Consider the following 144,179-nt stretch of genomic DNA (forward strand, 5'->3'; position numbering starts at 1 on the left):
TTTCTTGAAAATAGCCGAATATAACAATGTTCTGGATTTCGGTAAGATTGAGTAAAACTGAGATATGTTGAAGATCTTATCATGAGAAAAGCTCTTAATGGACACAACCATCGAATTATGACAGTTTGGCCATAGGACTGCCAACTCTGGAAAATAATAATAATAATAATAATAATAATAATAATAATAATAATACTAATAATAATAATAATAAACAGCTCCCCCTCAAAATTCCCTATGGTATGGGTCTCAGTGTGAAATTTCTCTGTTCGGACCCATTCATGGGAAGGAAATGTACTATCGTGAACAAAAGTGCACTATCACCTGTTTTCTGCATATCCTTAGTGTAAGAAGTTTGTACCAATCACCGGCTTTAATCAAAATCAGCAATATTTCTGGCCAGGCCGGTCAAAAACCGGCAATGGCAACCCTATTTGGCCACTACAGGTCCGTACAGGTCCATTTATAAAAAAAATAGCCGGGTATAACGGTATTTTGATCTCGGTGTAAAAGGATGAAAGTGTGATATGTTGTAGATGTCATGATCCTGAAAAAAAAAATATCTAGGGCTTTCCTTTATCCCATAAGATGAGCATTTGAATATGGTCTATGTTTAAATGATGTTCGCCGTTACTCTCCCCATCCCTTTCCGAGTTGTGGGATATGAATTTTCAGGGTTTCATACAATTCTACCAAAATTCCAGAGTATCCTTACCTTTTGCTGTTTTAAAAAATGTGACCCAGTGGTTGCTAAATAGTCACTGATTGGTGGTTTTGACCATTGAGACTTTTTCTCAGGATCACAATATCTACAACATATCACGGTTTCAAGCAATTCCACTATAATAAAGAATACCGTTACCTTCTCTTCTTCTTCTTCTTCTTCTTTTTTTTCTTTTGAAAGTGTTCCTGTAGTGCCCAAATGGTCATTGATTGGTGGCTGCGCCTGTTGAGATTTTTTTCAGCATTACAATATCTACAACATATCACGGTTTCAAGCAATTCCACCGAAATCCGGAATACCATTACCTTTAGTACTTAAAAAAAAAAAAGGTCTAGTAGTACCCAAACGGTCAGTGCTGGATGGTTGTAGAAATTGAGACTTTTTCTCAGGATCGTAATATCTTCAACATATCACGGTTTCAAGTAGTTCCATCGAACCCCAAAATAACGTTACCTTCTGCTGTTTTAAAAAAATTGGCCCTGCAGTGGCCAAACGGTCAGTGATGGGTGGCTGACAAATTGAGACTTTTTCTCACGACACAATTTCTACAACATATCATAGTTTCAAGCAATTCCACCGAAATCCAGAATAATGTTACCCTCTGTTGTTTTCAAAAATGTGGCTGTGTAGTGGCCAAACGGTCAATGATTTATGGTTGTGCTTATTGAAGCTTTTTCTCAGGTACTCCAGGTCTTGCTCTGTGATACAACTTGTGAATTAGCTGCTTGATTATCTATAATTTTTTACGTGTTTTTGAAACTGTGATTTTTTAAAACTACATTCATACACACTCCCATGATTTTAATGGGGTTTGAATCTATCGTAGTGATCTCGCCATCCTCATTTCACGAGCGCCTAGTTTTAGCTGGAAGCGAAAAATTGTGGAGCAAGATACACGAACTCATTCTCCTCGTCTGGAATAAGGAAGAATTACTACAAGAATGGAAAGAATCAATCGTTGTTCCAATTCACAAGAAAGGTGACAAAACTGGGTTCAGTTGGCTAAGGATAGAACTCAATGGAGACCTTTTGTGTGCTTTGAACCTCCGGGTTCCATGGATTATAGAGTCAGTTAGTTAGGTCACGTGGGTTTTCCATCACCCGTGTATGAGAATTGTGGGTGTTCACGATACCATTGAGTGTAAATGTAGCCTTATCTGTAAATAAAATGTGTTGCACGGCATCTCTGTGTACAGCCTCCGTTCACAAAGTTGTTGTCCGTTTCCTGTGTCACCTGGATGCAGATGTTGCAGGAGCTGCACATGGAATGGGTACAAATCCTCGGAATGTAACGTACGCCACACTCGCGTTTGTGGACTATCGAGCTGACGGTTAATGCACCGTGTACTGGTGGTGAGACTCTGTTGTACCATTGAATCAAAGTCTTTTCTTTCCTCAACTATCTGGAAGGCCTCATGTTCTGATGTTACGTGTACACTGGGTAGTGTTCTGGATTTGCATATTGTTTGAAAAACCTTGGGAAATACCCTGTCACAGGGGGTTCGTCGATCAGGGAAACGTCTCTAGTATTCTGTCACAGCCGCACACGCTCTGCAATTACAGAGTCCGTACATAAACAACATGTCTGCGTATTCTGTATGGGGGAACTTATGCGGCATATTGGTATTCATGAAGACAATGGAATTGCGCAATTAAACAACACTCAAGTGCAACACGGACATGGTATCACTACTGATTACTGATCTAGACACGATTGCACACTTGGTACGCTTCCATTTGTTGCCTCAGTGCGATGTCACAATGCTTCCATCTTTGGAGAACCTCCCACACCTTTTGCAGGATTGATCAGTCATCTGTCCCACCCTGTTCCACCATTATTCTGCCCACCACAGCGCCTACACAGCATTTCGGTAAGTAATATTTACACTTTTCTTCATAATCTTTCATGGATATGTGTTGTCTTCAAACAGCTCCAGTTCCGTAAGGATCGAAAATCGGACACGTGTTCATAGGGATTTTTCAGTAATTTTCACTTGTAGAATCATCTCTCAAATAAATGTATGTTAAAAATCTTTTAATATTGTTTATTTATCTTTATTATTATTATTATTATTATTATTATTAGATCGTTTATGGCTATGTAGTTAGCGTACGAGTTTTCGATAGGGGGATTGGGGTTCGATTCCCGGTGAAAGCACCTGTGGTTCGGATCCCATGTTAAGCTTTAAGTCCACGCTTCAAGTAGCCTTATTTTTGAAAGGGAAGCTAAACTCCATCCCAAACAACCAGTAATGCAGAAGGAATACTTTACTAGTGAAGTGAGTAATTTCAACGACTTTCTCAAATCTATATTATTCATAATTTTGTAAAAAGTAAATAGTTCAATTAACAATGGAGTCAATAATTCAATTTACATCGATTTTTCTCTTTCAAAATTCAAAAAGACAAGCGTCCTAGTTGCTCGAGTTCCCTAACTGACTTTCAGATAAAAAGAAGTTGTAGATTAACATAAATGAAAATATGTAATACATTGAATGGCCTAGAATATCGTATGTTATTTCTCGTGGATAATACATGAAAAATAATTATTGGTGACGAAGAGTTCATATGAATGATATGAAAAATTAATTCCTAGTGATTATATTCATATTTCGTTGTTTGCTAGAGTTTAGCGTTCTTTTACAGCGCCAAGTGTATATGAGACATGGACCTACATATTAAAAGAAAATGAAAAGAAATTATTTGTTTTAGTTTAACTTCCCATTATTATACCTATTATGCTACGGGAGACAATGATAAAGCTAGTGAATGACTATGGAAAAATTGATGGAATGAGAATGTAAGTGGAAACGGAAGTACCGGGAGGAAACCCACGGACACCGCAAACCCACTTTGTCGGGGATCGAACCACGGACTTCATACACCAGAGGTAAGCGCTTTATCACCGAGCCACCTTGTCCCCCTCCTAAAGTTTAAGATGTGTCAAAACCCAGCAAAATGTGGTCAATTCCCAGGCTTTCCCACGGGCAATTGAACATGGAAAAAGCTAAAGATGTGCGTGATAACCACCAGAGCAGCAATTTTTTTTTTTTTTTTTAACTAATTCGCTGATCAATTATTTGTCAAGTCATGATTTCTTTCTGTTTCCTTTTTACGGTAGCTAGGTAACTAAAAAGAACAGAAGCTTCTGCGCACGACACTAAATTTTCTTGCATCCTTGCTTAAAGTAAATCATGTTACATTTATTACTGAAGCCGTTACTTACAAAGTAGGAAAATATTTATAGAAGACTTATCCGAAAATCTTAATCCAAAAGGAATCTCTCTCTCACAATACCAAACTACCATTTCTAAATATTTATTAGAATTGACTTATAGCATATCGTACGAATGCTAACGAAATATTTATGTTTGAAAAAATAAATACCCGAAGCAACTCGGATTAGTCTTTTGAAAACAAATTTTAAAAAAATCCGCAGCTGCTCACTCGCACATTTCTTATGAAAAGCAGCCTGTATCGTAGATCTACTAAGGACATGTTTATTTATTTTTTTTTAAAAGTATTAACTAAATTGTCTGAGTCATTTTTGAGATAATCGCCGGGAGGAAAAATCACCTCAAAAGTAGACTGCATCTTGTATTTTTTAAAAATGAAAAGTAAGTTATAATATATTATACGATTATAATCATTTATTAATTTAAGAAAATTAATATGATTAACATCAATAAGCACATATTTTAGAATGCTTATAAAAATCCTCTTTCAATGCTTGAATACCTTTAGAGGATTCTTTAATAAGAAATAGCTTATGACACGTTTTTCTATTATTATGATTAATATTTAATATGATAGATTGAAAGCAGCGTGAAGGTAAGGTTAAAAAATGTTCCTAGAAAGAACATATGCAACTCAATCCCATAATCATATTCTGAACGGTGTATCAGCATGAGACGGAGTTGGTGACAAGAAATAGATGGAATAAAAATACATTCATGTAGGTAGCAACACATGCCTCCGGAAGATACAGAATAGAAAGGAAAAATTGATTTTAAAAAATAGGAATTAAGAGCATATGATAAAGAAGAACTATATAAACGCACAAAGAATCGGCATTAACAAAAGTCAAAGCCCTTACGAACATAAAAATATTAAAAGAAATGATTTTTAACATATAACCTAGGAGCTGTAGGTGGCCCATTGCTGGTGTAAACAGCACACAGTTGTTCTGCAAGAAGCTGAGTTATAGCCCATTTATTTAACATAGCTTGCAGATACCATAAAGCCAGTATACCAGCGATAAAGCTTAATTTCCTTTGCCTCATGGCTAAATATAATATAATAAACTTCAACGATCTGATTTGATTGTAGGATGTCAAACCCTTATACATAAGGAATTATAAATGACGAGTATTTGTGATATATACCTTAAGCAATCATCGTAACTTTTATTTGTGGTATCGTGGTGTCCTTAGTTACAATTTCCATTAGGTTTAATGTGCTTTTCTATTTATTTATTTTCTTTTCCAAAGCTTAAAGCAATTTTTATTTAATTAAATAACTTAACAAATTTTGAAACAGTGAACAGTGCCATGATAATATTCTGCAACAGTGACAGGTAATTGGAAGTATTTCATGAGAAAGTATGACGTATTAGATGTATATTCAAAAGAGAAATGATTTAGTAATCATATCCATATATAAATTTTTAAATTTTCTACATTTAAACTTTGAAACGTTAGCTTTTTTTTTAAAAAAAAAACAACAACATATATTTTGATTAAGTGGCGTCGAGACGGACTTTTACATACGGAGACGAGACCGAGACCGAGACGGACCTCTATAAATCGAGACGAGACCGAGACGAGACCATGGTCAGTCTCGAAAATCTCGGTCTCGTCTCGAATATTGATAGTTATTTTGCCTTTACTCAAAATTTGTTTCGTTGCTGTATGAGATAACATGGGAACGGTTGACTGATGTACAGTGGCGTATTTAGGGGGTAGGTATCGGTCTCAAGCCCCTCCCGAAATAAATTTGTAATGATTTTTTCGCATTGCACGTACAACACAAATGTTTGTTACCCGTTCCTCAAGCCGTTCAACAAAATCCAATGCTGTTGTATATAATCTTCTCTCTCTCTCTCTCTCCCTATATATATATATATATATATATATATATATATATATATATATATATATATATATATAGGGTGGCCCATTTTAATCTTTTCACGGAAATATCTCGAAAACGGTTGAACATAAATGAACTGAACAAAAACTAAAATAAGAAATGCTATGGGACAGATCGAATGGCGATGTCATGGTGCCCTCCAGGGCCGCTCTTTAAGGGGGCCCGGGAACTAACTATAAAATCTTAAATAGAAACATGGGTCGAGTGACACCTCGTTCGATAGGTCTTTAAAAACTAAAAGGTGATGTGTGTGAAGGAACTGTGTATTGGAAATGAAGTGACTGTGTATTAGAAGTAACTGTGAATTTAATTCATTAAATTCGATTATTATTAAATTACTTTATTAACGAAAGAAACATGAACTTTTGAAAACTCATTGAAAGAGAACTTTGTTTAGAACTGTACATTCTCAGACACCTGTTGTAAATGCATATTTGTTAAATAAACTCGACTAGCTTCCTTCTTTCCTTTCCGCATACCTTCAAGCATAGCCTGATACTTCCCGATTCATTGGACTCTTAGGTCATCATTCTTGAGTTGGACAAAACCAGGAGGAACAGAACAACAAGGAGTATTCGTCACGAAGTTGAGGAAGGTGCAGGATCATCGGGGACAAGCAGATCCCACCATTGGAGGACCACCGACTCCAAGTTCAAAAAATACCATTCTGCCGATTCATCGCCGCAGATACTTTTGTCAGTTGAAATTAGTGGAATGAAGATGTGAGAGGACATCCTAAAGAAGCATTATTGTAGAGACGCATCACGGAGAGAGCTCGACGCCCCTAGCAGTCCAGCAGGATTGAATTCCAGTTGTTGGCTGTTACCAGAACATCCAGGTTCCTTCACGGCAAACCCTTCATCATTCCAGATGACCAGGACGACGCCACTCTCGATGGATCTATCAGGCTAGTGCTCATCCTTTATCTTTTAATCATAACCTATTTCTCTCTCTTACCTTTTTTCCACTAGTCATTTTTAAAATTGAAACTTTTGAATTTCATTTAAATTCAATCACAATTTCATTATTAAGTACCGTGTTGTGCATCAGTACCATCCCCAGTTGTTGCATTATCCTATGAGTGTTTTTAGAGATTATTCTGAGCTACGACTGATGGCACAGCAGCGGCACATGATGGAGATGCTGTGAGGCTTACGCCTTTGTTACGATCCCAAAATTTCGATAGATTACGACTTATAGTTTGTCGAGATAAATTAAGTAGAGCAAAAGATTTTTCATATCGGTCACCGTATTCAAAATAGTCCGCAAGATATGTTATCTGCATCAGATGAACGTCCAGTAGCACTAATATGAAAACGGTTGAACATAAATGAACCAAACAAAAATTCAAATATTAAATCCACGGGGCAAATCTATGATGTTGTCGCGGTGTTCCCTAGGGCCGGCTTTCATGGAGGCCCAGTCCCAACTTAGAAATTTTAAACGAAAATATGGGTCAAGTGATACCTCGTTCGATAGATCTTCACACACCAAACACGTTGTGGCAAAAGATTGTTCATATGGGTCACCGTTTTCAAAATGATCGCCAAGACATGGTGCCTGTATCAGATAAAACGTCCAGTACCACTAATATGAAAACGGTTGAAGATAATAACGGATGAACAGAATAAAACTCCTATAGGAAATCACAGACGGTATTTATCATTCCAGGACTCGAAAATGTTGCAACAGAGGAGAAGATGATTAGAGTAAAAGTGCCATAATGCAAAGGAGGAAATCTATTTCCTAGAAAATCATTGTTCCAACGTCCTCCGTAAGTGGGTGAAGCGGGACGGGAAGAAACGGTGAAATTGCAAATGAGAACCTTACTTTTTGCAAATTGTATCTACACAACAAAATTATCTGAAATGTGATTTTATAACAGATAGGTGTCTGTAATAGAAAGAAGTAGGTAAAAGTCTTGTTAAATATTACATTCCATTTTGATTGTAGGCAATGATTTGTGCAAATATGAATCAACTGAAATGCTAAACCATTTTGTCGAGCAATGCAATTTTAGAACAACGAGTACAAATGTTGGTTTTGCTCAAAAGTCGTCTGCACAATATTGGTTCATTACTGCGTTACAGTGCCAGTCACTTGTACACCCAAGTGTTTCAGACAAACCATATCTATCGCAAGTAAAAGTGGGGTTCTCATTTAAGATTTTACCATTCATTTGCGCTTCATCCACTTACGAAGGGAGATCGGAAAGATAATTTTTTAAGAAATAGATTTCCTCTTTAGCATTATCTCACTTATACTTTAATAATCTTTTTCTTCGTTGGATTATTCTCGAGGCGTGGAATAATAAATACCTTCTGCGATTTCCTATACGAGTTTTATCCTGTTCATTTATCTCCAACCGTTTTCATATTAGTGGTACTGGACGTTTTATCTAATACAAGCACCATGTCTTGGTGCCCATTTTGAATACGGTAACCGATATGAAAAATCTTTTACCACAACACTTTTTAGTTTTTAAAGATCTATCAAACGAGATATCACTTGACCAATGTTTTTTCCATTGACAATTTTGAAGTTGGGCCCTGAGCCTCCATGAAAGGCGGCCCTGGGTGTCACCGCGACATCATCCGACGTGCTTTATGTCATTTTCCTGTTTCACTTTTTGTTCTGTTCATTGTCACAACTCTGTTTAGTGTTTGAAGGTCTATCGGACGGGGTATCACGTGCCCCCATTTAAAATTTTAAAGTTGGGGCCTGGGCCCCCATGAATTATGTTCAACCGTTTTCGAGATATTTCTGTGGAAAGATTAAAATGGGCCATCCTGTATATATATATATATATATATATATATATATATATATATATATATATATATATATATATATATCAGGCCTATATTATATATACAGGCACGGATCCAGGATATGATCAAGGGAGGGACTAGACCCTACTTTGCCTCCTTACCCAGTGTAAAGCAGGATTGAAGCTCATTTTATTCAGTGTATACCTGAGCGTTAAGGGGGGATATAGCCCTTCCCTTGGATCCGCGCCTATATATAAACAAGCAAGCACTGTTACCAACGGAAAATAAAGTTGTATTTTCTCAAATTGCACTATGTAGGTATAAGGTATTACCTATTTCTAATTTAGATATTAAATAAAACCATAATACCACATCTATTATTCAGTGTAACAAAGGACAATACAGTATCACTAACATCAATATTTTGGAGAGCTCTAATAACTCAAATAGCATAGATGGTGCAATGGGCATCATTTGTATCTTAGTGTCAAATACTATGATCATAGTATAATGTATTTCGAATGAAGGAAGGAACAAAGTTACAAGAAATGAAAAATTTAACTTTTTCTAAAGACTTTACTTCGAAAACGTACTAATATATCACGTCTCATCATGTAGATGCTTCCAAAAAACTTAAGCGCTCATAATGTCATTTAAAACAATTGTTATTTCAAACCGTTTCAGAGATACCAAACACATGGATAGTGATTGTTTTATTGCTTAAAATAACGCATTTGTGTTAAGTTTTTATAATGATTGTCGTTTTAGTTTGCTTCTATAGTTTTTGGTTATTTTAATTACAAGTTGCAGTTCCATTATTTTAAGCAGTGTTGCCAACTTAAATAAATTGCTAAATATTATTCTAAATATAGTGCAAACAACGTAACTAAGCTGCATAATATTTTAATAACTCGTAATTTGCTTTATGGTGCAAGAATGGTTTCAAAAGACGACGTTTTTCATAGTCTTTGGGCTATTTATAATGTTAATGTCAAAGTTTTCGTTCCAGCAATACATGTAAATGCAAATTGTAACTGAAATTAAATGTAACTTATAACTTTTCAGTAGCACTAGTTGTTCCCCTAAGTCTTAGGCCTAATGTACACAAAACCATGCTTAATTAAAAGTTCTAAATACACCCTAATTACATTTCACTGGTTTTAGTTTTTCCACCGACCACCTCAAACTCGATCCATACATATAGCTATATGCAATTATTCAAGGACTTACAGTGAGTAATACACATTATGTTGATTTTGGGTTTGGTTTGTTTTAGTTTAACGTCCCATGATTGTGCTAGGGTGTCTAAAGGAGACGTGAAGCTAATGATTATAATGGAATCCAAACCACTTCGGTCATTCAACTGTACCCCCACCGGAAATCGAATTCGGGACCACGCGAACCGAAGTCAAGCGTGCTAGCCGCTAGACCAAATGGAGGTCCTCACATTGTGTTGACTTAAATCATTGAGTCAGTGTTGCCAGATTCGAAGATCAAAAAGTAGCGTGTCTGCGCTCCAAAAGTAGCGGACTTGAACTATTTGTAGGCCAAATATACACAGTAGAAATGAATTATTTGACAACTAATGACTGGTACTAATTGAATAACTTTTAACATGGGCTGGAAAATGTGCTGGACATATTGCAAGAAATTATGATCGATGAACAAAAACAATTCTAGACAGGATACCACGAGATAAAAACAACCTAGGAAACGTCCTTATACAAGAAGATTTAACGAAATCAAGAACAACTGGGGAGTAACCTGAAAAAGAATTGCTCAATATAGATAGTTGTGGAGAAGACTTGGAAAGACCTTCATCCAGCAGTGGATTGACAATAGTTGATTATGATTATGGTTATGATTTTATTATATCTGGACCTCAGAGGTAAACTAAACCAAGTCATAATTTCGTAATTTCACAAGAGAAGCGAAAAACCAGTTCCTTAAGTAAAACATATAGTACTGTTTTAAAACTAGGTATATACTAAGTAGTTACAAAGTAATAGGATGCTTTTAGACTTACTTTGTTACACCACTAGAAAGAACATAGTCTATTAAAAAGTATTCTTAACTCAATTTCGACCAAAAAATGACTTAGCATAGTCTACCTCTAAAGTTCATGTATATATAACTTTTACTAGGTAAGGTAGGGTAAAAACATTCAAAATTTAACGAAATTCGTACAGCGAAAAACAAATTTGATCCTTTATATTGCAGCAAAACTACGAAAATTAATACAACAGAAAACTAGAAAGTTAAGAATCACTTGTTTTGCCGGGACAGAGAAAATAGATACATATAGCTCGAATTACCTAGATACTTACATAATATGTATGTCCATGTTTCACAAGTAATTTTCAAGCAATATAAAATTTCAGCGTAATGAACGCATGATTAGTTTTCTCGAATAAAGATCACATGCACCGCTGAAAAAAAATGAAATGAAATCTTTGAGTTTTACGTCCCACGATTATGCCGGTTAGGCTAAAGGAGACTGTGATGATGAGTAATGAATGAAATGGTGGAATGAAGAAAGTGGGAGGAAACGGGACAACCCCGAGGAAACCCCACGCACACGGTGTTTGCCCACCACAAAGTTCACTTGGCGGGGATTGGGATCGAACCAGGGACCCCAAGCACCAGATGTGAACGCTCTACTACTGAGCCACCGCGGCCCCATGCACCGCTGAGAACTCAGGAATAAGCTTAATCTATGTTACGGCACTGGATATGTGCTTATATAATACATTACGACCTTATAAACTTGTATAAGAAACAGAATGTACTTAAAGTGAGACGCGAACTATACGAAACGTAAGACTTTGAATCTAACTTGTTTGGTGATCCAACCCGAGACCACAGATAGCAAAGATGAGTGCAGTAGCTCCTACCATAAGGTTAAGGAAATGCCTGTTTTAAAGAGTCAATTAAACACTGAGATGTGAAACGGTAATAAAGCAATTGATCAATTTGAAACAAACTATATGGTAGTAATAATTTACTCTATTTGTTAAGATAATGAACGTTATATTCTGTTTTTAAAACGACAATCAAAGCAGAGTGTTTTGGATAATAACTGAAAAATTGTAAAATTTCAATTTCTGTACGATTAAATACATTCGTGCTGCTATGTGTTACGTTATCCGTTAGGAGGTATTGAACAACTCTGATCCAAAGGAAGTAAATAAACTACTGTATAGTACTGGAGTTAATTTAATAGAGTTTAATTGTATAGGCAGTACTGAGGCTATTTGAGACAAAGTCTATTGCTGAAAGTGAAATATGGATTACTGTTAGGGTTTTATCCCAAGTATGTTATACCCACTGATGATTGAACCCGGAACACACTCATGGAAAGCATTAGCGTTAGCAATTTAGGTACGAAGAAGTACATCATACCATAATTCTAAGTCAAGAATGAAGGCAAAAAGTAAGAGCCGGAAACGACAGACTGTACGATAATAATACTTTCACAAATTTAATTTCATAGTATTTATTTCGAGACTTTCGAGACGAGACCCAAGACGAGACCGAGACTTGGCCTTCGAGACCGAGACCGAGACCGAGATCGAGACAAGCATCTGTTGACCAAGACGAGACCGAGACGGAGACGGCGATTTTTGACTCGAGACAAGACCGAGACCGCTACTTATCAAGCGAGACGAGACCAAGACTGTTCAAAGTCTCGTCTCGATACCATCCCTAGGCGTCAATGAAGCTTTGTTTGATTATTTTGATGAGACATCTAGGGTTAGTTACCAGATTCTCTAATGCCTAAAATTCCAACACATTTTAACCTGGATAAGCCGTTATATAAACATGAACTTTAGACGCAAGAATCCTGCTTGATTTTTTATTTTACTTACTTGAAAACAAATAGAAAGCCCAATAATAAGAAATAGAATTGTGTTAATAAGAAATAGAAACACAATATGATTTGTTTTAATCATATACATGGTAGAATGTGACAATATATTCACAAAAGAATAACATATCGAAGCTTAGCAGAAAGAACCGGAAGCATAAATACCGAAGAAACAGAAGCCAACGCTACAACTTACGAGAGCTATTCTCATGCAAAGAAAGCCAACTCCCACGTTGCTTATCCATCGCTTTAACAATTTAAATATTGTTTCCAAAGCCCTAGACTTGAAGATAATACGCTTCATCTTAGAAAATAAAGAGAAATCAGAGAACTTTGGAAACTGTATGCGCAGCATGAAAATTTTTACCAGCTGGTCAGAGTATCACTGCAACTTTGTAGTGTCAGCAGTTAGCCGTGTTCAAGAAAGACACCAAACTTTGGAGCCAGCATTTCTGAATCGCAAAGTTGACTTCCTGTTACAGGACAACGTTAAGATCCACGTGGCTAGGATGACCGGGAATACCATTCTACGACTTGGATGAGAAACACTATTGCATCCACCACACTCAACAGACATTGCACCGTGCGATTATCACCTGTTCCATTACTTGGACAATCACTTTAGAGCACATCAGTTCAAACCATTAATAGAGATACAAATGCACTTAATACCTTCTTCGTTTCACGGCCTACCAAATTCTAGCACGATGGAATCCTGGCCTTCCAGAACGTTGGCAAAAGTTCGTCGATGCTGAACAGGTACGGGTCTATTTTTGAATTTCCATTCACGTCTTAGGTGACAAATCAGTGTTCGGAGTTGGTGCGTGAAAAAGCGACAAAACTTTCTTCGTTACCTGTATAGCATTGTTTCCTGGGCAATCTGAAACTCTCGCGCGTCGCCATACAGGGCGTGTATTTCATGTCCATGTAGTTCTACACTGTTGATAAATACAGAGCAAGTTTTAAACAGTTTCCAATGGAAATCTTTTTGTAATTAGGGCTCTCTAATGTTACCCTAATTAGAATAAAGCAAAATGAACATAAAGTTTTAATAATTATAAGCGTCTGAATGAATTTGGAAATGTAGAAAATACATGGATTTCATAATACTCTGGAAAGAAACATGTCTTGTTATTAAATATCTAAGTTCTATCGCATCTCAGGTGCAAGATACATCCTCCATATTAGATTAATTAAAAAGGGAAAATAGTGTTTGATTTTAATGTTCAATATTGCAACTTGAAACATTTAATATGAAATGTTCCTATTGTTTCTAAGTAGATAGCTTAACAGTAACATCTGTATGTACGTAGATAGAAAAATTTCCCAGAAACATGTTTCACAACCGTAATGTAATCAAATATTATATATTAAAATTATATTATTTTATTTTTCAAATTGAATTATCATTCTTAAGTTAAAATAAAATAATAATTAAAACACTATCTCTGTATGTGATTGGAATATTATTGTTTTTCACATTGTCCAGCTGGAGATGCACTGTAAGTTACCGGTGGTCCACGTACTACTCTTTGAGAAAAATAATTCTTTACATGATAGTAATATTGGAAATAGTGTAAATACTTCGATTTTACTAATTATGCTTCTACTACCAAAAGAGATTAAAATCCAAAGTTACGATTTATAGTAATAATAATGATTTGCATTATACATCCTCATGTTTAGCTGATAGGTAAGGCTTCTTATACACTTAAGCTCAGCATATAACACAAGTTAAAATAAATGAATAAATAAAAATAAATAAACATCTCCACTGGAACTACGTGACATAGGTCAAAATTATCAAAGTGGTAACAGCAGGTTACCTGAGCAAATTTACTCAGGAACTTTCAATGGACGAGTACAACTCTGGGGTGCCTTATATACAATATATAAAAGCGATTTTGAGTTTTTAGTAAATCAAGCAATAACTACTGAACTAATTGAAGTAATGCATGCTATAATTCTCAACCTTAAATCTTAGAAGGTATTATGATGTTACATTTAACATTTTCTATGAGAGAGGATGGGGATGTTGAAGCGTTGGTCTCTCAATTAGGGATGCGCACGAGTCGAGTCGAGTCGAGATTTAAGCGTGCTTCGACTCGTCTCGAGAAAATGTTGTCTCAACTCGAAAATATGTTTCTGTCTCGACTCGACTCGAATTCGAGTCGAGAAAAAAAGTACGAGTTAAAATATACGCACACATCAGCCAGACCATAATGATTACCTACCTAATTATTAGTAGGCCCTATAACACGGATAATAACGGCGACACGTCTTGGCAAGCACGCAATGATCCTTGGTAGATCGCTGGAGAGAGTTGACACCACATATGCACACACAGGTCACTTAATTCCCGTAAATTCCGGGGAAGGGCGATGCGCCGTGACGTCACGTTCAATCACATTCCAGATGTGTTCGATTGGGGTCATATCCGGCGAGTCGGGGAACCAGCATATCACTTGGAACTCGCTCCTGTGTTCCTAGAACCACTGTATCACATTCCTGGCCTTGTAACATGGTGCATTATCTTGTCGAAAAGTCCTACTACCGTTGTAAAACATGATCGTCATGAAGGGGTGTGCGTAGTCTGCAAGCAGTGTGCGATACGCCTCGGCCGTCATGGTGCCTTGCTTGAGCTCCACTAGACACATGGATGCTCACGTGAATGTTCCCCAGATAATAATTAAGTCGCATCCCGCTTGTCTCCGTCTCGCAGTACAAGTGTCAAGGAGCTGTTCCTTTGGAAGTCGACGGATTCGCATCCTCCCATCGTCATGATGAAGAAGGTATCGGGATGCATCAGACAATGCAACGCTCTGCCACTGTGCCAAGGTCCAGTGGCGATGGTCACGTGTTCATTTCAGTCGCAGTTGCCGATGTCGTGGTGTTAACATTTGCACATGAATGGGTCATCGACTGCGGAGGTCCATCGTTAGGAGTGTTCGGTGCAATGTGTGTTCAGACTAGTGTAGTGAAGGCCTGGAAAAAACGGAAATTTTGGGTTTAAAAGAACAATTTTTTTACGGTTCTCCCGAGGTTGGAAAAAAACCGGAAAATTTGGGTAAAATTGAAATTTTCGAATATTTTATTATATTATGCTTTCAAAATTAAAAGTGTTTGTATTTATTAGTTAAGATAATTGAGTACTTATGTTTCTTGTATTAGAATTGGGAAATTTTGTGCACAACTCATCCAAACACTTCAAAGTTAGCACCGTGATAGAATGGAGTTATGGCTACAAAAGAAACTAAAATATAATCCTTTTTAGCTTAATTAGTATAGACGCATTAAAATTATCTTGAGAAATCTTATAAAGATCTCAGAAGCAATCTTAAATTAACGGGGCCAGAATCATTTTAGTTAATATGTTAAATCAAATATATATTTTATAGAGATATCTTCCTTGTTCTATGTAAAATTTCCGGAAATTTTGAATCCATTAGAAAATATGTTTTGTTCGGAAATATTGGCAAAAACAGGAAAATATAGTTTAAAACTATTTTTTTTTTTTTTGGCCTGATGCTAGTAATCTTAATTGTTGTAACATGTCTGCAGCATATACAGTAGGAAGTCAAAAATCCGAACTAATTGGGACCACAGTTAGTTCGCATTTTCTAAAATGACAAAAATGCCATTTAGGCTTACATATACTGTACGGTATGTTCTTCAATCGATACAATGGTTATTCAGTACATACAGTAATTACAATACCGGACGTAGGGCTACTTACGTTTAATGTTTCTGAAGAACCTGCTCGTACACCAAATTACACTGATCTTGTAAGTCACACAAAACTTATAGGCCTAAGAGAAAATAAAAATAAAAATATGTATGACAAACAATTACATATGAATGAACTTCTGTAAAAATACTGACTTCACACAACGTTGACGGACACACAATTGTTTGTTTATCGCTAGCGTTAAGACAAAATGTAAAAAGGTTCTAGGGACCGGGTTCGGATTTTTGACGTACGGATTATCGACGTCCTACTGTATATACAATGTATTTCGCTAACGGAAAAATACTTAAAGCAACAGGGTTTAATTCTATTTTTTTAGTTTTCTGATTTCTGGTAAAATCCCTCTTTATTCTTTGTATATTTTTCGAAAAACTCAAAAAGAGAGAGGATCTTATTTACACATACACACATATACCGCACAAGTGAGTGAATTTGAGCAGCAAGAAATAAATTAAAGGATTGAATATGTGAAACTTCCGTTCGTTATTATTACAGACTAGCCGAATACCTTGTATGGGGAGAATACATTTCATTTTGAACATAAAGGGCACCAAAACTGTCACCAATGAAATTACAGAGCCCCAAAATTATGAATTTGACGGCCATTATCGGTCATGTATCTCTCTCTTTATATATATATATATATATATATATATATATATATATATATATATATATATGAATTTGGATTTAAACGGCCGGAAGAGTCACTGTTCATCTCAGCGACCCCGAAAAACTATGGATTCGACCGGTAATATCGGTCCTTTTTAATAAGTTTATATATCTTCTCCCTCGTCCAAGTTTTGGGGCCAAATTTTGATTTAAACGGCATCGGAAGTGTGATTGTTCATTTCAGCGACCCCGAAAATTATGGATTCGACACTAATATCTGTCATTTTTCCCTCTCCCCTTCCCTCAAGTTGCACCTTCATAGTGAAATGATAAAAATCATCCCGAACATCATCTATTTTGAAAATTTTATCGAGGTCGGTATGATGAATCAGGAGTTATTAAGTTAGAAACATAGTCAGTTTCATTTTGACTGTAATAGATAATCTGTCACACTAGAAAACATGTGTTTGTTTACGTACAGGATTTTGTACATAAAGTTTATATAAATGTCTATATTAAAATATTAAATAATAGTAATTATATGTTTTAGTGCATGAGTATTAGTGAAGTTTGCCTACTGCTCTTTCTCTTAACAAGTGATTTGGTTAAAATTAACAAAACTTCACTAGGTCAAAGAGCATATTAAGAACTCAATTTCATTCAAGAGAGCTATTTGTTACAACAGAAACACTTCATGTTGGTAGGCTTGTATGTAACTGTAATAAGTAAGTTCTGTAATTAATGAACATCTACGAGTAAATGACATAATATAAATAAGTGCAGACTATTAATTTTCAACTAGCTGAACCTGCGCTCTCTACACAGCGCATCATTCACATATGAGCATGAATCTCCTTGTCATTCCTCATATCTGTACATGTCCCTTTATACATTAAGTGAAGGACACCTTCATAAAAATTGGCAAGGGTATCATAAACGAGAAATTTTTCGATTATTTGTTTCAATATTTCGCACCGTTTGCAAGATTTGAGGCCACCTGTAGTTGAAATTTCTAATTCATATATGACCAGTGTTTCCTTTCTTTTTGCATGCATTATGTAATAAGTAAATAAATTATACACATAATTGATTATGTCAGAGATATACGGAGTTCATTGTGAAAAAAACTCCCCAAACAATGAAGATTCATCTTAGACCGGAGACATTTTTATCCTTCGTTTTCTTATAATTTGGCCATGAAACAAACCCCTGAGAGATATATAACCCTTATATACAACTATGCGATGTTGGAATATATAACTCATAGAGTATGATGCTTTACTTTTACAAAAATTTCAGTACTTGCTTCCACTGTACCCCTAAAAATGTAATAAAGAACTTATGGCCATGATTTTTGTTTTTAAATATTCAATTAGAACTGGATAATTTACACAAAATTTGGAATCGTCCAATGAAAACGGCACGTTTCTAGCACTTGTGGGTTCAAGATTTCATTGTCGAAAGGACTGGAGACAAACATATAAACCTTTCTGTGGGGACAAACATATACGCGTAAATCTAGTATTTTAATATATAGATAATGATTGGAATAGTTTTATTTTCGAGTGCTATTTTTCAATATTGGCAATATTGAAATTTTTGAACTTACGCGTTTGAAGAAAAAAGATATGATTATTAGTAAAATTAACCTAATACAAATATTTTTATTTTTTCAATTTTTCCAATTTTTCAAGAAAGAAGTCGAAAAAAACTTTTTTTTTTTTTTTTACCAACATGTTCAAAATTTCCGGAAATTTTACAACACTAATTCAGACACACTTGTATTTTGCCCTGCATTAAACTCTGATGTTGGTTCCGACGCAGTTCGCTGCCTGTCCTGTTTTACCAGTCTGCCCAGCCTACGACGTCGGACAAATGTAATGACGTGAGGGGCGCCCAACCCCTCGACGTTTGGACGTCTTTTCCCCTTAGTTTCGCCACTTGTTCAAGTCACTCACCACAACACTCCTCGAACACCTGACAAGTCCTGCAGTTTCAGAAATTCTCGTGCCGAGTGTTTCTGAATGAGTACTTTCTTCAAAATAATATTAAACGTTATAGAAAGATTTTCGAGACATTCGAGTAGAGTCGAGACTTTTAGGAGCTGTCTCGACTCGACTCGTGTCTCGACTCGAAAATTCGAGTCGAGAAATACGTTTCTGTCGACTCGTCTCGAATTTTACAAAGCGTGTCTGGACTCGAATCTCGACTCGAATTCGAGTCGAGTCGAGTCGAGATTCGAGACATGTCTCGACTCATGCGCATCCCTAGTCTCAATATTATTGACTACGACCAATATTTCAATAAGACCAATATCCAATCCATAATTTTTGTAGTTGTTGAGATGAATAGTGACACTCTCGGTGTGGTGCTGTTTAAGTACAAATTCATCCACATCGGCATGAAGGGTGGAAAGTGACATGTAAAATGATCAATAGTAGTTTCCAAGCCATAATATTTCGGGTCACTGACATAAATAGTGACATTGCTAATATCTGAAATCTAACTTCCATGTCTTTTAAATGAAAGTTCAGTCATACCAGAAGGGGCTGATAAATGATGAGGGATGAAGGTGTGAGAAGTATGATATTACGGATTTTTTTTTTCATTATAATTTCATTGAAATGCATTTCGTAAAGGCGTAAGGTGCTCAAATAGATTGCATAAGAATTATTTTTCTGTACAAAGAAGGAGTATTTGACTTATTATGAAAAACTAACATTTTATCGTATTATTTTAAATTAAAAATAGAATAGTCCCCATTTGAAAATCTGGTGAGTGAAACTGCAGTCTAAGACCTGTTTATAGGGACTCTTGGTCAAGTGAAATTGATTATACCAAGGTAGTCTAGTTGTATGACTTGCTGTGAATGTTACACATACTGAAACATAGTCAAATCCAAATGTACTCACATGCAAACATATTTTAACACTTTTTTTCTTAATTACAGGTTAGGGAATTCTTTTAGCACTGCATTTGTTTTGGCAGTGAGTAAACTACATGAGTAAGTAAGCAAAATGTTTTATCACTGAAACAGCAAAGAGCTATTACTTCTGCACGGCAGCCCCATGGAAAGAAACTCAGTCATGATTTTTCGAATACCTTGTATAGTGACACTTTTACTTACGCTCTGGTCAATGCACCTATCGTCTTTTTAATATTACTGTATATACAATTATCTATAGAGACTCCTCACTGCTTACAAATCAGATATTAAAATTTCTAGCACTTAATTTATGTTCTACATTATACTACGTAAATTCTATATAATATCATCAACTGCAAATTGATTATTTTATCTCCTACAAAATATTATCTTCATCATGTTAAATGTACAGAGAACCTACTCCATTTACTTAAATAAGGATTTACTTTTCTGTTCGCTTTGAAATGAACTGCAAAACTAAATCACAACTAATATAACAATTTTACGCATATATAATGAACAATATAAAGATACATTACCTTAAATCATATATTATACCACGAGCCACCTTAAATTGAATAAATGTCTGTGTAGAGGACTATTCTAAATGTCCTAAGAAACGCTCCGTAGCTTACCTGTACTAAAACTCGTACTTCTATTAATAAGATATCATCTTGGTTACGTAAAGGAACATGCGAAAGTCATGGGAAGGTCATGGGAAGTCCATAAAAAATTAGAACTCATGCCATTTATAATTATTGTTTGTTTGTTTCTAAAGACCATATTCTTGGAGAAAAAATAAAGATTATATATATTCAGAACCATAATGTTAACAATGAACACTTACAATTCCCTCGTGGCTTTATGGTTTGCATCCGTGTCTTCCCGCGCTGATAATCCGCCTTTAATTTCCTGCTCGAGCTTTCGTAGTTTGGTTAGGATTCCCGACTATGGGTTGGCCCATCTGCGATAAATATTTCACGACACCTGTGCATATCCATTTATCTGGAGTAACTATCCAGACAGACTTTGTTTTGAGAAAAAGAACATTTATAAGGAATTAAATTTCTCAAAAGTAGCATTATTGTCAGAAACACAAAAATTACTTTTTGTTATGCACTCAAAAATTTTTTAAAAAATCAACGTCGTACTTACTGGATTAGAAAAACTAACAAAATTTTGGCCCTTCCAAAATACAAAATTACGTTAAACGTTTATATTTTAGAATATCTCTTTTAAATATGTCTCAGTGCACAGAAGAAACTAACTATGAATGCACGCGGAAGAAACAGGAACACCAAGTGTGTTATTTTCTTACAACCTCTGCTTCTGGGAGGATCAGACGTTTTCACCTCAACTGAATATTTAAATCGGCATTTTTCCTGATATTTGCGATAGTGATAGTTGAAAACATGTATTTATTTATTAATTTTTGTAACCAATGCACCGTATATTCATTATTCAGGAGATATAAGATTGAATTCCGATATGTTAACCGTTCCGGCGAACAAGAAATTCATCCGGAACAAGACGCGTACTTCCTGGTTAATGCTGCCCAAACCGAGATACTTGGAAGCCCTAAGTTCTTATCCTATGTTAAGCTCTAAGTTCACGTATCATACTGAAAGGAACGCTAAATACCAATGCAACAACACTAAACACAGAACACGGAAATTGCAATAAAACTGTACAATAATAATAGCCTACTTAAGTTTTGAAATGGGTATTAGTAGATGCTAAATAGTAAAGTGTGATTTGGCTGTTCGGGAGGCCCCGAGCTCCATTTAGTGTATTTTTCTTTTAATTTTGGGCCTCATGTTAATTTATACCTCTACATATTGTGTTGAGATGCAAAGCAGTAAGAAATGCTAGCGTAAAATTTTTTAAAAAATCTCAAAACTTTTCCTTGGTGTTTAGCTCAGTCTGGCAAATGAGTGTACTGAGCCTGGGGTAAAAATTCGAGTAATGCCACACGATTTTCTTTTAAGACTCCATACAGATCTTGAATACGAAGTAGTGAATGAACCTATATTATATAAAGGATAAGGAAAATCGAAAGCGTTGCCCCACTTCTTTAAAAGGATTTTTGTTCTAGTTTTTTTTTTTCTTTAATGTAAGAGATGTGGCAATATTAAATTAATGTTGCGCTATTTAACACGACCGGGAATCCAAATACATTTCCTCCCTAATCTAATAAAGTCAATCTTCACTATCAAATGAACTCAGTGCACTTGACAGTATTAAAGAATTATCTTTAAAACTACAACTAAAACTAAAACTATATTATTTTCGGCAGCGAATAAATTATTATTATTATTATTATTATACTGTAGTAAATAGTAGTACTATGTTATTGGAAGATTGTTTAGAAAACATGCTACAAAGGTAAGAAAGTTCTTTCGCTTTTTGAGGAGGTCTGTGTTCAATTGACCCTCACACTGTGAGTTGAATGCGAATGGAGATAAAGGCGAAGATCAGTTGTTGGAGTAGGTATATCCAGGGGTGTAGCCAGCAGGTTTATATAGGAGGGGCCGTTCGTTTTTGAGGGGGGGGCAGCTACGATGTACAAAAAAAAAGAATGTGTTGCAGCTAGTGTTTTTGAGCCCTGAAGAAAACGGAAAATTTTGGTTTTCTTCCTGAAAACTAAAAGTACTATTTATTAAGCTTACAATAATAATTATTATTTTATTTGTTATTACTTTTTATTATTTTATTTATTTTGTTTATTTTCATTTATTTATGTATTTATTTATTTGCTTTTCCTTCATAAATTATATTCCAGGATTTTTTTTTAACGTTTAACCAAGAACTACTGCCTCAGACCAAAGATTATACCTTTGTGCATAACTACTTCAATTTAAGTTCTAGATAACTAAGAAAGTTCTATCGCTTTCTCACCCATCACCTTCAAACATCGATATGTCACCTGGGGCTAAGACGTATCTGGAAGATCAAAAATAGTCCCCATCAGCGTCGACTACCTTTTGTCAGCGTTCTGGGAGGCCATGGATTCCATCGCGGTAGAACTTGGAGGGCCGTGAAGCGAAAAGGGTAGGGATGCGAACTATTAGAGTCGAGTCGAGATTTAAGCCTGTCTAGACTCGACTTTAATTCGAGACGAGACAAAATATGCCACTTAAAATATACACACACACATAACAACGGGGACGCGTCTGGGCATTGACGCAATGATCTTTGGTAGGTCGCTGGACAGAGTTGGCACCAAATGTGCACACACAGGTTATCTAATTCCCGTAAATTCCAAAGAAAGGGGTGATGTGCTCTGACGTCACATTCAATCACATCCCAGACGTGTTCCATTAGGTTTAGATTCAGCATATGTGCCAGAATATCACTTAGAACTCTGCCCTGTGTTCCCCGAACCACTCCGTCATACTCCTGCCCTTGTGACGTGGTGCATTATCTTGTCGAAAAAAGTCACTACCGTTAGGATACATGGTCGTCATGAAGGGGTGTACGTTAAAGTGAAAGTTGAAGTTCAATATCTCATGAAGGATCCATTTTTCTTTTATGTTGGGAACCAAAACCATAACTATTGTATATAGTTTATTGTTTTATAATTTAGTGTTTACAAAAATCCTTTTAAAATATACCTATCTATAGAAGTGAAAGGTACCTATCTGTAGTAGTTCTTGGCATCCAAGCAGTCCATTTATTGTGATATACTATATAAAATAGTATTGTATCATAATATGTGATGAACAACAAATGTTACAATATATATATATATATATATTATCCGTAACTCGTAATATGCTGCAACACATTAAAGCCTCAAAATAATTGGGAAGCGAATAATCCAGAAGTTATGTAGCCCTATTGCGTTCATGGGAACGAAAACACAATAATTATAACTATGCTAAATTACTCTAGAATGCCAATTGCTCATTCAGAGAATTTATAAAGTTCACTTTATCGCCATAGTTTTATACAAACTAGATATAGGCTACGGATAATAGTTTTATACCATCTAGATAATCAATTCTTCTTCTTCTTCTTCTTCTTCTTCTTCTTCTTATTATTATTATTATTATTATTATTATTATTATTATTATTATTATTATTATTATTATTATTATTATATTTGAAGTACAATCAAATATCACGACATAAATTATAAGTTTTAACAAACTGAATTGAGCTGAAAATTAAATCTTGATCTCTAAAGATTAACTATTAAGTTTATGCGTTCTGTACCTTTCAAAAGTAATAAATGCTGGAATTGATTTTAAGGCTGGTTCTAAGTGAATAGTTTCTCAAAATAATATTAAAAATTATAGAAAGATTTTCGAGACATTCGAGTCGAGTCGAGATTTTTACGAGCAGTCTCAATTCGACTTGTGTCTCGACTCGAAAATTCGAGTCGAGAAATACGTTTGTCTCAACTTGTCTTGAATTTTACAAAATGTGTCTCGACTCTTGCGCATCCCTAGAAGAAGAAATCAAGTGCATTTGCCACATCTACTAGGGATTTGAACTGCCGTTCTCTAAAGTGATTGTCCAAGGAATGGAACAGATGATAATCGGACTGTGCAATGTCCGGGGAGTATGTCGGTTGCAATAGTGTTTTCTATCCAAGGCGTAGAATGGCGTTCTGGGTCATCCAAGCTACGTGCGGCTAAGCGTTGTCCTGTAACACGAGGATCCATTCGCGATGCACAATTTCTGACTTCAGAGTTTTGAGATTTTCTTGAACACGATTCAACTGCTAACAGTACACAGTTGCATTGATACTCTGACCAGCTGGTAGCAGATCCCGATGCACGATGCAGCGAGCAATCCACCAAACACACAGCAGGGCCTTCTTCTGGTGCAGTGCTGGTTTCGGATGTATTGGAACCGGTTCATGGGAAGCTAACCAATGATGTTGGCACAATGGAGCTTCGTACAGGATCCACTTCTCACCACATGTGAACAGCCTGTCCAGAAATTACTTCTTCCTCAGACGAGACAGCGAAGAAATGTGGGACCCATTGACCCAACTTGTAAGGTTTCCCCAGTTGATGAAGGCGCTACCGAATGGTTTCTCCACTCATACTGAATTGTGTTCCCAGTTTCTCACATGTTTTGTCATTGTTCGCCTCAATTGCTGCCTCCAGATCTTTATTTTGTACATGTGTTGGTCTTCCGGCACGAGGTGCGTCCTCGAGTGTTTCGTCACCGTCTTTAAACTTGTTAAACCACCGCTGTACTGTCCACGTAGTCACGACACCCTCCCGAAGGCCTGGCATATCTTTCGCTCCGCTGCATTGTCGTTTAACCCCAGTTTGAACTCGTGAATCATATATACCCTTATGACGCTATGTGGAAGTTCCATGTTCACTCTTTTCTTATACATGTCCACGGTGTAACTGAACAACCAGGTTGTATGTTGGATGTAGCCACTCAACAACTGACCTTAGCCTTATCTCCATTCGCATTCAACTCATGGAGTAAGAGCCAATTTAACACACATCTCCACAAAAAGCGACAGAACTTTCTTGGTTACCTTTATACTTAAGATTTATTTTCTTTGAAATTACACTTAATTTCTTTAAGATTCCCTGACAAAAATATTTATTTATTATTCGTGACTAAAACATAAATATTTTATTAACAGCCATATCTCACTTCCTGTTTTACACCAAGTAGCATTACAAAGAGCGAATGAAATCCAAACTGAAAACTGAATAAACATCTTTCACCAAATTTTCTAACTGATAAAAAATGTTTTTTAAAACACTAGTTACAGTATATAAAAATATAACGTACTTACTAATTAGTTTAGTACCCTTGTTTTATGGTAGTATTTATAGTACCTTGTTAAAACGTATGTCTTCAATCTGTCAAATATAAATAGCAGTAAATTGTATAATCTGCTGTCACGAAAAAATATACCATACTATTTTCCGATCGATATAGGGAAGAAATACCATACTATTTTTCGATCGGTATGGTAAAATAGTATTTTTCCATACTATTTTACCGTATATTAATTATACTTAAACGTTGTTATTTTTAAATGAGTGAAGCGAGGTAATCTTACGATGATATTTTAAAAGCTGGTCATTTGGGGGAGGGCAGGAAATCATTTGGGGGGCTTGGCCACTATGGGCCCCCGTGGCTACACCCCTGGGTATATCCAACATATTAACATATTACCTGGTTGTGGCAGTTCAGTTACACCGTGAGCTTGCATAAGGACAGGGTATAAGACTTGCACAGAGCGCCATAAGGGAGTGCATGCTGTACGAATTCAAACTGGGGTCAAACGCCACTGTAGCGGGGTGGAAGATATAGAAGTGTAGTAAAATAATTATTCTAAACTTAAAAGTTTAAGTTTTAAGTTTATAAGTAAATAGTTATAAACTTTTAAATAATTAGTTAATAGCTCATTGATGTATGATGATGTTAATAGCTGAATGATGTATTTGATTACCCTATTAAAAGATGAATATGTATTTACTTGTTTTCCTATACTACAGTTTGTTATAGTTAGTATTCATTTCCGTAGTTTTCTTGTTTCCTAATACTTAATAAAACCTTCCTTTGTTTCCATTTAATCTTCATAATTAATAAGCACTATAAATATTAATGCATAAGCACCAAATTAAAAAAAATATACAGAATATTATGATAATAACTTTTAATAATTTTCTATCCAATTTTAACTCCTAAACATTTTCTTGAATGATCTTCGACTATGATTCTTAACTATAATATTAAGGTTCAAGAATATTGAAATTACAAAATAGTGAAATAAATATTTTAAACAAAACTTTTCAAATAAGCCTACTTCTGAAAAAATAGTAAACAAATAATTAAAAGTGGTTAATCAATCAGATTGCAACAGGAATAATTTTCCATCATCAAATTGTAACCTAAGTTCAAAGTGTGAAACTGCTATTGTTGCGTATCAATCGGTTTCAATAATTACCTATCCCATTTCAAGTCCTGAATTTGAAAACCAGTGATCTTAGATTATGATTCGTAGTTACAATACTATGGTTCAAATCTGAATTTGTCGACATATATAAATAGATTACACTAATTACCTATCACGTACCAAGTCCAAAATTTAAAGTTTGGGACATCGATCAAGCAGTTAAATTTCACTAACATAACCGCTCTGACCTTAGACTATGTATGAATCACTATAACAAACCCTGAGATTCAATGCGTGAAAACTGTTATTGTTGCCAAACGATTTTAATAATTGCTTATGAGGCTCAATACCTTAAATTTCGATTTCAAAAGCTTCTCCGTGAGTAAGCGGTTACCGTACCCGCCTTCGTCGTGGGGGACCCGGGTTCGATTCCTGGCGGAAGCTCATGTGATTCGCATTCCACGTTAACCAGTAGGTCCCGTCTCATATAGTCTCGCTGCTGAAAGGGGCGTTAAAATCTAACTCAACTCAACTCAATTCGATTTTAAGTCCAAAATTTGAACTTAATCAGAGTCAATGATCAACCAATCAAGTAGCAACAAAAGTATATTTCTCCCAATGAACTTAGTATACAATCCTTAAATTTTAAGGTATGACATTGTGAATCAGGGGCAGAAATCAATCAGCCAGACTGCACTAATAAATTTAGTCTGTGAGTTTTCCCGTAAGTTTCAAAGTTTTAAAATTATATATTAGGCCAAACTGTCAACTTTTCTTAGGAAAGAACACTAGTTGAAATGTGTAAAATTACAGAAGGTAGGTATATTCCTGAGTCCTAGAGAACAATTTCGAAAATTTCCTTTGACAGTTTCTAAATTTAAGAATAGGCTAAATATATTCCTCTCATAATTTAAGAAGATTGTCTCAAGGTGCTTATGTCTAATGAAAGGCAATGCGAACATGTTCATTCATATGATCACATTGTTACAATCTATGTTGGCAAATATTAAGGATAACATTCAAACATTATCGACTCAGGATATTTCAATGTTTCCACCAAATCTAAAGTTTTAGTTTTTACATTCTATTTTGGACAATTTTATACCCACTCAAGGAGAGAAGATGGACCAATTAAATTTATGTAAATATATGTAGACGTTATAGAGATCATTTCTCAGTATATATTTTCGACAATTTCCAAGTTTAAGAGGTGGTCCAATCCTCCCATCCCAAATTTTGGAAAAAAAAAATTGAAAACCAAAGTTATAAAGTGTACAACAGCAGGACAGGAAGGGGCATACGTATGGCTAGAGGGAGAGAAAATCGGAGAGGATAAGGTTTTCCCCTATTCAGAGAGTCTAATATCCTCGGACGAAGAAGTGAAAACGACGTAAGTTCAAGAGTAGCAATGGCTAAACAAGCATTCAACAGGAAAAGAGGACTGCTAACATCACGAAATGTGTCGTTGGACGTTCCAAATTGATTTATTAAGACTCTGGTGTGGAGTGTGGCGCTTTACGGGTCAGATACATGGATATTGAGAAAAGTTGAAATGTCCAAGCTGGAAGCATTTGAATTGTGGTGTTGGCACAGAATGCTATGCCTATCATAGACCGAAAGGAAAGAGAATGAAGATGTACTAAAAGAAGTTAATGAAGGATGACATATCCTGAGGATAATAGAAAAAAAAACAGCATGCTTGGCCATCTTATTTGGCACTATTGGATGTGATAAAGAGAAAGGGAAAAGGGAAACCAGGAAGACGAAGACCAATGATAGAATGTCTAGATGCAGTTACGAAGAAGATACCTTACCTAAGTATAAAACAGCTCTTCCAGAGAGAAAAGTTTTAAAATTTCCATCTTGTCCATCAACCTATTTGTGAGGAGAGAAAGGTTATCAATATATGTATGTCCAATGAAAGATAATTGATCCTTGTATTCAACTATTGTAAACATACAATACAATAAAACCTCAACAGAGAGAATATAATAGATCAAGAACCTCCAAGATTTACATTTTTAAGTATAAATTGGAAAGAAATAGACCACCCAAACTTACAAATATATATTGCAACTTACCAGATTAATATGGTGTCGGGCCACCTTTCGCTTTCAGAACAGCTTTGATGCGACGTGGGATGGAGGCATAGAGGTCGTGAATGGTAGCAAGTGGAATTTTACACCATTCCTCGTGCAGGGCATCGACCAGTTCTGTGAGAGAGGATGGAGGTGGAAATCGTCGCCGGAGTCGTGTTTCCAAGATGGACCACAGATGTTCAATTATGTTGAGATCTGGGGATTGGGCGGGCCAAGGGAGGTGTTGAACTTCATCCCGATGTTCCTCAAACCACGCTGCAACAACACCAGCTGTGTGAATGGGTGCATTATCATCCTGGAAGATGGCGTCATTGTTCGGGAACAACGTCCAGACCATAGGATGCAAGTGGTCTCCTAAAATTGCGACATAATCGTTGGCAGTGATTCGTCCGCTAAGTGTGACCACAGAACCCAATGAAAACCATGATATTGCGGCCCACAGCGTCACCGAGCCGCCGCCATGTTTCACAGTTGGGCGGAGACACTGCAGATCATAAGCTTCTTTGGGCGTTTTCCACACATAAACACGGCCCGTGATTGAGAATAGGGTGAAGGATGACTCGTCCGACCCTATCACACGTTTTCAGTCCTCAACGGTCCAAGTTGCATGGTCGCGGCACCATTTGCGGCGTGCGAAAGCGTTATGGTCCCTGATAAGCGGTTTGGCCCGTGCAACACGACCCCGTAAGTTCATGTCATGTAATTCGCGGCGGACTGTGATTGTCGAAACAGGGTGGGGGAGGTGCTGATTGAGTTCCTCCGTCACTTGTTCCGCAGTGGCACGACGGTTCTGTGTGACAATGCGCTTTAATACCCGGCGTGACCTGTCACTCATGATTTTCTTCCGCCCACTGTTCCGCTTCCCCGATGTGGTTTTCCCGTGTGTTGTGTAGGCCGTCATCACCTTCGACAGTGTCCCACGCGACATACCTAACACAGTAGCCACTGCCGTCACACTCATTCCACATAACCGCGCACCAACAATTTGCCCTCTTTGAAAATCTGAGAGGTGTACTATTTTACACTACCTCCGTCTACTGCAGCCACTGGACACTGCTGTTCCACTGCGCCTGACGTAGTATGGAGACCGACCTGACACACCACTACAAGCGGTCCGGCGCTGCGGGCGCCACGACACCACTGCCAACCCATACATCTGACGTGTTGCCAACTGGAGGTGTTTCTATTTTTCTGATCACCATCTGTATATATATATGATTTTTGATAGTTCCCAAATATAAGAAGTGGAGTAATGTAGCCTTCCAAAATTTTAAAAGTAAGCGTCGTAAATCTATGTCATATGAAAAAGAATTAACCTCTGTCATCAACTATATAACCATGTAACGTGATAAATTCTCATTAAAGAGGATAAAATATTTCAAGAAACCGAGAAAACGTGAACATTTTGTAAGTTTTAAACATAAAAGGTAATGTTGTAGATCAATCAAATATACAGAGGCATGCATATACCATTGTCTTATACTATCATACTAAATATTCAAATTCAGCAAATTCTAAAATTTAAGATGTAGTCCTAAGAACCTCTCCTAAAATTTAATGAGCAAACGTATCCTTGCTAAAATTTAGAGGGGTGACCTTATGAACCATTAATTCATTTCTCAGGGGCCACGGACAACAAACCTTGAGCCAGGGGCCATTAAGCAATTAAGGGACCCACTTCTGATTTGTTACAGCCAGTTTCGAGAAAATTACTTTTTTATTTTGTTCATGCAGTAAACTATATTAATTTTATAAGATAGGAACAAAATTCGAAAGACGAAAATCTCTTAGAGAATCTTATATAATCATAAGCTTAAAACTTGACCTCGATTCCTTGAACGGTATGGCTTTCTCGGCGGGTTAACACATTTACGTCGGGACAAACATTCATTAAGAAATAACCTTTTTCGGCATGTGTTAGTCATGAAATGTGGAAATCGGTTAACATCCTAATTTGATTATTTCTTTTTTCACTATCATTACAGTTTCTTCTCTCGTATCATCAGTTAGAAGTAGAAAAAAATCTGTACGGATCGGATGAAAGATAGTCGTAGGTCAGACCGGTCAAATGGGTTATCATTTGACCATTACTGGTGTGCACGATGTACAAGATGATGAGTGTGAAAGTTAAAGATATCAGCTTGCTAACCTTGAAAATTTTGATTTGTATATTATTACTAATTTTATTGTCTTTACATTAAAGAAAATTTGAAATCATAATTTTAAACGACATGAGGATAAAACATAATGAAATATGGAAAATGAAATAGAGAGAAACGTAAATCATATGGATGTATTTCTATACCCATTGTTTTCATCAGTTTGTGTTACCATCAGTTTGTTACGAATTTCGAATTCAACAATTTGAGAAGCATTAATGTGTACATTGAACGGTGTGAGAATTGTAAATAAGAGAAGAGAGCTTCTGTTTCTTGGGGTCCTTTATTCATTTACTTTTATAACAAACTGTACATTTTCAGTACATTTTCTACGAAATGTATCTTAAATAATGAACACTTAGATATATCAAATATGTATTCAATAAATTAGATCTTTGGTATGATATCTGTGAGTTACTATATTTGATTTAACATCACAAAGTCATTTGGTTGTGTTTATCTTCAGAATAGTTCTAATTTAGATAACTATTATATAGAAGTTTCTGGTACGTACAATTTAATACCAAATTATTCAACTGTTCTATAAATTGGTGTAACTCGGAAGATAAAGGCAGTCAGCTAAAAACGTTAGTCCTAATAAAATAAAACAGGAACGAAATATCTAGAACTTATTTATTAAATTAGAAACTGATCCAAGAATATGATATCGAATATATAAAATACATATTATTACACTAGTATTTATACTCAATATCACTTCGTTTAGAATAACGAATATTCAATAAGTGTTCTAAGTTAAAAGTTGCTAAACCTGTTTTTGGTTTATACTTAAGTCATAGGCGTATCAAACTGTTAAACAGTACAAATCTGAAGTTCAAAATCATGCTTTTCTATTAATCATAGCCACCTAATCTACACATAACTTTCTGAAACTTCCTTCCATTCCAAATATATCTGAATGCGTTTTAGGTTTTCCAGGACGTTTGGTTTCTTCTGATTTCCACTCTCTAGTAGCCAATAACCAATGTCTTTGTCTTACTACCTCTTCATTCCATCGATCTGCAAAGTATAATTATATAAAATATAAAAGAAATATGATTTCAGGATCAAGTATTTTTATGAAATATCTGTAAATCCAGAGTTGTTGCTATTTCCTTACGTATCATAGACGAGCTAATTGCAATTACAATAGTTATTTGTGTGCAACTCTAATAGTTAATATAAGTGAACAATAACATAATTATACTGCTAAGATTATTTGATAACATCTTAAGTTTGCTTGTTTGCTAAGTTCGTTTGTTTGTTCGGGAGCTCCTTGTATATAAAAATGGATGTAAATGTGTGTGTGTCTGTATATATGCATGTAATATATATATATATATATATATAGATAGATAGATAGATATAGATTTATAGATATATAGATATATATGATTCACCATTACTCAGGAACGTCTAGAGTAATTTAAACGACACTTGTTACACTTGATACGTGAAAAGAAACATAGAAAGAGATATCCAAGGACTACTAGCAAGGGGTGACACAAAATGATAGAAAACGATCACTATTATGGCCGACTGCATAGTTTGTAGGGGTCGTTGAGATTAATAGTGACGTTCTCGATGTCCTTTAAGTCCAGGTTGAGCCGCAATGGGCATAGGATTGAAATAAAAGTTTCTAGCGTCGCAAGAAGCTGTTGAATCAATATTTTCTTGAGCCACTAGGCTGTTTGGTGACAGAGCCAATAACATTTAAGCCCAAGTTTAGTAGAATAAAATGATAAGGGTAAAGGTGTTCTGGAAGTTTCGAAATTTCCGCTTTTAAGAGAGTAAGAAGAGGTAAATTTCTGAAAAATAAAATATATATATAGGCGCAAATCCCGGGGGAAGAGGAGACATATCCTGGGGGACAGTCCCTCCCAATAATCCAATTTGAAATGTGTTTTTCGGGGAGAAATGTCATGATTTGTGTCCGATTGCCACAAAGGAAAGTGAGATGAAATTGATGTACACCGGAATAAACATCAAATGAAGAGTCCAGGGGAAAAGGAGGAGTGTCCACTTTTGAGAAAAATGTAGATTTTCATACCATCTTGTAAAGCACGCTGAGTAGTTTCATTCAATATATCAAAAGGGGAGAAAATTTACGGTTATCCTGCTATAGTCTTTTGAGAGACTCTTTGTAAAATGGAAAAGGGGGTATTGTCATCACTTAGAGTATAAATATAGGGTGTCCACTTTTGGACAAAATTTTGATTTTCATGTCATCTTGTTCTGTCATGGACATGCGTGCAACACAGGCATAGCCTATTCAATGAATTATTATATACTAAATAAGTTAAAAATATATCACTTTTGTCCCAGAATCTGAGTTTTATCATTCTATGTCGTCAAATCTTGCTTAGGCAACTGTATCTTTCCGTAAGCAATGTCAGATACCGGTAGTCGTTTATACGACGTTGACTATCAGGTCAACAAGGTCAATGAACCTTTGTACCCCACTCGTTCTCCTTACCCCATTCTCTCATACTTGATATTGATTCAATGATTAAAAGTACATTTCCAAAATTTTCGTTGTGTAATAAAATACTAGGTTTAATCGATTGACAACAATATGAATAGGATGCTACGATCAACACGATAATTATTGGTGTGATTTACAAGATACTTTCCTTTTTTTTTAAAGGAAAGTTGCCTATCTCGGAAGAAAAATGGCAGGATCTGGAATCCTTGAAGGTCTTATGAAGCCCAGAAGCTTTGAAGGTATTATGGAACTACCAAAAAAATAATTAGCGGAATAAAGAAGAAAAACATGACAAAGGAAAAAAGCAATCTCTTTTTAATAATATTGTTTATTATTTAGAAAAAAAACAATCACCTCTTTTTCCCATTATTTTGTCTTTTCCCCAGTACAAACCAACCTCATGTCGTTTTTTGGTATTCTTTTACTTATAATAATATACGTTAAGCATAAGATTTTGTAAGCTAGTTCCCAACATAATAACAAACTTGTAAACCAAATTTAGCACGATTAGTTTTGGAAATAAAACGTTTTGAACTTTAAAAAATCGCTTCCTGAAAAATTAGTAAAAATGGAGATCCCTTTTCCCCCTGGATTCTTCAAATCTGTTCGCCTCCCAATGCTGAAGACAACTCTCCCCTGATCCTTTATAGCATTGTTTTTCAACTTCATAAATATTTTGAACATCGCTTAAAAAAAGATTATGGGAACGGTCTTGCTCGTTCCCCTCAATGTTAAAGACAGATTTGTGCCGCTATATATATATATATATATATATATATATATATATATATATATATATATATATATATATATATATATATATATATATATATATATATATATATATATATATGGGCTTTTAGCATTATCATTGTTTTAAAACGCGTATCCAAAGGGGGGAAGAGGGTTCAAATATTTTCCATAACCTATTTTGTCTGTGCGAGGAACGATAATTTTAGCCAGTGTAATATACATATAAAATAAAAGCTGATTTAGTGAATGATTGAAAAAATCGGAATAATTAGATATGAGTTTTGGAAAATAGTTATCAACTACCTCAATCTGCTTTCTTATTACATCAATTTGATTACAGTATGCATCTTAAGGAGGAAACATGAAGTATAATTTATCTGAAAAATTAAGTAACTCACGAGATTGTCATGTTAGGAAGTTGAAATTCGGTACATAAACTCATCATTACAAATAAATGAATACGCATCCCAGTGTATTTTAAAATCAAGAGTAAACGATCATATTTTATATTTTCCCTTCACACTGAAAAATATATTGTTTGATGTTAGAGATTGTATCGAACTAGAACTACTGAACAGTTCGAAATAAATTTTCTAATACAATACCAACCTCAAGCTAATCTTTAACCATACACTTCGACAAGACTACGTGTCCTAATAAGGATACGACAGGCTTAATGTTTATTGGGAAAGTAGAGTATATTACAAGCTCTTAAAGCTAGGTGTATGCAGTTCGGTATGTTATCTCCTCATTTAAAATGAGTGAACAAATGCTAAATCGCTTTGAAATTTCTCTTTTTCAAGTGATGAATGGGGATATTTTCTATATATTCTTTCCAGGTTGAAATCAAAATTATTTGTTGCATGTAATCGAATCATAGGATAAAGGGTAACAAATTTGGAACAAGTTTTGGAACATTGTGCCTACTTGAAGCTGAATATTTATCATTTCACTTTGATTATAAACATGCATGAAAAAACATACTTCCTTGCTGGATTTCATCATTATACGTTCATTGAAATGGGTATCTTGAAAGAGTAGTGAGTAAATACTTTCAATAGACCTATTATCCCCATGCAAAGAACTAACATTTCGGCTAGTAATATATTTTTAAAATACTATATTACAAAGATTTAATATATGCAATTATATTCTGACTGCATTATTTCACATTTCAACTGTTTATAATACAAATAATCTTTGTTACCGATTTCAGTCACTATGTTAAAAAGAAGTGACAGCTTCGGGCACTTTGGGTTGTGCAAATCTCAAAGTAAGATTCCGATGTTTGTGACACTATAGGTTCATTAGTTTCTTACATTGATATTAAGAGTGGTATATTATGTTTTCGTTTACACATGTAGATTTGAAGTATGTAATAACCTGATGTAGCCCATGTTCGAAAATATAGATTTATGTTTTGTTATCAATACTGCTAATATGGTGTTATTGCATAGTACACCAAACAATTCACTGAACGAAATTTTAGAGTGTTTCTATACTTAAGTTATTAGTTAAGTGTCTGTTTGTATCCTGCCTCAATTACCTTCTTTTTATAATTAAAAGGAAATAGTCCTTAGTTGCATGATATTGAACCGTTCATAAATTAGATCATCACGTATAGCTTGTCCGGAAGACATTTGGAACAATTCTTCAGAATTCCAATGATAGTGGGATATTCAAGTACTATAATCGAACTCAAAATACGCACATTTGCAATCTCTCTTTATTCATTGTGTACTTTGCATTACGGAGACGATAATTAAATCTGTTGTAAAACCTCCGAAACTTTACTTTCGCAATTTTGAATTTATTAAATGCAAACATAGATCTGAACTTTCAAGGATTTACTAGTTACAGATTACAATATGCATTGACAAACGTACACTAATACTTTTGATTTCTACACAGTAGCTTTCTATTACATTATCATAACAGTACTCTGCTGCACTCACAAAATACATCGAAACGCTTACCAGAGGCCAGATTGTCAGAATGGGTAACTAAAACTTGGATTCCTAATATATATTGACTAAGTTCGATTAGTTACAGAATATTAGGTTAATACACGATAGGTATTTCGTGAATGTTGTTGTTATCGACTCTAGACACTGCTAAGTATAATAAAATGTAATTATTTAGGACTGAAACTAATTATCTGGAAAATAAACTGCTTGCATCTAATGTAGGCCTTCCTTCCACCCTGTAAACGACAGATGCACTATCTCAAAGCTATAAATAACTTTGTTAAAACAGAACGTTAACGTTAACATAACTTTGTTAACGTTGAAACAGAAAAATAAGATTGAGAATCCTTTAACATCTCATATCAATAAGAGGTTTTTAAAACATCATTATGAACATCTGTCTGACAGTCATTTAGTCACTGATATATGTATAATTTTGTAAATTTATGACTAAAACCATTTACTTCAAATAAAAAGGGTTACATTATAAAGTAGGAAAAGATGTTCTATTTTTGTTAAAATAGGAGAGTAATAACACATTCTACAAAAAGGAACAATCAAATTTACCATTCATATTTCCCTGTGGCCCTGCAGTTCCTCCAAATTCATTAGGTAAAACATCGGGAGGGACTAGCTTGTGAAGCTCTTCCTGGTAGTTACTTCCTAGTAATACAACCTGAAATCATTTATTAAGGTATGAGATCTGTCTTCTACTACTTAACATCTATTATATTTTAGGGTATAGCGGGGTAATTTGAATAGTTTCAGACATTTTCTCATATATCTCGGAAACTGTAATTGGTATTCAAATATAAAATTGTGAACAAAAACTTTGAACCTTACTATTACTTAACAATTTTTCTTAAGATAGTATCTGAGATACATCATTGTGAAATTTGGATATTCAATTTCCCCGCCGAAATTTTGAAAAACGTAAATGTGAGGGGCAATTTGAATAACGAGTGGGGTAATATGAATAACAAACAAAATAAACAAGTCTTATAGAAATAATGTATAAACTATTTAATAGTTAGATTGCAATTTCTACGGTAGTTGAAATATGCTAGTTTCGAATGCAAAGAAGTAGGCCTACATAAATTGTAAATATGCGTCGCCTATAGCTATCTTTTTGAATGTAGGCCTACACTAAAAAAAATTGTTCAGAACACTGTCTAAGGCAAAGAACCGTAATTGGTTAATTCATCTTCCATCCTTCGTATTTATCGATAACGACAGCAGATAAACTGTTTTCGACCTTCTGCACCGACACAGACTTCGTAGAACCACATTATGTCTTACAACGCTGGCAACGAATCCAGTCTCCCTTTCTAGCAGAACGTTCTGGATAGTAATTAAGAAGGCAAAAACACCAATTTCTTGTTTAACTTTCATTGCCTGCAGCCATCTTTAGACTTAGGCCTACATTTTCGTCACTGGAAGGGGTAGAGGATATCAGTTTCTTTCGAGCATTCATTTGTTTTTTTTTTCTTGGCAGGTTCTGTATTAGCACTCTTCTTTCTTCTAGTGTCTTTGGATTTTGTTGCACCCGATGCTTGCGTCTTTCCTCGGAGGTGTTTTATTCTCATTGCCCGAATATTTTCAGAAGTTGAGTGGCATGATTTTCCTGCGACACGACGTCTCTTCTTCACACAAACTTTTTCTGGGCTGAGAAGTACTTGTTGTATGGGTTCATCTATAGGATTCTTTGGGACAAAGTTTTGAGAGCCATAACCGGAAGAAGAAGGCGCGTTAAGATCTTCTTCCCGAGAAGACTGCTCCTCAAAATGTATAATAAGGCCATACGTTTCCGAAGGGGCGAATCGAAATTCTTCAACAGCTTGTAGACTAAACGGGTAGATACCAGTACATGAAAACCCATTAACTGCCAATCCAACAGAAGCTGTCCACTTCTAGGCTTCAGTGAACAAAATGCAGAACTGACATTTACTAATCACTGACCTCGGGTTTTAGTGAATCCAGATAGTTGCCTCTTGGTGGTAATTGGCTTTAAGGGCCTTAAAAACAGAGGGATAGAGTGGTTATAACACGGGTGTTGTGTGTGGAGGTAGGTAAAGCATTTCGATGTCATGACTGGTAAAACTCTAAGGACAAAAGTTGTGAGTGAGATTTTGGGTTTTAAAGTCTGGATTTAGGTATAGAGACCTTCTGGCATTGCAGCATGCTATCACCGTTACATTTTCCCCTCGCTCAACAGATGTTAAACTTAACACCTCTTTTCTACCCTTTTCTGCAAAAATTTTAGGGATCTGTTATTTAGAGGAAGATTACTTTTGTCCATATTATAAATACGGTTACGATGGTTTATGGAGATCATACTCATTCATTAATTTTCCCAGTAAGTCAAGATAAGAATTCGCAGTTTCCTTGTTAACACTAGAAGTTTCGCTTTTGACAAATAAATATAAAATAGTAGGCCTATAGTTCTAATTTCACTGCTATTCAAATTGCCCCGTTTTGAATTATAAAAATTGCCCCGCAGTCGACGAATATTCCATTCAGAACGTGGTATGAAAACAGCTGATTAGTTGACGCCAGCGTACAGTATATCAATGCTCCACATGCTACTGATGCGATTATAATTCAGCGGTTTTATCCAGTTAATAATAAGGAAAGCTTAAGGAAACAACGTTGAAAATTATAACGACCTAAAAATACACACATTCGTACTTACCTTGCAGCAAACAAAAAATCGTATAAGCCTTCAGAACCGAAGGAATAATTTGTATTTCTGAAAGCGACTTCTGCAAATCATCACCTACAAATCCACCACAGGTTCACTAACATGGCGAGCCGTGTTTCCACTCCAGCTGGTAAAATGCTTAACATTATTCAAATTCCCCGCCTATTCGAATTACCCCGCTGTACCCTACCATTTGAATCTTTCGTGAAAATGGATCTGTGTACACGAGCACTTGTATTAATGAATACAATGTCAAATAAACAACTTTTAATAAATGTGCTGCACTAAAGTTATAACTATAAAGTAATTTAGTATTATACTTAAAGTCATAACTTTTCCATACCGTCAGCTGTGGAAAAGGTAACTGATACACCTAAAAACTATTCGAAAATCAATAAGAAACAGTAATAAAAGCTCAGAAAGCTGGGCACGAATTTCGCCTCTTTTAACAAGTAGGATGCGACCAATTTCTACTGAAAAGAATAAAAAGGCAAATAATATGAATGTACATTATATTTCTTCACATTATATTTCTTCAGTTAGTTACATTTTAAAATATCAAATCTATTATTTAAAATGTTCATATTCATTACTGTTGGAAAAGGAACTCATTATAAATTTACTACTCAATCTTATTCTTAGATATACTTGCGTACGATTTAAATGTAAAACTTTCCCTTATGGAGAGGATATTTCTTGCACACCATTATCCATAACTGCTCTGATATTATTCTATAAGTTCATTATCTGGAATGGATTGATATTGAATGTAGCGTTCCTGAAAGCAACAAGGCTTCTTGAGACGTGGATCAGTAGCTTAACGTGGGATCTAAGCCACATGCTTCCACCTGAAGTCCAACCTGGGTTTCCCACGCCGAAGACGTATACGCTAACCATATACCCACTAGGGAGCACAAATTTCGTTATTTATAAAGAAGTTACATTCTTTTTTTCTCTTTCTATTACGTCTTGCGTCAAGGTAAAGCAAAATGAGTGCTGCGATACATGATTTTGCTGCGTATTATATAGATCATAACGTAACGCCAGTAACATGTATACGGAAACAAATGAACAGAAACCGTACAGACGATGGCCAGTGGACCGTAGTATGAATCCACCAAAAAATAACAAACTTGTTATTTGTATAGCTGTGATGGATCGTACTGAGTTATCCCCTGCGTTACGTCAAAGCTTTAGGCCCACCACTAGTGACAGTAGTGTGGAGTAAGCCAACCTGAGGCAGACGAAATACAGTGAAAGAGACTTATTTCATTATCACCGCATTGAAAGAAGTTAGTATACAACTAAGAAAGAGGATTTGTATCTCGTTTCTAAACTCACACGATGAACGAAACCACGGAAAGAACAATAATTTGATGCTTAGAAAAGATATTCTCAGGGAATTTGTACAATGATCATGTGTTGACATTCCGCTTTACAAGTACTTTATAATCAATATCAAATAAACTATTTAGTCGGAACACAAAGTGCGTTTTATTAAAAATAAAAATGTAGACTTAGAAAACCCAGTGGGTGGCGTACTGCAAAGAAAAGCATTGTATTTATATTATTGATACAGTGATACATACATTTAGTTTCTACATAGTTGTTTATACAGTTAACACTGACATTTTGAATAAAGTATTTAGTCAACCATACACTATAATTGCTTATTTTAGCGGTAGCAGTGACATAAGACTGGCCGAAATATTCATCATAGTATAAATATTTTGGAAGACAGGTGATTTTTTTTCTTCTGAACACTAGTACAAAGTTCTTAAATGAATGTAGTAGACCTACTTATGTAACTTGATACCAGTGCTTTCTGATGCGGAAGTATGATTGTAATACTTGACTTTAGCGCGTTTATTAAATTAACTCAATTATTGTTCCACATGAGATTGGGTTCTATTTAAACAATAGAGATAGAGGAAACCAGACTTTGTGAGCTGGATTCATCCCATGAATATAAATTAATAATGGCATCTTCCGCTTCTTCTTAATTCTATATGTAACAGGGACTGTGAATACCTGAATATACCTAAATAATTATCAAATATTTGAATCAAGGCTTGATATTTAAGTGTGAAAATATTTTTGTAACACATTCATTACCAAGACCGTTCGGCAAAGGAACACCCTTGCGGCTACATGTACAGGTACACACGTTTGGCTCGTAAGACCAGGTTTCGTTCCCCAGTGGGAGTTCATGTGGTTTGCATTTCACGTCTCATATAGCTTCACCAACGAAAGATACGCTAAACTCAAATCTAAATCTCATCCTACAAGGTAACGTCATTGGCTAGAAAAATTAAAATTTTACATAGTTACTTTCAAATATTCCTGCCTTAGAATCTAAACTATTGAACTAACCGTACTTAAACACATTCAAGCAAGAAATGTATACCTAGAGCAATGGTTCTCAACTTAATTCCTGTCACTAGTCTCATTTTATAATATCTTGCCAGCGATCCTCTTATAATTTCTGGTTTGTAATAAGTTTGTGTGGGATTTTTAATATAACTATTGCGGAGATCTCACAATATACACCTCTTTGTATAATAGTAGAATCCATTTCTTGTATATAGTGGATGCAGTAGCTTCCCTAAAAGTGAATGGATTGAAACAAAATTTGGTCGGCTTATTCATATTACAAATATCGAATCCGATACGTCACACTGTTTCAAAACGGAGTCCGTTTGAAAATTTTAGAACTTCATAACTCCCTTAAGTTTGAGTCATATGACAAAAATATAAAATAATTTCTAATTTTGGTTAAGAAAAGACTTGGACAGTTGTTAAAAAAGTTATTCAGTATTTTAAATAACTTGATAATGTGCGTCACGAAGATTGAACCGGATATTGCCGCACTAATGAAATTACAGCATGCTCAGGTATTTCATGGCAGCTTTTGTCACATTTGTATTTTTCTGATATTTCAATATGCAGTTCTCATTAGATTCATTTCATACCTTTCTCATTTAAATTATTTTTAAACAAGTCTGTTAAAAATATTTAGTAGATCTAGTTTTTGTTGTTCTGAACAGTATGTATAAAAATAAAAGTATACTTATCAGAATAAAATTCAAAATAATATTTTCCGGTATTAGATTGTAATTATATTTATCTCTTCCTCTTATCATCACGACCCCATGAAACCGTCTCGCGACACCCCTAGAGGTTGGGACCCACAGGTTAAGAAACCCTACCGTAGAGCAAGTTAGTCAAAGGTCAAAGAGTGTAGCAAGGTGAGTTCACCCCAATGTGACCACATACAACCCTCACGATGCTTTCAGATTATCCAACTATCAACTGTTTTATTTCAAACAACAGGTTGCATTTTGTAGCTTCAACAAACAGGTCATCTACTGTTTTAACACGCGCTCCTCCCTAGTCTTCTCGGGCAGAGACACACAAAAGCACAATACTCCGTGCGAAATACATTCTCTACGCTATTCTGTTCTCGCTTACATATGAGGTATGAAGTTTGACTTCATTGTTTATAGTTTACTTCGTGTAGTGCTCTACTGCTTAGACAAGATTCACTGCTTACAATCAGCGACTGACCTTAGTTTACTAAGCTTCCTAAACTTGCCTGCGTCGACGATGTCTGTTGAACTTTTAGCTATATCATGCTTTGTATAACTTTTATTGAACAACGACAACAAATGTCTCAAGATACAATGAGTGAATGAATAACTTCGCTTACATGTCGAATAACATAATGTTATATTTTCGGATTAGCTATGCTTCAATCTGTCCTAGAGTGATGTTCGTGTGAAATTTAGATACTTCCATGATTACTGCTAGCTCCCAGTTGTATTGTCGAATCTTATAAAGGTTCACATATGTAAAAATGTGTAAGACCATTTGCAGTTATATGTGCTCTCATAGTCTACACATTGAGGGTAACCTAAGTTCACAGGTGATCGAACAGCAAGAAGTATTAGAGATCAGGATCACATCTATATCATATAATCTTGACACCATATCCGTCCCGTGACGTGCAAACATGACTCGAATGGTGACGAGTGCTCTTGATTCCTTGTCCTGTATAGTCACTTCACATATGCAGCAAATCTGTGGTATAAGTTGTATTATAATTACGAGAAACTTGTTTGATGTTGCAAGTTTCACAGAAATCACTGTACGTATTTTTCATTACCAATCTAATATTTAGGCATGAGAAATTTAACTAAAGCTTATTATGCATTTTAGAAAGGATAGATGACTACCATATCGCACAGCAGCACCATTAAATTTCCTTGCAGTATGTCAAGAACTCCCTTACAAGTAAAGGTCACGTTTGGGTGAATCGAGTTGCTGCCCGAGACATATGTGATAGAGTAGTGCTAAGTGTGCTCAATATGTCAGGAAGTTTTAGGTGCAAAGCTCAAAGGGTTTAGGAGATACAGCCACTAGAACGTTACATGGAAATACATGTTGTAGTATATTTCTGAATGTGATCTTATGATCACTGATGATATTCCAGCTGCCAATGTCTTCAATGGGGATCAAAGTCGCTTCGAGAAGGAATTGTATTTGTACCGGATGTTCAGGGGAAAAAAGATTAGTGAAGATCAGAACAACAGTGGAATATGTGAGTGCCACATCTCATTCCTATATGAGAAACCCTACTGTGTTCATGGACGGATAAATTTTGCATCCCATATATGTTCTGGTGGTTGAACCAAACGGTAGTCTCTCTGCAGTAAAACCAGCCGATCCGGCTAATATAAGCTTAAATCTCATTTACTGGTAAAACAGCGAACATGAACAATCAGGATCTTAAGACTTTCTATTCGGACGTCATGTTGAAAAGCATTCCAGGTAATAGGAAGAAAGTTCTTCTGTTTCTTAATTCATAGTTTGCAAACAAAGACGACTGTCTTTCGTCATAGTGTGTGATAGGAGGTTTTGCATTGATTTAACCGCTGATACCTGATGGATGTAATGGCATGATTCTTCCTCTGGATGTTCACTTCTTCCGTCAATACAAAGCCTTTGTTCGTTTCATCACTGATACAGCAATAACAGTAAGTGACGTGAATATTTAGCATCGAGACAGATTCATACTTCAGTCGTTCACAGCTTACCAGTTCAGTGCTCCTCGTTTTCGCAACATAGTTCGATACTTGAATGAGGAGCCTGAAAGTTGAATCATTCCTTACGATTACAGCTTTGACGGAACTGTGAATGACAAATGTTTCAAGTGAAAATTGATTGGGTTTGTCTGGTGTGCTCAATGTGAGATGAGTATTTGTGTGAGGTATGCATTCTTTTCTGAACTGCATATCAATTGTAATAATTGGTGACTTTTCTATGCAATAACTAAACTTCTTACGATTTACTAAACAAACAACTTTCTCTTGTGTTTCATCACTTAAATATGCTGAAACACGAACATAAACTAGTTTAGAGGAAACAATAGGTATTAGATTTCTCTCTTATGCTTTGGGCTAGTATTACGACAATAACATGTACCTACATGTAATGTTCTAGTGGCTGTATCTCGTAAACCCTTTGAGCTTTTCACCTAAAACTTTGCACACTTAGTACCACTCTATCGTATATGTCTCGGGCAGCAACTCTATTCACTCAAACGTGACCTTTACTTGATAAGTGTTGCAGTATTTTCATACATACTTTTTAACTGACTTAAAAAAGTTAAGTTGACGAGTATATTGTAATATTATGGGAAATGGGTAATATGCATATATGTCAGTGTATGTGGGCATCTAAAGAAATGCACCAAATTTCGTGAATGTATGTGTGTATATATGTATTTATGTATGTGTGTATACATTTTTGCCCACTCTCAGAAACTACAATCCGGATGTGATACTTCTTTCTGTAGTGGTTTTTGTATCTTTCAACTTGGAAATAGTACAAGTTTAATTAAATTTAGTTCAATGGTTTAATATATGTTAAGCATTTACTGTTAAAAGTAAGGTAATTTTTCTATGCCCTTAGCGAACAGAAGGTAGGTACTTACAAGGGAAGTAGGTGAAATGGTAAGCGGGGATCTACATGCGTTATATATCATTGGAAAGGTCACTTCGAGTACAAGTAACATGCGAAATATCCCGCTTGAATGGAGCCTGCAGGGGGCGTGCTGACCATTTGAACATATGAATAGGGCACGCTCCGAAACAACAGAAAATGTTTACGTAATAGAAAGCTATGATGTAATTGTTTTGAGACGTAATATATGTAGGTTTGAAAGGTAGCTGAATATGAATCTGATATCGAATGTTTACAAATCAAGATGGCGGATCTAATATGGCGGACACAAATTACAAAAATCAAGCTATGGATCTGAAACTGGGTACATGAATATATTCGAGTCACTATGTACGAATCGGATAAAGAAAGTGTAAAATTCAAAAAAGCGGGATCCAAAATTTCGGACAAAATGTAAAAGGCGGCTGTGGAACTGAAAGCTGGTAGGTAGAGGTTTTTTGGTGGTTGCGGAGTACAAATCCAATATTAAAAGTGAAAAATGCAATATGACGGATACCATATGGCGAACAAAAATGCAAAAATTTGTACAGAATGAACATATGTGATTATTACACATGTAGTAGAAAATGCATATAGTACATAACGGGGCAAGTAGGGACAGGTAATGTTTTACAATAAACAGAGAGCGTGTTTTGCTATACAATCACGCCAAAATTGAAACAAGAATTGCAGGGAAGTTCTTGTAGCGCACACGAAAGTTGTGTGATACTAAGAGTTTGCAATAATTATTTTAATACCAACCTCCTCCCCCGTCCCCGAAGAGAGACGCGGGGATCGGCATGTGTTATATTGTAGCCTCATTTTGAACCAATTTTGGTCAACACTGTATCGACAACTCTTTAGATAAGCCTGGTACAAAGCGGGTTTTGACGTACCATATGTTCCATTTCAAGGCAAGGGTATAATTTTTCTTTCAACGAGTCCATAGAATCAGCATTGCATGTGCCTATGTATTTTGTCATAAAAACCTGTGTTACACCCGTTTCGTTTATCTCTACTATTATCATTAGTCATTCTACACTCTTTCCCTCATCCCCTTACACGCATGTTATGTACAGCAGTGCATACTTAGGGAATATAAATATAAACGGCATAATGTGATACCAGATAGACAAGTGTCGAAGCATAATGCATATTTTCACTACAAAATGTGCATTCTTCCCTGCCATGGAAATTTTTCAGTTAAATAGCAGTGTTTTGCATTTTGTGCAACATCTTGGATCAGCCATTTTGAATTTTACACTTTTGGTATCCGATTTATACATAGTGACATCGAATAACTCTATATGCAAAATTTCAGATCCGTAGGTTGTTTTTGTAATTTGTGTCCGTCATGTTGGATCCGCTATTTTGATTAATAAACATTTGATTTCAGATTCCTATTCAGCTACTTTTAAACCTATATATACACCACGTATCAAAACAATTACATCATAGCTTCCTATTTCGTCCACGTATTCTGGTGTTTCGGAGCGTGGCCTATTCGGATTTTCAAATGGTAACCACGGAACCTACAGGCCCCATTCAAGCGAGATATTTCAAATGTGAGGTGCAATTGGCCTGACGTTTCCAACGATATATAACCAGGAGCGTCATTTGAGACTTTGCTTGAAGGGGCAAGAGCACCACCGACATAAGTCTTTCACGTTTTGTACAAGTATATTAATAGACAATGGATTAAAGTATATGTATTCCTCAAACTCTTGGGGGAGGGGCAATTAAATGCCTGCCCCCTTAAATGACGCCTCTCTATATAACACATACAGATGCCCTCATACCAATTCACATACATCCCTTGTTAGTGGTTTGATAAGTAATGGATGGATAATAAGACTTATACTTTTTTATACTATAATTGCGTACCATGACATAACATCACATTTGTATTCCATGAAAGGTTAGACAAGGGTATATCTTTGTAGAAACAAAATTCGTCAGTTGTGTTACGTTATATTTTTGGTCTCACGTAATAGTGATCAAGGTTGTTACCATTCATAGGGCACAAATCCAAATTCCAAGCTGATACTGAAAATTTCCTTACGTAGAACTCAATAACACTTTGTCTGACTTTGGACTCGAACATAGAAACTCATGTTTGGCAGCCCCACTTGCAACCACTAGACTTATAAGGTAGTTAATAATTAATTAGCTATCTAGGTAAGTAAGTTATTAATTAGTTTGTGTTTGTGCTCTTACGGAATGTATGTACTTAATAATTATTATTTGGTTAAATAATAATAAATGATAGATAATATTGTTAGAAATATTCACGATAACAATTCAGTATAACTATAAATAGCGTTAGGTCTACTATATGCTCAGCTTCTATGAATATCACTAAACTTTAAACTATGAAACTTAACTCCCAGTGATTAGAAAATGTTACACTGATTGAAAAAAAATATGTGGAGTACGTAAAATCGTATGTTACATTTGTAAATCCTATAGTTTTTGGAAAATGTATAACTGGTAAAGTATGTTTTATAATACTTTCTTTATAAGTGTTCCATCTGTACGTACTTTTCGTATGAAACAATATAGGTGGCCAGGATTTCACATACAAGTGGACTTATATAACATATAGCTGACGAAGGTAACATTAATATAAGAAAGACTTTGAAGACTTTTAGATATCAAGACATCCTGCAACGGCATGATGTAACATCTAAGGGCAATGCCTATGAAGCATACGGTTAAGGTATACTCATTACTGATTTCATATTTGTACAATATACTGCTGTACGGAGAACGGATTTTTCTGTGTAAGAAGAATATATTATATATCTATGAGCTTTAGTAATATTTTCTTGGTGTCACTTATCTAAAAAGCATGGCAAAAATATAAATGTATTTTTAGTCGATTAATGGTAGTTACTAAATTACTATGTAAATATAACATTTCCTGATGAGCTGGAGAATCGTGTGACTGTTCTAAAAGTTTAGTGAACTTTAACTCATCGACGATGAGAAATCAAGACTCTTCACTCTTCTGAGAGGAATAAAAGCATGACGCTTTGCGAAACCGCTTTGCCTAAATTTACTACAGCATTTTCCATAGTTTTGCCGTGCAATATAATGTAACTATGATTGGCTTGAAATATTACTGTAATTGGAGATATTGCTACATAACCATTTTTATCCTTCGATTTGAAACCGATTTAAGGACCATCAAATTGAGTTAACATTGAATCAGACCTCTCATTCACCTTTACTTGATTACGTCTGAATGCAGTCCATACAAAGCCCCTTACAATATCCATGTTGTCTTCAGATACTAAATATTCCCTTCTAAGCATGACCCGTGATCCAACTGACAGTTGTAGTTCAGTTAAACGTCCCCCACATTTATAGGGATCAGTTGAGATGAAATTTGCTGGTATCATTTTAAAATAAGTACCAGCTTCCCTTGATGCGTCAATAACGATGAATGTGTAAATACGATTTGTATATTGTAAAAGCAACTTGAAATTATACTCATGTTCCTGTCTCACATTGGTAAATATTCTGACAGCAGCATAATCTCTGGAAACGCCTGTCAGAAGAACACAACTTCATTCATATAAATTTTATCCGAGCTGTAGTATTGTCTTTCAATTGCACGTTGTTTATCAAATCTATGAATTCCATGTCATTTCGTTGTCACATGATTTCAGTTAATTTATAAATTGAAAATTCGTGCTAGAGGTATAATTCTTCCTCACATCATGGACTTAGGAAAGGTATCGAGACGAGACGAGACGAGAATTTGTACAGTATCGGTCTCGTCTCGGTTGAAAAATAGCTGTCTCGGTCTCGTCTCGAGTCAAAAATCGCCGTCTCGGTCTCGTCTCGGTCAACAAATGTTTGTCTCGATCTCGGTCTCGGTCTCCAGGGCCAAATCTCGGTCTCGTCTCGAAAGTCTCGAAATAAATAGTGTGAAATTAAAATAATGAAAGTATTATTATCGTACAGTCTGTCGTTTCCGCTTCTTATTTTTGGCTTTCATTCTTGACTTAGAATTATAGTATGGTGTACTTCTTAAGAGCTAATTTGCTAGCGCTAATGCTTTCCATGTGTGTGTTCCAGGTTCAATCATCAGAGAGTATATCATGCCTGGAATAAACCCCTAATAGTAACTCATATTTCACTTTCAGCAAAAGACTTTCTCATACAATCAAACGCTATTAAATTAACTTCAGTACTATATAGTAGTTTATTTCCTTCCTTTGAATCAGAATTGTTCAATACCTCCTAACGGATAACGCAACACATAGCAGCAAAAATGTATTTAATCTTACCGAAATCGAAATTTTACAGTTTCTCATTTATTATCCAACACATTCTGCTTTGACTGTCATTTTAAAATCAGAATATAACGTTCATTATCTTAACAAATAGGACAAATTATTACTACAACATATTTTGTTTAAAATTGATCAAATGCTTTATTACCGTTTCACATCTACGTGTTTAATTGCCACCTTGTAACACGAACTTCCTGAACTTTGTGGTGGGAGCTACGGCACTCATCTTTGCTATGTGTGGTCTCGAGTTGGATCACGAAACAAATTAGATTCAAAGTCAGATGTTTCGCATAGTTTGTGTCTAAATTAAAGTACATTCTGTTTCTTATACAAGTTTCTAAAGTTGTAATATATTACATAAGTATATATCCACTGCCGTAACATAGATTAAGCTTATTCCTAAGCACTTAGCGGTGCGTGTGATCTTTACTCGAGAAAACCAATCGTGCGTTCATTATGTTGAAATTTTATATTGATTAAAAATTACTTGCGAAACATAAACATTCATTTTATATAAGTAATAGGTAATTCGAGTTATCTATGTCTATTTTCTCTCTCCCGCCAAAACAAGTGATTCTTAACTTTCTAGTTTTTCTTTGTATTAATTTTCGTAGTTTTGCAACAACATGAAGTATTAACTAGTGAAAAATATTATTTTTCGCTGTACGACTTTCGTTAAATTTTGGATCTAATTTTACCCTACCTTACCTAGTAAATTTATACAGTATATATATATATATATATATATATATATATATATATATATATATATATATATATAATATATCTGAACATTAGTGGTAGACTATGCTGTTACTTTTTGGTCAAATTAAGTTAGAATACTTTTCTAATAGACTATGTTCTTTCTAGTGGTGTAATGATGTAAGTCTAAAAGCATCCTACTACTTTGTAACTACTTACACTTGTTAGTATAGTTTGAAAAACAGTACTATAGATCTTAGTTGAGGAACCGGTTTTTCGCTTCTCCTGTAAAATTACGAAATTATGGCTTGGTTTAGTTTACCTCTTAGGTCTCGATATAAAATAATCACCATCATCATAATCAACCATTATCAATAGACTGCTGGATGAAGTCTTCCCAAGTTTTCTCTACAACTATCTATCTTGGGTAATTATTTTCCAGGTTACTCCCCAGTGGTTAGTGATTTTGTCAGTATTTCTGGTATGCAGTCATTTCCTAGGCTGTTTTTGGCACGTGGTATGCAATATAGAACTGTCTTCGTCCATCGATCATAATTTATTCTTGCAATATGCCCAGCACATTTTCTAGCCCATGTTAAAATGGTTTCATTAGTACCAGTCATTAGTTGCCAAATAATTCATTTCTATATTTTTGGGCTACAAATACTTCATATCCTCTACTTTTGGAGCACAGACACGTTACTTTTTGATCTTCGGATCTGGCAACAGTGACTCAATTATTTAAATCAACACAATGTAAGGACTCGCATTTGCTCTAGTAGCTAGCACGCTTGATTTTGGTTCGCATGGTCCCGAGTTCGATTCGCGGTGGCGGTAAAGTTCAAAGACCGAAGTTTTCGGATTTCACTATGATCAGTAACTCCACGTCTCCTTTAGCTGCTCTAGCATAACTGTGAGACGTTAAACTAAAACAAAACAAATCAAAAATCAACACAATGAATATTACTAACTGTAAGTCCTTGAATAATTGCATATAGCTATGTGGTATGAATCGAGTTTGAGGTGGTCGGTGGTCAAACTATAACAAATGAAATGCAGTTAGGGTGTAATTAAAATTTTAATAAAGTACTGTTTTAATCTTTAAAAAATACACCAGGCCTAAGGCTTAGAGAAAACAATTAGTGTTACTGAAAAGTTACCAGTTCATTTAATTTCAGTTATAATTTGCTTTTACATGTATTGCTGGAACGGATACTTTGACATTAATGTTATAAGTAGCCCAGAGACTATGAAAAACATCGTGTTTTGAAAACATTCTTGCACCATATAACAAATTACGAGTAATTTTAAAATATTTTGCAGTTTAACTACGTTATTTGCACTATATTTATAATAATATTTAGCAATTTATTTAAGTTCGCAACACTGCTTAAAATAATGTAACTGCGACTTGTTGTAATTAAAACTACCGAACACTAATGTTATAATGTCCCTGCCATTTGAGTTATTAGAGATCTCCAAAATGTTGATGTTAGTGATATGTATTGTCCTTTGTTACACAGAATAATATATGTGCTTTTGTGGTTTTATTTAATATCTAAATTGGAAATATGTAGAGCTCTTTCGTGGCTGAGCGCTTAGCCTTTGGCGTGAGATACCTAAGTTCAATTCCCGGCGGGAGCTCATGTAGTTTGGATTCCACTTTAATCAGTAGGTTCAGTCTCATATAGCCTCGCAGCTGAAAGGACGTTAAACTCAATTAACTGAACAGAAATACGTAATACCATACGTAGTGCAATTTGAGAAATTACAACTTTATGTTGCGTTGGCAACACTGCTTATTTATCTAGTCATATTGCAGAGTATCTAGAAGAATTTCCCGTTTCATATTTCACACAGCATGTTAAAAACAATTCAGCATTTTTCTCATGGGACCAGTATTTGGAAGTCAAGGCCTGTGGGAGTATCACTATCTCTGCAACCGCGAAAAATATGTATTTGACAATAATATCGGTCATTTTGTATTATTTTTACATGTCTCGGTACTTCCCCTCCTTAGCAGGTGAACCCCGGCCCGCATGCACTGGTAGCTGAATTTGAAAGCTATCGCTAATGAAAGTTACACCATTGATCTCAGCGACCGCAAAAACTATACATTTGACACTAATATCAGTCATTTGGATTACTTTTACATGTCTCGGTGACCTTCCTGTGAACTCCGGCCCGCAGACGAATTCGGTGAATTTGGAGGTTAATGCAATCGGAGTTTCACCATTGATCTCAGCGAACGTGAATACTATGTATTTGACACTAATATCGGTAATTTTGTATTATTTTTACATGTCTCGGTACCCCTCCCCGCAGGTGAACCCCGGCCCGCATGCACTAGTAGCTGAATTTGAAAGTCATCACTAATGGAAGTGTCACCATTGATCTCAGCAATAGCGAAAACTATGAACTCGACACTAATATCGGTCATTTTCTACTACTTTTACATGTCCCGGTAAACGCTTCCCCGAGACCCCCTGGTTCGAAATTAAAAAAAAATGCTTATTCTTGGTCTGAGGCCTGGGTCATGATATCCGACACCCAAATTTGGTAACTCTTGGACTCTCGTCTGGTCCCCAGGCCGCACACAGGCAGTCAGACAGACAGGCGCACAGACACACAGACAAACAAACTCTTGCTTTTACTTATATTAGATAAGATATACAGGCGATGATCCAAGGGGAGGGTTAAAGGAGTTATAGCTTCACTTGACGCTCTGGTATACACTGTATAAAATGGGCTTCAATCCTACTTCTTTACACTGGATAAAATGCCAAACTATGGTTTAGTCCCTCCTCGATCATATCCTGGATCCGCTGGTATATATATATATATATATATATATATATATATATATATATATATATATATATATATATATATATATATATATATTGAGAGTGACAGAGAGAGAGAGAGTATTTTGTTTCGGGAGATGCTTGAGAACGAGTAAGAAACATTTGTGTTGTACGTGTAATGCGAAAAATTGATCACAAATTTATTTAGGGAGGAGCTTGAGTACGATAGCCACCCCCTAAATACGCCACTGAACATTAGTCAACCGTTCCAATATTATCTAACACAGCAACGAACACAAATGTTGAGTAAAGGGCAATCTTAATAGCTATCTATATCAATATTCGAGACGAGACCGAGACTTTCGAGACTGACCTAAGTCTCGTCTCGGTCTCGTCTCGATTTATAGAGCTACGTCTCGGTCTTGTCTCGGTATATAAAAGGCCGTCTCGGTCTCGTCTCGATATATTAAAGGCCGTCTCAGTCTCGGTCTCGTCTCGATAATTCGAGACGATACCGAGACGAGACCGAGACTAGTCTCGGTCTCGGTACCATTCCTAACAAACCACCAATGACCATGGAGTAGTGGCATTTGCATTAAATCAACAAAACTCAAAACTTGTACTCCACCAAATAAAGATATACAAAGTTTAAGCTCTTGTAAATGCAGTTGTATGACACATAATAGCTTATATGGCAACATAGAGATTTCGTCGATCATAAGCCATTTAATGTCGCCATTTTCTTCCTCGCTTCTAAACTATGACCTGTTAAAGCTTTGTATGGTACAGGTCAACCCTTTCCTACCATTAAATTAAAGACTGAGTATAGGGTTTGGCCTGATGTTTGACTTGTAATGACAATGGTAATCGAAGTAAATTTTTACATTTTTCTTTCCCGGTTGTTTGACAATAGATTCTTAACAACATATAAGAAATTCTACAGTGTTAGAACAAAGGTTTTACCGTATCCAATACCTATTACGAACACCAATGTTTGCTCCGTTTTTTTCGTATTCTTATGTCTTTCTCAACAATAGCGCCGATTTTATCAAACATTTTTTTGGTTCTAAATTAAACCTTTTGCTATTACTCCGGAGACGATAGTCGACCATACCTGGAACAGCCACGTTCTCTTGAATTTCACAATAATATCATCCCCATATATGTTTTGTAAAACATTTATCTCAGATGCATGCCCTACTTCTTGAAGTGGCTGCTTGGTTACTCAATGTGGCTACTTCCTAGGAATATCCCAATTTTCACAAATCTTTTTCGGACATCTGAAAACAAGTAATACCACGCTAATTCTTCCACTCTTTTTTCTCGAAGTTTAGAGGAATATTGGCAATTTTTGTATTATTCTCATTATAAGTATTAAAGTTATTAACAGAATTGACATCAGTAGCTATATTATCTGCTGCTCTCAACATATACCTACTTTTGGGATGGACATCACAATGGTCTCGAATAGAAGTGCTTTCTCTATTGCAAATGTCGGATATAGTATCATTTTATAGGTTTCGTGTCTCTTGACATTAGAAGTTTGATATAACTCGTCAGTCCTATTGATATTTATGGATGTAAATGAGTAAAACGTGAGTCATAATATTATTTTTATTTCTGCGTACCCTCAAGTTTCATTTCATTGTAGCATTAATATTTCAATGTTAGTAAATATGATACAACATGTAGTTTCACTTGAAGTAGCAATAAATCCCTGAGGTCTACGCAAAACGAGTTACATAACTTATAATAAACCGAATCATAACTAAAGTTTTCATTACAACGACAGATTGAGAGTTATATGTTAGTATACTACCTGTAAATGATTCAAGAAACACACTTACTCCATTGAATAGATTTGTATAGTTATCACCAGAATTATCGTTGACAATATGCCCGTTTATACAGGTGTCTTCTAAAACACCAACTAACAAGCTTTCGTTATTACACTTAAAATTTCTGGATACCTCTGTCGCCATCAAGTAATCTTCAACAGTATAATCTTTTTACTTTATAAATAGGATCTATCTCCGGCTAGAAGAATAAGATCACTGTCACCTCTAGTCTAGGTTGGAATATCAGTTACGTTAATCGAAATGATTGAGATTCCAACTATGGCAGAACATTGTTTATGACGCGAGTTCTCATTAAAAAAAGGATGGCCCTGGTGCATTGTGCCTCTCAAAATTGCAGCATGGTAATTGGTTTGCACGAATACTGCCCTTTAAACATTTTGATCGAATGGAGCTTGAAGTACATGAACGATTTCATCTATGCTGTAATAAGAGGAAATTGTTGCCACAATGTCTCTATATAACGGATTGTCTGCAAGCAACCACTCTAATGCTGCTTGAAGTTTACCAGAGTCTATTTGAAAACGGCATTGTCTGCATATAGCTTCAAGATTTGCAAACACAATAATAACGCTAGTTTTGTCTATAAGGAGTGGAAGCTGTTGAGTTATTTCTAATACATTCTGAATAAAAAGCACTAATTTGCTTTTAAGTCATTGTTGACCTATTATATTATTTAATTTCATTATTTGAAGAAAAGAACTACCCGAGAGAGTATATTTATCTTTACATCTCACTGTCAGAGATTTTAAATACATGGCGGGATCTGTGTTCTAGATGCCAGACAAACATTTTGACTAGTTTCGCTGTTAACTTATTATACTTTCTAATTCACCATACCAAAGATAATAAGTGATATCCACTAGAAAGTTAGTATGACTACTGACAAGGATAGCTATCCAACTCCTCGATGAGTATCGCATTGAATCTTGCACAAGTGGAAGGGCATATTGAAAAATGGAATTATGCTTATTTTTACGATTCGCAACGTCGTGGAACCGGAAGTAGAATTATCGTTCTCCCATAACCCATGAAACTTATGTACTCTGGTTATACATGCCAGAATGTGATACACTGGAACGTGTTTTCTCACGAAGACAAATATTGCAAACTCAAGATGATAACAGTCGATGGGGGTTGGAATTTCTAGTACGTCCTTAACGCGAACCGATGTCAAAAGGAACACAATACGATACACCGATCGTAAGTTCCAAACGAACACGTTTACATGATGGAAAAAAGGGACACGCTAAAACTACAACGCAAAAATGGCTTTCTATGATTATTATTATTGTTATCAGTATGACTATTATTATTATTACGAGTAGTAGTAGTATGATTAGCATTATTAATATGAGCAGTATGGTGAGTAAAATAATAATATAGATGAAGAAGACAACAAATGTATTGTTGGGCCCGTTAAGTAACCAAGGACTTCGGCCAGTCTTGAGTGTCCTCTCGCACTGCTATAAAGGATTTATAATCCACAAACAACCATAGCCCATCCGGAATTCGAATTCGGGACCCTTGAGTCGCTGGCTTGTCGCCTCAACCCACACGAACACGAGGTCTGCAAGAAGAAGAAATAATATAGGACACGATTTCTCATCCTGGGGGTCGCGAAGATAAACGAAAGAGAAATATAATTAGAATCTAATACCGAAAATATTTTTAAATAATAATCATTTTGAATTTTGTTCTGATAGACAATTTTTACATATTTGTATACATACTGTCAAGAAAATAAAAATGGTCTACTAAACATTTTCAACAGATGCAGAGTTGGTTAAAAATCCATTTAAATGAAAGAGTTACGATATGAAACTATTAAGAACTGCATATTGAAATACCAAAAGAATGCAAATGCCCTTTTTTTTTATCATATGACCCAAAATTAAGCGAGATATGAAGTTTTAAAATTTTCAAACGGCCTCCATTTTGAAATAGTATAACGGGTAGGATTCCATGTTTGTAATATGAATGAACGGGTCCAATTTGGTTTTAATACATTCGCTTTTAGGGAAGTTACTGTATACACTAAATACAAGAAATGAATTCTACTATATAGAAATAGACGTATATAGTGATACCTCTGTAATAGGTATATTAAAAATCAGACACAAGCTTATTGCAAGCCAAAAATTATAAGGGGGTTGCTGGCAAGAAGATGTAATAATATGAAGGTCGGGTAAAATTGGTATAGGATTATTATTATTATTATTATTATTATTATTATTATTATTATTATTATTTTATTTTTTGTCGTCTTCTTCATCTTATTGCCGACATCATGTTCGTGTTGGTTGAAGCGTCAAGCCAACGATTCAAGGGTCTCGACTTCGAATTCCGGCTGGGGTATAGTTGTCTGTGGATTTTAAAACCTTTATAGTAGTGCGAGAGGACACTCAAGGCGGGCCGAAGTCCTTCGTAACTGAACGGACCCAAAAATATATTTGATGTCTTCTTCTTTTCATTGTTATTATTTTTACTCATCATACTGCTCATATTAATAATGCTTATTATTCTACTACTACTACTACTACTACTACTACTACTACTACTACTAATAATAATAATAATAATAATAATAATAATAATAATAATAATCATAGAAAGCCATTTTTGCGTTGTGGTTTTAGTGTGTCCCTTTTCTCCACCGGGTAAACGTGTTCGTTTGGAACTTACGATCGGTGTATCGTATCGCGTTCCATTTGACATCGATTCGCATTAATGACGTACTAGAAATCCCAATCACCACCGACTGTTATCATCTTGAGTTTCCAATATTTGTCTTAGTGAGAAAACACGTTCCAGTGTATCACACTCTGGCATGTATAACCAGAGTACATAACTTTCAGGGGCTATGGGAGAACGACCATTCTAGTTCCGGTTCCACGACGTTGCGAATCATAAGAATAAGCATATTTCCTTCTTTTAATATGTCCTTCCACTTGTGCAAGTTTCAATGCGATACTCGTCGAGAAGTTGGATAGCTTTCCTTGTGAGACAAAATACTTAGCCAAATTTCCAATTTCTACAACTTCTTGATTTTATTGAAAACATACAAATAACAGCAGACATAGGAAATTATTTTTCATTCATCTCAAGGTATTTATTCACTATCACACTTTGTATATAATCCTATTTTATAAAAACGCGCAATATATAAACTCAACCAATATTTGTATCTGAATTAATACGTTATGTAGGTAGAATACTTAATACGTATAATAATGAACCTTTCTCGAAGGTATTAAGTCACCTATATCAAGACCAAAATTAGAGTCACAAAATAAGAATATTTACCACTTAAGTATAACTAATACATTAGAATAGTTCCTTAGTTCTCAGTTTCAACTCTTGGATGTAAAAGTAAAAGAGACACAAATATACCATAAAAGTTTATATACGTATAAAATTGCGAAGACTAAATTGTTATGTACACGAGAGGAAATTATTTACTTCGTTTTTCTTAATTATCACAAAAGTGTATGTGATTCTCACAGGGTTTCAATCGTTCAGATGATATTCAACTATGTTTTTCCGGTTGGTAAATGTATAAGTTATATCTACAGGTTAGTGGTGGGCAAAAAAATAAATAAAAAAAAACGTTTTTTTTAATTCGAAAAGCTTTTCTTCTTCTTTTTTTGCCGAAACCAATTTTGGTTTTCTGTAAAACCCGTTCAGTTTTCAAGTTTTTTAAAACTGGTTCTATTTCTTACCAGATTAGTGTTCCGTTGTTCTCCGGAAACCGATTCCGTTTCCACAGAAATAGTTTTATGAGTTTTCCGAAACAGTTTTGGGTTTATAGTTTCCGAGAAAAGCGAACAGATTTTGAAAGAAACCGAAACCTCTTTCGGAGATACCAAAATGTCGGTTTTTCGGATTACGGTTTTTTTGAAACTTCTTCCAATTTTTATAAAAATCGGTTTTGCCCATCCCTAGTATAGATAGTGTACATAGATTATTATATTCAATAATACAACTCATTTTGAGTGGAACGAATATATTCCATATATATTTGGATATATAATATTCCTAGTAAAACACTCAATAAAATATATCGTTTTATACTCATCCACATAAGACTTTGCCATCAACACTACACGTTGTCTGCCTTCTAAACTAAGATGTCTTCATCAGTTCACAGCAGGCCTCATATGGATGATAACAGTTCTGTTAACACAATGTCATATATTATTATTATTATTATTATTATTATTATTTTATTATTATTATTATTATTATTATTATTATTATTATTATTATTATTAAAGTATTGTTGGACAATAAATTGGAAATTAAATAATAACTCTTAGACCATTCCCATTAGTATAGCACTTCCATACCTAGTTCGCTATTTCCTAGATTGTTTTCTTCTAAAGGATGATGCAACTTTCAAACATATAGCAGGACTTCCAAGAGCTCATAAATAGAAGAAAATAAATGATACCAAATACTCACCTTCTTCTTATGTTTCTCTGGTAGACATGGAATAAACATCCACGCCATTTTCATGGCCATAGGGTGCACATTTATGCCAATAAAATGTTTAAACCTCTCTGGATATCCCTGCTGTTAAAATAATAATAATAATAATAATAATAATAATAATAATAATAATAATAATAATAATAATAATAATAATAATAATAATAATAATAATAATAATATCAGTACTGATTAAAAGTAAGAGGTATTATTATCTGATCAGAAACGTGTAAATATATTGTAAGAATAAAACAACACATTCAAAAGGGCCTTAAATGTTAAAGTTTACATTGATTTTTATTCAAATCCATAATGATTGATTAATAAATATGTTAAAATGGTAAAAATATTAGCAATAAAAGTATCCGTCATAATGTTTTTAAATAATGTTTCTAAATGTTAATGTAAAATAATGTTTTTATTTTAGAACGACATTACTGAGTGATTCATATATAAAGTTTTAAATATATGCCATTAGTGCAGGAAGGAATTTGAGTAAATTAAATTTAGTTGATCCTGAGCATTACATTAAAATCAAATAAAAGCAGTTTGTTTCTTGCATTCCCACATTACATAACAAGAGTGCCGTACTAGGCTACGTTGGAAAACTGTGTTGCACTTTCTATGTAACTCTGGAAGTATGTTAATCCATTTCCAGAAACTTTCAACAGTTTACCATTATAACAAAGATTACTGATGAAATAGATATTAAGCGCTTCAAATATTTGAAATTCTAGTTTTATCATTCAAACAATACATTATAGCTTCACAATAGCCAGTGAAACAATGCAAATATTGCAAACCTCGCTTATCTAGTAGTTACGCTCATGCCTATGAACACGGGGTCATGGGTTCAATTCTTGGTGGAAGAATATTGAAATTTTAACTATTACAGTGGCTCTTATTCCACTTGAAACTACAGGTTCACATCTTATATAGTCTTGGTGCTAAAAGGGACACTAAACTCCAATCTAACCAGCTATCATCCTCATTAAACACACATTTTCTTATTCACAATATTAACTTATGAATTTTAAAAGCACTGACATAATTGTTGTTATAAGGAAAATGAAAGTTCATACGGCTACCGTAAAAAAAAAAAAAAAAAGTAAGGAGGAAGAGGAGAATAAAGACTCGATTATATAAAGACTATCACAAGAGTGAGTGTAATCTCTTTCTGAATCTTCCCTATAAAAGTGAAGTGAAATAAAATATTCTAGTTTTATGTCCCATCGTTAAGCAATACTGTCTAAAAGAGATGGTGATGATGAGAATAAATGAAACAGTGGAATGGAGACAGTTGAAGAAAATGCAAGAAACCGAAGAAAATCCATGAACGCAGTGTTTGTTCACGACAATCTAACAAAGGCTGGAGTCGAACCAAGAACCCCGCGCACGAGAGGTGAACGTTTTACGACTTTTGGGTTTACCATTGATCCACTGCGGCCCCAATTTTCACTATCATATCCTATGCTATTCTTACAATAGCATACATATTTTGCAGGAAATAAATTTAATACTCATGCAAACGAAGATTTTGTTCACCAACATTATTATGTGGATCAATTGTGTAGTGTATTGCAGGATATTTATTCCAAAACAAATTTTCGATATTAATTCGAAGTTTATAAATTAATCATGATCACGTAAGTAATTTCGCCTTGCGTAAAGTACTGACTGGGGCATAAATTATGAACTAATAGATGGAATTCATACTACAAAATATATTTAATTACATTCTTAATGTATGTAAATTTAAACGTGACAAGGATGCCTAGATGTAGCCTATTTGGAATAATAAGTTTAAGTTTAGTGTACGAACATATATCTCATCTTAAATAAATGTTATGAACTATAAGTGATTGTTTGTAATTTAAAATTTTCCCACTTTAAAAATCGGAAATGTATCCCACTTTGAACTAGTTATATCTGACTTACTGGGCTTACGATTCTGTCTTCCACTGCAAAATGTACTTGTCGCTATCACTTGGGTTTCGACTCAAATCGTTATACGAATGTGGAATAACTTTGCAGGTATGACTTGCATATTGATTAATATTTAAGAAAGGAATTTCTTTGTGCTTCTCCCAGATACTCATTTTAAGATATCTGTTACGTTCTCAACTGTCTCCTGGAAATACAACAATACTCAGACAACTAAAAATACTTATCGGTGGAATGTATTACAAAACCAAAGGTAGAATTCTAATATTTTGAAGATTTAATTATATAATAAAGTTATATCAAGAGCGCCAGAACTAATTACAGGGAACGGAAAGTATAAAGCGTTAACCAGAAAATTATTTTGATTAATATATTGCCGAGGAAAAGGTAATAAGAGAGGAAACGTTTGATACATATCGAAATTGGTATTATTTCTACCCAAAATGTTGGTCGTTATTAGCTCACACACCACTAGAGAATGGCCCAAATAACTGAGTGTTCAAAATCTATCGTATTAATTAAAGTATCGAAAAATACTGAAAGCAGTGTTCCGATTTCTGAGAGTCTAATTTGATAATATTCACATTAAATCACATTTTAGTGATACACATGAATTTCATATAGAAATAGTCCAATTGAGGTAGTTAAAATGAGGGAAATGCATTTTCGCCACAGTTTTCTTATTGCAGATAAAAGGAAAAATATTAACCTTATCATATAAAATGTGTACACAATTATATTAAAATTGGCAAATTGTAGTTGTATTATTATTCATAAATTATCTGTGGATGTTGTTTAACGTAAGGAGAAATGCGTAAAGGAAAGGAAGACTTTATGTTGGAGTCTTTTGCCTTACATCGTAGTCTGAGGCTTTGGTAGATACCATTCATACATCATGGATAGAGTTACCCACAAGACGCTAGTGTTGGGGCTGTCTCGTCTGGAAAGTGTGGCGTAAGAGTATTGTGTTATCCCGAAAAGTGTATATATTTCTATTGAAAGGAATGTTTCTCGTTTGTCAAACGAAACTTTTGTCACATCTCGTCCAGTGGGCAACACTAATCAGCCATGAGGAGTGTATGGTATGGGTGATATTAGATCATTCTTCCGTCACTATACGTCTTCTTTCGAAGCAACATTTGTGGAATATACTACATAAACCTGTAAATGTTCTATAGCAGTAGACTATAGAAGAGTACGCAATTATTTGGAATTATTTTAAATTAACCATTCTCTGTTTTTAGTTGCTATTTATTTAAGGTTGTCATAACGTTGGAATGAAGTTGGTACAATGTCCAATTTTTCTCTGCTTTCCTTCACATTATTTAGAAGAATATCTTGATACGTGATGTTGTCCAATCATAAATAAATTGAATTTGTTCAACCCCTTCTGACCGGAAGGACCTCTAAATCATAGTTGAACCACGCCATGTTTTACTGCGGTTAATGTATTGACCATATTATTGTCAACGTTCATATTTGCTACTTTCTATGAATTCTCGAGGAGTCAATCATATAATAGTCTTATCTGACAGCAGGAATTCAAAAGTGCTAATCATCTTTGTGTGAAGTTCGACGGATTGCCTGCATACCACTTTTCCTGTAACACGTTCTAATGCTTTTTGTACTTTTGGCAAAGTTAATAGGAGATCAACTTTAACCTGTCGCACAATGACACTATTGTCCACCTCACTGAACTTCTTTTCTGCCAATTCGTTGCTGTATTTCTCCCTGGACAGCAATATTTAAACTCTATGCTCTATATTGTATCGGTGTAATTTCGATCTAGAAATGTATGGTTCAGAAACATGAGACTTGGAGTGTAGTTTATATTTAGTATTTCTTTTTAAATTTGTTAAAGATGCACCTACAAGGGTAAACCAGTTTTGAGAAATGAACTGCTTAGATGTCAAGTAGTGTAATTCCAAATAAAAAATAAAAACTGAGTAGAGAAAGTTAAACTTCAATATATCATGTGTAATTCCATGAAGAGAATTTTTCACTAACAACATTCGAGAAGACGGTTAGTAATTAAGTATCTGGTTGTAACCATAAAATAAACATGATTATTTCATAAAATATTGAACTCCAAAGTCCTCTCCTGAAGAATTTCAATTTTGAAGTTATATCATTTGACACTCAAATGAAACAAATAGCTTTATATTGAAGTTTGAAATTTTGTACAAGAAACAAATCTAAATGTCTTTCAAAACGTGCTTTCTAAACGATTCTGAAGAGAGTCCCCGATTACATTTACGTTGTCTAGTAAAGAGACAACTTGTATATAAACGAGGAAGTAATGACTCTGGACTAGAAACTAAATTTGTTTACTGTATGAAATAAGTGTACCTGGAAATAATGTTTAAAAACATAGCAGGAAAACATAAAGAGGTAAGGCTAAATACAGAGCACAAAAGTAGTAGTAATAATCAAATAAAATTTTTGTTTGAGCAATATAAATTAAACAGAAAATTTGTTTGAACAACTAAACAATTTTTATGTTTCTTCTTCGAGTAACATATTCTTCGAATAAATCACTTACCAAGAAACAATCTACGAACTTCTTGATTTTAGGGACGTTCATCCTTAGAATGTGCCCTAATTTAACTTCAGCCCCGTCCACTATGTAAATGGATCCTACGCGATCACAATCTTCTTTGTACATAATATCGAACCCCAGTGTGTGCCTTTTGATCATAGCATCAAAATTAAATATTTCTGGATCAATTGCGAAGTTTAGTACTATGACGCGGTAACCATCTGGAGTTAACTTGGGGCAAGGAAATAGAAATCTATAAATAAGAGGAAAAGAATAATTTAGAATAATTTAAAATATTACTAAAGTGAGTGTTCTTTGTGTAAGCTACTATAATAGTTGATTCTTAATAGATAGTAATAGTGTTCACTTGTCTCTTTCAAGTTTACTTCTGTCGTGAAAAGTTGGCAGCAGTGATACAAGCAACAAGTTCTTCCGGGGGGGGGGCATGACTTCTTGTGAAGGAGAGTGGTTTTTACATACTAAAAGTAAACAAAAAAGTCTTCTTTAAAAATTTGAACATATTGATAACTCAACATAGAGTCTATATACATACATATTACATACAAACATATTATTGTGGTCATGTTTAAGGTTTATGCAAGAAATTTTATGGCCGACTAAATTATTATTATTTTGTTAGTATGTTACCGTATTGAATAACTTGTCTTCATAATATATGAAGTTAGAACCACAGTCGGCTTTTGTATATATGGGTATAACTGGTAAAAACGAATTCGAATAAAAAATAAGATTGAACTCAAACACAATTACGCAATAGTATATTTATAAATAAGCAAATGTGTTCGTCCAGTTAGGAACATGATAATATCATATTTGCTGGTTGGCTTTAGTTGTTTTAATTATTTTAAGGCGTTGAAAGAGTTTAAACATTTTTTTAAATTTAATTTTCTTTCATTTTCTAGTACAACTTTCTTCGCTTGTTGTAATTATTAATAAAGTTGATAAACCCATACCATATACAAATCACATGAGAGAGGAAATAACGCTTCGACGGCTGATCTCGCTTTTCTTTCCCGCGGTTAAACCCTTTTGAGCAGAAAACTGTGGTTACTGAAATTTTTGACATGATTTCTGCTCTTACAATTCCTTTTATTGATCAATCCTCAACTCCAGTCAGCATACATGAATAAAATTTAACATTAAGAGTCGTTTACGACCTAACTCAAATTTGATTTTTACTTGAACAAAATTCACCTGAATTTGGAAAAATACTCAATTTAACCAAATTCAATTTAACCATAGCTGAAAAACAAAAACTAACTTCAGCGTCTAGTTTTAGCTTGAATAATATTTATTCTTTAACATTGTTCCACTGCAACTAAAATTTTGCAAAACCATTTAAGTACATCAGCAATGACTTTAACCGAAAGTTCAGTCTAAATTTGTAAGTGTAAGTGTAACCTTGGAAAAATTACCCTGTCATAATTTAGGTTTCAAATATTTGAATAAAATTTGATATTCTAAATAATGACATCATGAATTTTGTTATTAGGAATAAGCAAACCAGTCTTCATTCCATTATCCTAACTGGCTAAATTTGGCCATGCATATACAACAATCATAATAATAACATTATTCAAAATCGGTTAAGCCGTTATTGACCTATAAACAAATAAATATAATGGGTCATTTTGACCATCATGGCCTTGATGAATAAATTTCAAGTGATTCTATTTTTCCTCTTGCTTAAATATTTTAGCTGACTTTGTCAAGGCTTAATAATATTTGGGCAGAAAATTGCGGAATCCATTTAGACTTTTATGCTAATTTTGTTTAAATTTAATTAAACCACTCTTGAGAAATATATATTGAAGACCATCATCCAGAAACATGGGTAACATTGACCGCTAACCTTGACCAATCTCGAATACAGCCGATGCAATATCGAAAAAAGGCATTGCAGATATCTATGATAATTTTGATCAAAATTGTACAATATCAGCTTCGAACTTCACAGAATTTAATCTTGAACCTTCACCAATTTCAAATATAGAGGCTTTGATAGAACAGGAAAGACACTCAAGTTAATTTTGCATCAATTCACAAGCACGTTTCTAAAATTTAAAATTCTTAAGTAAACTATTTGAGGCAAACTAGATAGATTAGGGTGCTGCCCTTAGAAAATCTCAAACAAATTTGGTACGCAATCTAGGATACAACATTAAAGTCGGTAACATAAAATATCGCTGCCTGTCACCGGACCGCAGTATTGGTTGTGAGCGTTCAGATTCTCTTACTGGGAATTAGTACATGTGCAGGGCATAGTGTCGTGAAGGTGATACACATGGGAGAGCAATGTATAATTGAATAGCATAAGCAACTAAAACCGGATAATAGGTATAAAATGCGTGTACCACAGAATTTCAGACATTTGCATAGCTATGGATGAACGTAATGCGTGGTACAAATTTAGCTTTAAACTCAAAAGTAGTAGTAAGTGTGAAGATGTTGTATACGTCATCTGCTGAACGCTGGATTTAGAAACATGTGTTCTTTCGTCGGTTTCCATTAACACAAACAGTAAGCACCTCAAACTACAATTAGTATGTGAGCTCTGTCGCTGGCATGCTTTGAGGAAAAGGTATTCCTTTACGAAGAACTGCCTTACCCTAAAGGGTTCAATACTGGACGTAAGAGAAAAATGCAGTGGATATCTCCTACATTAATGGGTGCTTTCTGGATGAGTACAGTCTTTCTTAATTGTTTAACCTCAACCAATCAACAGACAAGTGTGATTATGTAGGGTTCCGTTTCTTACAACAAACGATTTCGACTGCTAGGCATTGATAGTAACCTTAGCTGTAACAGCTCCATAAGCGAGGACCTGTAAGTGAAAGCCATATCTTGCCTTCAGACAACTAACTACAGAAACTAAATTACAATAGACTATTGCTTTGCTGTATGTATCATAGAATGTAAAAATTATTCTTGGAACGATGTGTACTGTTGATTTCCTACTCTACACAGAATAGTGAAACGTCACCCATAGAATATGTACAATATGATTGTCAAGTGTCTGGTCCGTCACAGTTCTAAAGCAGAACTATGTCTTCTGGATTCCTATACAATAGCCGTGTCGTTAGGATCTAGTGGTCTACTTCAACATTTAGCACGCTTTACAGACGTGCTGCGGTCTAATCTAAAAACGCAAAAAAAAAAAAAAAAAAAAACATTGCATCACAAATAGACAGATTAGGGTAAGTGAACAGCAACCTCGACAAATAGATTACGCCCAGCAATCACCCACTTTCTAGACTTCCTCCTATCACCTACGAGTGTCGCTTCGGTACCTGCAATTCAGAGGTCAGCAAAAGAAGATAGAAAGAAACTGTGACAAAACGACCGATTAATGAACAGGGCTAGATTTAGGCAAAGTATTTGGAATTAAATTTCTAAATACATATAAGAAAATATTTCCCCTCCATTCTAAATATTCCACAATGAATTTGTGCAAAATGTTTATCATACACATTGTAAGTTTGGTTTACTTCTCAAATCTAACTTCCACAAAAGTTAAATAATTACATAGTGATGCTGAATTTTTATGAAACAGCGTGTACTTTCTTTGAAACTTCCTAGTTGCTAGAGGATGAATTCAACCACAGAGAAACGATAAATACACTTATCTTATTAAAATTCGTTTAAATGCATATTTTCCAAAACCTAATGAAGTTCATATCAAGCATGGAATGTGCGTTTCTCGATTGTATATAGCCTATTTTTTGTTGTGCTTGAGAATAATCAAAGGCAAGGTGGTTAAATAAACAAAAATTTTAAAAATATGATTCTGGCAACTTCCGTTTAAAAGCAGTGTCATGGAAACATTGTGTTATTCGTTGGCAGAATATGAATTACTGTCATAGGAAGTGGTAACTATTAGGGAAGTCACATTGAATTCGATACAAGTTATCTTGTGTAATTTTGTTCATCTTGTGTATTTTTTTGTGTACAGCAATCTCAAACTTTAAGAAGTTCCCTTCTCAAAGCTTGCAGCTATAAAAATTAGTATTTGTCTGTGAGGCTACCATCAAGAACCACGATTGGTCATAGGTTAATGATAAAATATAATTTGTCATGGAGATTCGTTTTACACAATGATTTATAACATGTAACTGCCGTAGAAATAATCAGAAATTTCTAATAAAAAATATTTTATATTCTCACAATTTGACCCTCACAAATATCATCAAGCCACGGGACTACTAAGTTAAATAGTTACATTTTTAACAGAAGAAAAGTCACATAAGTTACACTATACTATTTTCTAAAATTTGTCTTCACTTTACTTACGTCTGTTATTTTATTCACTTAAACTGCAAGTTTTTGCTTTAACACAATATAACAACAATCACCAGTAAGTATTGTTTTCAATCAATGTTCACAGAAACTATTCTTAAAAATTTACCTGAACATGCGATTTTGTTAAGTATTATGTCACCTCTCGATGCGTACATTTATCACGTTTGAAAAATATTATAGAAGACAAAACGTACACCTTGAGAGTTTATAATCCTGGAAAATACATGATTAACCCACAGGATTGAGACTTAAATACCCTTCTGTGAGTATAGAAGTTAGATATAAATGTCGTGGAGGAGTTTCCACCGCATAGATATGTTAAAATATTCATAAAATATTTTCCCTAAAAAACAATATATATAATTGAAATTATAATCTTGCTGATTCTGTGATTAATACTAGTAACCATATAATTGAAAAGTTTAAATATTTCATGAAAATACATTTCGTAATACGATTCTAATAGGCTAACTATACTACTGTACATGCTGTCATTGCTCTTATACTATAATGAAAATCTAGATAAGAGTATGTTTAGATATCAATTTCATCTAAATAGATGAGCTGTTTATAATATAATTTTATGTTTATATTTTCAAAATACTATCGATTATTTTACTTTCGATTGTATCATAGAATACTTACTGATGTTGGCTTGCATCAACTATTGAAGGAGAGAGTGGATCTCTAGAAACAAAATATTCCTTCAGTATTCCTCGGAAGAGACAGTTGGTATCGATCTTATTTTTCGTTTTCTGTAGGCTGAATTTTGATTGTCTCAAGAAACAGCGGATTACATTTATATCTATGTAGAAATTAGAATAGATAAGAATTGGTAGCTAATTAGCTTGAATAAATAGGAGTATTAATTTAGGTAATGACACATTAGTGGAAAAAATATTATTGTATGTGAATAAGTGAAATTGTTTTGCACAGAATTCTTGCTAAAATTCTAGAACAAAATACTTTAAACGAAAATCAAAATAAAAAATGTGTGTAAAAAATAGTTGTTTCCGACAAACAAACGCACTTAATTATTAGAGAAGTTTGTTCAAATTATATCACTTGAAAATTAAGGGGTTATCACCTCACGAGAAATCCCCCGCTTCCACTGATTGTTTTCTATTGGACTGTCAGCACTGTGTACTATATCTTCCGACATCGAAGTCTCCGTTGAGACAAACCCGGTTAATTACGGGCAAAATGGTTCAGTCCTATTTCTCCCTGCAAACTTTTCAGAGACCAGTGAGAGTGCTTGGACATCAACGTTGGATACATTCTTACAACAGACGAACATCGCATAAATCCATTAAATGACTAAATCACTCTAAACACAGTACCGGTAGTAACGTTGTCAAGTGGAATTAAACTTGTCTCCAACATACTAAACATACTAAACATTGCATTGTTGTGGAAATTCATCACTTGACGGAGAGATTGGATATATGGAATGGTATATACAATAATGAGACTTTTCCTGTGTTGAACTTACAATGGAATTCGGATAAATCTATATTAACAACAATAATTGATAAAGAATAAACTACCTATTCAGCTGTCTGTGGAATGTAAAACTTTAAACTTCAATAAAACCGCTCCATTTAGTTTTTTATGTGGCAGCAGGTTGCAATCAAGCATTAGGAAAAATCATAACACCAACAGCGTATTGTTCATTACAATATATAACCGCTGAGTTTACTCTTTCTCCTCTTATTTGTTCTTGTTTTCATATATAAAACTGATTTCAGTTTCCATTACTTAGAAACTATTATCTTTTACCAAATACATTAGGTTCTTCTGAAGCTAGAATTTAAAAGTAACCTTTGTTTGTTATATGCTTTTCGATACTGTACAAGAGGTATAATGTTTTTTTGTTAAAAAAAGCATGAATCATATTTAGCATCATAAAGACTCGTAAGCAGGGGAAGTTAAAAATTTCAAAATACGGAAATCTGATTTCTCCAGAGTTGAATAGAATTCGATGAACGACTGACTGTACTAATATATACTGGTATTCTATGCTCTATGGCTAAACAACCGTATCACAAAGGCTGTTTGTTCTCACCCGGGAAGGTCCCACAAATTCTGTCTGAAATCTGATTGCCAAATAGCACATCTGATAAAGCATCATGAGAAAGGAAAGTGAACAAGATTTAAGGTGCTATGGACCAGACAGATAGGAGGTACGGGGCTTCAAAATTTGAATATCTGAAATATATATATATATATATATATATATATATATATATATATATATATATATATATAATGAAATTATATACTTACATGAAAGTAACCAATCAAAAAAAGTTGCACAATATAATGAGAACAAAATACCCTATCAAAAACGACGAACAGAGTTGCCATAGATGCAGCAGTGTCATCAACTCAGCATAAAAATCTTTTTGTTTGATTTCGAAATAGCGCCATATACAAATGTGCCCAGATTTAAAATGCACTATTATCACTAAACATAATAGAGAAGTGTAGCGGTAGAGTGTTGCACACTGTTGGAGCTAAGTGTGCTGAAAATGTATAATGGAGAAGTCTAATATATGGCAACAGAGGGTAATAAAATAATAATAATAATAATAATAATATCAACACTAAATGTTATTGTTATAGATCTATTTTTTTTTTTAATTTGAAGTACTGATATCATCCAAAAGCTAGTGTTGAAATAATAATGGGACAAAATAACTACTTTCGTCATTATAGCAATATCTCAAGAAGGAATTATAAAAAATATTTTTAAAATATACATATATCGTACTGATAAGACGTATAACAAAGCGACGAAAATAAGTCGAAAAAAAATAAATAAGAAACAGTGAATATATTTAACCTTCGAAGAATGAAATGATTCATTTTGACTTAAACCGCCATTCTAGTGTTATGTTGTAAGAAATTTCATTTTTCTTCTCAAACCCAAATGTTAGGGATAGAATGTTTATAATAAGAAACAAGTTGCCCTTTTGCAGAAGGGAAAGTAGATCCGGCAGATCAAAAGTGATTTGCATCAAATTCCATTTGGATATAGGGGAGTAAACTTGACAAGAGCTAAGGAAAAAGAAACATGATAAACTTGTTTAGAATAGCATAGAATATATGACTATAGGGAAAATATAAAGAAATCATTTCGACAGATAAAATGTCTAATTCTTGCAGTAGTATATATTTACCATATGTGATTAAGCATTCCTTGTCTGTTGCATTTATCCGCTATTGGAAAGCTTTAAAAGGCAAATGAGCTTGATTTAATTGTGGTTTTATAGGCTTTCATAACAGAGAACATATGTGGTCATTTCGTTAATTGGTGATAATTGTCAAAGTACGTGAATTCATTGTAAGAGTATATTGTGTCTGTTGTCTTTCTCAATGTATTTATAGGCTATTTATTTGTCAGGTAAAAAGGTGGTCGATTCACTAGTAGTAACAGAGCAAACTCCTGTATGTTTCACAGAATCGTTATATAACACTCAGTTTTACGGTCTTAACACGCTGCATCTTTTCTTTTGAATCCAGACATATGTCAGCTATGATTTTAATCCAGGCGTTTCTCATGTAGACACTGAAGTGTCTCTTCACAGAACGTGCATATTATCTTTTTTTTCTCGATAGTAATGCGCATTGTGATCATTGAAAATTTATAAAAACAGCAGAGAGTACAGATCATTATTTACCCTGACAGATTTTCAGATTAACTTCGAATTTCGAAAGCCGTAACTTTACTAGTGCTTAATATAATATAAGTGAGACATCACACGCTATATTTTTTATTAAATTTAGGTAGGTATTCATACTGTTATTTCAACTAGTTTGGAATCTCTACTACAAGAGTAATGTTGTTCATGTTTTTTAGTACAATCAATATATTCTTTACATATGACATAGTTAATCGGGAGTCTCGTTACCAAACATTCGAACAAGCAACTAGAGTTCAATTTATGAGCATTTTATTCTTATATACACTCTGACTCAAGGTTTGCCCTGGAGGATCATGAGAAATAAAAGTGTTAGAGTGTGGCGCTAACTAAAACACCTAATATACGCATAAAGTAATTTAATATCAGCCATTACCTTCACCACTAATAGGTTTATATTGGGTTGTTTTCTATGAGATGTGATTTGATATGTTTCTAGCACATCATATTAAATCAAAGTTTTATTTTTGACATTTTGATCTATTGTTTCTTTGATCTAATTCTAAAATATAGATTTCTATTGAATTGTGCAATTACGTTATAGTGTCTTCTATTTTGTAAATAAAAACTAACTGTATATACTATTAAATAGTATTTAATTTAGAGTTCGATAATTATCAAAACAAAATTAAAAATAAGTTACAAATAATGTTTATACTATTAATACAAAATATATGCTTTAATTGAAACTAACCATGAAAAGAAATGGTTTTAGGCTTAAAAGAAGGAAATAAAATTATAAATCATAATCTTTGTAATCCATTATTGGGAATTTTGAAACAAGTAGGAAAACTTCTATTCCCGAAGATAACGGTATTAAATTATTTGTATGCCTTTATGCAGATACGAGCTAATATATTATTCATAGACGGTATTTCCTTTATCAGATATGTTCAAATCAAATATCGTAATTGTTAAAGTAAATAATAGTTCTCTCAATTTAAAACAGGAAAAGTATTTTGACACCAACAATAGTCAAACAATCTAACTGTAGATATTACCTATGTCTGAGGGTAAATGAGGCTGTTTCCTCATCCAATCCAACAAATGTTCCAGATCTTTATTTAGTCGTTTTACATTTTCTTTTCTTTCTTTTGCTAGTAGTTTTATATCTTCTTCACTCAACAAATTAAAATACATTACTATTGTAGACCTTCGAGACCTGTTGAGGAAAATGCAACATTATAATATGAAAATCTGCTTATGACATATAGAAGGAAAATCAACGAAGAAATAATTAACTACCTTCAGCAACAAGGATAGAATAAAGTGCAATCAAGTTATCTAAGTCTATATTTGATGGTACCGTACCATCTCTGCATTCTTCTGGTGGTCTTAAGTAAACAAGCTAGGAAATATTCAGTTAATTTGACTGGGCACCGATTTGGAACATCAGAGACACTGATATCGAGGGAAGAATATATAATTATTACGAGTAACTACTTATTTTTGTTTGATAGTGAACCGAAGGAGATGTGTGAAAGTAATAGTAAACAAAGGAGAGAACTAAATATAATATATGTGTTTAACACTGTTACATATAATCAAGTCAATGTTATGGCTTCGAGTGATCTAAAACTATACTAATTAAAGAAACAATCTAATAAATATACATGTACTATTACTGGATACTTTTATACAAACTTACAGTATATATGTAAAATTTAACATTTAGTCATCCTTTGTAAGTACTAGTTTATTAAGTAAGTTATATTTAAAAATAACTGCAAGAAACAGAAAAGTTCTGCACAGAAAAGGCGCCGTTTCTCACTATCATTCAGTGGTTTAGTTCCATTGATCAACTCTGAGTAGCAAGGGCGCCGATTTCTCTGTAAATTAGGAAGGGGGGGGGGCATTCAGATGCAGAAGGTATAGGTCTATATGTGAAATAATTACACTCAAATTATGCCAAATATCGTATATTCACAAATACAAAAGAGACCCACATGAGCTTTGGGGGACTCGGGCCCCCCAGGATCGGCGCCCTTGCTGCTAGGATTGACTTCTATCTATTGCTTCCAATCATGCATCATTGTCTTGGGTTCGTATGTGGCATCTTGCTAAATCGTGTGCAACACACCAGTATAGTTTTGTCCTATTATACTTTTATAACTGAAATAGTTTTTCTCAGCGTTTCATGTACTTGGCCTTCTTTACTTTAAGGACTGCTTTCCTCCTTCGGGTATCTCGTTATTTATGGTTCCAAGATGTGCCGTCAAATGAATCCTTTATGTTCTTAAATTTTGTTAACCAACTGTTGCATTGTCCACCCATTTACAATATCCCTACTGGTATACATTTTTTCTATTTTCCTCTGTATTTGGTCTCAGCTTGTATTTGTGAAAGTATAGTTTTGCCTAAGTTTGAAATGCTTCCAATGGGATCCCGGTTTAGTTGTCAATCTTATCCACCGTTAAAAAAAATATGGTGCATATTATGTATTCATATACCTTATTCTATCCCCCTGAAAACAAATGTATACTGAGCACATGATATGAGTATTATCTAGGAGTAGTGCAAATTCTGAACAGGATTTTTGATTTAAAAAAAGGAAAACGTGGGAAGAAATTGAACATTTAAAACAATGTGATTTAGGGTTACTAAAATTATCAGGTATATGAGCTTCCGTAATCTTATAAATTAAGAAACACTCTGAATTATGAACAAATTAAAGTATTTAAATCAATGATACTTTTACATTTTTTAAAATAATACAAAGACTTTGGAAATTACATCTTTACTTAATTTCCGTACATGTGTAACTAATTTTAACTCAATATAAAAATAAATTGATCTTATCTTCATAGTAATCGAGAGTAACCAAGCATTTAAGGAAAAACAAAATTGTGATATTATATCCAATGAAGCAAGTATTTGATTTATGTTATACGTATATGCGATTGATTAATTGATAGATTTGGATATGTGTGTTAAAGTAGTTCTCGCTTCATTTTTCTGCATAATCTGGAACTATAGGGAAAGAGGGCCAATTGATCCTAGATTATTAACTGACCATGTAGCAGGCCAAGGTTATGATAACAAAATATCTATCTGATTATATTATAAGTTGGATTCCTGAATTTTATATAGACTAAGTCAAAGCTCAATTTAAAGGTATAATAATTTTGATTTAATTTCTAAACAATTTTAAGTAAAAAGAAAATGTAAAATCATTTATTTATTCAGTTTAGTTTACACGTTAAAATAAATTTTATTGAAAATAATTTAGTAAACACTAGAATAATCTCTTTTCTACGCTATACACAGTCTTCAGTGAGTTTTGGAAGTTACTTTGTTAAGTTTTATTTTAAATATACGTGCGTATTATGACACGAACAATTAGGAAAGATATAACATTATTTTACAACTAAAGGATCAGTGTTGAGACAGTTAAAAACAAAATTACTTTGTAGAAAATCATCATCATCATCATCATAGTTGTTTTGCCATTTTGCTATTTTGCCATTACTGGCAGATCACTTGCAATAACTCAGTAGCTTCCATGCTCCAGGGTTCTCCAGCTAACCTCTACATCTTCATGTATTATTCTTCTGTTTTGGTACCATCCATCAATTGTAGCCTCGTTTGTCCCTTCCTTCTCTTTCCTGATACCGTGCTTTCTAACACGTCCCTCATGATACAATTTTTCTTATCTAATGTCCAAACTAGTTTTCTTCCTTTGTTTAATAATATTTAAAGTGTTCTTTTCTTCTCTACCACTTCTCACACCGTCTCATTCGTTTCCCGCTCGAACCAGCTAATACTCTCAATTCTTCTCCATACTCACATTTTCTGTGGGTTTTCACAACTTTCGTCTAAGCTCATGTTTCTAATCTATACAATATAACATTCCAAGCGAAACACTTTATGAGACTTTTTCTAAACACTTTATTCGAGGTTCCACACAACAAACTTTTCTTCCTCCTAAAGGCTTCTTTCGCCATTCCTGTCCTTGATTTTATTTCACTTTCGCACTTCGCATTATTAATAATAATACTATACAGAAATCGAAAACTAGTCACGTGTTCTAGTTTCTCCCCTCTTACGTCTATATTTGACACGGACCACTTCGTTGCAGTCACCATGGCTTTTGTCTTTCTAACATTTATTTTCATCTCACATTTCTCACAGCTCTTCCTCAAGTTTTCTAACATTTTATTGATTTTATTTTCAGATTCCACAACAAACGGCATATCATCCGCAAACCGTATACGCCTAATCGTTATATCTCCTACCGAAATATTGTCTTGATTACGTATGATCTTCATTATCCCTTTTGACATATATTAAATAATGTTGGCGAGAGACATTATTTCCCTCGAACTTTCCTTACAATTATAATTTTTTCCGTCATTTCCTCTACTGTTCTAACACTTGCTTGTTAGTTATTTTCTTATATGTCTCCAATATTTCCATTAAAGGCTCGTCTTCTTTAAAACTATCAACAATAACTCAAAATACACGTGATCAACTGTTTTTTTACATCAATAAATACTGCACACTAGGGTGTATCAAAAGGATTTTTTCGAAATGTTAAGGTGAGTAGTGCGGAAAAGTGGCAATTTGTGATTAAAAAGAGACGCCAGATTTTTTTCAGACTTTTTGGAGGTCATTTACCTAACGTCCATCGACCTTAGAGATTTGATAGTGATTTCGGTATGCAACCACGCACAAGAATTTTACAATAATGTAATTATTCGAATATTTTATGTATTTGTTTGCCTTATGATCGTTTATTGTTCTGTTTAGAAGAAGTATGTTAAATTCGTGCGTCAGGGATATTTACTTACGCTTTTGGTCGAGAATGGTCAATTTTAGGCTAAAAATATGTTTTTCTATTGATGTTTTCCAGTTAGTTTTGATTTTGAGTTTTACTCGAAAGTTTCCTGATATAAAAGACTAATTAAATGATATATCCTAATTACAGACAGTTCCTTAATTACTATCCAACGCTTCGCTTACTTTCATAGCTTATTATGCGTTGAAAATAATCCAGAGTTCGCCAAGAGGAGGCGGCTGAACTGCGAAGTCCACCCATCCCAAATTATGCTAGGAAAAATTATTTTACCTAGGGTCAGGGCAAAATTTTACTTCTGGTTTTCTCCTTGGACTTCATAGTCATTTTTTACTCGCAATGTCTGAATATGACCTCTAGATTCCAATTTCGCTTTCAGGTAGCCATCACATGCAATGACGCCGAAAACGAAAGAAGCTGCCTCTATGATGATTTTCATAAGTGTTTCTTTCCTTGGGTGTTTCAGGGAAGGTCTTAAATATCTTATACTTTATTAAAACAGTCATCTACTTCTTCATTTATAATATTGTTGGTCAACGACGGTTCGTGGAGGAGGATGAAGCCGAATCTTTCATGTAATAGTATTATCCTGCATTAAAATTGATACTTGATGAAACAAAAGTACGAAGTCTTTTGCCTTTTTTTCAATTGTCTTCCTTTATTATTTCCTCGCAAACCATAATTTGTTATATCTGAGTTTTGGTCGTTTATTAAAGCCCAGCAGGAGATTTTTCACAGTGGGTGAAGAATGCGATTTGTTGAATGACCCTATCAGTCAGATCTCTCAAGTGATGTGGGAGAAATCGGGAGAAGTGAATCATATACCGGAAGTGTCGTACACCATCAATTGCTTCTTCTTGATCTCTAACGACACTAGTTCCTACAGCTTCATTATGTGCGTTGCAATAAGCTGCAGTTATTTAGACGAATGAGGCGTGCTTATACACAGCCGCAGAACTCGGCATGCCACGACTCTACACCGTGACTGACAAGAGGTCGGAGCTTATTCCTCACTAGACTGTGGAGACAAACACCTCTAGAAGCAGATGAACAGGTACTCAAGGTATATGGTTTTTCCGTGCTTAAATCTGTCATAAGAAATCCAGTTGCGTGGTTTATGCATTTTTGTTTTGTTTCAATTTTAATGCAGAATAATACTAGGCCATGAACGATTCGGTTTAATACTCCTCCAGGAACCTCCGTTGACTAATAATATTACAAACGAAGAAGTACATGACTTTATTTAAAAATACAATACCAGATATTTAACTTTCCTTGAAACACCCAAGGAGTGAAACACCTGTGAAAATCATCATAGAGTCTCCTTCTTTCGTTTTCGGCGTCAGTGCACGTGATGGCTAGCTGAAAGCGAAATTGGAATCTAGAGGTCATATTCAGACATTGTGAACAAAAAATGACTATGAAGTCCAAGGAGAAAACCAGAAGTAAAATCTTGGCCTACTCCTTAGAAAAATAATATTTTCTTACATAATTTTGGATGGGTGGACCTCACGCTCCAGCCGTTTCATCTTGGTGAGCTCTGTGTTATCTTCAACGCATAATAAGCTATGAAAATAAGCGAAGCGTTGGACAGTAACTAAGGAACTGTTAGTAATTAGAAGGATATATAATTTAATTAGTCTTTTATATCAGGAAACTTTCGAATAAAACTCAAAGTCAAAATTAACTGAAAAAACAACAGAAAAACAGATTTTTAGCCTAAAATTGAAAATGAAAATGAAATGAAATTTTTGAGTTTTACGTCCCAGGGTTATGCCGGTTAGGCTAAAGGAGACGGTGATGATGAGAGATGAATGAAATGGTGGAATGAATAAAGTGGGAGGAAACGGGAGAACCCCGAGAAAACCCCGAGAAAACCCACGCACACGGTGTTTGTCCACCACAATTTCACTTGGCGGGAGCAGGGTTTGAACCCGAGACCCCAAACACCAGAGGTGAACGCTCTACCACTGAGCCACCGCGGCCCCCAAAACCTAAAATTGACCATTTGTGCGAAAAGCGTAAGTAAACAGAATAGGAAACAACACCTGAGGCACGAATTTAACTTATTTGTTCCATACGAAACAATAAAGGACTGTAAGACAGAAAACTATATAAAATAATCGAATAATTATTAATAATATTATGAAATAATTTTTGTGAAATTGTAGTGCGTGGTTGTATAACAAATCACTACCAAAATTTCAAGGTCGATGAGCTCCACCTTAAGGACCTCCAAAAAATCTGAAAAAGTATCATTCTTTTTGGTCACAAATGACCACTTTTCCACACTACCCACCTTAACATTTCAAAAAAAAAAAGTTATTTTCGATACACCCTACTGCACACTCTTATTTCACTTTTTCCATAAACCTTTGAATGATTACCCTTAATGATCCAATTACATATCTTATGCAATTACTTCTCCTGAACCCAAACTGTTCCTTCTCAAATTTTTCATTTGTTTTTTTCTTACAACCTTCTGTTCAGCATTTGAACCATTTTTTCTCTTCTGTTCCGTATGTTTCATTGCAGAATCGGAACATTTTTTTCGTGCCTTTGTCTTTCATATTCTTTATAGCTTCTTAAGAAATGCTAAACTATTTATCATCCTCGCATACTTCATATTCTACTTTACATCTAGGCCACTCGGTCTATCCATACTCTTATATAAGTCCTCTAATTTCTTTCTATCTTCTTAACACTTCACTTTTCTCGTTGACTACCTCCCATGTTTACTTTCTACTGCAATCGTAATATCCCTTTTTCTTCCTAAGTTCCACATTTTTCTCTTCCTTGTACACTTCCTAATATTTCACAACTCTTTCTAGTCCTTCCGCACTGTCGCATTTTATTTCGTAAAACTACTCCCCCATTTGTTCTGTTTGCTTTCGTAACTAGTTGTTTAACTTCTTACACATCTCTCTGCCCTCTGCTTTATGAACCTACTTCCCCGTATTCCATTAATTCATTTCCTCCAACATCTGCTTTGAAACGCTTAGTTTCTTAGGTGGTTTGTGTTTGTGATTATACACTTCGTCCCGCACAAGGTTACGATCATTAAAAATGTCGGCCTTGGAAAAGCTTTACACAATCTTTAAGCTATTTCGACAATTGTTCTAAATCTAATTGAGTCTAATAGTCTATTTGATGCTTACGGGGAAATATTGAAGACTTATATGTATATCTTTTTCACTTGAGCTAATTGAATCACGTATTCCAAATTATTCATGAATTCTGCCTTCAGAAATTGAGCAGACCCTCTTTCGTTTCATTCCTTTCTACTAAACCATATTTACCTACGACTCTACCTTCTTAGTTTCATCCCGCAACTACATTAAAATCTCCCATTACAATTACGTATGCACTCCTCTTCTCTATGTCTATAATTTGTTCTATTTTTTCATTTGCCTTTACTTTTTCAGTTATATGCGAAATCGTCGGTGAGTAAGTATGAATTACGATTAGATCTTTCGTTTTATCTTTAAGTCTTAACATCATAACTCTTCCATCAACAAATTCTGCTTCCACTAATTTCTTTTCCATAATTGCACTTACCAAGTATTAGTCCTACATTATTATGACTGCAACTTTCAATACCTGGGCAAAACATTCTATGTCCTTCGTTGTTCAACTCCCTATTACTTTTCCATCCAACTTCATAAATTCTCACCAAGTCTAGATTATTTTGTTTTATTTCTTCTTTAAGATTTTCTAATTTCCGTTCCTGTAACACAATATGTAGTTTCCACGTCCCTATCCTAAATCTTTTACTCTTGCTTGTCTTCCTTTTTTTATCTATCTTCACACTGTATTACTCTCTCATCCAATAGTACTTCCCAAAACATACCTCTCCCGGAGATCCGAAGAGTTTGATCTCCGGAACGTTTTGAACTGTGTAAGCCCTTTACGTATGTTCTTTTTCTTCTGTCAGGAAACAAAGGAAAAATAGAGTTATGGTTTCTCGTTGCCTTCCACTCCAGAGTATCCCAGCCGTTGAAGTTACTTTGACCACATCTATGAATAATATGAAAGTTTCCGTACCAATAACTACAATTTAGATCAAATTGTCTACTGAAGAACTGCTGCCTTTTTCCAGAAAATTCTTCGTCTGGCTCTTCATTATGATCAATTCGGTAATGAGGGCCTTTCTAGTAATGAACTGATACAAATATAGCACTAAATTTCACTGTAGCACGCAATTCTTCCTACCCGATAAGTAAATTTCTTCGTAAAGGTAGTGTTTGACGTGGAGGTTTGTAGCAAAAAGTAACAATGTTAAGTGGTATTTAAGAGGTTATTTAACACATTCAGCATGTTACTCTAACAGTAGAGCCATTTGCAAAACTGATGCTATTAGCTACATTCAAGTACTACACCAATAAGGTTAACTAGTAATATACATTATGAATGTCAATTACATTTTCATAAAATTAATAAAGGTTATGAAACGACCAAAACTCGGATTCATTAAATACTTGAAACTATGAAAATTGTTGAGAAGATTCATAGGAGATTTATAGAGAGAACAGGAAGAAATAACCTTGCTGCTTATATCCCAATTAAATCACAATCAATCGTATGTATGAAATATTTTTTAAAAGTGTAACATTGCTCGCTCTGAAATAAATCTTCTGTACATGAAGTTAGATACCTGGAACATAGATAAAGAAAATGAAATGTCCATACCTTTGAATAATGTTAAAACCAAGTAACGTAGAAGTTGATTCCTAATACATTAATAAAGAAAATGTAGATGTTGATATACTTCAATAGCAATACTGGAAAATCAAGTACTGCAGAAGATAAACTTTTGCTTTTGACTCCTGGTAGCTAGGCTGCTCGTATATTCTGTATATAGTGAAAAATAAATTTAAATTCCACGCACGATAAGCATAATAATATAGTAGCCTATCCTTGAACTCCGAGATTTTAAGTTCAGTAGAACTTTTTGAAATGTGAGTAAACAAAATTGTTTACTAAATTTGATCAAAAATGTTAATTATACTGTGTGTATAATCAAAATAGTATTAACAATAATAATAACCCAGATATTTTTTATCTTTCGGGTTGTGAATTGTAATTTTAAAAGATATGTAACTTATGTAACAAGAAAATTGAAATGCATCCAAGTCTGAATCGCTTTCATGAAATCAGTGCACATTCTTTTAAATTGTACTCACAGTTGAAGTATATACTTTTCGATGTTATTCAAGATGGTGTATCAAGTGCGGACTGCGTAAATTAAAATGTTTAGGATTGTAGGAGCAGTGAAAAATTCTATAAATATTGTTGAAGAAATCTGATATCTTAATGAAAATTTCGTTGAATTGTAACATTGTTGTAACTTTTGAGTCTGTGTTAAGATGGATGAGTCGATGATAACAACTCTTTGTCGCTCCCAATGCACGAAATAACGTAAATGATATATCACACGTACAGAATCATTTAGACTCAATTGAAAGTATTACTGAACAAACACGGTACAGCAATATAATAAGACAGTTGTGGTTTGACATAAAAACATGTTAATATATTATGGTAAAATAAACATAATGCTGACACAATAATGTAAAAACCATGATTTCTTGAAGGAAAATGGAAGAGTTTTCCTTACGTTGCTATGTTTACCTTCGTATCTCATTATTTTCTGAAAGAATAAGCTCCTAACGAACATGTATGTTGTAAACAGAGCAGTACATATATAATCAATACTATAAATTTTACTTATATTCTTTAGAGACTAGTAAAGCTATGCTAGTTTGGTGCAAATTAAATATCTTCCCTCCTAATCCTCCTTCAAAGATGAAAAAAGATATAATAAAAACGAAAATTATATTATCTCTCAGACAAGGATTTGATTCGATAGCGAAAGAATTATGGAGTATGGGAATAGAAGAAGTCACGAACAGCACATTGCATCGCCCAATCATCAGGAAACTTGTTCCCTCCCAAGGAGGGATCAAAATATCGGAATAGGTTGTACTCAGGGGGAGATACTGGTGAAACACAGTCGGTGAGAAACGATTTCACATTGCAATTTATGGACATTCAGCACAATACTTTGCGCGATAGTACTCCGCTACCTTTGTGCGTTGTTCGATTTTTGGCAACGAGTTTGTGGTGAATTTCATGGAGTTCTGCATTGTAACACTCTATATTGATGTTCTCATTTCATAAAGGAAGGGCACGCACTTGCTCCGCTGAGATCCGAAAGAGACAATTTCGTTTGTATTTGGAGACTAGATGAATCCCAAAGTTATACATGCCATCTGTCGGAATATAATGAGTTAGAACAGATTTTATAATGTGAAAGCTACAAACAATAAGCTGGCAGTTGAACCGGGTTATTTGTTCTGAAATGGTTGGGTAAATTGAAAACTCGGTGAGCACGTATCCCATCATTTTCAAATTTACACCTTTTGGGGTAAAAGCATTTGCCTCAGGATTGCCCGCAGGGTCCCAGGGTCCAACTCAAAGGTTTCAATAACAAGAGGGGGTTAAGTAGCATATCGTTTGTAAGATGTTGTGGAATGAATGAAGGTGCAGCAAGTCTCGACTCCCTACGACAACCCTGTGCAAAATGGCGGGGGGGGGTGCAAAATGTAAACATAAACGTAACTAAAAAGTCATGGCCACCCTATAAATCGAAAACGGTGAGAAATTTAAAAACAGGAAATCATGTGTGGTATTATTTTTACGATTTAATGTACGACGATTTAAAGTAAAAACGTCTTGTCCGAGGGCCCCGCAGGGTCAAAGGTAGGATCAAACTCAAAAGTTTCAAATGGCAAGAGGGGTTATTAGGACATCGTTTGAAAATTGTTGTGGAATGGGAGAAGATGGAGCAGGTCTCGACTCTCTACTATAACTGTGTGCAAAATGGCGGTGGGGGCTCTATTGACACATATTCGTGATGGTTACATTTGTATGCCATTCATTGGTTTGGTTACACTATTTCAAGCAATACCAAATATACAGAAAACGTTCACTCACAAGATTGGCGAGCACTACGAAACCCACCTGTAAATCATTTCAGTACATCGAGCTGCGTCAAACTGATTTGGTTTGGTCACAATATTCCAGGAAATAGCACATTTCTATATAAACTCATTTTTCATGCTGGCAGCCAGATGGATTACAGATGATACGTCTTTGACTTTTCGTGGATATTTACTATTAACAATAAACGTAAATACCACATTTCGCTTCTCCAGCTAAAGAGGTTTGAGCTGGACATACGTTCGATTCATAGTGCGCCATTTGGAACTCAAGATATCGCGTTTTTGAACATTTCGTATCATTCATTACTTGCACTTACTGATCATGATTCGTGGGAAATTTGGTTTTCCTAGCTTCAGCAGTTTGAAGTGTCCATCCTTTCGACATAGGTTTTAGCGGCTATTTTGGATTCAACGGCGGCTATCGATGTGTTACTTAACCCCCTTTGCCATTTCAAACTTTTGAGTTGGACTCCACCTGGAACTACGGGGGACTGGGATAACATATGTTTGCTTCAGATCGTCCTACTTTAAAAATAACGCCACACATGATTTCGTATTTTCACATTTGTCTAACCGTTTCCGATTTATAGGGATGGTCATGAACTTCTGAATTACGATTTTGTTTACATTTTGACCCGCTGTCATTTTGCACAGGGTTGTTGTAGAGAGTTGAAACTTACTCCATCTTCTTTCATTTCACAATAGCTATCACATGATGTGATACTTAACCCCTCTTGCTATTTGAAACTTCTGAATTGGACCCCATCTTTGACCCTGCGAGGGATCCTGCGGCAATCATTTTTACCCTAAAGAGTGAACTCATGAAAACGATTGGATATATGTTCGTTGAATTTTCCATATACCCAACCATTTCCGAAACAATAATCCGGTTCAAAGAATTGTGCCAACTAATAGCTTTTACATTACAAAATATAGGGTCATTCAAAATGAAAGAACAGATTTCAAACATTTATTTCGTCCAAGCTACAACAGATAGAAACATGATTCGAACGTTACTTGATTAAGAAAAGTTTACAATTTATTGTTAGTAATTATGGTGTGCATTCAATATGAACACCGTATGTTACACGACAAATGCCAAAATGGTGGCTCATTTCTTGCCACACACGAATCAGCTGGTCTCTAGTATAGACTTCACAGCTTCAACAATTCACTATCGTAGACCTTGTTGTTTATTCAATTGACGGTTGTTTATTAAATTGACGGCTAAATGCTCCTGAACTGCAACAATGGACTCAAAGTTTTGCCAATTGTAGCACACAAAAAGACTTCTCTTGTGGTGACGCCGCCATTTCACTACAGACAAACAACAACAAACAACAGCGCCAATGTGGCCGTGATTGAAACTTCTATCCGGGCTGTTTAAATTGTAAACTTTTCTTAATCAAGTAACGTTCGAATCATGTTTCTGTCTTTTTTAGTTTGGAAGAAATAAATGTTTGAAATCTATTCTTTCTTTTTGAATAACCCAGTATGTTGTAACCCACGATATCCCGACCGTTGCACGTATAACTTTGGGATTCGTCTAGTTATAACATATCAAATCCAGACAAAATTGTCTCGTTCGGATCTCAGTAGAGCCAGTGCATGTCCTTCCCTTGTCAGTTGAGAAGGATATGAAGGATAACTACCACCATAGACTACTATTTAAGCAACCAGACATTATGTAGGCAGATAGGTGGTTGATGAAACACATTTTACATTAATCAAGATCCATTGAATGTCTTTACAGTTTACGATTGTCGTGACAGGAGCCATCTCAATGGTTTGCTGTTTTAAATAATTGTCAAACTGATTTATACGTTCACCGCAAAACAAGTATAAACATGACTGGCTTTTCACAAATTTTATTACGTTCAACTTAATCACTTTATTTTCTTGAACAGTTTATGGACTGTAAGAAATATTACGTAAAGGAACTACCTCTAACAACGCTGACATGTCCCTGACCTTAGATCTTAATATTGAAGATAATTTACAATCCTACCGTATAGACAACATATTAGACGAATAATTATATTTCCATATCATAAATGTTTTACACAAGATTTATCGTTTGTATTTCACAACAAACTATTTTTGTTCTCCTGAATGATTTCGTGCTATGAAACGTAGATTTAGATTTGTCACGCTTGTACTATACGCAAATATTGCCGTCTAATCACGTGGTTAGCATACGGTTGCCATTGTATTTCAAAAATGAAAATCCGGGAAGTTACTAAATTACAGGAACCTCTGAAATACTTAAAAAGAAAAAAGTGTTATATACTAATTTACTTTCTTCCAATACATAGTTGTTAAAATACTAGTAATCACATTTTTAGTCATTTTAGTAGATCTTCTTATTACTATTAAGCAAACGTAAGCAGATGATTCACCTGATTCCCCCTGGTAAGCATTATTTAATTTCTCAATATCTGGTGTAAATTATATATCGAATCTTGTGGAAAAAACAAAATATATTATCCCCTTCCTTCCTTGGCTGAAATCCGGAACATTTAAGTTTAATGAGAAATATTTTCGGACGTCGGGGCTTAGATCTAGATTCCGTGACAGTCCCTAATTTTCCAGGACGAATGGCAACCCTAAGTTAGTAACAAACTTAAGGTGTGAGTTTCTGTGGAATTGGCGTATAAAGTTTATTTTAACATTCTGTCGATCAAAAGACATTCTGCAATATTTCAAAAATAAAGTAAATTAGCTCATTAATGACCTAACATCTTTGATAATAAAGAAAAGTACAATATGGTATAGAGATCTTTCAGTGTATTTATGACTATTGTTAGGAAGATTTTACTAATCCAAGAAAGTTAAGAAATGAATGCCTCCAACACCATTTACAGCAATGGGACAGAACAAGTATTATATCCAGTTGCAAGTTATACGGAGATTGGATGTACTGTACAGAGAAGACTATTACATATTTATTTTAATAAATTCGATCACTAAGTTAAAACAGTCCCGAGATGTCAAACCGTGTGTGTGAGTGAGTGATCATATAGTTCCCAAAACTACGGCCTTTCCGAAAAACTTCATTTGCGTCCTTTCCGACATTGGTTACAGTTGTAGGAGAAAGTTAATCGTGTATGATAAAAAGTTTCCTTGTGTCAAAGAAAATAATCAACGCTTTGTTGAATGGCAACAATCAAATATTGTGTATAGTAGATATTGGAGGTTTGGGCATTCTTCTAATGTGGTTCAAAAAGTGTTTCCAAGTATGGTACGATAACCGATTATCTTAAAGAGTAATGGCAATGCAATGTTCCACAGTGATCTTCAAGTGCATAATTGCTTAATATTTACATCAGGTAAATAATTATAGCCTAAGGCTCAAGTTCATATGACCTGCCTCTCATATATCATGAAAAGGAATACCAACATTCGAGAGCTCCAAATTTTTATAGAATAGGCTGGAAATCTATCGACTCTAGACGAGAAGAATGTGATTTAAAAGAAATAGTGCCTTCTTCTATTGTCGTTCTGTGAAATTCCTTGAAGCATCCTCAACCAATTCTTGTAAATCTTCTTAGTTGAAAGAAATTTAGACCACTTCTGCAACTACGCACACTGACAGTCCTTGAAAAATTGGTTAACACGAATGGAACAGGCTAGATCAAACTGTGCTCGAACGTATCTATTTCAGTGGAAACTGAAGTACAGGCCTACAGCCTACGAACAGCGGCCACAACAGTTAGTGGCGTGGTAGTATTTTTTAAACTGTTAAGTATGGGCGCCAACACCGTGGATAAAGTGAGGTAATTGCTGCACTGTGAGGTTTCGAACGAAATTCAATTCGATATACATATAATTCGTGCATCAATATATATGTGAGTATTCTCTATTACATTCATGTGTCAGTCCTCCCCTCCCCCACACCTTTGGTAAAACTTCTAATAATGTTCCTTCTGGTACGAGTGCCAAACCCGTTACCGTAAATTTGAATGCTGCTATGTATGTATTTTGCTTGGAGTTTCATTTTTTAAAACTAAATGATGTCAATATCGGAACATCACATTCTTTATTCACCTTGTATAATTGCTTAAAGAGTATTTGATTGTTCTTGAACAGAAATATCGTATTTAAAGTTTATTCATAACATGATTTTACGTGGGGGTCCATGTTCCGTGAAATTCATTGAATTAGTCAGCTGAAACATCTAAACAATTTTTGAGATTAGAACCTCAGAACAGATAATCCTAACATTTACCCATCTTTTAGTTTGGACTATGACCATAATTTCTTTAGACATGTTTTTATGACGACAGCACGTTTCGGATTCTTGGAGACTAATATTTCAATCGTTTTGTTATATATAGTTTACACGTGATTGCTTTAATATGAACTTTGATACATGGAGAAGTTAACTTATATAAGGAAAAGAAACAAAGTTGTAAGGACACTTGTTTTTTCACAAACATTTCGTTATCGTTTGGGAGGTCATTGGCATTCTTTGTATCATTATATAAGACACTGACTACAGACAGATGATTCACACGTTCTCATTTTATTTCATACTTTTTTTTTCCAAAATTTAAGAAACATATATATTAACACTACAGTGGTAACGTTCAGGAAATTTTCATAAATGGTAACGTTGGGTCTACGGGACCCATTCAAGTTTTTACGCACTGAAATCAATTAAAGAAGAATATTTTATTACTTCGAGCTTACATTGATGAAATTATCTTTAGTTACATTAAACGAAAGAGTAGAGTAATTTATTTTCAATGCCAAATTCAAAATTAATATATATATCTTTTATTGTTATGAAAGTATTTAACGAACATTTTTCATTCAGCTATTATTTAGCTAGGTTTGGTTTAAACACGTAAAACAATATTCCAGACATGATACAAAAAATGAAAAGTGTTAGGTAATGACGATATTACTTGAAACTGAAGGAAAATATGTCTTTTAACTTGATTTCAATTTTTCTTTGCACTAATTTCCATCGAATTTATGAAAAACTCCAGCCGCTCTTATTGGCATCTTTACATGTAATGATCTGAACATTCACCACACAACATTCTTGCGTCACCCAGGTAAATCCACTTATCACAATTTTGGCAAAAATACCAGGTTTTGCTGTCTTTACACATGTTGCAACGTCCTTGTTTCAATTCTCGTTGCATAGGAGCATGCTCTTCAAGGGTTAATCCATATAACCTTGCAGCTGATTTTCGAAGATCAGTAGGATTGCGTTTATTTTGTGCTCTCTGCATCAACTGGCTCTGTATCAATTCTTTAGACATCGGTGTACGAGCAGTCACGATATTACTAGAACGGAAACGAATATTCACATTTCCTTTTTTCTTCCTCCATTTTGTGTCCTTGTCTCTACCTACAAAATATTTGTGCACAGTTTCTTCAAAATCAGAACTTCCATCACTGTTTCCTCCTTCATCACTAGTATAATGATCACTAGGCAAACAGAAGTCAGGATCACAATCTTCATCATCTTCTTTGCAAGCTACATCACTTAGTTCTTGCTCTAACATGTCCCTTATTCTTTGAACATATGCCTCATAGCTTTCGGCCATGCTTCACTTGAATATATATATATATATATATATATATATAAAACTATACTTCAAGTGCTTAAAAACATTCAAATCAACACACGGAAATATGAAGTTTTCTCTTCTAAAATCGCTACTTAATATTATTTAATCGTGCTAGTAAAAATAACGTCACTGGTAACGTTGGGTCTGTCTGGCCCACTCTATGAAAAAGCACGCGGCACACAACAATGGCCAAGCGAAAACTAAAACAGGCTACGTATTCTTAAACTACAACTTAGGAGCGGAAGGTAGGGGAAGGATGTAGTAGTTCGAGTGTTACGAACTAAAGTTATATTATTTTTTGTAAAGGCTTGGGTCTCACAGGCCCAACGTTACCAGCGTAGTGTTAATATCCATATCTATCTATCTATCTAACTAACTAACTATCTATATATATCTAACTATATACAAATATAAAAGCCAAAATAAAGCGAAAATATTATATGATGGTATGTCCTCCGGGGCCTCCTTCAGCTGCTATGACGAACGAAAATTTCACAATGTGGTAACGTCGCAGATTAACTTGGAGCCATTAGCGTTACTCTACTAATACAACAAGCAGTTGAATCGATTGCTACACTAATAAGTGATACTAGTGTCAATCAATATCGACATTAGCTGCCACCTGGAAAGGATCGATATCACTGTTTGATAGATTAGAAGATCTAATCTATGGTTCTTTATTTACGACGTTGCTACGTAACGCAATTTGTGTCTACAGACGAGGATTCCAAAAGTGTATATATATATATATATATATATATATATATAGAGCTTTATTTGTACTTGTAGAGTAATGTTCCGTAAACCCGTGAACACGTTTTTAGAACACCCGATATGTTTATACGTTTATATGTAAATTGTATGTAGTTTTCATATATTTGTTTTCCATTATTAATAGTTTTTATGTCCTATATGCCGAAGTGATATTGTATCATTGTAAGTTTGTTCACTATCAACAGAAAGTTCATATATTTAAAATAATCGAAATATATTTTCCTTTCATTTGATACATTTTATTACATGTAATGATAAAATACGCAAGTAATGTATGTATTTCAGTTGGGATGTCAATATCAACAAATTTTATTACATCTTTAACAAAAATAGAATAGAATGTGTTTATCTGCCATTATCTTTTCTTATAGAAAAGAGTCACCTAAAACTGCCAAATTTTCTACAGAGATGGACCTTCTTCAAATCTAATTGCATACGAAGCGGTCTATTGTTTGTCTCTGGCTAATTTTTGGGATTTAAAATGTATGTATATTTCTTAATTTTTTCTAGGAAAGCCTTGTAGTATGCAACCCATATTACACACTGTGTTATGCGGGCTTACATAACATAATAATAAATACTTGGATAATGAAATACTTGAGGGGAAGTTCCTTTAGAGACATTCGTATTCATGTCTTTCTATCCAGAACTATAAATCAAGACTTGGTGGCGACTGACGCATAAGGAAATATAATATAATGTGTTCGTGTGTGTGTGTGTATTATTTTCGTTTCATATAAGATTAGTAGTCGCATAGAGACTCCAAATGCTGTATACCGATAGGTGATTAGCAAATTTAATTGCATATGAAGTTTTTTTTGGCGAGTTTCGGCTCTAAGAGGGAGTAAATTTTTATGCGAAAGTTAGGTACATTGAATCATACTGATTTTGAAGTAGGGAACCCAACCATTCCTCTTGTCGTACAGGTTGCATACAATTCAGATCATTGTATTTTTTGTACTAATCTGGTTCTTCTCGTATAAAAATGGACAGATCAACTGGACGGTACATATATAGAGTGAGTGCTCGTTGTCACATATTACTTTAGTTTCAAAGATTTTGCACAAACATAACGCTTCTTATGGGAACAAGACGCACTTTATTAAAGTAATAACTACTTCTAGATTGTCCAATATTGCTAATATATTTACATGAAGTTTCATGTTTCTTAATTTTCAATATATAGCGTGTAATCTGTATTATTAAGGCGTTTATTTTAAGTTGTTTTTTCAACTGTAATGCTTATATTTCAGTTTCATTGAAAATTAGACAATATTATTAGCATTTAATTAGAAAAGTTGCCAAAGGTAATAAGTGTGCCAATCGATATGGCTCAATTAGCTTAACAAAGCGACATACAGTACGTGAGTGTGCATTCTCGTAGGTATTTTACAAAATGAAATGAAGGTGAAACCTTGACGTTTAACGTCCCACAATTATGCACTTTTGGCGACGATGATTAATGCAAGTGAACGATGATGAAAGAATTGGTGGAATGAGAAAGTGAAATTAAAGGGGAGTTGAATTGATTTTGAGTTTAACGTCTCGTTCAGCAGCGAGGCTATATGAGACGTGGATCTACTGATTAACGTGGAAACCGAATTACATGAGCTCCGGCCAGGAATCGAACCCGGGTCTCCCACGTAATAGGTGCGTACGCTAACCGCTTAGCCACGAAGAAGCTCGAGATTAAAGGGGAGTACCAAAAGAAAACCCACGGGCACGATGTTGTCCACCACAATGTTGATTAGCCGTTGATCGAAGCAGCGATCCCACACACCAAAATTAAGCCCTCTACCACTGAGCCTCAGTGCCCCCCATGGCTTTCGAGAAAGCCAGGATATATGCACTTTTACACCATCCATTAACACAATATTGATACCGAACTATACTCTTTTCAGTTTTTCTGACTTGAACAACAGGCACTAGTAACGCGAGAGTAGAGGTAGAGGTGTACGTACTATGATTAATGAGATATAGCACAAAGACATTCAATAATTTAGATGTTTAACTTTTGTTTATCTACACTCTGTAAAGAAAAAAATAGCGACACTTGCTCGGGTATGGGTTTCGCAACATATTTTAATCAATATGATTTTTTATATGAATTCCTGATAATATTACAATGCATATTCCTAATGAGCAGTTCATTCTTAATACTTGCGCCCGAGTTTCAGGCTTTTTACATGAATTTAATGAATTTATATGCATATATAAGTAGCTATCTGTGTTTTGAGCAAAATTGTTTATAAGAAGAGTTATACATAAAACTAAAAAAAGATCAACAACAATAGCAGAAAACAAGAAATTTAATTTCTTAAGGGTAAGACATATTATGTGTAAACATCGGGAAGTACCATACACCAAACTAGTATTTTGTATGTGAAACATGGGCTTTCTGCATTGCAGCGAATCATCGGAGCCCTTTGGTAAAAAGGCTATTGCAAAATGCAACTTCGATTTCACGGAATAACACCGGATTATCTGTTTCTCGAATTCTATTCTATTTGAGATAGTTGTCTATTGAATCTTCTGCTTATATTGATCCCCAAATTTTCATCTGGATTCATGTCAGGTGAGTTTGTAAGCCACATGAGTCTCTAAATATTCATATTCTTGAATCGCGTATTAACGAGTTTCGCTCGGTGACATTAAGCATTATCATCCTGGAAAAGGAAGTAGTCCAAATTTTCTTCAGAAAAGTCATTTTTAGCTGTTGTAAGAACTTTAGATACATGAATTTGAAGATATTTTCGTGCATCAAACGATCCTTCACATATATCCGTCATTCTGACGTCTTTAACGGTGAACCAAGCCCACACCATCACTCAGTAACTGAATATTTGCATCTCTTAAACAAAATCCTTGTCAAGTTCCTTGCTTGGTCGTATCCACAACTTCACACCACCATCGTATCCCACTATTCTAAACTTCTTTTCAACGAAGAAAACGACGTGCTTGCAATTGTCATAAGTCCAAGTTGCATATCGACTCACAAAACTACATGTTGAAGTCTTCTGTGTTTTGTCAGTTTCGACTTTCTACGCAGTTTTTTTCTTTGTAATATCCTCGTCATACAGTCAAGACAATACAACTGTACGAGTAACTGCAGTTCCAAGATCATGTCAAACTACAGGAGTGATTTTTGGGGAAATCACTCCCTAAATCTGCAGTGCTATTGATTTCATTTAGCAATCTGCTCTAGGTGATGCTTTCTTTTTTCTTTCACACTGTTGACGAAGGGACGATTTTGTATGCTGTTTCCACTTGTGAATTACTCTTCCTGCCGTAGAATGATGGATTTTCAGTATCCATCTATTCCCTTACAGATTTGCCTTAGCTGCGCAAAGCAAGAATTATGTCTTGTTCATATGGCAACAAGTCACATTTCTTACCTATCTTATTTGTTTTCAGTCCTCATGTAGCAACAATATCACGCATAAACAACGCTGCACAACAACAATTTTGCCACTTGACACTGTCCAAACAACAAGAAAGCAAAGAACAATCATAAAATGCTATTTACCTCAGCCTACACATCACAAATGCAATGCAGAATTCTCACTACAATAATATACGAGACGCACTCAGTGCCATCTAGCGAAAATATTACTGATACACAAACAATTGGCGACCGATGTCGTACACCATAGGTGTCACAGATAACGCAAATGAACTATCCCACTCTTCATTTCCTTCTATTCCTCTTCTAACGGGCTGCAACTATGGTTCTCTGTGTAAGTTAGCTTGAGAATTGAGGTGTCGCTATTTTTCTTTACAGAGTGTATATTATTGGCCGAAGATGAGACAGATATGGAGATAAATCACGTTGAACTGAAAAATATCAATTACTTGAAGATAATTTCTTATGTGTACTTTCTTTCTTTTTTCTTTAGAAAACCGAGAAAAAGTATTTCCAGTGGCGCTAAAAGGTACATATGTGAATCAATATCAGTAATAATTGATGGTCAATAACAATGTTATGTTGGAACAGATTGTTAATTTATGTCCTGTACGTAAAGAAGAAGTGATACTGTTTGTAGCAGAATGTGTTTATTGTTTTATCTTCTAACAGTGATCCACATATTCCTCACAATTACACATATACTTTGACGGTATTTTAATATAAGTAACTAACTTGTTCTTGCTTTTAAAAACGATATGAAAGTATGCTTTCAGATAATATACAAATTAACTTTCCTAATTAATATCCTTAGAGTATAAATTATATACGTGTTGGAGCAGTGTGCACCATTGCGCAGAATAGGTTGCGTTACGAGAAATTGTACGCGCAATGGGATCCAAAGATGCGTAACGAACCTCAAAAGGAACTGTGTACGGGGCTAGCACTTCAAAACCCGTTCCAGTATTATGAAGATCCCGCATTCCTGGAATGGATTGTCGCCGGTCAGGAGAAATGGTGCAATAATTTCGAGCCAGAGACAAAGCGAGACACCCTGCAAAGGAATCATGCGTCGTCACCTCCCCCTAAAAAATCAAAGCTATGCCCTCAGCAGCAAGATGATGCTCATCGCCTTTTTCGACGTTCGATATCCGACACTCATCGAATTCCTCGAGTGCGAAAAAGCCATTAACAGTAATAATATATTGTGAGATGCTATGCGCAAAGGCCTAGGCTGCTCATGGAGGGAGTGATTCTGCTCCACGATAACGCTCGTTCACTCGTCTCCCAGGTCATACAAAGTACTGGACAAGTTCAAGTAGGAGCAACTGGAGCATCCACTATACAACATGGGCATATCACCCTGCGACTTCCATATTTTTGGTCCACTAAAATGCATCTCAAATGGAAATGCTTCAACTCGAACGACAAACTGAAGGACACAGAGGAGAACCGGCTGGTGCCATAGCCACAGGAATTCTGCGAACAGATAGTCCTTCGGCTCGTGAAACAGTGGGATAATTGTGCTCAGGCCTCTGGTGATTATTTTGGAATAAAGACTTCGATTATACCCACCGTCTGGCCGCGGAGGCTCAGTGGTAGAGCGTTCACTTTGTTGCATGGGGTTCTTCGTCTGATTCCAACTCGCGACAAGTGAACTTTGTGTTGGACCATCAATGTGTGCGTGGGTTTCCTCGGGGTTCTCCCGCTTCCTCCCACTTTCTTCATTCAACCATTTCATTCATTTTTAATCAACTTCGTCTTCTATAGAATAGCCCTCATAACCGTGGTGCGGTGAAACTTAAAGATTTCATTTCATTTAATATATCCACCGTGCCATTTCGTACCTTTCATTGAAAACCCCTCCTATATACACGGTTAACTAGATGTGAAATGAGTATTGCTCATTTACGACAATGAATAGAAATTCAGAAGAAATACCAAATGGAAGGTACTTTTTTTCTGACTTGACGTTACGTTACGTGGTATTTGATATTTTATTAGTTACAGTGATGTTTGTAAATAAGAGCACAAGTTTGGCATAGTACCTCATCATTAGGGTGAAATACCACCTTCGTGGAGTAATATGCCCGCCCGTACACACCAATACCAAACTATACAAGAAGGAATCCATAGCAGTGGAATTTATGTTGAGATAGAAGTCACTCATGGTGCAGAAAATTTTATTGGTGTATATATTATTTACAACAGATTTTAAAAATATCAAATTACAGTTACGACAAGTTTCGTAAACACTGAACAGTAGAATACAAATATAATTGAAAATAGGAATTAAAAAAGAAATGTTTTGCTTCATTCTCAAAGTGAAAATATAAGTTTGTTATGCCAAATTTAACACTACTAAAATATAGGCAGTTTATTTAAAAAATTCTAGGAAAAATGACTTGAAAATACAGAATAACGAAACACACATACAATTGAAAATAAAGAAAATGAAAATACTACTTCAGCTTCATGCCGATATTGATCACATTAGTTCTTTTTCTCATATAAGAACACAGTAGTAATTAAAACAAAAGAGCAGTCTTAACTAGTAAGCGTGGAAAATAATATTTAAACATACAAAAAAAAAAAAAAAAATGAAAACAGGTGAAAATACGAAATGAAGAAAGTCTGCTTAAAACTGCATTGTTGTGATGACAATGACCATGTAGGCCTACCACATTGTGTTTGACCTGAATAATACAATACAAAAATAAAAACAAGAAACAAGAAAGCTTCAATAAAGTAACATATGTAACCATTGTCCCTGAAAATACATGTCGCTCAATAATAATAATTACAATAAGTTTCAACATAAAATTCACTGAAGGCAATGAACTAAATCTGTTTATTCCTGTGCTCTTATAAGGTGCATTCGCGAAGTGTCCCATTGGGATTTGTGTAAAATTGATAGAAATGCAATCAATCTGCAAGGAATTCCGTGGTCTAATGTGTATTGTACTACCTTTAGTGGCCCATATCGGTAATTTGGATCTTTATGAGCCTTCATGTGTCCGAAATGCAACCATCCACTACTATAACACTCGGACACAAAATTGCTTTTAATTTCTTTAGATGTAACTGGACATGGATATGGGCATATGCAAAACAAACTGGATCAAGTACTGCTTCTCTGACACATGTTACCTATCCTGGCTGCAATCTTGGATCCGCCATATTAGATTCAAATTTCGATTTTTCAAATGGGAAGAGGTGTAAGTGATACATCAAATTCATGGGCAATTTTCTCGGAAATCCACTGGTGTCATAAATTATACCGTAACTTGTACCTGTCAAGTTTTGGAAGGTACTTCGCAAATAGACATTGCAGAATATTACGCTTACGTTTTTGATGCTGACAAATCAAAACAATTTCTAGCTGGGAAAATACTGTAGGTATAAACAAACTCTTTACAACACTGTTGCCATAATCTTATTACATTTGTGTGTGTAATTGTTGTTACTTTCATGTTATACTATACCAAGGAAGTATTGTATTACGGTCAAAGTGCCTAATCTGAATCCAGATATGGCCAAATTTGGATGAAAATCTACCATTTCCGTATTGGCGTCTATGTACATTCAGAGAATATTTCGTCAACTACAAATAACCTAAAAGATTACATATGCACAGAAGGCCCTGCACAATTTTGTATTTTTATCAATATTCCTGAATTGCCTGCTATTTAACTTTCAATACCTTGTAAACGGTACAAGCTGAAGTAAAACACACTACACCAATGAATTTCCGAGGAAATTTTATATGAATGTATTGTATCACATGTACCTATTCCCATTTGAAAAAAAAAAACTGAAAGTTGCATCCAATATAGCGGGTCCAAGATGGCAGTCGGGGTGGGTAACAAGTGTCAAAGAAGCAGTACTTGTTCCAATTTATTTTTCATATGCCCACATTCAGTCCAGTAATATCTAAAGAAACTAGAAGCAATTTTGTGTCCGAGCGAGTATGTATGATTACGAGTATGTAGTAGTGTATGATTGAATTTTCAGTATATGAAGGCAAATAAATATGTAAATTACCAATATGGGCCGCTAAAATTAATTCAAAACACATTGGTCCGCGGAGGACTTTGCATTTGAATAAATTTTACACTAATCCCGATGGTACACTTGCGACTGTACCTTTTTAGACAAGGAGCAGTATTTAGCAAGTATATTAGAGAACGATGTACACCTTGTCTCAAAAAGGTTGAGCGCATTCTTTACTGGTGTTTTGAGGCAATAATTTTCTAAGTCCAGCTTCGGGTATCTTCGGGAAAAAGTAAGCTAGGTTCGAACCTCCAAGCCAGCCTTTGCAATCGGGAAAAAGTTTACAGATGTGTTTTTCTTCTTTTAAATATAATAAGACTTGTTACCAAGTGTTTAAAAAAGCAACATTGATTGAAATACTTAATGATACAATATTTCGAAACCTTTTTTTTTCAATGTCAGCACATGCTTGTTTGTCATTTAGCTCTCCATACGTAATGGAACATTTAAATACGTTAAAGAATCTTTTCATATGTAAAAGAATGCTCAAAGTTAAGAAATAGAACATAATTATCGCCTGAGTACTAAAATAAAAGTCAAAGTAGAACAGAAACGGCGTTTGTAATGGATATGAATGTCATAATTATCTTGAGATCCTTTATACATCGCTAGAAGGTTGTGTTAGCTCATTGGTAAGCTGTAGGATTTCAAATCATAAGGTTGAGGGTTCGAATCTCGTCTAGGCTAATCCTTTTTTTTAAATTATATTTTCCGCAATGCATGAAAAATTATATAAAATAATTACATTAGAATACATAAGTTGTGTATATATAACATAATCATTGCAGAACATAGTAATTATTATGTTTAAAATATAACATCTGAGATAATTTTCACAGTAGGTCGGTATTATATATGAGGATGTAAATACAAGTTAAGAAACTCGTTCAATAGCAATAAATAAATTATGTAGTGTATTTATTTGCAGCTATTTGTCATATAGAGGGTAATTCTCAACATTCATAATACAGAATGTCATTTATGTTCTTGAAAAGTTATTCGATGCATAAACAGAAGGTATAAACAGAGAATCCAAAGTCGGAACGCTCGCAAAAAAAATTCATGAACCCCAAGGGTCACGTGAGCAGACTGGAATTGTCCTTATGAAGCATGCCACAGCAGAAAGTCTTTACATAGATTTCCAATTCAATTCCTGATATATGCTTTTGCAATGTGGAGGTGGTGATGCCTTGAGTCGCCCTCTCTCGCTCGCTCGCTCGCTCACTCTCTATTTATACAGAATATAAAAGTGGATTTATGTGTGTATTTCAACATAATTCTTATATATCTAGAGCAATTTTAACTATATTTCTTACAGTCTGGAAAAAGAGTACTGTCGGGATACATATCAAAAATGCTAGAAACGGGTCGATATTAGTATCGAATCTATAGTTTCGTGGTCGCTTAGGTGAATAGTTCTACTTTCAATTCAAGTCCAATTAAGCTTCCATTAGCACCCAGGGTGGTTACGTAGCGACATAAAGATATCGAAATCATTCGATATTAGAATCGAATCGTAAGTTTTCAGCGCCGCTAACAGTGCAGCATTTCCCATTAGTCCACATTAGTCCACATTTCACATTAGTCCCATTGCCTAGAGGGCAACATATTTGCAGAGTGCAAAGTTTAAAACTTGAATAATATTTTAATTTTTTCCGTATGAAAAAGTTATAAATCAAGAGCAAATATACTATTTCACGAACAATCCTCTTTTACTGTTCTAATATGTTTAATAATAGCGTAAGAAATCTAATAGTAATTCAGAACATGTTTCACAGTTGTTATTTTTTGTTACATAGTTGTAGCTGTAGCATGTAGTGAGTGGAATTTAACTGTAATAAATTAACTAATTAACCATATTCGAATTAAGTTTTATTTTTAAGTTCGGGATGAAGGGGTGGAGAAATATGTAGTTATTGGGGGCACCGAGCTTTTCTACATTTTACTTTCAAGATCTCCATTTTTCTTTTGTCATTTGTTCCTAATAAAAAAAAAGTTCAGTCACTTTTGGATTGTCATAGGATAGTAGGAGTTGGATTTTGGGATGCAGCCTGTGAGATTCTAGAGGAGCTAACTGCTTGAAAAAATATTTTTGAATCATCTGTAACATATGAAATAAGGATATGTATCATAAAAAATTGAAAGTAACTATGTCTGCGTAATCATCACGGTCAAATTGCAAAGTCAAATGAATTGACGTTTGGTATATAATCAGGCTCCATTCCCAACTGGGAAGTTACCATACGCGTGTCACTTTCATTATAATACATATCCTTAGGGGGAGTAGAAGTCCGAATTTTTGCGAAAAATTTAGTATCTTACAAGCCGTTCAACTGACAGCTGAAATTCAACATATAACTCTTTATTAAAAATAAAGAAAATATGTCCTGGCATTTTTTAAAATTATCTTTTATGAGCGGGGGGACGGGGGTGCATTTTCTATATATTGGAAATTGGTAGTGGGTTGATTTGTAAAAATAATCGAAAACGATTGATATTAGTTAAGAAACAAATTGAGTAATGCAAACTAAAGTTCTTTTTGAATTTTATACCCACTGCTTTCTATTTATAATTGCTGAAGCTGGTGTTTAATGTATGGAGCGTTCCGAGCATGGCAATCAAGCCATAAAGTTAGAGAAAAATGGCCATAAAATTTGTATTCTAAACTTAATTACATGGGCATTTTCAATTAGTACGGCATGCTTAATTATATAGAAAATTAGTTTCTCTCTCTCTCTTTTTTTTTTTTTTTTTTTTTTTTTTTTTTTTTTTTTTTTTTTTTACGTTGGTCTACTTTTCCTTGATTTGAAACTTTCAAATTTCACCCTATTTTCTACTGAAATGTGTCTGTAAGGCAACAAAGAAATAATTATATATGATAAATTTAAATTCATTTTAATTTGGAAGATGAGAAACACTTTGCCATTATATATCGTAAAGGTCAGACCCACCAGTATTGTAACAGAGAGGTGCTTGAGCCATTGACGGTAGAAATTAAAACTCCGATAAGTGATAATTTCACAGTCTTGTTTTATTACAAGTGTAACCTCTTTAGTCAATGGAGAGGAGGACGTGGGCCATCGGTCAGAGTTGATGTCGATGGGTTTTGGTGGGTCGGAGTTGGTCGCAATGGTTCAGAGTGGTTCATAGTTGGTGGTGGGTCAGAGTGGATCACGATGGTTGATGGGTCAGAGTGGGCCAATGGGGCATTTGGGTGGTGGGTGATAGTGGGTCATGGTGGGTCGTGGATCAAATTTTCATTGACCCACACCATCTCTGGTTAAAATTGTACTAAAGATAAGAGGCACCGAAGATGCATGTCGGCTATTATGCTCAAATTTTGCTCATGGATAGTACTCCACCAGGAAGCAATAAATCTGAAACGGTTCACGGTATCACCTTCTAGAACTCGAGATGTAGGGGTTTGTCTGATTGGCTAAATTAAGACGTCAATGATGTATCCTTCAACAACCAAGCTTTTTATGATCGTTTCCGTGGGGAAGTCAGGAGAACACGTGCCTAGTAATCGTAATATTGATAGTTTGCGTCCACCCCGGGTATTTGTTTTGTGTTTTTTTGATTCACCTAAATATAAACAAATCACACATATAGGCATTTTGACATATTTTGGGAGAGTAATTTTGTGGTTCGTTGGCGTTTCATCACGTCTCTGCTGCTGGTGGTAAAGTTTTCAAAATGGAACTTGGGCCACCACGGATCGTCGCTGCGGGGCCACCAATTTCTGGCAAGAGGTCAATAGTTGACCATCTGTAGTCCACCGACGCTTACAGCTTAGAGTAATGAACGATGTCTTTGCCTTGTAGAGTTCATGACTACCGACGTCGGCAGTCAACTAGCTTTTAGTATTCCTTTACTAACCATCTATTGTTCATGTTTGTACACGGTGTTGTCATAATAATAATAATAATAATAATAATAATAATAATAATAATAATAATAATAATAATAATAATAATAATAATAATAATAATAGTAATAATAATAATAATTATTATTATTATTATTATTATTATTATTATTATTATTATTATTATTTGTAGTAATAGTAGTATAATTGATGATAGAATAATTATTGTCTATGTATTGTCTAGGTAGAACTACACACAGGATTTGGCTCGTTTTGGTTCGACTTGACTCTAATCCGAGTCGAGTTGGAAGATATTTTTCGCGCCGAGTCCAAGAGTAGACCTCAAAGATGTCTGTTTCGAGTCGAGTCGAGTTTCAAAGAAAAGTCGTTCGTGCCCATCCCTACTAATGAGAGCTTAATCGGAGTTAAGCGAAATTGAAAGTCTCACTATTTATCTAAGCGACCCCGAAAACTATGAATCTAATATCGATCATTTTCTAGCAATCTTTTATATGTATCCCCCTCCCATTCACCATAGGTAACCCGACAGCAATCTTTTTGAAACTATAAGAAATGTGCTTAAAATTACTCTAGACCAGTGGTTCTCAATCTAATTCCTATCACGATCCCCTTTTATCACACGCTCTTGCAAGCGACCCTTTTATAATTTGTTTTATAATAAGCTTGTGTGAGATTTTTAACATACCTATTTCTATAATAGTAGAATCCATTTTTTTTGTTTATAGTGAACAGTGCCATGGAAAATCAGTGCCCGGGGCGAGAGTATAGTACGATGTCACCGTATATATGAGTGACGTCGACAGACTAGCTACGAAGCGCCACCATGGTTGGCACGAAGCTCAATAACATTTTCAAAATAAATCCTACCTTTCCTTAATTTTGAGCACATTTTATTACGTTTTTCCTTCTATTTTACACATGTGCACATGTACTTTCCTAACATGAGTAACACACTTCCTCCGAAATGTGTGGCCCCTTTTTTCGGCGCCAGGCACTGACAGTGGATACAGTAACTGTAATATCTATATTCCCAATGACGAAGGTGCTGGTTCAAGATGGATGTTGAACTCCTTCATTGAAGAGGCCATTAACGTATCCGATCTAAGCCCACAACTTCTTGACCAAATAATAGAATGATCATGCGACAAGTCTTTGCAACTGTTTTTTTGTAACGAAGACTTGGACAAGTTCTGCCTGATGAGGAGAGAAGAATATCCTGGTCTGGGGATTGCTGCTTTAAAAGTAATAATTCCATTTGCTATATCGTACTTGTGCGAAAGTGTGTTTTTTTTTATGGTAAACATTAAAACAAAGATAAGAAATCGCTTATCAGTTGAAAATGGTTTGATAATGTTCGTCATGAAGATTGAACCGGACATTGCTGCACTAGTGAAATTACACCATGCTTAGGTATCTCATTAGGTTTTAATTTTAATTGTATTTCAATGTGCAGGTTTTGTTGCATGTGTATTTTTCTAGTATTTCTATATGCAGTTCTCATTAGTTTTATATCATACCTCTTTGATTTAAATTCATTTTTAAACAACTCTACTAACTAACTAACTCTATGGCCTATGGAACCCGGAGGTTCAATGCCGCGTTCACAAAAGCTCTACACTGACTTCTATCCTTAGCCAATTGGATCCAGTTTCTACTTTGTATTCTTATCTCAGCGAGATCCATCTTAATATTGTCCTCCCATCTGCGCCTAGGTCTTCCTAATGGTCGTTTTCCGATTGGTCTTCCAGTCAAGATTTTGAAAGCGTTTCTACTTTCTTCCATTCTAGCTACATGACCTGCCCACCTAAGCCTTCTAGACTTGATGACCCTAACAATGTTGGGTAAACCGTATAAATTATGTAGTTCCTCGTTATGAAGTTTCCGCCATTCCCCATTCCCGTTCCTCTTGGGTCCGAATATTCGTCTAAGGATCTTGTTCTCAAATACTTTCAATGTTCTTCCCTCAGAGTAAGCGACCATGTTTCGCAACCATACAGAACAACAGGCATGATAATCGTTTTGTATATTTTAAGCTTCAAATTTCTCGACAGAATTCGCGACGACAAGAGACTTTGAACCGAATAGTAACACGAATTCTACACCCTTTGAAAATGTTCAGTAGACTTATTTTTTATTGTTCTTTACAGTGTGTATAAAAAATAAAAGTATGCTTATCAGAACAAAATTAAAAATATATTTCAAAATAATTTCTGGTATTAGATTCTAACTATATTTATCTCTTCCGCCTATCTTCGCGATCCCATAGGGGCCGCGACTCCCAGGTTGAGAAACCCTGCTCTAGGCATACATGAGTTATGTTGGAACATACATACATACACTTTTATGTGTATAAATGCAGATAAGAGAGAGTTGAGAGAGAGCGATTAAGGAATTGCCGCTCTCAATCTCTTCACTTTACTTTTGCGATTCGCGAATTTCTTGCGTGACAGTTTGGGGCTAGCTAGGTTTTGTCTTGGACCACGATCCGATTTTCGATATGCTCTACCTAAATGCTGTAATGCGAATATTGAGAAGTTATCTGCGATGAAAGTAGCTGCAAATAAATACATTACATAACTTATTTATTGCTATTACACGATTTTTTAAATTTGTATTCAATATTCACACATAACACACCGACGTTCTGTCAATACCTCAGATGTTATATTTTAAAGATAAGAATTACTTATGTCGTGAAATGATATGAATATATATATTCAACTGATATATACAACTGATGAATTGTAATGTAACTATTTTACATAATTTTCATGCATTGAGGAAAGTAGAATATCATAAAAGAATTTCACCAGAACGGGTATCCAACTCATGATTTAAGCGCTCGGTGGTGTACCACTGAGCTAATATGACCGCTTTTCGGAAGCTGCTTCTGAAATATAACTGAGCTCATACGTAAATGCTCTTTTCCGTATGGAAATCACAATGACGAAACGAGAGTGTGAATACATAGTCTCGAAATATTGTATCATTAAGTATTTCAATGTTACTTTTTTCTACACTTAATACCATTTCAACATGTCTTATTATATTTAACAGAAGGAAAAACATATCTGTACATCGTTTCCCGATTACTAAGGTTGGCTTTGGAGGTTCGAACCAGCAGCTTTAGTTTACTGTTTTCCGAAGATACCCGAAGTTGGACTTCGAAAGTGTTTGTCTCAAAACAGCTATCATCATATCGCTCAATCTGTTTGGTATATGGTATATGTTTTTATACGTGTAAAGTCAGTATAACAATTCATTCTTTAAACAGCTTTTCGTATGTATTAATATTCCTTTATAAAAACTGTTTTTAATATTATTATTACGGCGCACCATTTTCAGATTTCTTTCGCGAGTCGTTGACCAAGTCGTTCCCCACCAGCGTTGCCAGACTCACAGCTCGGAATTATTCCAAAAACTGATCGAACTTATGCTAGATTCGGTCAAATTATGCTAGATCCTCATAATTACTAATTCAGGAGTTTAAAAAAACGAAGTTGAGATACGATAACGTAACTTAAAATACACAGAGAGCAAGAATGCATGGATAGAACTCAATACTTCACGCACCAAAATTTTAACTCAACTAAATTAATGCAGTCGTTGCCAGATTCAATGGCGTATATGTCGTATAAATGAATGCAAAGTTTTTGTTTACATATTTTGAAAGAAAATTACTTCGCAGCATAAGCGGAGTTGGGAATCGTCTGCTGGGGGGGGGGGCAGATTTTTGGTCGGTCTCGGAGCTGTCATTTCAGGAATAAATATGATCATGAAGTCAGAAATAAAGATGGTGAAGTTGTCAAAAAGTTGGGGGGAGAATGGCCCCCATAGCTCCGCCCATGCGTCGGAGTTAAAGGATTAGAAAACCCTGGGTGGAGCCACAAAAAGCCCAAAGACGTTTCGAACTTACTTCGAAAAATAAGACTGCTTGTATGGTTTACCGACTGTAGGAATCAATGGAAGAGGATACATTTCTGCCGTTCTTTTTCTTCCCACGACCAACTTCTTTCTCATCTCCAGGTTTTACGGCTTTTTGATAAACTTGCTGAAATTGTGCTAGATTTGGGCAGGATGCTAAAAGCAAGATGCTAGATGCTAGAGACATGCAAATTATGCTAGATCTAGCATCATTATGCTAGATCTGGCAACGCTGTTCCCCACAATAGGCGTGTCGTGCAAGTAACCAATCACACGTCAGGTACTAGCTTTTACCTATTGCTTCCTTCTCACAGCTCAGAACATTGGTAACTATGGATAGACTTACAGCAATAATTACTTTATGGGAGTTGGAAGGTTATTCTGCAACTGCAGCTAGCAGGCGAGTAGGTGTCCCGGCCTTGGACACAATATTAATGTCCCCGCCTTAACTCCCGAAAACAGCCCTTTTCAGGGCTACCTAAACGCTTCTGAAAATATTTCTAGAAGTAAACCACTCCTTGTATCCGATTTCTGTGCAATCCTACCAACAAAAGAATGATAATTAGCTGTAGGCTTTGAACTCAAGACCTCTTTATTGGCAAGTCCGTACTCTACCAGTGAGCTAACATGAACACGCAAACACAATCTGAAGAAACACGATTTTCAATTTCTGGTATTCGATGACAATGATGCTCATATACTTGGCAAATGTTGTATTCAACTTGGGATATTCCGCAACACACACATAAACAAAGCGAAAGAGAGAGAGAGAGAGAGAGAGAGAGAGAGAGAGAGAGAGAGAGAGAGAGAGAGAGATGAATATACAAAAGCATATTCAACGTATTCGAATGAGACTCTAAGTAACGACATTCCGTTCTAAAGAGAATTTGTGTTTCTTCCCGTGACGTTAAGGGGATCGGGAAAAGTTATGTGTCTTGAAGCAGGATACGACTTTGGATACTCTGTTTATACACTTTCTATATCCGTAGGAATATATTGTATTTCACGAATGTAAATGACATGCTGTAATGAGAATATTGAGAAGTTACATCTGTATGACAAATAGTTGCAAATAAATACACTACATAACTTATTTATTGCTATTAAATGATTTTCCTAACTTGTATTTACATCCTCATATATAATACCGACCTACTGTGAAAATTATCTCAGATGTTATATTTTAAACATAATAATTACTATGTTCTGCAATGATTATGTTATATACACACAACTTATGTATTCTAATGTAATTATTTTATATAATTTTTCATGCATTGCGGAAAATATAATTTTAAAAAAAGGATTAGCTTAGACGGGATTCGAACCCTCAACCTTATGATTTGAAATCCGACAGCTTACCAATGAGCTAACACAACCTTCTAGCGATGTATAACGGATCTCAAGATAATTATGACATTCATATCCATTACAAACGCTGTTTCTGTTCTACTTTGACTTTTATTTTAGTACTCAGGCGATAATTATTATTTCTTAACTTTGAGCATTCTTTTACATATGGAAAGATTCTTTAACGTATTTAAATGTTCCATTACGTATGGAGAGCTAAATGACAAACAAGCATGTGCTAACATTTAAAAAAAAAAGGTTTCGAAATATTGTATCATTAAGTATTTCAATCAATGTTGCTTTTTTAAACACTTGGTAACAAGTCTTATTATATTTAAAAGAAGAAAAACACATCTGCAAACTTTTTCTCGATTGCAAAGGCTGGCTTGGAGGTTCGAACCTGGCTTACTTTTTCCCGAAGATACCCGAAGCTGGACTTAGAAAATTTTTGCCTCAAAACACCAATAAAGAATGCGCTCAACCTTTTTGAGACAAGGTGTACATAGTTCTAGGAGCCACATGTCAATTAATGCACTTGATCCCGTCACATCTAGAAGACAGCTTCGTATCGCATATTCCATAGTAGACACAGCTCCTACGTGGCTGAGCGGTTAGCACACGCGCTTTTGGCGTGGGGGGTCTTAGTTCAATTTCCGGCAAGAGCTCATGTGGTTACGATTCTACGGTAATCAGTAGGTCCAACTGATCAACTCAACTCATCCAACTTAAACTCAAAATCAACTCAACTCATTCCATAGTGCTCGTCTTAATCTGTGTCAGATAAGTCTGTACGGTTGCACTGGATTTTAAGTGATTCTACTTTTCCCGGGTAAATTCGAAGTAGGTTGTGTACTTTCTTACCTAATTATATTGCATAGGTTCGGAGAAGATACAAAAGTTGTTGCAGACCCTGCTTGTTTCTTTCAAGAGCGAAAATCATGTCCGTTCAGAATCACCATTCTTTTCATTCCCTTGGATGTAGAAGCTGGATTCTATTCTCTATATGTACTCGATATAGTTTGCTTTGTTTGCAGATTTCAAAGTTCAGTTTGTAATGCGAAAGTTTTTCTCAAGCTTACCAGTCTGAATTCTGGGTTTGAGTGTTCGTTGAAGAATTTCGTATGTTCTTTCAGATTCTTCGTAAGACACTTCACATTGAAAACAGCTTCCATTCGCTAATTCAGGTCTTTCTTTGCCCACGTCTCCATATTAGTCTTCTTTGTGTATGGTCGCGACATGATGTCTAGAAAATAAAAGGGAATTTGTGAATTGATTCACATTTTACACAAGACTTTTGAAATCAGAAAGCATTCGGACATGTTAGAATATCTACATCTACTATCAGTCTTACTCCCATATTTCTGTTAGAACCTTTTGTCCAAATATATAAAAATATATTTCATAAATTTAAAAATGTGGGGCATCTTACTTCCCTTTTGAATCGCAGCCAGTACCATAAATGGACAAAGAAAAGTCCTTTGTAAGCATTTTGTACAAGAAAGTACTTGGTAATTATTTCCTCGTTTTTAATCTAAATATTTATGTTTGCCGGTTTTATGTACAAGGAGCATGAATAATTTGTTGAGAATTATCGCTAAACTATTTTTTTTTTTTTTTGTGTGTGTGTGTGTGTTAAACCTAATCATTGTATAGTCCATATAAGGTTTACAGAACCTTTAATACAATCCACAGCTTTAAAGCGTGCTGTTGTGACTGCTAGAATGACTATACCTAAGGTGATACGCCCATATACGGATAACAATGGCACTTATTGGACAAATCGCTGCGATTTCAACATTTATTGGCTTTTCATTAAATTCAAACAGTGATTGACATGGCGGCAGACAGTTTTGTATCAATTCAACAGGAGCCTACTTTGTCAACATACATACATTAGATTCGCTATTGCACTATGGTAATCATAGTGCAACTACATTTGAAAAATTAAAAAGAAAACATTAAGTATCAATTTACCTATGTACTTACTCAAATAATTCACTATGTAAACTTACTTTTTCATATAAACTTTTTTGCTGTCATCTTGTTACACACAATTGAACCTTCAATCAATTTTATCAACGTTATAAGCTTATGGTCTCTTCTGCGTTTTATTATGGTGTGTTCATTTCTACCAAGTGCCTTACATTTATAAGTTTTTCCTCCAAGTCATAAAAAAAACTGATGTACTTGCATAGGGAAGGATAGTACGCTGTGAGACAAAACTTATTTTCTGACGTGTATTTAGCATTATACCTGTGATATAAAAATGTGGAATTGCTATTCTATTCTTTAGGTAAGTATATAAGCTACAAATTTAGAAATACTTATAAATGTTCCATATTGCATGTGGTAGGAAATAACTGACCTACATGCAAACGTGTCGCTATGTATCATCTGTAGTGCGCTGTGAGACACATTTTATCAAGTACAATTATTATTTGTTTTAATTTTTTAGCTATTTTTACATATTTCTGGAAACTACAGGCATCTATAACCTTACGCCTGTTAGGTATGACATCATTTAACGATCATACTATCTGGGAAGGGGAAGCGAAGATAGTGATAAGAAAGGAAGAAAGAGACTTGGACCTATACATTGGGAACCATTCCGGCCTTTGAATGGTGTAAATGAGGAAAACTCAGGGAAAACCTCACTTAAGAAGGCTGCCTGAAGAAACGATGGCAACTTTCCGACCGAATGTCTCGAAGCAAAGGTGGTACTGCTTACATCAAAGACTAGAGTGTTAGCAACTACTCTACATTAAATCACTACATTTATTTAACCAAGCGTTGGTTTCACAATAGCTATGGCAACAAATTAATTAAGTATAACGTAACGAGAACTAAATATCATTAATTGATATGAAACAGACAAAGAGAGACATGTCTATTAACTCAAATTTATGTTTCCAAAGTTGAAGGGCAACTTATTGTAACTTTTCAGTCTTTTATTCAGTCTTTTCAGTCTTGATTTTGTTAAATAGAGTTACATCAATATCGGATGAATCCCCAACAACAATACCCGGTACGACAGACTTCAAGAAACGTATTCACTTTTAATGATGTAACATTTCAGCAACAATTGTTTGGGAAATACACGAGAACATAATTACTCTCTGAATGTGTTGCCATTATTTTCTTTCTAAAATGAAATATGTAACGAGAAGATGACAGACTCATAAATTTCACCCAAGGACCAATAGAAGCTGACCTAGAAATCAAAACGAAAAGAAAAGGTCGAACGAAGAATACATTCTTCTACCATATATATATATTACTATTAGATTTGCGATTAAAATGGAAATGATAAAAGTATCTTGAATAATTTCACTAATAGTTCAGTTCAGAGAGCTTCGAATTTCCCTCAGAGGTAAATTTCCGATACTCATCAGCAGGGATTGCCCATATTTTTAAAATGCTACATTTACCCATTTACTCTCCCAAGGGAAAATAACCTGAAATCATTACTGATTCACTTACACAGACTATTCAATTTCTTACTTTTACAAGGGAATTTTTAAGTAACAGTTATGTGGTAAATAATATAATACAACAATCCAGGTCATCAATATTCTCTACTATGAATTAATTTACTTAACAGAAATTCATTATAATATTACGGGTATCGAATAAATTTAATGACGTGTTTTGTATTCTCAAATGGTGAACACTAAGAAACCGTCTCACTGTGTAACATTTGTCTGAGTTTCAGTGTACCATGTTGTACTATATTGTAGGTTAACAAAATATGGCAGTCGAATAAACAAAGCCTAGAGTTACGTTTTCACTTCTTGTGAACTAATAAGAAACATGCCTCTTTTTACATTTACCTCCAGAATAATATAACAGAAGAAAAAGTAGTGTTAAAAATGATTGCATAAATACCTGCAACAAAAATGACTTTTGGTGTGTAAAAACAGAAAATTACCTATAATTTTAACCTCGTTTAACCGTTCGATCAGCAAACACATCAACTAATACAGCACCCACAGAGCAAGAAACTTAGCGTCAGTTAACACCCGGGGGAGATTTAAATGTAGAAACGCTTGGATCCCATCCATTTTAAATGTATTTTTAAAATTTTGTTACTCAAAAACTACCCTTTTAAAGTGAATGAAACTTTCAGATTCAATCGAATAAAAATGTACTAATATAACAGAAAAGCAGTAATGCACTTAGCATTGTTACCGTTGAACACACAGTGTTGCAAACTTTAAGGAATACTTTTTGTATGTTGGAAATCCAATCGAAAGATACATTGTCCGATAATTTCGTGTAAATTGCAAACGACCATGCAACTAAATATAAATAAGTTTAAATATACACTACATATCACAATATGTCACTCCGTCCCCTCCTCTCCCTTTTGGTGACATGTTAGGTGCGAATACGTTTAGAAGCGCGGCGCGATGGTTGAGAACTAGTGCTACGAAGAGCATTGAGTGTTGTTTTCGTGTCACTGTCGGAAGATTCTAGTTGTTCTAATATTGTAGCAATGTCTAAATATTAGATTCATCGTCCGTTTCAAAAGCATCGGAGTGGCTATCATCTATTATTTCCGTAATTTCTCCGGGCGAAAATACGCCACTATCATAAGAACCACGACTTGTTGCGGTGGTATTCATGGGCAAAAGCTCAACTACAAAGATGAAGTGAACCCTAAGCAAATTACAAGAAGGATGTTGAAACAAACACACACACTTCCACTGGCTTATAAAACAGGAGAAAAAAAAATAACTACATGATTTTTTTCCTTCTGAGTACCCATATCTTTTTGGGGAATATACACTTGACACAGCATGTCATATAAATGTACGCAGTACATGACCTGTAGGCATGAAGGTAATAAATATTAGTGAAAAGTAAACAGAAGTGATTAGCTGTATGAAGCTGTTGGCTTCTTTCGTCGACTGTGTGTTGAAGTGCGGGAACTGACGTTGATGGGTGCACACAACTAGAGTTGTCTCCGGGACTGAACTCCTCGTAACAAGAGGGCAACTATAGTTGTCCATGGGTCTTTTTAAGAAACGCAGCGGATAAAACCTGCGTACTACTCTCCTCTAATTGTACCCTCAAACAACAGTTTGAACCTTCTGCTTTCAAATACGTTTTACCCTAATAGCATGTTGGTTTGCAGCAAGTCATTCACTATATTTGATTTTAACTTGCTAGACTTTCCGTGCACTGTACACCTGCTGCAGGCGTTTTGAAAGAGTTACCCTCAAATGTCATAATTTGATTTTCACTTGCTAGATTTTACTTGCCTCGGAGGCTTGCTGCAACTTTGTAGCAAGTGTGTCAGTTCTAGTTTCTACCAACAGGTGGCAAAAAAAGTCTAATCTTAGATCTCCCCGCCAGGCCGCCATTTGTAATAGGTGCGAAGTGTGTGAAGCATTAAAACAAGTGGATAATTAAGATAATTGCTTAAGTATCCAGTATGTAGAGATAATTTATATTTTAAACGTGCATTGTTTGACAAAGTTGTTGAGAAAAGTATACTGTGTAACTGTTCGTATACAGTAAATGTGTTTTTAAAAGACATGCAATCAGGGGCGTCATTTCACTTTGCTTGGGGGGAACAAGAGCACCACCGACATAAGACTTTCACGTTTTGTACAATTATATTAGTAATCCTGAAATTCTTGTGGGGGCAATTACCCCCTCATTCCCCCTAAATGACGCCCCTGCATGCAATGCAATGCAAGTATATACCTGCAGATGACTTACTACATTCACTTGCTGAACACCTGCTGTAAACTTGCAATGCAAGTATATACTTGCAGAAGACTTACTACAAACTTGCTATAGACTTGCAGGAGAGTGGTATCCTTGCTGAGACTTGCGTCAAACCTGCACTAACTTGCTACCGACTTGCTGTGCACTTGCAGTACAAGTGGAAACTTGCAGTAGGCTTGCTGTGCAAGTAAACCCCTTGCAGAAACTTGCTTTGCAAACTTACCATACACTTGCACTGCACGCGTGCTGCAAGTTCGAAGAGCGTCAACTAGGAAGTTTGCATTAAATTTGCATCAAACTTGCAGACTTGCGTCATAAGTCTGCTGCAAGTTTGCCAGACTTGAATTGCAAATCTGCTGCAAGTTTGTTGCGAGTCATTTTTGCCATCTGGGTACTGTTTCAAGTTACATTCACAACAATGCAGTTGCATATTAATGATGGACTACCTGAATATCCCTTTAAGGTAGCATGTTGCCTCCGAATTCCTGATTCTGGAAGATGTGACATCCATCAACATCCACCGCTGCAAGAATGCTGTATATGAAAAAGCATGTGTGGAGATACGTAATATGCGGAGGTTGATTCAGACCGTGCTCATGGAGAATCAGGTGTATAGTGTCTAGTCTACATGGCAAGGATCACAGAGAATGGCCAACGACTGCATTCACTCTAGAGAAAATGAGACAGGTTAATGCACCTGTTCGCTGCGATCGGCGCATTAAATTTAGTGTGATTGCAAATATTGCTGACATATGATTCGGAACAGTGAATCACGTCATACACGAGGGCTTTGGTTGAAGAAGCTGTGTACATGATGGGTTCTGTGTCAGCTTACAGTGAAAATGAAAGAAGCTTGCGAAAACACATGTAAGCTAAATTTGATCCTTTTCAACACCATGACTTTTTCATGCATTTTGGAACTGGAGATTGGAGTTGTACTCATCGCTTCGAGTCCAATAATAAATGCCAGTACATGGAATACAGACATCCATTCTCCCTAAGTTCTAAGTTCAAAACGCGGTTATCAGCAGAGAAATTCATGGCCACTATCTTTCAGGACAATAAAGGTATGATATTGATAAAATTTTCTTGAATTTCCACCGTCAACTCCAAGCGCTACGTGCAGATACCAATGAAGTTGCTTGCACGTCTGTGTAGATTTCGTTCTCACAAAAACGCCATCCTTCAATACGACAACGTAAAGCAGCACATCAACCGGGAGACCACCGCCGCGTTGCAGGAGTTCCAATTCAGGGTGGTTTGCAAACCCACTACACAGCCCCGACCCGGCTCCTGTGGCTTTTGGCTGTTCCTAAAACATAAGGAATACCTAAAAGGCCAGCCCTTCGCTCGCAGTATGGAGATCATCAAAACAGAATGTTTTGGTATCGCAAGAAACCGGTTTCATTCTTCAACAACGAAATGCAACAACTAGATCACCATTGGCACAAGTACATCGGCACTGATGGGACTCCATTGAATAGTTAAATACTCTTCGGAAAGCATGTGATTCAAGCTTTTTTAAAGGGTAAAACTACTTACGTACAAAAACTAATAAAAAGAGTATACTTTTCAAAGTAAAACTTATTGATCAACTTTCGTATAACTATACATTATTGTGATTCAAAAATTTCATATTCCGGATATTTTGTATCTCACTACACGCATATGTAGCTCTCAAGCATGTTTACCTGATAACAGCAGTGTTGATTGGCAGCGCAACAAACCTAGAAGGCGCGCAGGAGGAGTAAGCGATTAGTCTGTAAGTTAGACCGGCAAGTAAGGAGGTGTGGACGGCATTTCGAAATACTGGAAGAGACACAACAGGCTACGATTACATCTTTAGGAAACCTGAAGCAACATTTATTTCCAAAGGACATGGACGATTTGGTGTTACGTTGGAATGTATGTTTGGGCCGCAAATAGATACTGTACTATGTCGAATGGTAGTACCATGCTACGTGTCAAACGTGATACCGTTTCAGATATTTATTTTTGCACATTTTTCAGTAAATCTAAAATTCATTTTCTGACACACCAAAAATTATACATACATAGTATGCACTTGTACGATTGAAACATTTGATATCGTAAAGGGACACAACTAATGTGTTACTTGGGTCTCGTAGTGAGGAAAGAGCGGGATATAGTTTACAATACGATCAAATTAATAGTGCTGCTAACTGCACACTAATCTGAACTTTTAAAATCCCATTTCATCAGATAGCTATGGATTTTAAGTCAACATGCCATACAAAAGCTTGCAATTGTAAAATTAATATTCAGTATTACAAATTTTCGACAGTACAATAAAGTAGGCTTCTACATCTCGAAGTTCTTTGCAACTGAAACAAACAGGACATTGCACTTTTAAAACATCTTAGTGTCAAATCCTACGATCACCATATTTGGTATTCGATCAATACGAACAAAGATGCAAAGAATTGAAATTTCACTTTTCCAAAATTCTTTATTTCCAAAACTGCTTAAATAAGTGGATACATTTAAGTGGTTTTAAATTGACGAACAAATCACAAAGTCGTTTACAACAATTTGATATATCGTTCCGTTCCGGAATTGAAATTTCACTTTTCCAAAATTCTTTATTTCCAAAACTGCTTAAATAAGTGGATACATTTAAGTGGTTTTAAATTGACGAACAAATCACAAAGTCGTTTACAACAATTTGATATATCATTCCGTTCCGGACATACGATAAAAATTAGTAGTTGCAACACCACTTAAAATTACGTAATTGCAAGGACATCCAGAATTACAACTCAGTCAGATCCTATTGTCATAATTATAGAAGGAAAGAATAGCAATAATGGTATCAAAACTATTTCCTTACATACGTCATTTTAAGAAAACAAATTTTGTATTTTCAACTTAAGTTTTTCAAATCTTCGGGAAGGTTTTAGGTGTAATATTGCAGTAAACAACATTATGATTTTTTTAAGACTGCAAAAGACAATCAACATGTTCTTTTAGTTTTCTTTTTCAAAATAAAGTAGTTGAGAGATGTGTAAATTTCAATGCTTTGTAATTTTGTTGCTATTTATGTGAAATAGGTCATATCTTTGTTAGTATTTAGCACTAAGATAACACAGACCGACGTTTTTAAACTTTTGAAAAGTTAAAGAAACAAAACTGACTGATTCTGACTAATTTTAGGTCCCTGAATATGAATATGATATCCATTTTACTACATTACCTAGCATTTTTGTGTAACGCATAGTTGCCAAATTTACCATAATAGGAAAAATGAGCTGTCATGAAGTGTACCGGCCAATGAGCTGTTTGCGTGCCGAAAGGGAGTCAACTTCATTTCGACAGTTGGTCAAGAACGACATTCAGTTTTCAAAATTCTTAAAATTAATTTATTGAACCAAAACAGTTAAAAATCTATATATTCTGTTTGTGTACTAGCACTAAAAAACTATATATTCTGTTAGTGTAGGCCTATTAGCATTTACATACACAGAGTAATTTATAAAGTCTAATGTTTAGAGCTGCAAATAACACCATCTGCTTTACTTTTTTCTTTTATAAAATGTTGGGCCCTCTCTCTTCACCAACCAGCAATAGTCCCTCATCATTGCAGGGTCCCAACGTCCTTGATATCGAGTTTCCATCGTTCTTATATCCTGGTGAAACCGTTCTCCCAATTCGTCGCTTACATCTGGAAGATTTTCTGGAAAGAAGTATAGTTGGGAGTACAGAAAGTGGATTTTCTAAGACATGCGACATTCCAGAGCTTCATATGGGACCAGAAGTTGCTGCATCAGAGCCTCATAATTTTGACCTTTAGTTTTGCCCAAGAAACGTTTTACAACTTGAACAAAAGCACGCCAGGCATTCATCTCTTTGTCGTTTAAACTCTGTTCAAACAATTCGTCATGGATAAGTTTGCGAATATCAGGTCCTGTGAAAACTCCTTCTTTTAATTTACCATCATTTAGTTTTGGAAAACACTGCCTAAAATACTTAAATCCTTCACATTCTTTGTCCATAGCTTTTACAAAATTCATCATGATGACCAACTTAATATGAAGAGGTGGAAGCAGCACCATGGCTGGATCGATCAGAGGCTCATACTTGACACTGTTGGCACTGGGCTTAAATGTCTCTCTAGGGGGCCACTCTTTTCGTGAAAAATGTTTTCCTGTGTCTTTTGAGTCCCAAAGACACAAAAATTAACAGTATTTTGTAAATCCACCTTCAGATCAAGTAATATTGCGATAACTTTCAAATCTCCGCAAATTTGCCAACCATATTCTTTGTAGTTAATACGATTTAAAATGAGTGCGAGATTCTCGTAAGTCTCTTTCAGTGAAACAGAGTGTGCCACAGGAATAGACGGCAGCTTATTTCCATTATGAAGTAAAACTGCTTTTCAGACTGTACTTAGACGAATCTATGAAAATACGCCAATCGGATGGATCATGTTGAATTTCTGATTCATTCATGAGACCATTGATGTCCTTGCATATCGTCGGCGGCAATTCAAAACCTGCTATGTGCATTTTGCAGGAGAAGCGAAAAACAGTATCCTGGTTAGATTTTTCACTTTATAAAAGTGATGTTATAAGTAATATTTGATGCTGCACGTAACTGGTACCTTCTCAAGTTACTTGAAAAGGTATCAAGTTACGTGCAGCATCAAATATTACTTATAACATCACTTTTATAAAGCGAAAAATCTAACCAGGATACTGTTTTTCGCTTCTCCTGCAAAATGCACATAGCAGGTTTTGAATTGCCGCCGACGATATGCAAGGAGAACCTTCCATTCTGTGGTATTCTGAAAAGTGCTCATTCCTTTTCCTGTAGTGAGTGTAAGTAGTTCCAGGAGCCAGTAAATTCCACTCTTTGAGTCTAGCACCCAAAAGTTGAGCTTTCTCTTTCGAAAGTTGTAACTCTCTCTCTAAATCATTCAACTCATGTTATACGATGAAGTGAGACTCATCTTTTACGTGGAAGGAACTGTCTCTCGGATCGTCATCTACAGATATTGAGCTGGTGTCCTCACCGCTTCCTGTAGGCGCTGTAAAATCGATAGTTTACCAATCTTTCGGAGGAGTAGGTACAGGTAAATTTTCTCCATGGGGCACTGGTCTGATCGCGGATTGCAAGTTTGGGTATTCGATGGCACGTTGTTTCTTCTTGTTACTTCCTGCTGTATTCGTCATACAGAAATAGCAATCATCATAATGATTTCGCGGTTCTCTCAATATCATCGGAACAGCAAAAGGCATCCTTTGTTTGGTTCCTTTAAGCCAGGCAGTCAGAGTCGTATAACATCAAACAACACACATGAGGGACCCAGCTTTTATTTTGATCACCAATCTTGCAGCAAAAATAAAAAAAAAAAAAAATATGCTTTCCTAACGTCATTATTTATCGATCTAATCTGTGACTTAACCATAAATACGCCACAGATATAACAAAATCTGTCCGTTGAGCTTTTACATCCTCTGCGTGAAGAACTTGACCTTTTGCACAGGAAAGCGAAACTTAGAGCAACATCACAACCACTTATTCCATAAAATCACTAAAAGATACTGAAAACACAGGCAAAAGTTCTAAAAATACGATAAAATAAAACTGAAGTTACTGACGTAAAAATTCCAAGTCAATTCTCCCGACAAAATACTTATACACTTGAGAGATTACTTACTGCAATGCACAAGAGTAAGCTTGAGCCACACAATAATGGCGCTTTTTTCGTCCGTGTCATCGTGCCGCTCATTGTTGCCACATAGACCCTATTTTTTAAACCGGTTTCAGTAATCTAAAATCAAACAAACAAAGGAGGGGGAGGAATACAAGTGTCAAGCATTTCAATCATCCTCATCCTTCCGGTATTCATTGTTATATATATATATATATATATATATATATATATATATATATATATATATATATATATATATATATATGCCAACAACCAGGGGGGTCCTATCTATCGCCAACTGAGTGAAATCTAATTTATTTCTTACTCAAATAGCATTGTCAGACCTGTTACTTCGATGACAACTGAAGCCGTCTCTACAAAATAGCAGAATTGGCAACAATGCATAACGCCAAAATACGAGCTAATGTAGTAAAATGTATATCAATTTCGAATTCAGCATCCTGAAATTAGTCAGAATCAGAGGTTTTCCTTTCTGTAACTAAACTGAAGTCGGCCAGTGTAATTAGAGTACGCAAAACTTCGTTCGTCTTTCTTGTCTGTTGGTGTTGTACTTTATCTCTGACGATTTTTCCCTGCCAATATTTACATCATTGCAAGAAACTTCAGCGTTTTTCTTTTTTCTAAGTTCAAGGCAAGGCAAATTTGATCCAAAAGGATTAGACTTTGAATGGTTAAACTATCACTTCTTTTAACTCACTGATTTTTTAAAAAAGAAGTGATAAGAGAGATCATTTCAACTGCCATTGTACATTGTATATCAATATTTGAATACACGAGTGCTAAAGGAGTAGCTTGGAATGTAAAAATCGTACTAGAAGTGTTCAACTATTGGAGTGTACCCGAGTAAGTATTAAGAAATATTATTATTATTATTATTATTATTATTATTATTATTATTATTATTATTATTATTATTATTATTATTATTATTATTATGTATTGTCTTCTCTTCTTATCTTAACACTTGATACATTAATGAACGGATCATTCAAGTATATTACTCTTTCACTGTGTTTTCTTCTCTATTCAGTGGTTTGCCGGAATCTTCTTACTATTCTACATATATCCAATACTACGCTCTTCTATATCTTCTTCTGCTTATTACTACCACTACTACTGTTAACAATAATAATAATACTGTATTCTAGTTTTAGTTTTACGTACCATGATGAGGTCCTGAAGGGCAAAGGAAACATGTGAAAGGGGATGATTATGAAATAGATGATGATAGAAAAAATGAAATGAAATCTTTGAGTTTTAAGTCCCACGGCTATGCCGGTTAGGCTAAAGGAGACAGCGATTACGAGAAATCAATGAAATGGTGGAATGAAGAAAGTGGGAGAACCCCGAGAAAACCTACGCACACGGTGTTTGTCCACCACAAAGTTCACTTGGCGGGAGCAAGATTTGAACCCGGGACCCCATGCACCAGAGGTGAACGCTCTACCACTGAGCCACCGCCCCAGATGATGAAAGAAGAATGTGGCAGGAAAAGAAAGAACCGAGAGGAAACTCATAGATAAGACTTTCTCTGTCACAAATTGAGCTGCTATCATGAGAACAAACTAGGGGAGCACAATATTAAAACTGACTGTACGTCCCTAGACCAACTATATCCCCATAATAATATTCGTTAGTTGCGTTTTACACCGATTAGTTATTATGTTTAAGGTAAAGACGGGAATCTCTGAAATGTACCATAGTGATAAAACAGACAAGGTTCTTAGTTGGACAGTGCAATGAGTGAGTTTCGTTTCAAGGTGTGAAACTAAGATAGATTGTTAGACTACGTGAATTCAGTCTTCAACCTGAAGTAGTAAATATACGTATAACTACTGGTTGTGAAAGAGTGATAAGATTAAAGAAGTAACCTGTTTCTCAAACGCTGAATCTATACAAAAAATTCATTACTACCTATCTCTTACTGTTTCGGCTCTTATGGAGTTTAACATTGAAACCGGACGTACTCATTAATGTCTGTCAGTTCCCGTTGCAATAAAGGAATAAAATGAGATTAAACCTACTATTGCGGTACTGCATTCATATCAGAAAACTGCTTGTTGCTGTCTATTTCCTAATCACTTACGCGATCAGTGTTATAACCGAAAAATCGTAGAATTTTACCATTTCCACTTACAACAGATAGATAAAAGTTGATTCAAAACTCAGATTTGGGATACCGAATCTTTGTCAATAAAAAAGAAAGGTTTCTTGAAATCTCTTTCTGTCTTCGCTCTATTGAAACAACAACTAAAACCGGAAGTTCGGTGAATTTGAACCACTTGCGATTTCAGCAGAAAATAGCAGGTGGTAATGGCATGTTTTCTTGAGAAGTTATTGTTAAAAATCGCTTGTTGCTATACATCACAGTTCTTGTTCTATGGCGCTCAGCGTTGGAACTAGAAATGGTTCATTTCTATCAATTTCAGTTCAACTATAGGGTCACCGGAGGAGATTAACGATATTCTTGGAACGCTGAAACAGTTCCAAGAAACTGTTTCGTGTTATCTCTTACCGTTTTTACCCTATGGAAATTAATTTTTAAACCGGACGTACTAGTAAATTTCAACCACAAGTGGCTTCCGGATGGGTGGTGCTATGTTATCTTGAGGCGCTAAATTGATTGCATAAAAGCGCTTGTCGTTAATTATTAGCATTAATGTTCAATGGGATGAATGTTATATCCGAACATCGTTGATTTCTAGTGGAACATATTCCTGGGACGCCGAATCGATTGCAGAAAACCGCACCTGTATATTTCAGTTTTTGCTCTATGGTTATTAGTGTTGAAACCGAAAATAATTTATTTTTACCAGTTCTGATTTGATTGGAAAAGATAGCTCTTACGTATTACCGCAACGCCGAATTGATTTGCAGAAAACTGCTTCTCGATATCTTCTGCAGTTTTTGTTCTATGGAAATCAATATTAGTAGTAATAAATTGCAATCACTTTTGTTTCTTAAAGAGCGCTGTTGGGGATGACAGTTTGTTCCTTGAGATGCTGACCCATTTTTTCGTATGACTATAAACTTTGATACTGGAAATGGGTTTCTTCAGCCAATTCTGGTTTGAGCACAGAGATAACGGAAGAGATGAAAATCTCTTCTCGGGATTCTGAATCAACTGAAAAAGAAACTACATCGATATATCTAACTGTTTTCGTTCTGATATCTGTCGACAGGCAGATGGACGGAAGTAGTCACTTAATAAAACTTCCGACACTATCGCATATTATAGTTTGAAAGAAGGGCCGGATTTAGGGGGGTGCAAAGATGAACGTGCACCCCCCTCCATTGGAAATATACACTACCTAAAGTGAGAAGCTAGCAGTGATAAAGTAACACTTTCCGAAAATTTCTGCTGTCATGTTTTTGTTTGGGCTTAAAACAAAGGGAAGTTTTGCAAAATCGATAGTTTTTTAAGTCAATATTCTACACGTTGAGAGGAAAGAATTCACCGAGAACAGACACAGCATTTCCAGTGCATTTCCTCATTCACACTACAAGTGCCTAAAGACATTTAAAAAATTCTAATTCTATTCAAATGTACTGGAAGCTACTGGTGCACCACCCCTCAGAAAATCCTGGATCCGACCATGTTTGAAAGTCTAAAACCTGGAAATGTACCGTAATTTATCAGAAATTACTTTACAGTTTTGATAATAGGAGAGAATATAAGAAACAAAAAAAGAAACTATATCCAATCTTACTCTATTCTCCTTGTCAAGGCTTACACAAACGATGATTTTTGTAATTAATTGCAGTCTGTTTTCGGACAGGAGTGCTATGTTGTGTTTACTTCTCTCTAAATTATGTAAAGATATAATAATGGATCTCGATCCAGTCATTTGTTATTATCATTATGCTACTTTTACTATTATTGATAACCAAATTACTGCGACAACTACTACTGGTATTACTACTACCAATAATAATAATAATAATAATAATAATAATAATAATAATAATAATAATAATAATAATAATAATAATAATAATAATAATAATAAATAACGCATCCCTGTAAGAACATTCATCAATGTCCTTTAATATTATTAGTGTTTAACAAAAACGTGTTTTCCAGAATTAAGATCGATAGGTTTCACCTAGCTGAATAAACTTATAACGAAAGATTATATGTTATTCGTAAACAATATTTGATGATTATTAATTATGTTGAAATGTATCATTTATTCGTGTACTGTATATGTAAAAAGATGTTGTGTTAAGTAGCAGGATGCTCATATTGTTGATTCGATTAGTGAGACACAACTCTTAACAGTGACACACATATAGGAGTGTTATTTGGAAAATGTAGAGGAGGATTGGTTCCCGATACTGATTTTGATAAATACATATTTTCAATTCATTGTGTAGCAATATACTAACAAAGAAAACCTAAAATTTTTAAATGAGTGCAAAATCTTGCTCTTCCTCTAGCAAAATTTGAAATTACGTTAATGCGCCCACAAATCATTAAATATCATGTTCCATCCATCTTCAAAAGAAAACTACTGAGTAGATTATCATAGTTCTCTATTGAAATAATCCTTAGCCAGAGGCTATAATCTATGTATCACTTTTGAGAAACAGTTCTCTTGTTCGTGATAATTGACTCCATAATTGTTAATCGTATAATTCAGTTAAAAGTGGCGTTTGGACCTTCAGCTGATGTAACAATTTGCATCTTCATCGCTCTCGTTTCACGTTCCTTCTTTTACTTTACTTATTTATTTACTTTTCGTGTCGCAGCTTAAAAATATCCGTTGTTTTTCCTCGGACAAAATAATTGCGTGACAACTCTCTTTGGGATTTTCACAGATGAAAAATGTTTCCTAGTCATGTTGCTACTTCGTGGTAAATATGTTTATCTAACAATAAGTAATCAATGCATAATACTATTCGTGCATCCCTTATGCAAAAAAATGCTGTTTTCTTGGTGTAGTGACAACGTGGACAGACACAAAGAAGAGCGTGCCAGAGCACTCACCTTGAGGGGTTCCTAGTTCGATCCCAAGGAACTTGAACAATTTTTAACTTACTTGAGAAACAAATGCTTTATTTATACATACAGGTGTTTTTTTTTTAATTTACTTGTAACAAGAGTGTAATGAAATTACCTTGTTTTCGTTTTTGTCAAACAATTTGCACTGAAATTTTTTTGCACTATCCTTTAGAGACTTACTCTTTCATTAGCCACTTATTTAATGAGCTAATGAAATATTTTAGAAAATATCAGAAGCAAAGTTTTTCTTCTGTACTATGTGTTCTCAGATCCATTATAAGAAGGATTAACATGTTTTAAGGTAAAGACACACTAATTCAAACGTCTTATGTGTGTTTTTATTACATTTTGTCATTCTTTGTTCCTAAAAAAACCGAATGCGCGATCGTATCATGTTTCCTGAATAGTTTTGTTTTCCTTCCTCGTTGGTGGAAAAGATCAGCACAATATCTGTAGTTTTTCTTTTTCATCTCCTTCGGTTTTCTTACTTCTTAATCTCTATCATAATTATTTTTACATTTATCACAGTCAGTTTTAAAGTTTTATTAGGTGTCAGTTCGTTATTTTCTTTAGTACATAACTTTCTAAACTATAAATTCCATACCTACACCATCTCTTAATAACACCCCTGATAATATAATTTAGTTATTATGTTATCTTTTAAAATAATTAAACATGAATTCTGAATTTACTTCCTGATATTTGTTCGCTCTAATGATTCAGAACCTTGATCCAGAGCTTGAAAACATCACCCCACAATTTCCGATAGGATGAAGATGGTAGTATGGAAGTTGTATCAAAATGTTTCTTTCGTTAAGATTTCTAAAATATAATCCACGCAGCACTAGTACTATTTAAATGATTGAATTTCTTTCCCGTCTACCTCCTTTACTACCACCATTGGTATGTTGTTTGTCAAAATAAGGCACAGCGAGCATGTGGATTTTCGATATTGCATTAATAATTATAATAAGCTAAGTTAATATTATTATTATTTTAAGTTACAATAACTTTTCTGAAGATCTAGTTTAAAGCAACACATTTAGTGGATATCCTGTAGAGGCCAAGTTCAGCTTTTTGGATGTAGATTATTTTAAAAACTTGCTTTTCAGAGTCTCCTTGAAAGATCTCACCAGCATCAGACATTTATGATGCTTTACTATTTGTACACTTGCATAAGAAACTTTTGTTTCTGTAGGATTTGCACAATTTTTTTTTTCCTGAACAGAATTAGCAAAATTTCTCGTAGTGAATAACATAAAATAATACGGTATTCTGATTTTTACTACCGAACTTAAATATTTAAAAAGTCTATTGATTGATTCCTTTCTTTCACATCTTCCTTAACATGCAACTCATACAATTTAAAGTTCCTTTTATTTTTAAATATCGCTGACACATTAAAGAAAACACACATATTTCTTATTATTTACATGGATTCATATATATTGTATTATGAATTTAGAATGAACGTTTCCTATTGAGAAACATATTTATTCGGTGTACCAAGTTATTATTTAACTAAGATATAACATTGAAAGTAATGTTGAATTGATGTATTGATTCGGTTCTTTTAGTACACACATGTTAAACATTAATTCATTTAATAGGGATGCATTCTTTTTAATTTTTCTTCTTAATATTAAAATTTAGGAACTGTCTTTAGAGTGGACAATATTTGCTTTCTTGTCCTAATCTCATACGAGTCTTTTAAGATTAATCTTTTATATTCTAGCACTTTCTACAATGTCCGGCCTACCTTTTGTCCGTGAAAACGCCCTGACGAAACTCGGATGGTAGCAGAAATGAAATTCAGCTGTCATAAGTCACTTGAATGTCTAACGCACATATAGACGTATAGAGACCAATTGCTTACAATGTATGATTTCGAATTTCTGGAGAACATAATTGAAACAAGTGTTGTCTTAGGAAATTTTCGGTGAGATTATCTTATAGTTGAAAAAATTGAGCTTAAACATTATGAATGTAAATGAGGGTGGACTTTGGTACTGAAAGTTCAACACAAAGACAACAAGGAAGTCGTAGAAGTGACACTTATGTCAAATACATGTAGAATACCCAGTTCTACAATATTAACATCAAGTGGAACTAATATATCATAGTGCAAAAGAAAAAAAAAAAGTCTTTAAGTACAAAAGGGCAAACGCAATGAAGCACTCTGATTTATTCATCATCAGATCTCGTAAGCAATTAGGTGCAGAAATCTGAAATTTTGTAAATGTAAATGTAAATGTAAATTAAATTAAATCTTTGAGTTTTATGTCACACGTTTATGAGGCTAGGCTAAAAGAGACGGTGATGATGAGAAATGAATGAAATAGTGGAATGAAGAAAGTGGGAGGAAACGGGAGATCCCCAAGGAAACCCACGCACATGGTGTTTGTCTACCACAAGGTTCTCTTGAAGGTAGAAGAGTTTGAACCCGGGACCCCATGCACCAGAGGTTAACGCTCTACCACTGAGCCACTGTGCCCCTCTTTTTGTAAACGTGTTGTCTTTGGACTGCAAGGAGTAAATATGATGAAATTTATCAAAACACAAATTGTTATGGTTATAAGAAAGCTAGAGGCCAGTTAGGAGTTTTTCGTGCCATGATATTTAAAGAGAGAATGATGAAATTGAGTTTCGTCTCATTCTTTACATCTTCTTAACTATTAGGCGCAGGTGGCCATTTCTGTTCTAGAAATTGCAGACAATAGCTACTTCTTCTTTTCTAAACTTGTTTTATTTATTTATTTATTTATTTTTTGCAGTACACTTTTACCTTGCTTTGACTTCGAACGACCGCCCCCCAATCATTCAGCCTGGATCCGCCCCTGGCTCAAGTTAAGACAAACAGTTTCAAAAGTTATTTGCAGAACATCTTAAATAACAAGCAGAAATAAATAAATAAATAAATAAAAAATAAAACAACTACAACAAAAATACACCCTCCATATTAACTTGTGAACAAACTGGCGAGCACCGTTTTACAGGCTGCTCCTTATTTTATAATGACATCGAATAAAACGTAATCATTTTTTTTTACAATCTGCTTAATACACGGTAGAAGCTCACTGAATTGTCAATTGTTGTTCTTAAATCGGTAATTTCCATTCATATATCACTATCCACAATACATCTGCATTACTGGAGGAATGGTTCACTACAACCACATAACTCATGGCGTTCTTTATTAAGCGAAAAGAGATTAGGCTATGCATAACATCCAAACTGCAACTTTTAAAAACCGTTGGATACACTGCAGAATGAAACTCTCAGCTCCCCTGTCCCACCGCGCTTGTCACGAAACTGATGTAAACACAACAGCAGCGCCATCCTTCCAAAACCGCACTGCTATCCTGGTCAGGATATATTTGTATAAACGTCTAATGTCGTATAAATATTTCCCATTCTTCTTCAGTTGACAATGTAGTGTTATTTTTTAAAGAGAACATACATTTGTAACCCGATTCTTGAAAAGTTTGGCCAAAGATGGTAGAAATTCGAGGGTTTCCGTGATTTTAAATATTCCACTGTAATTATCATATACTTTTAGTTAGTTTTCCCACAATTCCATGCGCTGAGACCACATTTAGAGTCAAACTATGATAATATTGTTTTTAATTAAGCCAATCGAATTAATTAACCTTTTAATTAACTCGAATTAACCTTTATATATTATCGTGAAAATAAAACATAAGATGGAGTCCCTTAGAGACCCCAATTGAAAATAAATAATTATTGGTGTTCTGTATAGAAATTGTATAAGATACATTTCAAAACAATACATTATTGCATTGTATTTCATCTCAGACTGTCACCTTCGACACCACTGACATAATCGTCATCTAAAATGGAAAAGAAATACTGGACTACCTTGTCACCAGTAACAGGTACAACTACAACCCAGAACAGTAAAGTCATGTAATCTTCTTGGGATTGTTTCCGGAGGTGATGGGCTTTAACCTTTTGAAACTAGCCATTTTGTTATTTACAAGCTTTCAAAAATATAAAGATCTTTCAGGATATCAAATTTCTTCAAACTGAAACGTGAGTAAAATAAGAGACATGCTGCAAACAATGTAATGTAATGCAAGAATTCTTTACTACACACCAAACTTACTTTATTATGTCAATAATGAAGTAATTTTCAGAAACAATAAATTAGTAATTTTTGAGCATTATGTAAACTACTAATTTTGCTACTTTGGTAAGAAGGAAAAAGATGTACATTTGATTATTACATGAGTATTACTTGAAGTCCTTCTACGATTCTAAACAAAACAATAGCAAACTATTTTTTGTGTTCAATATATTAAATATATAGTGGGGAGAAAATAAAAAAAAACATACTTTTAGATCTCACGTTCATTTAAGAGATATACTACATTAAATATTCATGTGGTCCCAAAAGGACCCAAAGATAGGACAGAAGAGTTGAATTAGTTAGGCCCTGTGATTAATTTATTTGTATAAGATGTCAGGTGGAGCATGAGATAATGTAATACTAGGTAGATGATATGTACTTTTTTTAATTAACACTGCAGTGGTCGCGCGTTCTACTATTGTAGAACAGGTGTTTAATTTTTAGAATCCTGAGCAACTGGCAACACGCACGACCTTAAGCGGTTATGTACCTTTCTCCGGAAATGTTCTGTACATTCGAGTCAATTTTCAGCGCTTGTTCTTGCACCTGCTCAGATTTGTTTCATGATTTCATAAGTGTTCTACTATTGTAGATCGCGCGACTATTGGCGTACAAGTTTGTTTCGTATAAGTGATTTATTTCGTTTTACATTTTCACGTTATTTTTGTGGAATACGTGTTTGTAATATATGGAATGTCAGTGCATGACAGAGAACAAGTGCGTCTTTAGTAATTACAGGCAGAAAATGATTGTGAAAGTGCATTTGGAATTGAAGACATGTAGGAGCTCGAGGAAGATTTTGAAGAAAAAGTTGAGTGCAATGATACCGAAGATGTACGAGACAACATACCGGAAGAAGAAGAAGAAGAAAACATACCAGTACAAGCCAGTATTGAAGTCATGGATCTTGCTGCACCACCTTCTCTCGATATTCGTGCATTTTATATCGGTAGAGAGAAGAACGTAGAACCTTCTCGCTGGTATGTAGATCGCATAATGCCAAGAAACCCACGAACTCACAATTTCAATATAATACCAGCTTTTCATATGCTTGGCACACAAGGCACCTTTTTTTCATGCCTAATTGATGATGAATTGAGGAAAAAATGTAACTGTTGTTAATGCTTTTAATATATTTAGAGCAAATACAAATAATGAGAATGTCAGACGAAAGAATTTCCCCCATGATCTAGGTTTATATAACCACCAATAAGCCAACGTTTAGCCGTGGAATCCTTGCCAAACGAGCTTCGACGTAGAGGTAGACTTCTGGTTGGCTTCAATAAAGGTGTTCCATTACCACAAGACGGAGATTCTGGGTTTGGAAAATGTGTCCTTTGTTGCCATTCTCGCAACAAGTCAACAAGTAAAATCTTTTGGAAAATGTCAGAGATTTGTGTGCCCAGACCAGCAGAAAAGCGTGTGTGACGATTGCTTGGAGTAGGCGGTCATTCAAATGAGTACATCAAATCATTCTACCTGTACGATGTATAATAAAAAATATTTATGCTGTTATATGAACACTTATACCGAAACACTTGCTCGATTTTCAGTTGAACATTGTCATATATTAGATACGATATACCAAATGTTTATTTCTGTCAATGTTATTGTATTAACCAAACAAAATAATTTTAAAATATTTTAAAACGTGTATAATACTGTAACTAACATACCCAAGACCGAATATCGCTAAAAATCATATCGCTATAGAAAAATACAGATGTTCTACAATAGTAGAACGTGCGACCACTCACGTAAAGGTGGAGGGCGCGACCAACGCAGTGTTAAAATGATGATATTATTTGTAGGTCTAAGGAAATTAACTGAAATGATTACGTACTGTTTGAACTTACTGAGTTTCGATGATTTGCCCGTAGCCATATTTTTTTCTTTGATTGCGAACAGAAAATTTTACTGTAGCATTTGCCTTCGTATTGTACGAACAGTCTTACATAGACATGTAGTTCTCCAAAATTTATTGATATTATATTTTTATTTTATTTATAATATTTGATACTGGCTTAATTTGTTTTTATTTTAATTTGTAATATAATACTCTGTACCTTTAGATTATATTATTATTAATATCATTAATCTATTAATTATAACATTATTAATTTTTATTATATCTTGCATTGTTTTAAGTATTAAATACATTCTGAATTATTGTGCTTTGAAACGATTATACCACTATATGAGACGGGACCTACTGATTAACGTGGAATCCGAACCACATGTGCTCCCGCCGGGAATCGAACCAGGTCTCCCACGCCGAAGGCGCGTATGCTAACTGATTTGTTACAAAGGAGCTCACAGATGAGTATTGAAAGTACCACGCAGATATTTATATTTTCCTATATAAGATTGCTCATGTTTATTAAAACTGAAATTAATTATTAAAACTTAATAAATATGATACCTTGCAGCTAAATTAGGAACTACGTAAATATTGTTACTTCTAGTATAATAACACTACAACAATTTACTGAAAACTGTTTTGACTTTTAAGAAGTATATCAAATAAAGTATGTATACGAGATATAACCCTATAATTTTATTTTTTACGTATTCAATTTTATTAGTGTTGGTTTGACCGTTTGTACCACTAATTTTTGAAAAAGAGAATACTAATTGAAAAATGACGTAAAGACTTTACTTATTAGACTTCACATATTATTCAATTTACGTATTGTTTTACGAAATTGAAAAAAAGTATTTCCTAAATACTGAATCAATTTATAAAATGAAGATTGATCATGGATGAACACGAGTTTTGGCTCTTAGATATTCTTTGGATGGGTTTTATGCATTATTAGAATACAACATAGGGTACTTAATTTTCTACTGGCTTAGGTTTAATATTTTACCGAATTTTGAAATTGTTTGCTTGTTTGTTTGTTTTCCTCGTAATTATAGGAAGATGCTTAGACTTTTATTTTAGTATAATATACGTATGTTAGTTTACTTCCTTAATGCAAACAATAATAGTTACTATGGACTTGAGATTAGTATTTTAATTAAGTTAGAACTTATTTAACTCTGAACATTGGTTCGTACTAACAGATAGTGTTTAACCATTATTTAAGAGAACATATGTTAAATAACATTATTGTAGCTAATGTTGTTGACTGGTGTTGGCCCACGTTTACTGTATGTAATGAAGATCGAATTTACATGATCGTAAATTTTGGCTTATAATTATGGATATCAGGCTCTAGTTTAATAAAACATACAATATATATATTTTTGTGTTCTGAGCGTAACTGATTATTGACTGTATGTTGATATTGTGATGGAGCTCGAACTTGTTTGAATAGAACATTTTTTCTTTAATATTGGAATAGTCTTAGGCTTCATGTTCAACAAAACTTTATTAATTAATTTTGATAATGCTAGTATTAAGTTTGCTATTGGCATAGGTTTAGTATATTAATGAAATTCGAACATGCTAGAAGGCAAGTTTTCGGTCGTAATTATTGTACTGGTTTAGGCTTTATTTTACTTGAACATACAATATATGTTCCTACCAATGATAATATTATTGCTTTTCGGCTGAGAATTAATAGTTTAATTAATATACAACTTTCTTAAACGCGAGCTTTGACTCATAGCGCTTAGATATTACATAAGAGAACATATAACAGGTAACTTTATTGATGCTAACATGCTGATTGCTGTTGTCCCTGCTTTAGTATATTTAATAAGAGTCTGACTTGTAATTAGAGGTAAAACTTAGGCTCTATCTTAATAGGACATACATTAGATATCTTTATTATTTCCTAATATTACTTATTGATATTCTAATTACATATTGATATTGACATATTGACTTTCTACATTACATATTGGTATTCTAATGAAACTGAAACTTGTTTAAATACGAGAATTAGTCCTTAATTATTATAAGGGATTTAAGCTTTTGGTTTAACATAACATAAATTAGTTAATTTAACAACACTATTATTAAGTTTGTTATTGACAGAGCTTTTCTATAGTTAATAAAGGTTGAATATCCTTAAACGAAAGCGTTGTCTTGTAATTAATCGTTTGACTTAGGCTTTGTTGAAAGGAACATACGATAAATAACATAATTTACAGTATTGATAGTGCTACTATTGCTTAAGGATTAGTATTTTAAGAAAGTTTGATCTATTTGAATGCGAGCTTTGATTTATAAAACTATGTAACATACATTTTGTCCTTGAAGTCTAATTGTTATTTTCTATTAGCATGTTGAAAGAAGAAAGAAATGCTATATTATTTTAAATAAACTTTGCTTTTGTGACATATAGGACGAAATATGTGCTAAAAATTATCTATATGAACTATGTAGTTTCTGAGGTATTTGAAGTTCGTGTTCAGATTACTTTCCCATCGCATCTGGCAACACTTTGCTGCTCTCGTACGGCTGTCTTCTGCTACAATAAAACGAATTTGGAGGGAACCGACTGACTACAGTATCAACTGACCCGTCGAAATGACGAAGTAGTAAAAAATACACCTCAATTCATATATCCCGACTTTCCTTCGTCGATGGCCCCAATTCCACACAGCCTCCAGTATTCTGTTCCGTCTACCCCCGAAAAACCGAATAGCTCTCAAGAACATGACTCGTCAGACACTGATTATAAAGATACGAGAGATGTGGACTACGCGTGTGATTTTACGCCAGCAGAAAAGTACTATCCGAATCAGAAAGATCTTAACGATTTGATCAGAGTTCTTGGTCTCACTAAAACCAATGGTAAGCTTTAAACTTTAAGACTGAAACAGCAGAATTTAGTAGATAAGTCCGTGCGTTTTCTTCACAATGAAAGATGCGCTGTGCTTCTGTAACAATGTCATGGAATTGTTTGAGTCAATTGGTATCCCTTGCAACCATAACGAGTGGTTGCTTTTCATTGATAGTTCCTTTAAGATTTTGAAAGCAGTGCTTCTCCACAATGGAAACATGTATATGTCTCTTCCCTTGGCTCACTCTGTATATCTGGAAAAGGAATGCAATAATATGGAGATCCTATTGAAGGTCCTGTGTTATGAAAAATATCAATAGGATGTTATAGGAGACTTTAAAGTTATCGCGATCCTAATTGGTCTTCAAGGTGGTTTTACAAAGTTTCCATGCTACCCTAGCCTCTGGGATAGTAGATACTGTTGCTCGTTACTGCAAGAAGGATTGGCCACTACGGACAAAGTTTTTGGTGGGAGAAGAAAACGTGAAATTTGTGCCACTGGTAGACCCTAGATATGTACTAATGCCACCATTACATATCTAGTTAAGGTTAATTAAACATTTTGTTAAAACTCCTAATAAGTAGTCCGCAACATATATATATTTAAAAGGCATGTTCGCCCAACTGTCAAATGCAACGATAACAGTCGGTGTTTTTACAGGCCCACAAAAATAATTGTTCAGTGTGAAGTATTTCCTCAGGTAATCACCGAAATTGAAAAGGATGCTTGGAAAAGATGTGTGGCAGTGATTCAAGGATTTCTTGACAACCATAAAGCAGAAAATTAAGGAGCTGATAGATAATCTGGTAGAAAGCTATGGTGAAACGGGATGCAGGATATCACTCAAATTTCATGTTCTTGATTCACATCTGAAAATGTTTATGGAAAACATAGTAGCATATTACGAAGAGTATGGGGAGCTCTTCCATAAGGATATTTTAAATTCGAACGCCGGTATCAGGGACAGTACAATGAAAATATGATGGGATATTATATCTGGTCCTTGATTCGTGAAAGTGATGTACCATATAAACGTCAATGTAGAATACGCACACGGTTTTAAAATGATTGTGTTCAAGCTATGAAAATGTTTTGCATTATAACATCCGCAATAAAATACGGTTTTCCCGCCAGCCGCTGTCAGCAACAACAGTTCTTACTGAAAACGAAGTTTCAATGTTTCAATCTTTGAAATAACACATGTGAAAAAAAAACTCTTTTATTAAAAGTTGTCTTTTCTATTTTCTGTTTAGATAATAAATTTTGTATTTTGAACAAATATTGCAAAATATTTCTTCATAACTAATAAATACATGTGCAATAAAACTCGGCGGAATAACTACTTATTGAGCATAAGTATTTTTTAAGGCTGAGTTACTTTGGGTACCTACGTACAGGGTCACTAAAAAAGACCTCGAGATTAGGTATTTTTTTATAAAGAAATTTTCCGAAAATCCTTAATTTTCCCTTTTAGGATAAATCATGTATACTTGTGCGTGGTACTATTTGAAACTCTGTTTTATTCTAAAGTGAAAGACGTATGAACCATGATTATCGGATAAATAGTGTTGAGATAGTAGCTACTTAACTAAAAATCGTGTGAAATGCAGGAATTTAAACAGTTTAAAAATACAATAATCCAACGTATTCACTACAAAACCAAAGTTTGAAGTATGTTAATGAACAATTAGATATACTTCTCAATTTATTAAGTATTAGTGTCGATTACCCGCTTCACTTGGTTAAAATAACAACTTTAGACGCAGAACATCTTATTTCATATGTTTAGCACCCGTGAAAAGTGCTTCTTTCGTTTCTACACGCAAGTAGGCTCACGTGGTGTCTGTGTGTCTTCGGGAACAAGCTTGGGTGTAATGAAACTCTTCTTTCGTTGTTATAAATTCAGGCATACATGACAACCAAGAATTACTGCAGAAGTTTTCCGTATCGCAACAGATGATTTTCAATTTAAACGGCATCGGAAGTGTCACTGTTCATCTCAGTGACCTCGAAAAATATAGATTCAACACTAATATCAGTCATTTTTGAACATTATTATGTTGTATCCGTTCCCCCTACCCCGAGTTGTGGGGCTGAATTTGGATGTAAACTGGATCAGAAGTGTTGCTATTCTTGTCAGCGACTTCAAAAATTATAGATTCGACACTAATGTCTGTCATTTTCGATCATTTTTAAAAATATTTCATACATTCCCTCGCTAAGTTTCACCGTCAAAATGATATCAAAGAAACCTTTCCAGGAACGAACCTCATCCATCTGGAAAATTTGATCGAGATCGGTTTGGGGGTTCGAAAGATATTAAGTCATAAGGATAGTCACTTTCATTTTCATTTTTTAAATATGTCCCCTTCCCCTACGTTTCGCCGTAAAAATGAAATAGTCAAACTTATCCCAGGTCCAAACCTCGTGTATGTTGAAGGTTTGATCTTGATTGGTCAGATGGTTCAGAAGTTATTAAATTTTATTTATTTTATATATATATTTCCCACTTCTCTTCCCTTTCCTAAGTTGCACCGTCAAACTAGAATGATTTAAGCCATCACAGGCCCGAACCTCATTTATGTTGAAAATTTGATTAGTAGTTTAAGAGTTATTAAGTCACAAACCTAGTCACTTTAATTATTTTGAGCTATTTATTGCTTTTCCATTATTATTATTATTATTATTATTATTATTATTATTATTATTATTATTATTATTATTAATAATAATAATAATAATAATAATAATAATAATAATAATAATAATAATAATAATAATAATAATAATAGCAGTAGTAGTAGTACTTGTTGTTGTTGTTGTTGTTGATGATGATATTTCTGATGTTATTAATGTTGTATTTGTTTTCAGCTGATTGTTTTCCTTTTTTTCTTTTCGTTTCTTGTAATTGTTATTTTTATTCCTTAACTTTTCTTATTTTCTTCTTCCTGGCGCTTATTTTAATCCGTTAATATATTTCCTATATACTTGTTTTATGATACAGCATTTTTATCAGACATAAAACTAAAGGTGAATTCACATACTTTGTTTGAATTATTGAGTTGAAGAACAGTAAAAGTCCAAAATAGGCCAAAATACATAATGTCAAAAATAATTGTTTTATGTATAAAGAAACGCATTCGTGTAGATTGGTATAATAGTCTTCAACGTATTATGTAATTTAAGAATGAATTCCATGTGTCGTACAACATACTTATCTTATTGAAACATTCACGAAATACGATTTTGAACTTGTATTGTTCTTCAACTTAATAATTCATTTTGAGGGAATGTTACACCAGTAATAAGGATTATAGTAAATCGTAGTTTGCACAAGAATCACATATGATAACCTCAGGAGTCTATAGAAGGATTACAATAAATAATATGGAAACATTGAATCATAAACTGAACCTTGATTGTGCACGAAAGTTTGAGGAAACTGGTGAAGTAATTGAAGCACTTGTTAATATCTTTATTGACGTAACGTGTGAATTTTCTCACGAATGGAACGTGGTTTTAAGTAAATTCTTAAGCGAAGAAACGAGAATAAAAATTCAGATGGGAAGATACAAACAAATCGTTAGTACGAAAATAACTTAAATAACTTTCTAGCTGAGAATATGTAAGTAGTTTTTTTTTATTTATTTCTGATAGTAAAACATCTGTTATTTACATATTACTTTTCTACATATGTCACTCTTAATCTATGTCAATTTACATTCAATAGATATGAATAGAATGTTGTCAAAAGAAAAAAAATATTTTATAGATATACGTAATCTGTGTACTAAAAGTGATATTGGATCCAGAGCAAGATGAGTGCTTTAGGTGCAAATATATACCAGTCTTCTATGTGGAAAGTAAAATCAAATATGAAATGTAAAAATCATATGTTTCTAAGATAGGCAAAATCCAGCAGAATGCATAATGGGGAACGCATATCACATCTATTTCCAAAAAGGAACACAGGAATTGATTTTAGAAGAAGTTCATAGCTTTCTGGTAGTAAAAGCTCAGTATGGGGATAAATTATTTTAACATTTCTAAATCAGTCTTAAAATAATACTAAATTCACAGAAACATCGAAAGTTCAAGAAAGCTGGGGCTCCAGAGTCCCAAGACTATTTATGGTAGGAGGATAGATAGTATTTGATGAAGCATACAATGTCAAACATGTTTTACCATATTATATAATATTAATGAAATGGACTCTCATTTTTGTCTGACGGGGTGGATATATTTATTTATATAGTGCATCAACAGTTAACTTACCAAATGTTAACCAACTTTCATATGATACTTTTAGCTGCTTCGACGCAGTAGGAAAATGTTAAAGTGGACCCTAACTCAGTTTCTCTTTAATGTTTCTAAATGGCTTTAATACTAACTAACTAACTCTATTACCTATGAAACCCGCAAGTTCAATGCCGCGTTCACGAAAGCTCTCTACTTTAATATTGTCCTCTCATCTGCACCTAGATCTTCCTAATGGTCGTTTTCCGATTCGTCCTCCAGTTAAGACTTTGAAAGCGTTTCCACTTTGTTCCATCCTAGCTACATTACCTGGCCACCTAAGCCTCCTAAACTTGATGACCCTAACAACGTTTGGTAAACCGTATAAATTATGTACTTCCTTGCTATGAAGTTTCGCCATTCCCGTTCCTCTTGGGTCCGAATATTCGTTTCAGGATCTTGTTGTCAAATACTTTCAGTCTATGTTATTCCCTCAGAGTAAGCGTCCATGTTTCGTAATCATACAGAACAACAAACATGACTATCGTTTCATATATATTTAAGTTTCAAATTCATCGACAGAATTCGTGACGAAAAGAGATTTTGAACTGAATAATAACACGAATTCCTTGCTTTTAGTCGACATTTAACTTCTTCGTAAATACGATTTTCGTCTGTTAATATTGATCCTAGATAATTGAAAGTATCCACTTTATCTAAAGTATTAATTAATATTTTAACGCATCCATAATTTGCCATATTACGGCCAAGACGCACTTAGGCCTACATGTATTTAGATTTCTCTGCATTTACTTCTAAACCCATGTCCCTGCAAGCGTTTAAAGGCCCTGTTACTATCTTTGATTTTCCTAATAGCGTATTCCAGGACAAAGTTGAATAGTAATAGCGACAACGCATCTCCTAGTTTCAGGCCACTCTCGACGTCAAAGCTCGTGGACAAAAAGTTTACTACACGGACTTAACTTTGGGATTTGTTTAAACATACCTTAATTAATCTAATTAGCTTTTTCGGTATTCCAAACTCTGTAAGAACGCTGTACATTTCTCTCCTAACCGAGTCGTAAGCCTTTCTAAAATCAATATATAGTTGATCTACCGGGCTACTGTATTTCCACTTCTTTTCGAGTATTTAGTGAATGATAAATATTTGGTCGATAGTTGATCGATTTCGTCTAAATCCACACTGATAATCTCCAATAATTTCATCTGAGTATGAGGAACACTCACAGAAATATTAATATTGTTAATAATAATAATAATAATAATAATAATAATAATAATAATAATAATAATAATAATAATAATAATAAATTTTCTGTGCAGTGAATACTAGGGTATGGGTTTGATGTATTTTGTTACACAGAATCCAACTACCAAAACCCTAGGACGATTGACCGTGTCAGCATTTTAGGGTGAAAAATTTGAGCGATTTCGGATAGGGAGGACACATGTTTTTCGCCCATAAAACAAAATTGACTCGAGCAATTGTCTTGGGTTTTCGAAAGTTGGATTGGGTGTAGGAAAATACATCAAATCCATACTCTGAGGTCCGCAGGACAGAACTTTTTTTTTTTTTTTAAGCTCCTTCGTTGCTAAGTAGTTGCGCCTGAGTTTTCGTAGACGCAACACGTCCTGTGTTGCTCGTGCTTTGGTGCTGATTCTGCCAGTGGTGATAGTATTTGTGTGTGTGTGCGAGTTTTTGCTGTGCATTTTGGACTTTAGCAGAGTGAGTTTACCACTTGATTTGGGTAATTTCTCCCCGTTTTTTGTAAGTGCAGTGCAAGATTACGACTGAATACGATGGCCAATATTAGGCTTAACACACTTCGCATCAGTTTTCAGAGTGTCCCCAAATTTCCCAATTCGATTTCGCTCCACGAGTGGATACGAACTTTTGAACTTGCACAAGATGCAGTATTAAGTATCGAACTTGACTTTCCACGTAAACTTTTATATATCAAATTAATTACTCATCAGCTATTTGAACACATCATTAATAAATTTGACAATAAAGTGACGTATGTATATGCAAAAGGTACTTACAACCTAAAATGCCTATATTAGCATTTCAGACAGCCAGGGTCGGATCCAGGATTTTCTGAGGGGGGTGCACCAGTAACTACCAGTACATTTGAATTGAATTGGAGTTTTTAAAATACCTTTAGGCGTCTGTGGTGTGAACGAGAAGATGTTCTGGAAATGCTGTGTCTGTTCTCGGTGAATACTTTTCTTTCAACTTTTAGGAAATTGACTTAAACTATCGCTTTTGCAAAACTTTTCTTTGTTTTAAGTCCAAACGGAAACATGACAGCAGAAATTTTCTGAAAGTGTTGGTATTTTCACTGCTAGCTTCAGGGACGTAGCTAGGGAGGGGCACGGGGGGCACCGGCATCCCAAATCTTGGTTTGGCCCCCTCAAATATTTATTTAAAATTATGTTACAAATTGTTTTTATCCGACAATAAATGAAAAAAAATATCCATAGTAAACTGAAATTATTCGTACTTCGAAGAAAAGGTTATTTTTTAAACCAATTTATAGGCTATTTCTTAAACATTAAGTGAACGGTAATGTGAGTATAAGATCAGTAACTTTGGGGCTGGGATTCGTCATTTTTAACATTGCTAGGTTCTTCCAGCCCATAGTGATTCCAGCCTTATAGTCGCCTTGAGGTACCAAGGCCTAAAAATCTATGCGAATGCACTTTTTATAATCGACTAATAGGTAAAGGGTCCAAATGGATGAATTGAGATGCAGGATGAAACATAGTGCACCTGATGGAGTATGTGAAAATATTTTTATGTGCAAAATTATAGCGGTTGAGCGCTATAAGGAACGGAGTGGGAGGGAGTCAAATTCGGTGGGAGAAGGGCTATGCTATGTTATAGAAATATATCAAATAAACTGTTGAATCGTAAAAATAGTGAAAGATAGACAATTGAAACAGTAGTAGTTTCATATATTGACAAGATAAAAATGGGCAAAGTAGATCAGGAACCTCCGCGCTATTTTGAAAGCCGTCATTTTGAAATATTTGATATTTTTTTGAAATGGAAAGGTACTCACGTAATATATCAATTAGGGCCAACATGTTCTTAAACAGTCAATCATGAACTTTAGTGATCGTTATCTATACTTATTTGGAAAATTTAGGACCATCTTTATAGTTATTTACGAAAATTTAGGAGAATGATGACAACATTGTGAACGAGTTTGTCACAAAATTCTGCAAGGAAAATATATCTATGATTGGTTGCATTCAAGCATGACATCCTAAAACAAAACTGTTCTTGATGAATGAAGCAATGTAAGAATTTTCTACGTAATTCGAAATAGAATTTCCTGAATATGAATTCGTTATTGTAAAAATTACGTAGAATCTCTTATGGAGAAAGAAATTACAAATATCTCGGACCTGCGAGCTGTTCTGCCCAAGGCAATTTTCCTCCAAATTACGAATTTGCTGGAAATAGTCTTGACGCTACCTGTGTTATCAGCTTCTTGTGAGTATTCTTTCAGCGTGCATATGACTCTCAAATTCAGTGGCATATTTACGATTTTGTTTCGGGGGCTTTGCTAAGTTTAGTCCTGGAAATAACGAAAATTCTGCAAGATATGTCATTTACTTTAATATAGAAAATAAAATTTCGAGGGTAGGGCTTAAGCCCAGAGCTCCCCTAAATACGCCAATGATCAAATCATATCTTCGTTGTAAGTCTGGTCAGGACAGAACATAAGCATTAGCCGCACTTGAAATAGAACAAGAGATAGCCTCTAAGCTGGAAGAAGATAAAATTATTGACATAGGCCTATTCAGAAAGTCGTCGCAGATGCGCTACAGTTTGTGTCCAGCAAGTAATTTGTAAATGCAATGTGGCAGAATCTTGTCAGATGGATGCAAGAACAGCATAAAAAGTGGTGTTCCATAAAAAGTGTAATATTAGACCAATATTTTACAAATTATTATTTTGTATGTACTTCGTTGATTAGATTTTTTATGCTTACGCACGTACAGGTATTGTAGGCCTCTTTAATATTCATATGTTTGAGATGCACGTAAGAAGTTAACAATAAAAATGAATATGAAGGAACTCAAGATCTTTAATAAATGCTATAGTTTGTTAATGCTTATTAAATTTACACGATAGTCAGTTGAAATTATATTGAAGTTTATTAGTCTAGTATAGGCTATAATGTTTCTTTAACTATGTAGAATATTACATTTTAACGCAAAGTCTTGAGTCTTGCATAAGTCTCGCAAGTCTCGCAAGTATTCGTAAGTCCTGAGAACTTGCGTGTTCAGTTTAGATAACTTCATGGAAGTAATGTCACGTTTTTAGGGTAGTTAAAGTGTTACCTGTTACCTTTTACTTACTATATTATTTGTAACTATTTATCAAGCTACAAAGTATATAAAGGTACAAGGCAAAAATGTACAGTATATACAGGGTGTTTCAAAACAACACCGACAACGTTTGGGAGGTGAATCCTGACACCAAGATAAGACAAAAAGTATAGACCAACCTGGGTGCACAAATGCTTCCTTTTGCAGCTATAGGCTGCCGAAAATAAATTTTGAAGGTCCATAGTTCAAAAACTATGCGACCTACCGTAGTCGGTTCAAGACTTCACTTATTAACTAGTATGTGCCCTTACCATGTGACAGTTGCATCATCACCATTTTTATTTAATTTTTAAATAAATCTTTTTAATTCAATTTTGCATATAATTATGAACAACGTTAGTGAATATCATTTTCATTTTCATTTTTGTGTGTTCAAAAAGCAAAGAACATTCTTTATTTTCCTTCACTGTCCGAGAGTAAGATGTTTTCTTTTTTATTCTGTATACCCGTTGTTGCGGCGAAGACATTACACGACCTTTCTTTTGTCTCTTAATACCTTCGCTGTCCAATCCACGCGTAGAGGGCCACACATACAGAAGACTCTCCGTGAGCACAAAGAAGGAAAACAAAACAGCTTTTAGCATATTTTTGCGAAACAAAAGAAAAATAGTAAAGACTGCACAAATTGAATAGAATCCAAGTGGAAAATAATCTCTGTGAATTGGTCAAAATCACATCCTAGACCAAATGTCGCTACGCAGAACCAAGATAAAATTTTAACACAGAACTGTAAGATGGTCCAAAACCACGCACGAGACGAAGAGACGCCAAATCAACCCCTATAAAAAATTTCTATATAACATGTCAAATTTGAAAAAATCACGTACGGTGGAGAGAAGACGCTCAAACACCGTATATTGGCGGAGATAAATAATATCAAATTTAGGACACTAAAATAATTTAACGAATGAGAGAACAGAGAGGAAATCGAAGACGCCGTTAGAGGCGTACCCAAAAAGATCGACAGGTTAAAAATTCAAAACTTCAAGTCAGTCGTAATCAAGTTCATCACCCGGAACCATCATATCACCAAAACACAAAAACACACCCGGAACTCACACACACACTACATTGATAGACAAAAGTTAATCAACCGAGAATAATGTGCAGCTAAACTCACCGACGCCTAGTGTGCGAACTTGTAACTTTGCTAATGCACAATAACTAACACATAGATCTTCATCAAATATATATATGTATATATATATAAACTTTAACGCTGCTAATATATATATCGTGAAACGCTTACAGACATTTCTTTTTGATTGACAGAATTTCGCGCTTATAAACATATTCACGAGCAATTACAGACAATTAGCGATAACGGATGGCCTACATACTCACCGAAAGCACTTAGACTAGCTTTAATAATACATAATCAGTTTGAAGTACTACTACTTAAAAACAATCAATTCAATTATTCCGTGTAACACTACACTTCTGACACAAAGAGTGATGTTGGTGCAGTGTGGCGTTTAAAAGTGCTGTTAAGATAAAAAGTGCATCATATCTGAAATGGACAAACAGAAGCCCAACTTTGATGGACCAGGAGACGCCCAAGAGCGACGCCCCCTCCAGTTTAAGAGGAGGACGCAGCAGGAGTCTAAGGAAATAACTCCGGATCCAGGACACTTCTCGTGGAAGAAGGAAGCCAAGAAATTCAGGGACATCTGTGTGCGTGTGTGTGGTCAGCTCTGTGGCGACGACGAAAGTGGTGAGACCAGTGTGGACGGCAAAAGGTATAACCCATTCAAATTATTTTTTTATTGATGCTAAAAGGGAAATTTTCGGCATTGAATAAAATGCAAGACGTTCGCAGTATAAAAGTTAAAGTCGGAACCATTTGAAAACTTTAAACGCATTTTCATCGCGTGGAGAATAGATTTTCCAATTCGAACTATAATTACTAAACATTAAAACTCTTTCTTTCTTTCTTATTCTTCTTATTTTTCTTTTTTTTTTTTTTGAGCAAGGGTTATTGAAAGTAGAGAGACACTTTTACAATGGTACTCATATATATTCTGTGACATAAGTGACCATGTCGTTTTTGTTAAAGAGATAGTAGTTCATGTAATTATTCTATTCATCACTTAGGATTTATAAATAATCTATAAAGAAAGTTAAATTTAATGTAAATCAAATAACAGGTTGTAGACCTTTAACGACTCGAACTGTGGACTTTGTCATGAAAGAAGTATTTACCTTACCATATTGAAGTTTGTATGAAGCGAAAGTGCATCATCTGCGCTAGGGACATGCAATATTCGAAATTTAAGATAATTTAAAACAAGGCGTGATATGTATTCCTAGAAAATATATTCAAGACATTGCTCCAATTGTCCAAAGATTATTTTGTTTGTAAGGTTATTTTGCATAGAAGTTAACGGATTAAATGAATCTATTTCGATTTATATGCTAGTAAGACTCTAATATATAACACCGCAATGACTCAGCAGAAGTATGTTATGTAAGAGAGTTAAAAGATTAATTATTGATTATAATATATGCGACTAGTCTCACAATTAATCATTTTCTTGGTTAAAAATACGGAATCCGTAAATAAAGCGGAACCGACAATATTTCAGTCAGGTAGAATACAGATGGAAAAACACGAAGTAGGCTAAGTAAAGCCGTAAATATTACATCATTCTGATCCTCTAAACAATAAGCGATCAGAAGTCTATGCGCATAGACTTTGCAAATAGATGAAAGTATACGGCCATATACCGATCTTATTTATGATACAGAGAGAAAATCACTAAAACTCGATACATTTATGTTAAAATCTCAAGAAACGTCTGTGCATTTACTATTAATATTCATATATTATTTGATTTTTTATGTATGTATGCAGGTCTTTATTTATGATTTTTATATATATCTATATATGTTTGTGTCTGTTGATTTTCTACTTGTGTATGTATATAGTTTTTATGCATAATCAAATAGTAATGCTACGCTCATTGATTTTATGTATATAATGGTGTATTCTTCTTAGTTAGGTCAATGTCGAATTTCATATCTAGTGTACTTATACCCTATTCTCAGTCAATAATTTCAATAATTAGAAATGGTTAGCAGCCAGGCATTAGGTTTACTTAACTCCTTTAAATCATTCTATGTTTCTTTCATACTTCTCACGAATCTCAAATTAGTCATGGCTTGTTTTTCGACTTATTTTCGATTTATTTCGATTTACTAATACTTATTTCCACCTACTTCTACTTGACTCAACTTATTTTAAATCATCCCAATATTTAGTTTTCACCCAAGATGTAGGTAGTTATATATTCAAATTCCGTCAAGCAATACAATATCTTAATTTCGTAATCTTGGAAAGGTCATAATCAGAACATATCAGCTGATTAACGTAAACTATATGCTTAGCATAGATAAAGAATGCAAAATTGCATCTAGCACAGGTTTTAAACAACAATTCCACATTTTGTTTGTGTGTCTCAGGTTAATTATAACAATCCATTCATTACATAGGTCAAGAAAGAAACCCAGGATGTAATGTACTTGAATTGATTTCTTTTTGTGTTAAGACCTTATGCCTTATTCTTAATATTTGTTGTCATAAAACCCAAAATTCTATGTTAAATTTCGGCCTACTTAACTTTTTTTTTTAAAAAAAAAACATTTTTTGTTGTTGTTTTCGTTTGCTCATTAAAACTTTTATTACATTGTTAACCCCAAATTCGTAACCTTCTTCTTTCATAAACAAGTTGTATCTCTAACCTCAAGTATAACATTAGTTTTCAAAGGATCTGTTAGGCTAATGAGGCAATATAAGCAATTTCTCGATTCTAGTGGGGATTAGACTGATTTTCAGAACTTTCAATTAATTTTTTTGACATTCTAAATATTCGTTTATTTTCTGGTATTATTATTT

At 34.6% G+C, this 144,179-nt stretch overlaps 2 protein-coding genes across 3 annotated transcripts in view; one reads left to right on the top strand and one right to left on the bottom strand.

Moving 5' to 3' along the window:
• Positions 1–31,563: 31,563 nt before the first annotated feature.
• On the bottom strand, positions 31,564–72,678 carry LOC145693269 (retinol-binding protein pinta-like). The gene is made up of 6 exons (XM_081769111.1): positions 72,522–72,678; positions 68,462–68,621; positions 63,500–63,749; positions 58,987–59,097; positions 36,717–36,825; positions 31,564–31,964 (listed from the first exon to the last, which is right to left on the bottom strand). The coding sequence occupies exons 1-6, from the start codon at positions 72,658–72,660 to the stop codon at positions 31,813–31,815; spliced, it is 921 nt and encodes a 306-aa protein (XP_081625237.1). The 5' UTR covers positions 72,661–72,678; the 3' UTR covers positions 31,564–31,812.
• A 45,771-nt stretch (positions 72,679–118,449) lies between these two features.
• Positions 118,450–144,179, top strand: part of LOC145693270 (alpha-tocopherol transfer protein-like) — a 151,683-nt gene continuing 125,953 nt past the window's right edge. For both annotated transcript variants that reach the window (XM_081769112.1, XM_081769114.1), the window contains exon 1: positions 118,450–118,574. The gene's annotated coding sequence lies outside the window, so the exon portion shown is untranslated. The remainder of the gene's footprint in view (positions 118,575–144,179) is intronic.

Source organism: Thermobia domestica, chromosome 8 (assembly GCF_964235325.1).
Source record: "Thermobia domestica chromosome 8, izTheDome1.hap1.1, whole genome shotgun sequence".
Classification (NCBI taxonomy): domain Eukaryota; kingdom Metazoa; phylum Arthropoda; class Insecta; order Zygentoma; family Lepismatidae; genus Thermobia; species Thermobia domestica.

Coding starts and splice junctions, on each gene's coding strand:
- LOC145693269 (XM_081769111.1), bottom strand. CDS start 72,660: ATGTATTTTAATTTGTTGAGTGAAGAAGATATAAAACTACTAGCAAAA. Junction 68,622..72,521: donor TCATTTACCCTCAGACATAG/GTAATATCTACA, acceptor ATTTCTACATAG/ATATAAATGTAATCCGCTGT. Junction 59,098..63,499: donor AGTTCGTAGATTGTTTCTTG/GTAAGTGATTTA, acceptor TTATTTTAACAG/CAGGGATATCCAGAGAGGTT.